Source organism: Pelodiscus sinensis, chromosome 27 (assembly GCF_049634645.1).
Source record: "Pelodiscus sinensis isolate JC-2024 chromosome 27, ASM4963464v1, whole genome shotgun sequence".
In the NCBI taxonomy this organism is placed as follows: domain Eukaryota; kingdom Metazoa; phylum Chordata; order Testudines; family Trionychidae; genus Pelodiscus; species Pelodiscus sinensis.
In genome coordinates this window covers 17,155,320-17,295,688 of record NC_134737.1, presented here as the reverse complement: position 1 = coordinate 17,295,688, position 140,369 = coordinate 17,155,320, and the positions used below count along the sequence as shown (strand labels likewise).

The window sequence follows — 140,369 nt, the reverse complement described above, 5'->3', positions numbered from 1 at the left end:
CCGCTGCCGCGGGAGCTGGGTGGCGCCAGGTTTCGGTTACAGCAGCGGGACTCGCGAGCACGGCCGCTTACTCCCGCACCATTACGCTGCGTCTGCATCCGTGTCACTGAGGCGCAAAGCAGCCCTGCGAGCGCAGCGTGGACAGCAGCGGAGCCAGGCCCCACTGGCCAGCACACCCTGGCTAGGCTCCTTGGCCTGGCCGATGCGTCACCTGAATAACAGCTTCTGCCCCGGCTCCTTCCTGATGATGTTGAGTTTGTAGTAATGTCTTAGCGCTCTCGACATCTTCTCATAGGTCATGTTGGCCCGGTTCTGCAGGAGGAGACGAGGCGTCAGCGCCCAGCCCCTCCGGCCGAGGCTGGGAGAGGAGCGGAAGCACTTCCCCCGAGCGGGCACGGGACGACCGGGTGCTCTGGCCCACGCTCACCCAGACTCACCTTATGGTTCCCCCACAGCCTGGCGAGTCCGTTAGGGTCAACCACCCGGAAAACCTTGGCTTCTTTGTCTTCCCATTTGATGTACGGCTCGTAGCGACTGTCCGAGAGGAGCTGGTAGACGTAATCCCACAGCAACCTGCAGTCTGCAGTGACGGGAAGGGGAAAACCAGAGATTTAAGCGAGGGTGTGTCTGCAAAAGCTACAGCCGCCCAGCAGACAAGGTGTGTTACTCTCATGGTGCTTTTCATTAGCTCTCAAAGCTCCTTACAGAAGACGCTGGTATTAACCCCATTTTACCAATGGGAAAACTGAGGCACACTCTGGAGCTCTGCATGGGACAGAAGCCTGTCTAACCCCCACATGCTGTGTGGCTCTGTCCTCTCCTAGCAGTGGCGGGGTCCCAGACAGGCTGAACCTGCCGGCTCGGCTACCGGCTCGGCCTTCCGCTCCGGCAGTGGAGTCGGAGCCAGAGGCTCAGGGTTCAGCCTGCACCACGCCGCGGCGCTGCACTGCCGGGCTCATTCTGCTCTCTGGAAGGGCAGGCGAACTCCAGCTTGTGCTGTGCTACGGCAGGGAGCCTTATGCTGGGGCCAGGACGCCTGCCGGGACCCATCTCCAGCAGAGGCAGCGCGGGGAGCTGCGAGGGCCACACGGCTGATCCCCCGGACCCCGGGACCCATCTGCAGCAGAGGCAGCGCGGGGAGCTGCGAGGGCCATACGGCCGCTCCCCCGGACCCCGGGACCCATCTGCAGCAGAGGCAGCGCGGGGAGCTGCGAGGGCCACATGGCTGATCCCCCGGACCCCGGGACCCATCTGCAGCAGAGGCAGCGCGGGGAGCTGCGAGGGCCATACGGCCGCTCCCCCGGACCCCGGGACCCATCTGCAGCAGAGGCAGCGCGGGGAGCTGCGAGGGCCATACGGCCGCTCCCCCGGACCCCGGGACCCATCTGCAGCAGAGGCAGCGCGGGGAGCTGCGAGGGCCACACGGCCGCTCCCCCGGACCCCGGGACCCATCTGCAGCAGAGGCAGCGCGGGGAGCTGCGAGGGCCACACGGCCGCTCCCCCGGGCCCCGGGCCCCATTTGGCAGATGTTCAACAGGGGAACTTCTGGGCCAGATTCACCAGTGAGTGCTGGGGGCCCAGCTGCAGATTCCCAGTTACGCCTCTTGCCCCCAGCGGCCTCGTCTTGGCTGCTTGCCCTGCCGCAGGGCCAATCCGACCCAGGCCCCGGGCTTTGGAAACGGGCCCTCACCTGCGATTTTACCATCCACGGGGGCTGGCGATGTGCTGGGGTAAGAACAGAAGATCTCTGCCTTGTAGCTGACATGTGGGCTGTGGTGGGACAGGTTCAGTGGCTGAGGTCTGCAGGGGGCCGGGCTCAGGGACAGGGGCTGCTCCGTGTGGCCTGGCAGCGAAGGGACGGCAGCGGGGGCCACGTCGAGCTGGCAGCTGGCGCCTGCAGGGAAACACCAAGCACCCAGGCTGGATACACCAGGGCTAGGAAGCCCCATGAGCAGTGAGCCCCCGGGGCCCAGTTCCACCAGCCTTGGGCAGGGTCCCTGCCTGCTGCCCCCGGCGCCTCCCCGACTGTCCCCGTCCTGCCGCTTCTGCTCGGGGGTTCCCTCGCTGCCACAGCAGCCCTGCGAGGGAGGAGACACATGGCATCCCCCCCCCCCCCGCCGGCAGCTCCCAGTGGAGTCCTTCCTGCCTGGGGCTTGCGGGGAGCAGAGGAAGGGGACGGGGGAGGTGAAGAGGGATGGGGGAGGAGGGGAAAAGGGAGGAAGGGGGGAGGAGAAGAGAAGGGGGGATGGGGGAGGAGAGGAGAAGGGGGGATGGGGGAGGAGAGGAGAAGGGGGGATGGGTGGAGGTGAGAAGGGGGATGGGGGAGGAGAGGAGAAGGGGGGATGGGCGGAGGTGAGAAGGGGGGATGGGCGGAGGTGAGAAGGAGGGATGGGGGAGAAGAGGAGAAGGGGGGATGGGCAGAGGTGAAAAGGAGGGATGGAGGAGGAGAAGAGAAGGGGGGGATGGGTGGAGGTGAGAAGGGGGATGGGAGAGGAGAGGAGAAGGGGGGATGGGGGAGGAGAGGAGAAGGGGGGATGGGTGGAGGTGAAAAGGAGGGATGGGGGAGGAGAAGAGAAGGGGGGATGGGTGGAGGTGAGAAGGGGGATGGGAGAGGAGAGGAGAAGGGAGGATGGGGGAGGAGAGGAGAAGGGGGGATGGGTGGAGGTGAAAAGGAGGGATGGAGGAGGAGAAGAGAAGGGGGGATGGGTGGAGGTGAGAAGGGGGATGGGAGAGGAGAAGAGAAGGGGGGATGGGCGGAGGTGAGAAGGGGGGATGGGGGAGGAGAGGAGAAGGGGAGATGGGCGGAGGTGAGAAGGGGGGATGGGCGGAGGTGAGAAGGAGGGATGGGGGAGGAGAGGAGAAGGGGAGATGGGCGGAGGTGAGAAGGGGGGATGGGGGAGGAGAGGAGAAGGGAGGATGGGCGGAGGTGAGAAGGGGGGATGGGGGAGGAGAGGAGAAGGGGGGATGGGCGGAGGTGAGAAGGGGGGATGGGGGAGGAGAGGAGAAGGGGGGATGGGCGGAGGAGATAAGGGGGGATGGGGGAGGAGAGGAGAAGGGGAGATGGGCGGAGGTGAGAAGGGGGGATGGGCGGAGGTGAGAAGGAGGGATGGGGGAGGAGAGGAGAAGGGGTGATGGGGGGAGAAAGGGGCATGGGGCCCAGCCCCTCCCAAACCGTCCTCCACTCCCTAGAACTGGCACTCCTGCACCCCAGCCCCACGTAACACGTTTACAAAAATAAACGTTTTTAACATCCCTGCTGGCTACGCCACAGCCCCGGGGACTCACTCCTGTGCTCTGCCCACTAGGCCTTGCCTCCCTCTGACAGAAAGGTCATACGCAAATGAGAGCTTACAGGGCTGTTTCTTTAACAACCCCCTTCCAGCCCCCGCCCGCCCCACCGGAGGCTGCTAAAGGGGCTGGATACCTTCGTGATGGCTCTGGAGCTGCATGTGCTTGGCCTCCCTGAAGGGCGAGTTAAATAAAGGGCTGCACACCAGGGCTCTTCTCTGGGTCTTAATGTACTGCAGCAACTCGTACAGCACGTCCCCTGGGGAGAGAGAGAGGGGCCGTCTGCACTGGCTGCTCTGGGAGGGACTGAGCCGGCAGGGAGAGCAGACCCCTCCGGCACCGTGGCGTGGTCGCTGGGCCGCCGGCTGCGGGACTCGGCTCCGGCAGCCCCAGCTCGGCACGGGGCCGGATTCTGCGCAAGGCTCAAGGGGCTTAGAGCCTCCTGCCACACGGGGGCTGCTTGCTCTGCCCAGTGTCCCATCCGCCAGAGGGGGATGCTGCTGCCTTTGCCAGTCTTGTCCCATGTGCCGGCCGAGGCAGATTTGCAGAAGCCCTGCCCAGCACCCGACCCCACTGGCCAGCGCACGCCGCTGGCCACGATCCGTTGCTCTGACCTGAGCTGGGAGCCCTGTATCTGAAATCCTCCTTGGTGAGAATGCAAAGGGCCTTTCCGTTCATTTCAAACTTGCTCTCGTCCGTGGGCCGGAGGGAATATTCTTTCTCAGCCCATCGTAACCAGTGACTCACATCGTCTTTACTCCACAGCGAGGGCTGGATTCCTGAAAGCACAGCAGCGCGGCGGCTGAGGGAGCCCTGGGAGACCGGAGGGAACTGGTCCCGCTCCAATTTTACAGGCACCGCTTCAACATTGCAAAACCCGAGAAGGAAAACGGGCAGCAGGAGTTTGGCTCTGGCACCGCCCTGCTGTTCCTCCCAGCCCCGCTGGCTGGCAGTCGTGTGCCTGACTCTTAGGCCTGTTTTGAACATTCCAGTAACCTAATTGCTTGCTCATCTCTGCGCATCCTCACGTACCTCTGTACGAGCAGTGACTGGCAACAGCCCCATAGGAAGTGGGGAAACTGAGGCACAGGAGTGCCATGACTTGCCCAAGGTTACAGAGCAAGTTAGTAGCAGATCTGGGAAAAGAACAAGTCCTGATTTCTTTTCTAGTGATGACATTAGGGGACGAGATTCCCTTTCGAGTTAGGGGAGGGAGAGGGAATATCCAGGGTTCTTGCCAGAATCACTGGACTCCACCATTTCCCAGAGCTGGAAATGAAATAAAACCCAGGAATCCTGATTCAGTCTGCTCTAACCACTAGACATCACTCGCTTCCATATTATGTGCAAAAACTGAAAAGAGCTGTCAACACTTGCTCTGAAATGGTTTTACTTTTCTCCTATAAAACATTATTTTTACAGGTGTGAAAGCCCCTCCCATGCTGTCTCCTCTCCAAGGCCTGATCTGCAAATCCGAGAAGTTAAGAAAGACTGGTCGGTTTTCTATAACTAACTCGGATCCCGTCACTGGGCTGTGCTTGGGACTCTTCTGCATACCAACGTCATGAGTGTCCGTTTGAACAGGAGCAAGTTATGTACACGGCAGTCGAGCCTCCTGGGCCCATGACGCTGTTCTGTGTAGACACCGAGTAAGAAAGGGCCCCTCCCTCACGGAGCCTGGGTAGCTCTCTGGTCAGGGCTATCCCCCTTTGTCCCCAGACACATACAGGTTACACTGTGCTAGGGAGCTCAGTGGTACCGGGGTAAGAAAAAAGAAATCAAGGCAGCAGGAACTGATTCTGAGTCTCTTTTCCTGGGAAAGCCGCTGAACTGCTCTGTGCCCTCTCCCCCCTTGAGAGATGAAGACGGTAGTTACTGTAGAGGTGGGTAAGTAACTAACACGAGCACAGGAGAACAACCTACTAGTGCTACAGTAGAACCCCACAGCTACAAACAAACCAGTCAGCCACACGCCTCATTTGGAAGCGGAAGTACAGTTGGGCAAGAGCAGAGATTAAAACTCAAAGCAAATACATCCAAATCTTTACATGTAAACTGCTTAAAAACCAAAGGGGAAGCAGCAGTTTCCTTCTGTGTGGTGAAGTTTCAGAGCTGTAGTAAGTCAATGTTCAGTTGTAAACCTGGGCGAGAACAACCCTAAAGCTTTCCCAGTTCTGTACAGCCTCCCTTCCCCAGGTGCTCCGGACTCTGCGTTCTCCAGGGGTTATTTATGGGGTTACTCCTCTAATGCAGTGGGGGATGCTGCGTTTGCACAGTGCTTTATCAAGTGCCCCCCAATAACATTAATTTATAAGTCGCTAAACAAGGCACCATCTACTCACTGAGCCTGCCTGGTAACTTGAAGATTTCCCCTTCGCCGAATGGCCGCACAGGGGCCACACACCTGGCCTGTGATTGCAGGGGCAAGGAAGTTGCTGTCCCAGAAGTACTGACCGTCACTGCGCCCTGGGGGAGAGAGGTTAGTGCATCACCGAAAAGGAACGGCTCCAGCTGTAAGTACCCAGCCTGCGCACAACTTAGCATGGGGTTTCAAACAGCAGCATCGTTCTGTTCGATGCTGGTATCCTCCTGTATCCGCCCCTCAAAAGCTCATCAAACCTGAGCCGGGTCGGAAGGTGGAGGAGGCAGAGTCATGGAAAATCCAGGGACTAGAGCTGTTCAGCTCAGGGTCCCCTTTCCTGAGTCACTACGAGATCTGTTCTGCGTTCCTGGAAGTGCCACCTCACACCCGAGCCACAAAGCAGAAGTGCTACCTCTTAGCGGTGGTCACCGATCCCCCCACACACACACTTGTGGCAAGAGCAGGGTAGGGAAGGTCTTTTAACCCTGATCTCACTTGAACAACTGCACTCTGCCCTCACTGCCCCCAACACTCCCCTTGGCTCTAGAATTCTCCGTCAACGCGCCAGAGACGGAGACACAGCTCCGTGTGGGGCGCACGCTGGGGTGAAAGGAGCCAGGGATCTAGGCCTTCATCTAGGAAGCATGGTCTAGTGACTAGGGTACTGGCTGGCCCCCGCTCAGTCCTTATGCCAGCTACAGGCTGCTGGATCGATTTTTAGGCAGGTCGTTTCATCCGCCTTGTGCTGCAAAAGGCCCCAGAGCTAATACTTCCCTGCCTGGTCACAGGGGTGCTTGAGGGTTAATCCTCTTCACAGCGGAGATGCTTGGGATGCCGTTGTGATGGCAGGCGTATGACCAGCTATAGGATCCTAGCAGATAAGGCTTGGAAGAGACCTCAGGAGTCATCGAGTCCCACCCCCTGCCCAGAGCAGGACCAACCCAACTCCATCATCCCAGCCAGGGCTGTGTCAAGCCGGGACTGAAACCCCTCTAGGGATGGAGCTTCCAGCCCCTCCCCCCCCCCCCCCCCCCGGGAACCCAGCCCAGCGCTTCCCCACCCGCCCAGGGAAATCGTTTGTCTTAATCTCCAACCTAGACCCCCCCCCACTCCAACCTAGACCCCCCCACTCCAACCTAGACCCCCCCCACTCCAACCTAGACCCCCCCACTCCAACCTAGACCCCCCCATTGCTGCTTGTTCTGTCTCCTGCCACCACTGTGGCCTTGTCTACACTGCTGTGGGCCACTAACCTACGTTACACAACTTCAGCTCCAAGAATAACACAGCTGCTCTGGACACACTTAGGTCTGCTTGCTGGTAAGTCAAGAGCTGCAGCTCTCCCGCGGACTCTTCCCATTTTGGTGCAGTACCGGAGCCAACAGGAGAGCGCTCGTTGGTCCATTTATCGTGGCTGTACTCGGTGTGATAAGCCAGCCCTGCTCTACGCCGTTATCGAAATAGCTGATGAAGATATTGACCAGAACCGGGCCCCAACTGCCCCCTGCAGAAGCCCACTCCTTACTCCCTTCCGGTATGACTGGGAACCATTGAGAACTGCTCTGGGAAGAGTTGTCCCACCAGCTAGGCACCCACCTTCCAGCAGAGGGGCATGGACGACTGTACCAAATGCCAAAGTCTGGCTATACTAGGGATGTTAAGTATCAGTTCATTGAAGAGCTGAGGTTGTAGTCCCTGAGGGCAGGACCAGCAGCCGGTACGCTCCAGCCCCACTCCCAAGGCGCCCCTGCCACTCGCACGGCTCTGTCTCTAGCAGAGGCAGCAGGGGGGTGCCAGGCGGGAGCTGGTCTGCGAGGGGAGCCAGTTTCAAACCAGCTCCCCTCATGGACTGCCTGCCTGTCGCCTGTGCAGCTGCTTCTGGTACAGAGGCAGCAGCGCGGGGTGACAGAAGCCCGTCTGGAGTGGGATCTGAGCTCCTGGACCTGGTGCAAGCTAGAACTGAGCCAGGCTGCCTGCCCACCCAGCTCCTAATACACTTTAAATGCAAAGTCACAGTAGGGTAGGTCCCGGACCCATCGCACGCCCGAACTGAGCCAGGCTGCTGGCCAGCCTGCTAAAAAAATCTACTGGAGGGGGGAGGGGGAAATGCATGTAGCCTATAGCATTAACCTATAAGCTTTTGCTAATTGGTTAATCGACTGCACTATTACACCCCTAAGGTATACCACATCTGCTGCTTCCTCCTGAGCCACAAGGCTTGTTATCCTAGCAAAGAAATCCATCAGGTTGATTTGAGATTTGTTCTTGACATGTCAATAGCTGGCTGTTACTTATCACCTTATTATCTTCCAGAGGTTTGCAGGTGGATTCCTTAATTAGTTGCTCCATTATCTTTCCTGGTACAGAAGTTAAACCGACTGGTCTGTAGTTTCCTGGGTTGTTCTTATTTCCCTTTTTATAAATGGGCACTATATTGCCCTTTTCCAGTCCTCTGGAATCTCTCCAGGACATTTCAAAGACGATAGCTAAAGGCGCAGATACCTGCTCTGTCAGCTCCTTGAGTATTCTAGGATGCATTTCATCAGGCTGTCGTGACTTGAAGACATCTCACTTTTCTAAGTCATTTTTAACCTGTTCTTTTCCTATCTTAACTTCTGAACCTGCCTCCTTTTCGTCAGAATTCACTATTGTAGGCATCCAATCACCACCAGCCTTCTTGGTGACAACCGACACAAAGGAAGTTGTTACGCACCTCTTCCATTTCCACAATTTCTGTTATTGTTTTCCCCTCTTCACTGAGCAGTGGGCCTACCCTGTCCTTGGGCTTCCTCTTGCTTCTAATATATTTATGGAAACTTTTTTTTTGTTACCCTTCTTTATGTCTCTAAACTAGACTGAGCTTGTTTTGTGCCTTTGCCTTTCTAATCTTGCCCCTGCACACTTATTTGCTTACATTCATCCTTTGTACTTTGACCTAATTTCCACTTTTTATAGGGCTCCTTTTTTCTTGTAGATCATTCAAGAGCCCCTGGTTAAGCCAAGGTGGTCTGTTGCCAGACTCCCCATCTTTCCTGCGCAGTGGAATAGTGTGCTCTTGCACCCTTAATAATATCCCCTTGAAAAATGTGTCACTTGGGTTAAGCCCAAAAACATGAACCTGGCCTCAGCCAGAATGAATGGAGCATGTGAATACAGGGTCGTCTTTCCTGGGCTCCCCAAAGTAGCTGTTCCATTTGAGCAGCAATCTATAACTGCAGTAGGAGACGCTATTTCCATGTATGACATGGGGGTGTAACATGAAAGTAGCAAGTCTCTTCCTTTACACATTAAAGACATCTGTCTACATAGTGTTAATTGTGTCCAGACCAGGAAGAAAGCCTTCCAAAAATGCTTTAATGCTTATCTGGATCCTTCAAAAATTAATCTCTGCACTTTTTTCAGCAGGTCTGTTATTAGCTTTATTGGCAGTCGCCTAGGCGGGTGCCAAGTTAAACGGGGCACCAAATGGTGGCGCAATATCATTGAGGGGTTTGGAGGTGGGGGCGCCAATTGCATGGTTCGCCTAGGGCGCCAGTTGCTAGTCTAGGGCCGCCCCTGTTGGCAGTAAATACTACTATCGGCTTTTCTTTCCACCCCCACACACCAAAAAAAAGCTCAGACTATATTCATTACACGGAGGCAATCCAGCATGAACTTTTTCATTCTTTGTGAAACATGAAGTGTGTTTCAGATTCATTCTAAGCAATAGGCAATGGGGAAAATAAAAGTGAAAGAGGTTAGCAGGGTACATTATATGTCACTCTTCTGAAAAGACACTTACTTTCTGGCTTTGTGTTTTTTCCCCTCGCTCAACACTATGGCAGCTAGATTTACCCTTGAAAACAAAAATCCAGTTTACAGGTATTCTTGGGAGGCAGGAAAAGTGCTCTTAATTATTTGCTTTATTTTCTCCTCTTCACACAGTTCGAGTCCCAGGCTGTTGGGTTATTTTATTTCTTTGGTTCTCAAGGGTTCTCTTCAGGAGTCTGTAGAGACTTGCTGGAAAACTTCATAAAACCTAAGTCAGGGGGTATTTGGCAGCTCCTTCAGGGGTGAAACGCATCCAATTATGCAGATGGCAAACAATAAGCTAGTGTGTGATTGGCCCGGGCTCTGCATAGCCGCGTTCGCCCCTTGTCCTCTTTCCCCTTCTGACCTGTCCCAAGGAAGGAAGGGGAATTCCAGGGTGTGTGAATTGCAGCCTCGTGTTGACACAGCGGGGAGGATCACGATGTTTCCAGGGGATCCAACGCCTCAGCCAGATTGAGAGTGGGGGGGGGGGCTGCGCTGGGGGGCACGGAGCGCTAGAGGCTGTGTGGGTGCAGGAGGGGAAGAGTCTGAAAAGGGGGGCTGGTTGCTGGGGGGAGCAGGGCTGTGCGGAGGGCGAGGGGCTGGTTGCGGGGGGGAGCAGGGCTGTGCGGAGGGCGAGGGGCTGGTTGCGGGGGGAGCAGGGCTGTGCGGAGGGCGAGGGGCTGGTTGCGGGGGGGAGCAGGGCTGTGCGGAGGGCGAGGGGCTGGTTGCGGGGGGGAGCAGGGCTGTGCGGAGGGCGAGGGGCCGGTTGCGGGGTGAGAGTCAGGGGGCGGGGGGAGGCTGGGGGGCAGGAAAGCGGCTCGGCTCTTACCTGCATGCCAGGTGGAGGGGGCGGTGCAGCTCCGGCCGCTCCCCGCAGCGTCCCCCGGCGCCCCTCGCCCGGCCGGAGCGATCCGAGCCCTGCCCCGAGCCCGGCGCGCACAGCAGAGAGCGGGCGCTGGGCTGATCCTTCCGGGAAACGAAAACGAAACGAGGCGGATCTGAGAGGAGCAGGCGCCGGGCCCGGGGCCCCCTCGCCGGCCGCCCCGCCGGGCTGGCGTGTGTCCAGGGCAGGCAGCGCCAATGCCCCGGCCACTGCAGGGCGCCCCGGCTCGGGGCAGGCGGGTGCCGGGCGCTCGGGTGTCCGCTTGCAGCCCGCAGCGCCCAGCCCCGCTGGCCTTGCACGGCTCCCGCATCCTGCATCCCGCGGGCTGGCCGGCTCGCTGCCCCCTGCAGGGTGACAGCAGAAGCGCTGCGCGGTGTGTCATGGTGCCTATACTGCTAGCCGCTCCCAGAACCTGCCTTTGGCCTCAGGGGTGGCAGCTTGCAGGCCGCATTTTACCGGCAGGGAGTTACAGTTCCTAGTGGTAGAACTAGTGGAGGAACGTCTCAGACACTTCGCCAAAGGATCAATGCCCACAAAACAGATACCAGACAGGATCACAAAGAAAAAACAGTTTCTTGCCATTTCAACCAGAAAGGACACTGTCTCAACGACCTAATTACCTGCATCCTGCTTCAAAGACCTTTTAAGACTGCACTTGAAAGAGAATCCTCTGAACTGTCATTCACGCTTAAATTCCACACTTTACACACAAATTTGAATAAAGACGCTAATTATCTCACCCATTACAAAGATAGCTTCCCCAATTATCACCTCTAATGTCATTAGCTCACAGACATTTACCTCCCCCCTTCCCCCCACCCTCCTTCTGTTCTGAAATTAGATTTGTCCTTTTCATATGTGTTCACTTTTTTTTTTTTTTTTTGTATCCTTTGGTATATATGGTTGTGAGAAGCAGGATCTGATTTCTAGCTGGAGCAATTGTAATGTTCTCAGTAGCCATATTTTGCAGCTCAGTAAATATTATAAACTGGGGGGGGGCAGAATGTCTCACAAGGTCTTTCTAGCATGCAGTAAACAATGAATCTGTGCCAAAGAATCTCCCTTTATTTCCCAGTTTGGGGGAGAGTCCTGTGTAATCTGGCCTGTAGACTGTTTCCCTTAGCATCTCCATGTGTTTTACAGGGTACGATCACTGCGCATTCAGCTGTTTGACCTTTGCACTCAGCTTACCCAGAACCAACCCACACAGCCCTGCGCCATTCCCTGTAAGATGCCTGTGCGACAGGTAACTAGGTTTTGTCCCCGCTTGGCAGAGGGGCAGGTGAGGGTGGGGTGGCTGGTTTTGAGGTGCGCACACTGCGATAGCCCAGGCCTCATTTTCAGAGGTGCTACGTACCTACACTCCCCACGCAGGGCTGTGGGTGGGCCCCACTTCTCCCTGTTGAGTTTGGGCACCAGAAATTAGGGATGAGCCCTAAAACCTGTTGCCTAAATGACTAGCCCAACACTCTGCAGCCAGGGAGAGGGGGAAACCTGGTGCATGAGCCACAGGCCTTGGCTTAACCATGCCCAGTATGAGATGTCCCAGCTGGCAGTAAGACAAGACACAAGGCTGCGTCTATACTGCAGGCTTTTTGTGCAAGAATGGCCTTTCTTGTGCAAAAACGTGCGGAGCGTCTACACTGCACGCGCGTTCTTGCACAAGTAAACGTACAGTAGAGCTTTGGAACAGAGGGCTTCTTGTGCAAGAGTTATTCCTCTCCCCACGAGGAATAAGCCCTCTTGCGCAAGAAGGCAGGGTGGGCCAGAGGCGTAGCGAGGGTGTTATGCGCCCGGGGCAAAGGAAACATTTGCGCCCCCTCCCCCGCTGCCATGTGGCACAGCCCCGAACCTGGTGCACAGCTGAGGGGAACTTGTAGGGCATCTTCCCCCACCCCCTACAGTTTGGGGCCGGGCTCCCACATGCACTAACCCGCCGGTGGAGATGGAGGAGGGTCAGGCTTGGAGCAGAGAGGCAGGGAGGAGGCTCCAGCTGCCGGTGGCAGGCGGAGTAGGAGCACGTGAGCTGAGGGATGACGGGGGAGCAGAATGGGATTAAATTGGTGCCTCCCTAGCATGGTGCCCAGGGGCAACTGACCCCTCCAGCCCCCTCGCTACGCCACTGCCCCTCCTCCCCCCCCCCCCCCGCAGATCTAGCCTCTTATGCACGTGCAAGATCTGTGAGAGCCGTCCCATGACTCTGCAGTTAGTGTCTGTGGCGCCTGCTTCTGGGTGGTGTCTAAATGCTGCCACATTCACCTCCAAAGAGGGGGCTTCCCAGAGCAGGCCCTTGCTGCAGACCCCCAAGGCATCCACAGGTCCAGTCTCCTTTCAATGGGCCCACTTCCCAGGGCTCATTGATCTTGGATCTGGCTCCCATCCCCTCTCCAACCCTTGCAACTGCCCAGAGGTGTCACCTTCCGCCTTCTCCATTCCCACCTCATTCGCCCACAGGTCCAGTCTCCTTTCAATGGGCCCACTGCCCAGGGCTCATTGATCTTGGAACTGGCTCCCGTCCCCTCTCCAATCTTTGCCACTGCCCAGAGGTGTCACCTTCTGCCTTCTCCATTCCCACCTCATTCACCCCACAGGGACAGTCTCTGCCTCACTTGTCCCAGGGACTATTCTACCGAGACGGAATACAAAGTCTCCATGTACAAGGACTCACTACCAAGCTAAAAACTGCAATGAGAGAATGATTAATACAGAGACGTGTCTACATCTGCTGCAGGGAGACACCTCTGCCTGCCTCCACCCCTCTCCCCCAGAGTCTACAGCCCCATTGCAAAGCGGGGGAGGGGAAGGAGAGAGGCTGAGGCAGTCGAGCAAGCCATGCCCGGGAGCCATTCTCCTGTCCATTGCTAGTGCTGTGTTCCTCCAGGCACGCTGAAATGCAGTCACCTCTGGGGTGGGCTGGACAGCTGTTTAACACGTGCACAAGGTTTCAGGCAGGGGGCAGTGCGGGCTGCCTTCCTGCAGAGCCCCCATCAGAACCACTGTGCCCTCCTGGCTTAGGAAAAGAATAAACAGGAGGATTGGAAATTAACCCGCCCAGTCTCACGTCCCCTAGGCAGAGAATGAGCCATCTACATTAGGCCCCAGCTGGAGTATCATGTCCAGTTCTGGGCACCACACTTCAGGAAACATGGAGAAACTGGAGAAAGTCCAGAGAAGATCAACACAAATGATGAAAGGTCTAGAGAACATGAGATATGAGGCAAGGCTGAAGGAATTGGCCTTGTTTACCTTGGAAAAGAGAAGACCGAAAAGGGACATGAGAGCAGCTTTCAAGTATCTAAAAGGCTGTGTCTACATTGGCAAGATTTAGTGCAAAAGTGACTGCTTTTGCACAAAATCTTGCCGCCTGCCTACACTGGCTGCGAGTATTTGCGCAAGAACTCTGGCGTTCTACTGTATGAAATCAGTGCTTCTTGCGCAAATACGCTGACACTCCCGCTCAGAGATAAGTCCTCTTGCATAAGTGTTCTTGTGCAAGAGGCCAGTGTAGACAGGTAACATTGATTTCTTGCGCAAGAAAGCCCGGTGGCTAAAATGGCCATTGGAGCTTTCCTGTGCAAGAGAGACTCTACACTGGCACGGATGCTTTTGTGCAAAAGCAAATCTTTTGCGCAAAGGCACATGCCAGTATAGACACTCTCTTACTCAAATACTCTAACGCAAAAACACTTGGGTGTCTGGCTGATGAGTCTTGCCCACATGCTCAGGGTTTAGCTGATCGCCATATTTGGGGTCAGGAAGGAATTTTCCTCCAGGGTAGATTGGCAGAGGCCCTGGAGGTTTTTCGCCTTCCTCTGTAGCATGGGGCACAGATCACAGCTGGAGGATTCTCTGCGTCTTGGAGTCTTCAAAGTATTTGAAGGCTTCAATATCTGAGATATAGGTGAGAGGATTATTCTGGGAGGGGTGGGTGAGATTCTGTGGCCTGCACTGTGCAGGGGGTCAGACTAGATGATCATAATGGTCCCTTCTAGCCTTAAAGTCTAGGAGTCTATGAGTCTTGCGTTTAGAGTATTTGTGCTAAATCTTGCCAGTCTAGACATTGCCAAAGGGTATCATAAGGAGGAGGAAAAGTTGTTCTCCTTGGCCTCTGGGGTTAGGATGAGAAGCAATGGGCTTAAACTGCAGCAAGGGAGGTTTAGGTTGGACATTAGGAAAAACTTCCTGCCTGTCAGGGTGGTTAAACACTGGAATAAATTGCCCAGGGAGGTTGCGGAATCCCCATCTCTGGAGATATTTAAGAGCAGGTTAGACAGACACTGTCAGGGATGAGCGAGGGCAACTCAACTTTGGAAGCCCCGGCAGCCACACTGATACTTACAGAACATGCTGAGGCCGCAACGTCAGTGTGGTTGCATATGCAGGCAAATCTACACAAATAGCTTCTCTCACACGGCCAGGCATGAATACAAAGATAAAGGCAAACGACACAACACAGATGCCCCATTTCAGTCAGTTCTGCTGATATTAATAAATGCAGCATTTACCCGATTTCTGCCCATGTGACAGCACTTTCCATGAGCAATGACAGTCCAGGAATGTAACTACTAAAACGCATCTCAACAGAAGATCGTTACACTGATTACTTCTTTGTTTTGGCTCCCACTCGCCGGCCACGTGTTGATCCCCACACAAACCCAAACTGCACCGCGGGGCGCAAACAAACTGGCCATTGGCAGCATGCGGCCCACGGGCCGTGTGTTGAGTAGCCCTGGGTGCTTGGTCCTGCTGCGAGGGCAGGGGTCTGGATTTGATGACTCTCGAGGTCCCTTCCGGCTCTAGTGTTCTGTGATTCTATACTGCCCGCATGGGGTTAGATGGGGCTGGTGCCCCCTAGAAGGGACGGATCCCCAGAGCCCATCCCTACCTCTGTGAGCCAGCCTCTGCCCCCTGCCCTGGGACTGAACCGGAGCCAGCGCCCCCTAGCGAGGCCCTTAGCCTCCTGAGCACCAGTGAGATTTTGGTGCCAGGCCCCTCCCTCAAGTGGATCCCTTGCACTGGGGGGTCAGGTCAGGCCCTGTTTTCTCCCACACTGCGGGGTCCCAGGGGCCAGGCCCTGTGGTGCCTCTAGGCCGGTGCTGCAACATGAGGGGAGTGAATTGGCTAGGAGGCAGGGCTGAGCGGATGGGAGAAGTGGGGGCAGCGGGTGGCTGCTGGGTATCCGTCCCTGCCCTTTGCTGCTGTTAGCTGGGCTGCACCGCGGGCTGGCGGGCAGCTCCCAGGACTGTGTCCTTTGAGCGGGGTGGCTTGATGGCAGCACGAGCTAGACAGGGCATGGTTGCTGAAGCCCCCCCACCCTGCAGTTGGTCCCCACGTTAATCAGATTGCAGCGAGCCGGGTTATGCTGGTTTGTGCTGCACTGGAATTTTTCTGCAACCATAAGAGAGAGCTAGATAAATGCATGGAGGATAAAGGTCCATCAATGGCGATCAGCCAGGATTAGGGATGTCAAATCCCATTTAATTAGTTAACCAATTAAACATATTGTTTGACGATCGACCGCTTTATGTTGAGGAGCTCCTGAAGAAAGTGCTGGAGTTCCAAGTGTATCGGGTATTTCCTGGAGCTTGCCCAAGTCTCACAGCCGTAGAATGGCACATAAGAGGTTGGAACAAAGGTGCCAACAGGTGCTTTTTACTCCAGAGGTGGCGAGCCGCACAGCTTGGTGGGAAGTAGCATTATGACTTCCCACGTTAACGGAACTGTCTCAAGACAGCCTGATTCTTTTCAAGTAACTAGTTTACATGCTTCATGTGTTCTGGAGCTTCCTGTTTCTGCTAAATGCTTTATTTCACAGCTTCAAAGCAGGCTATTGCAAAAGAAAGCCTAATAAATAAATCTGAAATGTTCTTACAATGAACACAAGGTGGCAGATGTAACCAATTCCAGAACAGGCAGAGTTGGATCTTGGTATTTCTCTGCTACCAATAATTCATTTCACTTGGTGTTGCTCTTCCAAACAAAATGTCTCAGAACGTACTTGTAAAGTAGATTTCCATCGGTCTAATCTGATTGCATTTATAATGTGCCCATTGGTGTGGTCTCTGAGCTCCTCTTTGCCCAGTTGGAGCGACATGCTTCAGTTTAAATGGACTATTCTAATTTACAAATAAAAGCTCAAAATAAATGGATATTATGCCATTTTAACATTTAATGTCCAATGTTAACTTCTCTCCTCTCTCTGTGGCTTATCAAGGCTGTATTTCCTTCTAGAATGTTTTCTTGCTCTCTTGTTTTGCTTTGAAATGAATTGGAGCAAAAACTAGGGATGTAAGGGTATGTCTACACTACCAGCCTAGTTCGAACTAGGGTGCTTAATGTAGGCATCCGAAGTTGCAAATGAAGCCTGGGATTTAAATATCCCAAGCTTCATTTGCATCTTGCCGGGCGCCGCCATTTTTAAACGAGGTGTACCGGTAGTTCGGAATAGAGAGCCTAATCCGAACTACCTACTCCGTGCCGCGTGTAGCTGCGGGCACGGAGTCCGCACTAGCAGGCATTTAAAAATGGCGGCACCCAGCAAGATGCAAATGAAGCCCGGGATATTTAAATCCCGGGCTTCATTTGCAACTTCGGATGCCTACATTAACCACCCTAGTTCGAACTAGGGTGGTAGTGTAGACATACCCTAAGTGACTAGTCAACTGTTTGCTTCCTCCCCCCTCTATCACCCAAGGCTACGTCTAGACTGCAAGCTTCTTTCAAAAGAGGCTTTTTCGAAAGTATCTTTCAAAAAAGCCTCTTTCGAAAAAGTGTCTAGACTGCAACCAGTACTTTCGAAAAAGCAAGCCGCTTTTTCGAAAGAAAGTACCCAGGCAGTCTGGTTGCTCTCTTTCGAAAACGCCCTGTTTGCATTCAAGAACACCTTTTTTTGAAAGAGCACTTTCGAAAAAAGGCGTTCTTCCTCGTGGAATTAGGTTTACCGCCGTCGAAAGAAAAGCCGCGTTCTTTCGATTTAATTTCGAAAGAACGCGGCTGTAGTCTAGACGCAAGTGAAGTTTTTTCGAAAAAAGGCTACTTTTTTTGAAAAAACCCTTGAGTCTGGACACAGCCAAAGAGGCAGCAATGGGGATGGAGAAAATGGGGTGCTGGCTTAAGAGCTGGTTACCTCCAGCTCCGTGGGAAGGGGCAGGGGCGCAGCCGCGGCCAACTTTGAAATGTACAAGATTTCCCGCTGGCCCCAGGCTCCATGCGGGCGCTTCCCCTTTGAAATGTACAAGTCACCCACTGGGGAATCTTGTACATTTCAAAGCAGAAGCACCCACATGGAGCCTGGGGTCAGCAGGACTCCCCGCTGGCCCCACACTCCACGCTGCATTCCAACTCTGAAATGTACAAGAGCTCCCTCTGGCAAAGGTGGAACGTGGAAGTTCTTATCGACTATTTGATTAGTTAATTAATCAAAATGTAACATCCCTAAGCAAAAGGGAGCTCTGTAATGTGGGTCTAAGTGAGCTATGCTTGGCATTGTTTGTAAGGGAAGAGGCAAAGGGGAAGTAAAATGGAAAGGATGAGTGGAGGAAGGTCCAAGCATAGAAAAGGAGAGCACACAATGGAAAGGAATATGTGCAAGGCAGAATTTTATTTTTATAATTTTGATTTTTTAAGCCTTTTTAATGATCTAATTAAATATTCACAGTTGTAGGAAATTATAGGGGGGGGTCAGAGAATAATTATGTAATGATGGTAGTTGGTGTTCTCTACCAGCCCTGCCTGTCAAAGGTAGGGGCCTGGGCAGAGACAGATGCATCCTGGAGGTGAGTGCCTGGCTGGGAGGATGGTGTCGCCAGGAGGGATTTGGCTGTTCGAAGGAGGACTGCTAAGCAGGGATGGCGTTCACCTTTCGAAGAAGGGGAAGATCGTATTTGGGTGCAGACTGGCTAACCTAGTGAGGAGGCTTTAAACTAGGTTTGATGGCAGCAGGTGACCGAAGCCCAAAGGTAAGTGAAGAACAGGGAGACCTGGGAGATGGGTGAGAAATGGGAGGGCGCATGGACTATAATAGCAGAGAGAAAGGAGGGACAAGGCAGAACTGGGAGGCAGAATCAAATCAGTGTCTTAGATGCCAGTATACAAATGCAAGAAGTATGGGAAATTCACAGGAAGAACTGGAAGTGCTAGTAAATAAATAGAGCTATGACATAGTTGGTATCACAGAGACCTGGTGGGATAATACACATGATTGGAATATTGGTATAGAAGGGTACAGCTTGCTCAGGAAGGATAGGTGGGGGGGAAAGGGAGAAGGTGTGTTGCCTTATACATTAAAAATGTAACATTTGGACTGAGGTGGAGAGATGGACGTAGGAGACAGACTTGTTGAGAGTCTCTGGGTTAGGTTAAATGGGGTAAAAAACAAGGGTGATGTAATGCTGGGGATCTATTACAGATCACCTGTCCAGGTGGAAGAGGGGAATGAGGCTTTTTTTAAACAACTCACAAAATCATCCAAAGCGCAGGATTTGGTGGTGATGGGGGACTTCAACTATCCAGACATCTGTTGGGAAAACAACACAGCAGGGCACAGACTAACTATTAAGTTCTTAGTCTGCATTGGAGACAATTTTTTATTTCAGACGCTTGAAAAAGCTACTGGGGGGAAGCTGTTCTTGATTTGATTTTAACAAATAGGGAGGAGCTGGTTGAAAAATTGGAAGTGGAAGGCAGCTTGGGTGAAAGTGATCATGAAATCACAGAGTTCGTGATTCTAAGGAATGGTAGACAGGAGAAAGCAAAATAGAGACAATGGATTTCAGGAAGACAGATTTTAGTAAGCTCAGAGAGCTGGTAGGTAAGGTCCCATAGGAAGCAAGACTAAGAGGAAAAACAACTGAAGAAAGTTGGCAGTTTTTCAAAGGGATATTATTAAGGGCTCAAAAGCAAGCTATTCCGCTGCGTAGGAAAGATAGAAAGTCTGGCAAAAGACTCCCTTGGCTTAACCGGGAGATCTCGCATGATCTAAAAATCAAAAAGGAGTCCTATAAAAAGTGGAAACTAGGTCAAATGACGAAGGGTGAATATAGGCAAACAACACAGCTGTGCAGTTCTCGTGTTCTAGGATTCTACTCTCTGGCCTGGCAACATCCAGGATTCGACAGGACCTCAGCTGTTGCTGGATCAGAGAGCCCTGCAGGCTGGGAGTTCGGTGACAGAAGGGTCGGTGGCTGGGAGCAGAGATGGGCTGACAGCTGGACAGGGAGCTGGCGGCCGGAGCTTGGCTGCTTCTGGGAGTAGAGTCAGGCCAGCTGCTGGGGCACTGACAACCAGGAGTGGAGCCAGCCGGGAGCCAAGCCAGCAGCTAGAAGCCCAGCCAGGGCCATGAGCGGAGCTGGGCTGGCAGCGGAGTAGGGTGGCCGGGGGAGCCCAGCCGGGAGGCTGGTGGCCCCCTGGGAGCATCCAGGGGCCAGGATTGACCTCCCCTGTCTGGCAAATCCCCGCATTCGGGACAGGTCATGCCCTGAGGGTGCCAGACTGGGGAGGTCCAACCTGAACGTGAATTTGCCTTTAATAGCTTAGGGTCCGTCTCCACTGAACCAGTGTTTCAGAATCAATAGGGCTGTTCCGAAAGAGCTTCGTCCGCGTCTGCACAGCCGGCGGTTGTTCTGAAATAGTGGCAAAGTACTCTCCACTGGAGGGCTCCTTCCTCCAACTCCGGAACCCCCGTTGAACGGGAGGAAGGGAAGGCGGAGGCCGAGGCCAAGGGCTGGATTTCAAGTAAGCGCTGTGTAGACGCTCCCTATTTCGAAATCAGCTGCGCAATTGACGTCGCTCTGTTTGTGTCGTTTATTTCGAGCTCAGCCCTGCAGGGCGGACGCACCCTTAATGGAACAAATCTGCAGTTTTTGTTTATCTTTCAGAAAATGATACAACAATTCAAAGCCAGATTCTGCTCCCTGGGTGTTGACTGGCTCTTACTCTCTGACACCCGCGGGGCTCCTGGCTCAGCGTGTCACGGGAGCAGAGTCGGGCCCCGCTGCCCAAGTCCCATGGCAGATTGGTGAACGAGCATGAAATGGCCGTGGGGTCTGGTCTTGTGCCGTGGGTGCCGGCTGGCGATCTCCTGTCTGCAGTGTCGTCTGCCTGGCATCGGCCGGGTGTTTGGATTTGATGAGGGTTTGCATCTTTCATTCAGAAAACTCAGAGTCCTTTAGGAAAGTAGGCAGTCGGCATTAACCCCCATTGCGGAGGCAAGACTAGAAGACTTCCTCTCCCCTTCATGGAGTGTGTGCTGTGATTGGCAGATGGAAACTGTTGGCTTCTAATTAAAGTTTGAATTCTAGAAGCCTCTGCTGATTGATTGGCTGAGCCTTGGTAGGGGGAGGGATTTTTAGGCATTCCAGGGCTTTATAAGGCAGTGGGCAAGCGACCAAGGAGCTTGCGAACAGGTGAGTGCTAACAGGGAGTTTAGAGAGGGAGAGGGAAGGGCGCGAGGTTCTCTTGCCTTTCTTTTTAAATCCCTTCTCCAGGACAGCAGCGATGGATGGTGATGGGTCTGCTGTTGTTACCCGCACAGCGTGTGCCATGTTTGTCTTCCAGCCAGAAGAAAGAACAGATTTCATCTGCACTGAGTGCAAGCTGGTTGCCATTTTGGAAGAAAAAATTAGAGGACTGGAGGCCCAAGTGTCGACCCTACGCTCGATCAGAGAGGACGAAGACTTCCTCGATAGAAGGCAGCATTTGATCCTTCAAGCACAGCAGGCAGAAAAGCCAGAGAGGGTAGTATGGGACCAAGAAGAGAACTGGCAGCATGTAACTTCTAGAAGGGGAAAAAGGCCAGCATGGGAATCCCCTAATGCTGTATAGCTCGAGAATGCCGGGGGGTTATCAGGAAGGCGAAAGCGCAGATGGAATTGCGACTGGCTAAGGATGTGAAGGATACAAGAAAGGTTTCTACAGGCATGTTAACAAGAAGAAGGTGATCAGAGAGGGTGTGCGGCCCCTACTGGATGAAGGAGGTAACCTAGTGACAGATGATGTGGGGAAAGCTGAAGTACTCAATGCTTTCTTTGCCTCTGTATTCACAGACAAGGTCGGCTCCCGGACTAATGCGCTAAGTGACGCAAGATGGGATGAAGATGGACAGCCCGTGGTGGGTAAAGAACAGGTTAGGAATTATTTAGAAAAGCTAAACATACATAAATCCATGGGTCCGGACTTAATGCATCCGAGGGTACTGAGGGAGTTGGCAAATGTCACTGTGGAGCCCTTGGCCATTGTCTTTGAAAAGTCGTGGAGATCGGGAGAGATCCCGGATGATTGGAAAAAGGCAAATGTAGTGCCCATCTTCAAAAAAGGGAAGAAGGACGATCCAGGGAACTATAGGCCGGTCTTACCTCGGTTCCTGGAAAAATCATGGAAGGGATCCTTAAGGAATCCATTTTGAGGCACTTGGAAGAGAGGAAAGTGATTAGGAATAGTCAGCATGGATTCATGAAGAGCAAGTCGTGCCTGACCAATCTGATTAGCTTCTATGATGAGGTAACTGGCTCAGTGGACATGGGAAAGTCAGTGGATGTGATAGACCTTGACTTTAGCAAGGCTTTTGATACGGTCTCCCACAATATTCTTGCCAGCAAGTTAAGGGAATGCGGATTGGATAAATGGACAGTAAGATGGATAGAAAGCTGTCTAGAAGGCCAGGCCCAGCAGGTAGTGATCAACGTCTCGATGTCAGGATGGCGGTCGGTTTCTAGTGGAGTGCCCCAAGGTTCGGTTCTAGGACCGGTTTTGTTCAATATCTTTATTAATGACCTGGATGAGGGGATGGATTGCACCCGCAGCAAGTTTGTGGATGACACTAAGTAGGGGGGAGAGGTAGATAAGCTGGAGGGCAGGGATAGGGTCCAGAGTGACTTAGACAAATTGGAGGATTGGGACACAAGAAATCTGATGAGGTTCAACAAAGACAAGTGTAGAGTCCTGCACTTGGGACGGAATAATCCCAAGCATAGTTACAGGCTGGGAACCAACCAGCTAAGTAGCAGTTCTGCAGAAAAGGACCTGGGGGTTACAGCGGAGGAGAAGCTGGAGATGAGTCAACAGTGTGCCCTTGTAGCCAAGAAGGCTAATGGCGTATTAGGCTGCATTAAGAGGAGCATTGCCAGCAGATCCAGAGATGTCATTATTCCCCTTTATTTGGCTTTGGTGAGGCCACATCTGGAGTATTGTGTCCAGTTCTGGGCCCCCCACTACAGAAAGGATGTGGACACATTGGAGAGGGTCCAGCGGAGGGCAACAAAAATGATTAGGGGGCTGGAGCATATGACTTATGAGGAGAGGCTGAGGGACTTGGGTCTGTTTAGTCTGCAGAAGTGAAGAGTGACGGGGGATTTGAGAGCAGCCTTCAACTTCCTGAAGGGAGGTTCCAAAGAGGCTGGAGAGAGGCTGTTCTCAGTGGTGACAGATGGCAGAACAAGGAGCAATGGTCTCAAGTTGTGGTGGGAGAGGTCCAGGTTGGATTTTAGGAAAAACTATTTCCCTAGGAGGGTGGTGAAGCACTGGAATGGGTTCCCTAGGGAAGTAGTGGAGTCTCCATCCCTAGAGGTGTTTAAGTCTCGGCTCTACAAAGCTCTGGCCAGGTTGATTTAGTTGGGATTGGTCCTGCCTAGAGCAGGGTGCTGGACTTGACGACCTTCTGAGGTCTCTTCCAGCTCTATGGTTCTATGACAAGGGGAACAGTTTCCTTCCACAAGGTCAGTTTTCACTAATCCACCACATTTCTAAAGAATGGATCCATTCACATGGGCTGTTAAATAAAGCAGCGTTATGGTGGATCTGAGTAGACCGGTTCTAGGCTTTTCCCCTGATATTGCATATCTGTGGTGTAAGTGGGTTGTATAGAGTGGCTTGAAATCCGGGTGGCTCTTCAGTGTGATTCAGGGCCTTTCTCGCGCTCTGTCGGTGGACAAAATATTGACTATACACGTGTTCATGCTGCTGCCAGGCACTGCATTGGGCAGGAGTGGAACACGTTGAAACTGCCTCCAAAATTGTGTCTTGTTGCTGTAACGAGGTGTTGTGTGGCGATCAGGCACAATGCATAAAAATCCACGTGAGGCTCTTCTTACGTGTGCTTGAGCGTGGCTCCTAAAGCTGAGTTTGATTTGCCTTGGCCGTTGTACGTCTGTTAAAGCATTTTATCCCAGAACATTTTTCAAGTGTGTTTCAAACCTCTCCGGGAAGCCCTGTACTACTATTGAAAGGGAGGGAGGGTTCTACTGCAGTTAAACTCTTATTCACGCAGGATACATTTTACTATCCAGTTATAAAAGTTCTTCCCATGCCACTTGATGTTACTTTTCATTAGGGTGAGAAAAAACTTTAAAAAAGAGCTTTGTATGAATAAAGTAGGGTCACCAACTTTCTAATTGCAGAAAACCGAGCACCCTAACTCAGCTCCAGGACCACAACCCCCGCTCACTCCATTACCCCACTCACCCATTGTCTCCAGGCTGGGACAGGGAAGTGGGGAGAGTCTCCAGATGGGAGTTGGGGCTCGGGGGTGGAGCTGGGGATGAGGACGTTGGGGATGCAGGCAGGGGCTCCAGGCTAGGTCTGAGGGGTTCAGAGTGCAGGAGGGGGTTCAAGGCTAGGGTATGGGGTGCAAGCTATGGGAGGGAGTTTGGGTGTGGGAAGTCAGGGTGTGAAAGTGTAACCATGTGCACGGTTACATGCAGGCTCCTGGAATGCGCAGGAGCCGATTTAAAAGCTGGCCCCCCCGTGCACACCGGCCTCCCCCCGTGCACACCGGCCCCCCATGCACACCGGCCCTCTGTGTACACCAGCCCCCAGGGAGCCAACTGCCTCCCGTGTGTAACCAAGTAACTTCTGAAATGTTCAGTGACACGGTTACTTAATTTAATACATCCCTAGCGGGGAAGGGGCTCGGGGTGTGAGGAGAGCTCCAAGCGATGAGTAAGCTCAGGTGGCTCTCGGTCATGGCGGCACGTCCTCCGCTTCCTAGGTGCAGCCCCTGCACTTAGGGGACCTCTGGGAGTGAGATGGAGCCAGACGGGCAGAGATCCTGCCTTAGCCTCGCCGCGCCACCTTTAACCCTCTGCTGAGTCACTGGGTTCCCTTTTCGACTGGGAATTCCCGTCACACCCCAGCCACATGGCAGCCCTGCCGTCGATGCTCCTGCTCCTGCTCCTGCCCCTGCCAAGCGCTGGGTTGACAGCAGGCGGGTCGACATCCTCTGTTCATCCACAGAGCAAGCGGAGCTTTGACAAAGCCATGCCAACGCCATGCTGCTTCTCCAGCGCACACCCTAGCACAGCGTGGGAGGGAGGGGCTGTTCAGGCTTCTTGTCCACCTGTGCCTTGTCTCTCTGGCGAGCAGTGGGGACAAAAGTGGACTTTGGTGTCTTGGTAACTGGTCTGAGAACATCAAACTGATTTGCCACCAGCCACAGGACAGCCACTAGCTGTCAGCGGTGTTTGGCATTGCTGGTCTGGCCTGGGTTCCCATCTGGAAGAGGGCGGAGAGATTCTGGACACTGCCCATCTCCGGAGCTGTGCGGCACAGCGGATTTTAAGTGCAGTCGCACACAGGTGCCCTGGCGTGTGCCCACGTCGCGCTTCTCAACACGTGAACCACCAGATTGCTCCATAGACGGGTGCAGAAATTCCTAACCATCCCAGATTTTCCTCCCCCCTTCCCCTGTGAGGTGAGGGCTCACAAAACCGGCCTCAACTTGCACCCCAAAATTGGCATAAAATGCATGTTGACAAATGAAATACATTTAAAAGGAGCCTGAATGGGTTGTGCTGAATTCTGCAGCGACCTTAGAAGCTTTTTGTTTCAAGAGTAGCTGTATTGAGAAGCAAGTGTGGGCACCTACTTGACCATCATGTCACCTAGGCACCTGTCTGTGCGTCTTGGAGTCGAGATCGCCTTGGATTAGAGACGTTACATTTTGATTAATCAGCTAATAGAGTAGGCGATGGAATTTCCATCGACTACCTGTTTAGTCAACGGGGGGGGGGGGGGGGGCGCTCGCTACCCCCGCTGCACCTCTGCCTTTTAAATGTAGCAAGAACTGGGCGGTTCTTACTACATTTAAAAGGCAGCAGCACTTCTGCACCTCTGCCTCCCCTGTCTCCTCTCTCCTCCCCTGCAGAGACAGTGCTGGGGGAAATGGCTTTTAAGCCTGCTCCTCCCAGCTCCTGCTTTCCCCCTCCCCCCATTGCCTCCTCTGATAGGGTACGTCTACACTAGCTCGGTAGGTAAATGAGGGCAAGCGGAGTAGCAAATGAAGCCCGGGATTTAAATATCCCGGGCTTCATTTGCATCTTCCCAGGTACCGCCATTTTTAAATCCCCCTTAGTCTGAACTCCGTGCCCGTGGCTACACATTCCAGGAACGAGATGTACCAGTAGTTCGAATTAGAGATCCTAATTTGAACTACCTACTTCGTGTTGTGTGTAGCCGCGGGCACGGAGTTTGGACTAAGGGGGATTTAAAAATGGCGGCGCCTGGGAAGATGCAAATAAAGCCCGGGCTTCATTTGTTACTCCGCTTGCCCTCATTTACCTACCTAGCTTGAACTACCGACCTAGTGTAGACATACCCATATAGTGGCAGTGGAGGGGGGGATGTGAGTAGTCGACCCGGCTGCTTTTTTACATCCCTCCATTGGATTGCTCAGTTAGGAATTTTGCACAATTTTATGTCTTTGTGGATTTCCAGCAACAGATTTCCCAACAGATTTTGCTAAAAAAAAGTTATGCTAATGAGGAGGAGATAGTTATTAGTCCTGTATCTAAGGATGCTGTTGACATATTCCTAGAAAGCACATTTATTTATAAGTGTTCTGTGTCCCAAATTCATTGCGGCATGTCAACAAAGCCTGCCAGTGCACTGTAGTAAACCTTAGCTGTTACGACACAGGAAGCAAAACATTTGCAGCTACTAAAAACAAAGGATCAAATCCTCAGCTGTTTAACAAATTGGCTTACAACCATGGATTGGTGCTCTGCAGACTTACCCCAGCTGTTGCTGTGTGGCCCCAGAAAATAAGTCAGCAAAACATATTTCCTGGGTGAGCTGTAATTGGGCTAAATAAAACCGCTGTGGGCCTCCCGTGGCAAAGTAAACAAACTATTACTTACACGGCTTGCAACAGGGCCCAGGCCTTTGAACATGGACTTTACATTCATTTTGCGCTTTATAACTGTCGCTTTGCCTTTTGCTTCATTCAGCTGGACTTGTCTAGCGTGCCCACTCCAGGGACGGCTTTGTCCTTTTACACTCCTAGCTTTTCCTGGCTTCAGTCGGAAAACCTTGTTTTTTAAATTATGAACCCTTTGATTTCAGTTAAGCAATCTGATAGTTCCCTGGCTTGCTTTCAAGAAATCTGAGTATGCGCCAGAGTCACAAGGGGTGTCTGCAATAAATAGATGCACTATTTTTAACAGAGCTTTCTAGAATCAGCCTTTTTATTTTTGTTTTTCTTGCACGGGTTAAAAGTCAGTGGCAGTTAAAGAGCAGCAGATGAGATGGGAATGAGCTTGCTAGCAGTTACTTATTGGCTCTCCTTCCAAGGAGAGAAGGTGGAGTTTTAAACTGACACAGCCTTTTTAGAATAAGAGTTTGGGGGAGTAACTCTTGTATGCTGAAATTGCATGGGAACCATCAAAAGACACTGCATAGGAAACAATCTCAAAGTATGAGAAGAAATTAGGAATTTTAAAGTTGCCTTAGGAGATTGTTCTCATATAACAGCTATCTTAAAAGGAATTTGGATATTAAAATATTAACATGCTTCAAATTGTAATACAGTGGCCCCGAGTCTGCCTTTTTGTTTATACTTTCACATAGATGTAATTCATTGACTTCAGAAGAATTAGGTCTGATTATCCCTGGTGTGAGAGGAGCAATCCTGTTGTAGTTGTACTGGGCAAATGTGTGTGTATGGTACACTTTGCCCCAAATACATACCTGTACAAATTCTTAAAGCATCTGTACATTAATAGGACCTGACATCAAATAGTCATACATAATTATAGTCCCTGCTTCTTCAAGGTGACTGTGGTTATAAACATAATACAACCAGAATTGCCTTCAGTAAGGTTATGCCTCTTGACTTGAATCTTTCACATTTTAAAAACTTCCTCTAGTGGATTAGTCCTTTTTCGGGAGTTCCTGATTTGTTCCCCCAAACAAAAATACTAAATATGTCCACTGCACTGTAATTATTTGAAGCACATTACAAAAATATGGTTAGTAAGTTAAGGACAAGCAGTTAGAATTAACATGTCAGAAACTTTTATTTTTAGAAAAAATTGTTTTAATTACACTAGATACATGACTCAATTTATCTTTAGTACATTCCGATTTAAAATTTACCCGGGCAAGTAGCCATGTGCTTTACCATTGATATGCGTCAGAACAAAAATGTTAATATCGCCACATCTTACCACACTGTATTGAAATGCAAATATTTGACCATTAGGTTTCGCAGAAAAAGAGCACTTCTCGAGTTCTCCTAACTGATACTTTCATTTGATTCTTCCTGAGAAATCCAGTAATGTGCCTTATATGAAAGTATTTAGGGACAACAAAAGTTTTTGAGTAGAGTAGAGTAGAATGTCAGTACCACATGCAGCAATGTCTTTGCAATTCTGTGTGCAGGTCCCACTGTTGTGTGTGTGTGTGTGTGAATCAGGTATTTGTAGCTTTTCCGCTGGGTGTCTAAATTGTCATTTGCACATGCAACTGTCTGATTTATCCTCAGTAATTTGCATGCAAATCCAGCGGAGTCAATGAAAAGGCACAGGATACACCATTGCATGTGTATTTGTGTGTGCGACGGCATGATTCTGCCCTCTTCCAGACTTGATAACTTCAAAACTTCCTTAATATCTGGATTTCGTATCTGTAGTGGGACAGGGGATATGTTTTAAAGTGAAATTGAAAACTAACCATAGGGGAGCAGAGATTGCAGCTTCCTTACTAGGCTGCTGGTGGAAACTCCACACAAAACAAGAGTCCAAAGAATGTTTTAAACTCCACACTTGACAGAATGTTATTTCTTAGCCATCTGGTCATATCAAACGACATGTACATATTCTTACGCCTGGAACCACTCTCTCCCCTCCATGCTTCTCTCCTGTACACACTGGGCACGGACTTTTAATTTGAAATATTAACGTGAATCTGCCAGCTGGGCTCTGGGGGAGGAGCGTTTTTTCCTGCAACATAAACAGTTTAAACTCTGGGGCTTGACTTAGCTGTTGTCTTTCTGAAAGGTGGATTTCGGACTGTGCAGAACTCATAGGGATAGCTGGACAGACGGTAAGTAAATGGGGGCCTGCATGTGCCTGTCGCAGGGCATGTTTGTAGGGGAGCTTTACTGCAAGGTTAGAATTAGAAATGTGGCTGATTCTTTCTGTTGCTTTACCTTTCACAGGCCGTAGGCTGTTAGCCTGGGCCGGGCACGAGACTTTTCAGAAATAGGCTGCTTCTGGTTTGAACCCCATGTAAAGAAGGAGTTTCCTGAAATTGTAATGTAAAGTCTCAAGCTGTAGACCAAGATACTTCTACGACCTGAAACGAGGTTAGGTGCAGATGGTTACTAAAAAGGAGAGTTTAGAAAATACCCATTTTAAAATATTAAAGAATTTTTTAAAATCCTTCTTTATGCTGTACTGAAATGTATGTGAGCTTTCCTGTAAGCCCTGTAAATAATTGTGTTATAAAATAGTGCCAGATTTCAATATAAGGCTCTATTCCAAAACGTCCCTTACTCCTCAAAGAATGAGGTTCACAGGGATGTAGGAATAGCGAGCCCGAAATAATGGGCTTGCTGTGAAGATGAGGGATATCTATTTTGGGGTACTCCGGTATCCCGAAATAGCATTGCAGTGTAGACGTACCTCCAGTGACAGACTTATGTGAGGTTTTTAGGGTTATCTAGTTCGCATAAAGGCTTGTTAAAGTCTCTGGCTGTAACTCTGTTCTCACTTATGCCAGTGACTTTATGTGAAAGCAAAAATTGTTTTCTTGTCTCAAATTGTGGACAAAACTCTTGTATTTGGAACAGATCGATTTTCATTGGTCCTTTCCCCAGTCTAGTCATAATCCAGGTGCCCTTACTGCCTGGTCGGGGAAGAGGTATTGCTTTCTGAAGCGAAGGGGCAAGCTGTAAGTGCTAATTTATTTCAAAGATAATTCTTCACATAGTGATTGTCACAAGCAGTTCTGAAACTCCCGTGCTGGTGGTCCTAGATGCTCGTACAGCAGTGAACGTTCCTCAGTTAATCCCCAAATAACGGAAACGGTGGAAGCAACCCTCCTGGGGTGTTGCTCCCTGCACCATTCATGCGTCCTTAGCAGTACTCCAAGTTCTTGGGCAGAGGGAAATGTGTCCAGCAGGATACTGGCCAGGTGTGTTATTGGGGCATTTTGGCTTCTTTTGAGGCATCTGGCAGAGTTTGGTGTCAGGGGTCTAGATGGCTCTTAGTCTGTTCCAATCTGGCAATATCCTGGGACCTGCTTGTTTTGGAAAACTCTATAGTAATCCTCGAAATGTTGGGCCAGAAGAGACCTTGAGAGGCCCTCTGGCCCGTTCCCATCCCCCAACACGGAGGCAGGACCAAGTAAACTGGACCAGCCCTGAGCGGTGTTGTATCCAATCTGTTTTAAAAACCCTCCAATCAAGTTTTCTGCAGTGTCACTCAGAGGCCTGTCCCCAAGCTTAGCTGTTGGGAAGTTTGCCCTAATGCCTGACCGGGCTCTCCCTGGCTGCAATTAAGCCCCTGCACCTTGTCCCGCCTGCAGTGAACACGGAGGGCAGTTGTCCAGTGGCCCCAAGCCGTGTGTGGAGTCTCCCCGCCCCAGGCCTTCGGTCTGGTCTGCAAACGAAAGGCGCCAGTTTCCCTCTTCGGGCGAGGAGTCTTTGTGGCTGTTTCCTGCTGCAGCAGCACCCCAGGTGAGAACGAGCCGGGCGTTGTACGTGCCACGGCCGGGGACCGGGAGGACTGAGCCGTGGAAGGCTGGGAAAGGCGCTTTGGTGACGCGGAGAGGCCAGATGCAGCGATGGCCGGGGCCAGAAAGGTCGCTGCTGAGGACGGTGGAGTGCGGTGGAGAAAAGGGGGGGGCGTGCAGAAAAGAGGGGCCCCGGCTTCGCCATTGGAGCGGCTGAGTCGCTGGCTGGACGCCCCGGGGAATCGTCAGGCAGGCCGGGGGCTTAGCGTGGCGAGCAGGGAACAGCCGAGAGCCCCCGCGCAGGGAGGGAGCCATGTGGGCCCGCGGCTTCGGGGCGCGCAGCTCTAGGAGCCCGGAGCAGCCGTCGGTGCCTCCCGCGCAGTGGGGCCCTGGGCTGCCTCTGCCTTGGGAGGGGACGTTCAGCGCGCCGGCTCCAGGGCCCTGCTGCTCCCGCGCTCCCCAGGCCGGGGGCTCCCAGCAGCGGGGCGGCCGCGCAGCCAGGGGCTGGGGAGAAGTGCGAGTTCCCCTTCTAAGCACCGCTCCCCACGGCTGCTCCGGGCCGTGCTCGCACCGCCCGCGTCCCGCTCCCTCCCTGCCAGTGGGGTCCAGCCCAGGGGGTCGGAAGCCCTCTGCCCCCACAACCGCGGGGGCACCAGCCCTGCAGAGCCGCCCTGGGCTCTCCAGCCTTTCCCCTCCCAACGTCCCTGTGTTCCCCACTCCCAGCTAACTTGGATCTTCTCCCCAGCCTGCAGCACCAGCGCTGGGCCCCCCAGCCGCTTCTCCCCATCCCCCAGAACAACCCCCTCTCCGTTCCCAGGGCTGCTTCTTCCTCGCCTGCTGCATCGATCTTCCCGGGTCCCTCTAGTCCACACAACCCCCCGCGGCCCGCCGGCCTCCCTGGCCTCTTCTCCTCCCTCTGCTCCCTGCGCTCCAGGAAGCAGCACAACGCTTTGCCCAGCCACATGTGTAGGGAGCGCTCCCCCCGATCACGTCGAGAAGCCGAGAAGTCCCATTCATTGGAATAACGGGTTTGCATGAAAACCCTCCAGCCGCCAGTGGCTGCTTGGGTGCTACAGGCATCATGGTGTGGCTGGGCAGCCGTAGCCCAGGCCCTCGTTCCAGATTACAGGTGGGTTGGAGAACAGCTGTGGGGACTCAAAGGAGCCATGCCGGAAGCGCTGCTGCCAGTGGAGCACGGTGCAGAACAGAACCCATCAGGCATCTCATCACGCTTTGAAACGCGAAGTCTGTTGCCAGCACTCTGGGAATGTCTGACTGGCATGGCCCCGCGTGGGCATGCTCTCCCGCAGTCATTCTGCTGGGGCGCTGCCCGTGCAGTGTGCGTAAACGTGCCCTGCCGTTACCTGGGTGCCTTGTGACTGGAGCAGGAGAGAAATTGGAATGTGCCACTTAGAGAGTATCAGAAAAACCACATACAAGAGCCATGGTAGGATCCAGGTCTCTCTTCTCTGTTTGCTTTGGATTGGATTGTGTGAGGAGGAGGATGTCCAAGGTTTTGTCCATAAACATGTGCTCCAGGTAACTTTTGGCTGTCATGGTCAGGGTGGTAGCTAGTAATTTGCAGTCGGTACATATGTCGGGTCCACTGTTCATTGGTCTAAATGGATATATATGAAATGATCGAAGGACACACCCCAGGTGCTCATTAGCATACGGTATTAAACCAAAACAACCTGTCAGTCACCCTAAAAGAGTCCCCAGAGAATCAGAGCGTGCCGTCTCCATGCCTGTCCAGGGCCCTGTGGGGGAACTTCTGTTGATAGTGCCAAAGAGCAGGACCCCTCCGCCACGGTTGTTCAGGCTGTGCAGAGAGCTGCAGAAGATTGGGTCACTTCCCAGGACGTGCCCAGCCCTGTGCCTGAATCGGAATCCCCCTCGCACCGACAGACGCTCCTTCCGGCACCGTCTCGCTGTCTGGCCGGGCCGCTCTCCAGTCACTTGGTTTGCCTTCTCTCCGCAGCATTCCACAAAGGGTTTCTTTTGACTGGCCCGTTGGGTGCTCCTCCAGCAGCCCAGCGTTTTGCTCAAAATGTTTTGCTCGTCTTTCTTGGTGGGGCTTATTTGTGAATCGTCCTTCTGTTGAAGTGTCATCTTAACCAAGCGGTTTGTTTGAGCATTGCCTAAAGGTTTCAGGGGGCTTAGTGACAGACGACCTTGTGGATCTGAAAAACTGCTCATGCGGTAAAATGTAGCTGAAAATAAGGAATACGGTTTGAAAGCAGAAGTCAAAGGCCTTGTAGGTCACAAGCAAAATACAGTTCCTCCACAGAGCTCTCGTATGTCACAAGTACAGCGCCTGTATTTGTTGGCCAGAATTATGAAGCATACGAGAGAGAGTGTTGTGCAATTTGTGATTGTGTAATGTTCACAACACAAAAGGCTAACAACGGAAAAGGGCACCATTACAGGGCAGGCCTCTAGAAGACCAAAGCTGATGTACTATTTCTTTAAATAGTAACATTTGGAATAACCATTGGCAGTAAAAACATGGGACTGAAGATGCAGGAGCTCAGACGTCAGTGGCACTGTGTGTGCAAACTGTGCAGGCGTGTGAGGAACACTCACTTCAGGTTGGTAACCAGTCACGTTTGAGGCCGTTTTCTCTGTGGAGAGAGAGCTCCGCTTACTGGTTTCAGGTGACGGTGGCTTACGCTCAGCATAACATGGAGTCACTGTAAGACAAAAACCTTCCTCCTCGATATTACTGGTCCCAAACATCGCAGCTATGGCTGGGTGGCTAAAGAATGGTGGGTTTTGAGACGCTTTTATGTGTGGCAAATGGAAAAGCCAGTTTTCCCCTCTTGCTTAGTTGGATGCAATTTACTGCACAGATTGGTTTGCTGGGGTCGTGTTCATGTATTTGCTGCTGCTGCTTTTAGAAAGGCCCCCCTTGTGGCGCCCAGAGGAGCACAGCAGACCAAACAGAGGGTATGTCTACACTACCAGCCTAGTTCGAACTAGGGTGGTTAATGTAGGCAACCGAAGTTGCAAATGAAGCCCGGGATTTAAATATCCCAGGCTTCATTTGCATCTTGCTGGGTGCTGCCATTTTTAAAGCCCCGGTAGTGCAGACTCCGTGCCCGCAGCTACACGCAGCACGGAGTAGGTAGTTCGCATTAGGCTCTCTAATCCGAACTACCAGTAAACCTCGTTCCACGAGTCTATTTTCCTTTTTCCGGTGTCCCAGAAAAGCACAATGCTTGGATGCGCAGCAGGGAGGTCCAAGTGGAGGGTTCTGCCTTGCAGTTAACTGCAAAGTGCTTTGCAGGCTGTTTGGAAGATGCTGCACCAAATGAAACGCTATCAGTGTAAAGTAGTGAACCAATCGTACTTCCCTATTGCCTGCCAGACTGCGGAGCTTTACGCTAGGGCAAGAAGAGGCTGCCTCCCAAATGGAATGGTGCTAGCTCCAAGGTTGCCAACCCACAGAAATTTCTTTTACGGACTAAATGGGAAAAATTTACGAACAGACAATTTTTTTACGGACATAATTTTTATGCTATATTAAGATGACATAAATGGCCCAAAGTGAAAAGTAATCATTGTCATTCATACATCACAAGAACAATATGCTATTTAACTCACTTTCATGTAGTTAGTCATGGTCCTGGAAGTTTTCCATTTTGTGATCGTACATCCTAACACTGACGCTGTTAACTATGGCTGAAGTAATTGTCCCAGATCCATTTCTGATAGTTATTAATCCTTCAAGCATAAGAGTGGAAAGTTTATTTTTTCTATTTGTTTTGATGAGATTAACAGCTGAGAAAATGCGTTCCACTTCTGCAGTTCCATGTAGAAGTGCTAAGATTGTTTTTGCAAATCTTGCCAGACATGGAAATCGAGACACCTCGATCATTGAGCTAAATAAACAACTAAAAAGCCCAATTTCCGCTGCTCCGCAGTAAAATGGCTGAAGCAACACAGAAGAAATTTAATTGCTATAGAATAATTGCTGTTTTTTGAAATTGTATTGCACTTTTACGAAATTTAGGAAGTTACATTTTGATTAATCAGCTAATAGACTAGGCAATGGAATTTTACAAAATTTACGGATAACTAAATTTTTTTTACAGACTTAAAACAGTTAACCGGATAAGTGCTATCATTTAGCTAATTAACCATTTTAACTTCACTAGCGTAAGTGTGTACACTGGGGCTTATACAGCCCTAGCTATGCAGATGCAAAAAACCCAAACAAGCTGCACCCTTACCAGCACGGCTATGCCCGGCGTAGTTCTACATGTAGACAGGTCTTGAAAATGCCAGATAAGGGTTTGTGATCTTAACTGACTGACTTTTACATACATGCTGTGGGTTTGTATCACAATGAGCGAAAAGAATGGCTGTGAAATTGTGTTGTTTGGAATTGAAGTCACTTTGCAGTGGCTTTGCAGGGTCACAGAGCACCTCGCTGGACTTTGGGGACTCACTTGATGCACGTCGTCAGTCTTCGGCCAGGCAGCGAGTTGCAGAAGTTTGCTAGACACAGAGCCGTGCTCATGCAAATGTGTCTGTTGCTTTTCTCGTGTAGTCCTAGGAGTCTAGCCAGAGTCGAGGAATTCTAGCACTGTGATGTCTCCTCAAACCCCAGCAGCCTGCCGCGGTCTCTCTCCGTGCGGTGCGCGCCACTGGCGCCAGGCCCTACTCAGTGGCTGCCAAAGAACGGTTCTCACGAATAGGACATGAAGCACAAGCAGCATCTTTTCTAAAAATAATAAACATGTTGCCAAATTAGTGTTCACATCTAGAAAAATCATTAGTTGCCTCTTTTGTTAATTTCTAATTAGACATGAAACACTTGATCTGCACTAATGGTGGCCTTGGCTCCCGTGGTTCACCTCCACTGTACTGCCCCTCAGAGCGTCTTCCTGGGGGCACCGTGGGTGGGAAGCTTCCTCACTGCTGTGAGTCGGCAGCTCGTGGTTTGGTCTAACGCGTGGACTGTGCAGCGTGGCGCGTCACGGCCTGGGTACAGAACTCACTGGACTCGCATTGACACACAGAATGGCTGAAGCTCAGGAAGTCGTAGAAACGTCAGTCGTCAAATCAGTGTGGGAAATAGCTTTTAAAAGACAAGGGATTAGGCGCGCAGGGAGGGAAGCGTACAGGGCATGGCACGCAAGGGGAGCCAGGAGAGAACATCCGAGCAGCCAGGCTGGGTCAGAGCAAAGGTCCCTCTCGCCCAGCGTCCTCTCCTCTGACAGTGGCCAGTGTTGGGTGCCCCCAAGGGAGTGAGCAGAACAGGGAACCATCTGGTGATCCCTCCCTGTCCCCCATTCCCAGCCCAGCACACACAGGCCACGGACACCACCCTGCCCAACAGCCACTGATGGACCTACCCTCCATGAATCCATTGATCGCTTCTTTGAACTCTAAATATCTGCCACGTGCTCTGTGCGGCATGGAGGGCTACTGCCCGGCCTGGTCTCTTCCGCCAGAGCCCTGCCCTTCCAGGCCCCCTCGTGGGCTGTCAGCCCCTCTGTGTAGCAGTGTAGACAAGCCCTCGGTGGTTTGCGATAAGACATCTCCCGGCAAACGTCTACAGTGGTTACGGGCTAATGGCCGAGCTGTTAACTCCACAGACCGTACCTTCCGGGCCCCGCCTGCTTTGAGAGCCACGGCCGGAGAGGACTGCAAGCCAAGGGGAGCTGTCTGAGGGAGTGACTGTGCTCCGCTCCGAGGGCTGAAGGCTGCCTTTCTCCTGCTGCGCTCTGTTCGGACACTGCGCGTTACACAGCCTGTTAGTTTAAGGATGCTCTCTGGTTGCTATTACCACTGCTCCGACCCCCCAGGGGAAGAACTGCAGGTGCCAACCCTGTGGGGCGCTGGCATAGGGGGCTGAGACGCAGGGCACCGCGAGCCAGGAGCTAGGTGGGGCACTGGCTTAGCGGGGCTGAGACGCAGGGCACCGCGAGCCAGGAGCTGGGTGGGGCGCTGGCTTAGCGGGGCTGAGACGCAGGGCACCGCGAGCCAGGAGCTGGGTGGGGCACTGGCTTAGCGGGGCTGAGACGCAGGGCACCGCGAGCCAGGAGCTGGGTGGGGCACTGGCTTAGCGGGGCTGAGACGCAGGGCACCGCGAGCCAGGAGCTGGGTGGGGCACTGGCTTAGCGGGGCTGAGACGCAGGGCACCGTGAGCCAGGAGCGGTGTGGGGCCGCTGGCACAGGGGGGCTGAGACGCAGGGCACCGCGAGCCGGGAGCTGGGTGGGGCGCTGGCTTAGCGGGGCAGAGACGCAGGGCACCGCGAGCCAGGAGCTGGGTGGGGCACTGGCTTAGCGGGGCAGAGACACAGGGCACCGCGAGCCAGGAGCTGGGTGGGGCCGCTGGCTTAGCGGGGCAGAGACGCAGGGCACCGCGAGCCAGGAGCTGGGTGGGGCACTGGCTTAGCGGGGCTGAGACGCAGGGCACCGCGAGCCAGGAGCTGGGTGGGGCACTGGCTTAGCGGGGCTGAGACGCAGGGCACCGTGAGCCAGGAGCGGTGTGGGGCCGCTGGCACAGGGGGGCTGAGACGCAGGGCACCGCGAGCCGGGAGCTGGGTGGGGCGCTGGCTTAGCGGGGCAGAGACGCAGGGCACCGCGAGCCAGGAGCTGGGTGGGGCACTGGCTTAGCGGGGCAGAGACACAGGGCACCGCGAGCCAGGAGCTGGGTGGGGCCGCTGGCTTAGCGGGGCAGAGACGCAGGGCACCGCGAGCCAGGAGCTGGGTGGGGCACTGGCTTAGCGGGGCTGAGACGCAGGGCACCGCGAGCCAGGAGCTGGGTGGGGCGCTGGCTTAGCGGGGCAGAGACGCAGGGCACCGCGAGCCGGGAGCTGTGTGGGGCTCTGGCTTAGCGGGGCTGAGACGCAGGGCACCGCGAGCCGGGAGCTGTGTGGGGCCGCTGGCACAGGGGGGCTGAGACGCAGGGCACCGCGAGCCGGGAGCTGTGTGGGGCCGCTGGCACAGGGGGGCTGAGACGCAGGGCACCGCGAGCCGGGAGCTGTGTGGGGCCGCTGGCACAGGGGGGCTGAGACGCAGGGCACCGCGAGCCGGGAGCTGGGTGGGGCCGCTGGCACAGGGGGGCTGAGACGCAGGGCACCGCGAGCCGGGAGCTGGGTGGGGCGCTGGCTTAGCGGGGCAGAGACGCAGGGCACCGCGAGCCGGGAGCTGGGTGGGGCGCTGGCTTAGCGGGGCAGAGACGCAGGGCACCGCGAGCCGGGAGCTGGGTGGGGCGCTGGCTTAGCGGGGCAGAGACGCAGGGCACCGCGAGCCGGGAGCTGGGTGGGGCGCTGGCTTAGGGGGGCCGAGACGCAGGGCACCGCGAGCCGGGAGCTGGGTGGGGCGCTGGCTTAGCGGGGCCGAGACGCAGGGCACCGCGAGCCGGGAGCTGGGTGGGGCGCTGGCTTAGCGGGGCCGAGACGCAGGGCACCGCGAGCCGGGAGCTGGGTGGGGCGCTGGCTTAGGGGGGCTGAGACGCAGGGCACCGCGAGCCAGGAGCTGGGTGGGGCGCTGGCTTAGCGGGGCTGAGACGCAGGGCACCGCGAGCCAGGAGCTGGGTGGGGCGCTGGCTTGGCGGGGCAGAGACGCAGGGCACAGCGAGCCAGGAGCTGGGTGGGGCGCTGGCTTAGCGGAGCTGAGACGCAGGGCACCGCGAGCCAGGAGCTGTGTGGGGCCGCTGGCACAGGGGGGCTGAGACACAGGGCACCGCGAGCCGGGAGCTGTGTGGGGCCGCTGGCACAGGGGGGCTGAGACGCAGGGCACCGCGAGCCAGGAGCTGGGTGGGGCGCTGGCTTAGCAGGGCAGAGACGCAGGGCACCGCGAGCCAGGAGCTGGGTGGGGCGCTGGCTTAGCGGGGCAGAGACGCAGGGCACCGCGAGCCAGGAGCTGGGTGGGGCGCTGGCTTAGCGGGGCTGAGACGCAGGGCACCGCGAGCCAGGAGCTGGGTGGGGCGCTGGCTTGGCGGGGCAGAGACGCAGGGCACAGCGAGCCAGGAGCTGGGTGGGGCGCTGGCTTAGCGGGGCTGAGACGCAGGGCACCGCGAGCCAGGAGCTGTGTGGGGCCGCTGGCACAGGGGGGCTGAGACACAGGGCACCGCGAGCCGGGAGCTGTGTGGGGCCGCTGGCACAGGGGGGCTGAGACGCAGGGCACCGCGAGCCAGGAGCTGGGTGGGGCGCTGGCTTAGCGGGGCAGAGACGCAGGGCACCGCGAGCCAGGAGCTGGGTGGGGCGCTGGCTTAGCGGGGCAGAGACGCAGGGCACCGCGAGCCAGGAGCTGGGTGGGGCGCTGGCTTAGCGGGGCAGAGACGCAGGGCACCGCGAGCCAGGAGCTGGGTGGGGCCGCTGGCTTAGCGGGGCTGAGATGCAGGGCACCGCGAGCCAGGAGCTGGGTGGGGCGCTGGCTTAGCGGGGCAGAGACGCAGGGCACCGCGAGCCAGGAGCTGGGTGGGGCGCTGGCTTAGGGGGGCAGAGACGCAGGGCACCGCGAGCCGGGAGCTGGGTGGGGCCGCTGGCTTAGCGGGGCAGAGACGCAGGGCACCGCGAGCCGGGAGCTGGGTGGGGCGCTGGCTTAGCGGGGCTGAGACGCAGGGCACCGCGAGCCGGGAGCTGGGTGGGGCGCTGGCTTAGCGGGGCAGAGACGCAGGGCACCGCGAGCCGGGAGGGGCGCTGGCTTAGCGGGGCTGAGACGCAGGGCACCGCGAGCCAGGAGCTGGGTGGGGCGCTGGTTTAGCGGGGCTGAGACGCAGGGCACCGCGAGCCAGGAGCTGGGTGGGGCGCTGGCTTAGGGGGGCAGAGACGCAGGGCACCGCGAGCCAGGAGCTGGGTGGGGCCGCTGGCTTAGCGGGGCAGAGACGCAGGGCACCGCGAGCCAGGAGCTGGGTGGGGCGCTGGTTTAGCGGGGCTGAGACGCAGGGCACCGCGAGCCAGGAGCTGGGTGGGGCGCTGGTTTAGCGGGGCTGAGACGCAGGGCACCGCGAGCCAGGAGCTGGGTGGGGCACTGGCTTAGCGGGGCTGAGACGCAGGGCACCGCGAGCCAGGAGCTGGGTGGGGCCGAGACGCAGGGCTCTGGGGCAAATGAGGGCAATCGCAGGACTCCATGCCAGGAGAGGTGAGGCATGAGGCTGGCGTCCGACAGGAGCACTCAGCGACCTGACTGAGCACCGAGGCCCGTCTAGCCCTGCCGCCGTGGGAAGGATGGAGGAGAACGGCTGGACCCACGACAAGCTGTGGGTGTTGCATTGGAGGGTGGAAGGCTCGTGTGCCGGGGTTGAGGAGGAAGGCGGGAGCACAGTGGCTCTGCAGGTAGCAAGAGGCAGTCCTGTGAGGGAGGGGAGAGCCGGCCAGACACCGAGCAGAAACACAAGGGCGCGACGGCGTCTGGGAGGAGCTCCTTGAGGGAGCCTCTAGGGGGCGCTTGTGTTCCGGGCGGGTTCTGGCTACGAGGAGGGAGGGCGTGTTTGAGGCTCCAGCGCCCCTTTTCTCTCCTTGGGAGCCCACCGGCAAGCCCGGGCCCTTTTCGCAGAAGCGCTTTGCCGGCTGGTTGGCCCTGGGGCTGGGCGAGGAGGGAGCATTGCTGGGGGCTCTCAGGGTTCACGTGGCGTTTAGCTGCAGGACGAGCGACAAGAGCCCGGCCCCGGGGAACGTCGCTCACATCGAGATGAGCTCCAACCTTCCAGGCCGGAGTGGGTGTACCACCCTGATCTGGGCCTGGGGCCGACGGCCTTTGGCTTGAAGGGGATTTGGATCCACCCTAGGAGAGGGAGCTGAACGCAATGGCCTGTGAGGTCCCTTCCAACCCTTCTCATTGGTGGCTCTCTCCTGTAGGATCTCCCTGCGGGCAGGCAGTCGCCTGGCGCTACAGGGGCCCAGCATGAACAGGACCGACAGGTCGAGAAATCAAGAGTCCAGCTACTCTGTGGGAAATATCCCTGCTCCAGTCCACGGTCCAGCAGAAGAGACGCTGGCCCCACGCAGCCAAGCCTGTAGCATTTCTGCAGTGCCCAGGAAGGATGGTAAGGGGGCTGGTCGCAAGTAGGGAGACGTGGTTTCAAAGGCCTTTTGATTCCTGGAGAGGCGCTTCGGGATCCAGAAGGGCAGTTTTGGCTGGGCCTCTGCATGCCTGGGCTTGTGAAGGTACCAAATTGCACGTGCATCTCCGGCCGCCCCTCCTTAGTTTCTGCACCTGCAGAGAGTGCGCGTGCTGAATCGGGGCCCAGCCTTTACCGGCCTGTTCCGCGTCAGGCACAACTCACAGGAAAAGCTGTTGCTCGAGTCCTGGGTGTGTTCCAGGGAGCTGGCGGGAGCCCCCTGCCAAACGGAGGCATTCGGCCTCCCACAACGTCGGCTCCATGCTTGGTGCTTGTGCCGCAAATATTTGTTACTAATGGCCCATGCCAGGGAGGCCCTACCCCTTGCCCTTACAAAATGACAGTGGAGTCTCCGGCTGGAAATCCCGGAGGTGTAGCTAATAGCTCAGGGCAGAAGCAGCGCTCAGTTAAGACCAGGGCCCCACCCTTCTGGGGGCGCAGAGCCAGTCCCCCGCTTGTGCTGGGGCCCCGCTGTTCATTGCTCAAAGCCTCTTCGCTGATGCACCTGACAAAATGGGTTTTTACCCATGAAAGTTGATGCCCAAATAAACGTTAGGGCACGTCTACACAGCAGCATTATTTCGGAATAACTGACGTGATCCCGAAATGACAGAGCGTGTCCACACAACAAGGCGTTATCTCGAAATAATGTCAAGCTGGAGGACTTCTTCCACCAACTCCTGTGACCCTCGTTTCACAAGGAGTGAGGGAAGTCGAAGGAAGAACAAACACTCTTCCTTCGACTTCCTGCTGCGTAGGCAGCGCCCAAAGCCGAATTCGGCTATTTCGACTTCAGCTACATCAGTTGCGTAGCTTACGTTGCCTGGAGCATAGATGTACCCTTAGTGTCTCAGGTGCCACAGAACTCCTGGTTGGTTTTTTTTGCAGAACAAAGGGTATGTCTACACTACCCCGCTAGTTCGAACTAGGAGGGTAATGTATGCATACCGCACTTGCTAATGAAGCCTGGGATTTGAATTTCCCGGGCTTCATTAGCATAAGCGGGGAGCCGCCATTTTTAAATCCCCGCTGCTTCGAACCCCGTGCAGCGCGGCTACACGGGGCTCGAACTAGGTAGTTCGGACTAGGGTGCCTATTCCGAACTACCGGTACACCTCATTTCACGAGGAGTAACGGTACTTCGGAATAGGAACCTAGTCCGAACTACCTAGTTCGAGCCCCGTGTAGCCGCGCTGCACGGCGTTCGAAGCAGCGGGGATTTAAAGATGGCGGCTCCCCGCTTATGCTAATGAAGCCCGGGAAATTCAAATCCCGGGCTTCATTAGCAAGTGCGGTATGCATACATTACCCCGCTAGTTCGAACTAGCAGGGTAGTGTAGACATACCCAAAGAGTATAATTTTGCTCCGTCTGCAGTCCTTTCAGTGGTTGTTCAAATATCAGTGAATTTTCTTAATTGTCAGACTCTCATTTTATCCCCTTGTTCAGTGGAGTTCCCTAGAACTTTTGGGAAGTTTGGATGGGACTCTAGATCAGACTTCAGGCCCGTCTAGCTGTAATCTGGGGTTACCTCATAGAATGCCCTGCAAAATCTGTTCTGTCTGGAGCCAACCCTTTTCAGCTCTGAGTGCTGATGGAGCTCCCAGCTCGTCCTTCCTGCATGATCCAAAGCGTTTGTTTCACTGTTGGGTGTGGATGTTAAATGAGCTGATGCAGCAAGCAGCCCTGGATTCTCACAACAGGTTTGTGTTGGGTTTAGATACGGAGTTCAGATACGCGTCTCGCCCAGCCACGCCCCAGTTCAGTGCCACGCTACCCGCACCTGAAGAGGCGATTGGCACGACTTGCAAAGCTGGGAGCAAAAGACACCTAGAGCATCGTATGGCCCCAGAGCGCAGTGGAAGTAGCACTACCGGCTCCAACAGCAGTTCCCAGGCCCAGGCACCAGAAAAAGTCACTCTTGTTGTCGATGGCACTCGCTTTGTTGTGAATCCGCAGATTTTCACTGCTCATCCCGACACCATGCTGGGAAGGTAGGGAGTTCAGTCGCTTGTAATGAGACCCCACGCTGTCTGAAAGGAACTGGGACGTGGTCTCCCAAGCGAAGCAGGCTCAGACTGGTTCAGCCTGTGGCTGGGAGGCCTCGTAGATTAGAACCAGCTGCTAGAAGATTGCTGGTGATTCAGTAGCTAGCGATCCCCCTCTGAACTAGTGCTTACCTGGAAATCCGAGGTCGATTTAACAGGTCTACTAAGGACCCACTAAATCCAGCGCTGATGGTGCCCATCGACCCTGATACTCCCCGGGGTTGTAAGGAGTAAAGGACGTTGATGGGAGTTTTTCTCGTCAGCCTCCCGCAGGGGGGCCGCTGCAGAAATTTGATATAAGATACGTCGACCCCAGATGAGCTATCCTCGGAGCTGGAGTTGCGTCTCTTATGTCGAATTTCTCCCCCGGTGTAGGCCTGGCCTGAGTGTGGCAGTGGGAGGTACTGCACAGCCAACTCCAGAGCCACTGGGCACTGGTTCCTTCAACCCAACCTTTCTACTTTTTGTCACACCCTTCGCTCAGCCTCCTCCCCTTGATTTCAAGGCAGGCCTGCTGCGAGTAATTCAGAGTCTTCGTCCCGACAGCCTCCTGGGAGACCTTCCAAACCCAGGGGACTTATTTTGCTATGCAGATAAGCGACCTGCTTGTCACTCCCTCGCTTGACTACTCCCAGCCACAGCGTATGTACCACGGCCAGCGCCACGTCCTCCCCCGAACCGGGCCTCGAGAGCAGGGATGCTGTGGCCAATGTACCACGGCCAGCGCCACGTCCTCCCCCGAGCTGGGCCTCGAGAGCAGGGGATGCTGTGGCCAATGTACCACGGCCACTGCCACGTCTTCCCCCGAGCCGGGCCTCAAGAGCAGGGATGCTGTGGCCAATGTACCACGGCCAGCGCCACGTCCTCCCCCAAGCTGGGCCTCAAGAGCAGGGATGCTGTGGCCAATGTACCACGGCCAGCGCCACGTCCTCCCCCAAGCTGGGCCTCGCGAGCAGGGATGCTGTGGCCAATGTACCACGGCCACTGCCACGTCTTCCCCCGAGCCGGGCCTCGAGAGCAGGGATGCTGTGGCCAATGTACCACGGCCACTGCCACGTCTTCCCCCGAGCCGGGCCTCGAGAGCAGGGATGCTGTGGCCAATGTACCACGGCCACTGCCACGTCCTCCCCTGAGCCGGGCCTCAAGAGCAGGGCTGCTGTGGCCAATGTACCACGGCCAGCGCCACGTCCTCTCCTGAGCCGGGCCTCAAGAGCAGGGCTGCTGTGGCCAATGTACCACGGCCAGCGCCACGTCCTCTCCTGAGCCGGGCCTCAAGAGCAGGGCTGCTGTGGCCAATGTACCACGGCCACTGCCACGTCTTCCCCCGAGCCGGGCCTCGAGAGCAGGGATGCTGTGGCCAATGTACCACAGCCAGCGCCACGTCCTCCCCCGAGCCGGGCCTCAAGAGCAGGGCTGCTGTGGCCAATGTACCACGGCCACTGCCACGTCCTCCCCCAAGCCGGGCCTCGAGAGCAGGGATGCTGTGGCCAATGTAGCACGGCCAGCGCCACGTCCTCCCCCGAGCCGGGCCTCAAGAGCAGGGATGCTGTGGCCAATGTACCACGGCCAGCGCCACGTCCTCCCCCAAGCTGGGCCTCGAGAGCAGGGATGCTGTGGCCAATGTACCACGGCCACTGCCACGTCTTCCCCCGAGCCGGGCCTCAAGAGCAGGGATGCTGTGGCCAATGTACCACGGCCAGTGCCACGTCCTCCCCCAAGCTGGGCCTCGCGAGCAGGGCTGCTGTGGCCAAGAAGCATTCATGTGCTGGGGAGAGTGCCACCCTTATTGAGGCTGCTGCATCTTCCATGCCCTGAAATGGTTCCATTACGGATACAGAAGTTTGCTGCTGCAGGGCCTGTCTGAGGCCTCTGCTTCGTTTCCTCGTGGCTGGAAGAGCACGTCTACGCAGCAGCGCTATTTCGAAGTAACGTCAGTTATTGTGAAATAGCTCAGTGCGCGTCTACACAGCAAATTGGAGAGAACGGGCTTCCTACTCCGACTTCTGTCTCCCTCGTGGTGCGAGGCGGGAGGGACGGCGGAGGAAGCTCACGCCATTTCGGAACAAGTGCCGTGTAGACCTGCCTCAATTCAAAATAAGCGGTTTCAACTTAAGCTACGCAATTGACACAGGTCGAGCTGCGTCGCTTATTTCGAGTTTAGCCCTCTGTGGAGACGCGCCCTAAGAGATTTGAATTTGGACCGCCCACTGTAACAGAACCGTGGGGGTGGGGGGTTCCAGTGTCTGGCCACAAACCGAGAGGATTGAATAGACTCGTGTGTTTTTGTCTTTCAGAATGTTTGGAGCCGGCAGAGACTATAATTTCACTCGGCCAAACGAGAAGGGAGAATTTGAAATTGCGGAAGGAATTAGCGCCACTGTATTTCGCACCGTGCTGGTGAGGGCACATTTTAGCTGTGGAAACAGTCATTGGTCCTGGTTGCAAAGCCGGGCCCCCCGCAGAGCAGCTGCACGCCCTTTCGCATGTACATTCACGGGCTGGTTTACATTTGGATTATACATCTCGCTGAGGTGACTCAGTCTGCGCTCGCGCTGGGTTGCCACTTTCCCTCGCTTTCTGCGCTGTCTGCCATTTCGGTGTCTGGGCTCCGCCCTCGCCCCACGTCTGCATACGGGGCATTGAATTGCAGGACTAACGCCTCGGCAGAGCTGCTTTCTCTCACGTTCTCGCTCGCTCTCTTTGTTGCTCGCTAACCAAGTTGCTCATGAATGACTGCTGGCAGAACAAGAAACTAATTAGCAAGAAATGTAGCCTGAGGATTTTGGTTTTAAAGAAATCCCACCATCATCCTTAACCATTTATTTGCAGGATTATTACAAAACTGGAACCATTAACTGCCCCGATGGAATTTCTATCCCTGATCTCAGAGACACGTGCGATTACCTCTGTATCAACTTTGACTCCAGCACAATCAAGTGTCAGGACCTAAGTAAGTCCCGGGGCAGAGGGAGGGTTACCGAGACCAGTGTTTCTCACCCCGTGGTAGGAGTACTCTTAGGGGACCTGGGGAGGGAGGGGGGCGATGTCAACACCGCTGAACTTTGGAGAAAACTGAATTTTTGTTTTAACACTTTTTTTTTGGTACTTTTTACACCCAAAAATTCCATCGCCTGCCCGGCTGCAACTAAGTTGGTTAAACAAATGTGGTGCAACGGTAGAAAAAGCCCGGGTGTATCTGAACACTGTGGGCACTGGGGGTGCTTAGCATTTTTTCATACAAAGGTACTTTATAAAACAAGGTTGCGTAGCCCTGCCCTAGAAGAGGGCTTGGTCCCACCAGCGCGGAGCCCTTGGTCACATTGACTCCCGCGGCAGCACCCGGGGCTTGGCGCGTGCTCCCTGCTGTGCTGGAGGGGGCAGAGCGCCCCTCCGCAAGAGCCAAGCTCGTGCTCTGCCCTTTGTGCGCCGCTGCAAACAGGAGCAAGAATGTGGCCTGGGGGGCAGGGCGGGGTTGGTGTGGTGAGCTCTGCAGGGACCCCCCAGGGCGGAGGGCTCCTCGCACTCAGAGCCCGGTCTGAGCCTGGAGGTCAGCCCACAGGCTTGTCTACACTTGAAGTTGCAGCAGCACCGCTTCCGTGTAGACACGCCCTGCCCCCCTGGGAGGGGATTTCCGGTGGCCTAGGCAAAGGCAGAATCCTCCTGTCGGTCCAGCGCTGTCTGCACCAGGAGTTAGGGCGGCTGGGTGGGGTTGTGGATTTTCACCCCCTCAGCAATGTAACTGGATGGACCTAACTGTGCAGCGTGGACCAGGGCTGGGAGCGTCCCAGACTCGAACACTGGGCTTCGCTGCAGCTTGGCTGAGCTCCGGGCTCTGCTTTCCCCTCCAGCTCTCTGTGCTACCCCCAGGGATTCCCGTGCTTGTGCCAATTAACTAGTGAACCCGGCCGTGAGTGCACTCGCCCTGAAGAGCGCGTGCCACCGGGGACGGACTCCCTGCGCAGAGCCCCAAGGTCGAGCCGGAGAGGACAGGCGAGGGAGCCTGGCCTGCCCTGTGCCGGGGGAGAGGCCGCTGGGGGGCCTGGCACACTGAAGGGTTCCTCCTAGAGACCGTTGCAAAGCCGTGCGGGTCAGCTTGGCGTAAAGCGCAGCGGTAGACCCGTTACTCTTACTCACTCACACTGGATTTGTCTCCTTGCAGGTGCTTTGCTGCACGAGCTCTCTAATGACGGTGCCCACGAGCAGTTTGATAGCTACCTGGAAGAGCTCATTCTGCCCATAATGGTGGGTAGTGCCAAGAAAGGAGAGCGCGAATGCCACATCGTGGTACTAACAGACGAAGACACGGTGGACTGGGACGAAGACCATCCGCCTCCCATGGGAGAGGAGTACTCGCAGAGTAAGAGCTGATGTGGCAGGTGGCTCCGGGGACCGGCCCTCTGTTTGAGCCTGGACAGGGGCATTTCCTGGTGTTGAAAAGACAACACTGGCTTGATTGTCAGCGGTCCGGAGCACCTGTGTGGAGTTGTGCGGGGATCAAATCCTGGGAAGATCAGAGCATAGTTGTTTGAGAACGTGTGATTCTCTCCAAGTATTCTGTTGAGATTTCACTAGCAGGGGGAACAGGTTAGCCTGGAGTGAGAGATTTCATCAGAAACGTGCAAAGCCATGCTTATTTACAATACACAACGTTCTTGTTCGTATCCAAACGGCTACGTGGTCGGCGACGAGAGAGTCGGGTAGAACGCATCTCTAAGATCCAATCTTGGTAAATCTGGATTCCAGCCTTGTGTTGTCAAAGTCCGTAGGGGCTCTGTGATCACATAGAAAGCGGAATGCCCCAAGGAAGATCACTTGTTTGATCTGTCCTGAGATTTCTAGCTTCAGACTGTCACATTGGAAAACAAGGAATAGTCTAGCAGCACCTAAAGGCTAACAAAACGTGGATGGGATCGTGAGCGTTCTTGGGCACAGCCCACTTCTTCAACCGTAGGGAGTATTAAAGGTCCAGTTCCAAAATAAATAGGGGAGGGGGGAGAGAAGGAAGGGGAAAGTCAGTGAGAGTGTTCATGTTACATGAAGCTGATAAGAACAGTTTGCACCTTCTCTAAGTCCCGTTTGGTTTTCCGTCCGTCCGTCCGTCGGGTGTGGCCGGCAGGGCGGGGCGCTGGCCAGGCCTCGTGATGTGTCGCAGACTTGTACGTGAAGTTCAGTTCCATATACCTCAGTGCGCATAACACAATTATTCCACACATTAATGGAAAAATTAGAGGGAACCTTGTCTGTACATGTATCATTGCCCCCATCAGTAAAGACTGAGAGCCCCTCTCTGCCCAAAGATAAGTATTAAACAGAGTTCAGGCATGAGTGAATATCCCAGCGGTGCTGAGTGCAGCTGGAGATGCATGTCTGGTGGTGACTAAGGCGTCTCTTTGTTTCTCCAGTTCTTTACAGTTCCAAGCTGTACAGATTCTTCAAGTACATTGAGAACCGGGATGTTGCAAAAACCGTCTTAAAGGAGCGTGGGCTGAAAAACATTCGAATCGGCATCGAAGGTTCGTTTTCTTTCCTCAACTACAGACAAACAGGGAGGCAGTAGCCTCGGCCCCCCGGCCCCGCTGCCGGGTTAAAAGCAGGCACTCGGCGGGAGCTGGCAGAATCAGCTGCTCAGGGCTGCAGCGCTAGGTCATTTCTCCCGGGGCCTCGTGTGGAAGGAGAGCACTTCCCTGCTGCCCCGGCTCCCTGGGGTCCTTTGCTTTGAGCAGCACCGCTCCTTGCGCAGGGGGCGAGACTCACGGCCCGATTGCCTTGCAGGTTACCCCACATGTAAAGAGAAGGTCAAGCGGAGGCCGGGGGGCCGCTCAGAAGTTATATACAACTACGTGCAGCGGCCGTTCGTCCAGATGTCCTGGGAAAAGGAAGAAGGGAAGAGCCGCCACGTCGACTTCCAGTGTGTTAGAAGCAAATCTCTAACCAACCTGGTGACGGGAGGCGAGGATGCTTCAGACGACCAGGAACTTCTGCACCACCCACCCCAGGTGGACGAACTCGACAGGTTAAACGCACCATTCGCACAAATGGCGCCTAACGATCTGCCGGATTAGCGCAGGAAAGGGGTGCGCAGCCCCCGCCGCTCCCCCGCGTCTCGGCGCCCTTTCCTCCCAGGACACGAGGCAGCCCTCCCACAAGGCGCCGGTGCCGGGTAGTTGCTCTTGTCATAGTGTCAGATTTCAAACATATTAACAATGAGCTACAGTCCCTGCGTCGAGAGGCGCCATCGCCAGCGACGTCTCTGAGCAGGGAGCGCTGGGAGCTGGTCCTTGCTGGAGGCGTTCGGACATTGCGGGGGGAGGGGGCTGAAATGTACCAACACCAGGGAAAGGACAAAGCGTTAAAACCGCCTCAGCAGGAGGGGCATTCGGCAGCGCTCTTGTGGCTGGACACTGGCCTCTGCTTGTGACAGTCGCTGGGTTACGAAGGGAGTTTTATTCTGTCCCACAGGAGCAGCGGCGGCGGGGGAGACCCATTTTAGCAGTTCTGCGTGTGTACACGGCGAGAACAGCTTTGCAAGGGAGTAAGCGTCCAGTCCCTGCTCCTCCTCAGCTGATCTGAACCAAAAGCCCGGTTCAGACAATACCGGAACATGCCACCCGTGGCCGTGTTCAACGTAAGGATGTTAAATATCGATTGACTAGTCGATGGAATTTCCATCAACTACTCAGCTAGTCCATAGGCACTTCCGCATTCCTCCTTTGAAATGTACAAGAGCCCCAGCGGGGGGCTCTTGTGCATTTCAAAATTTAACTTCTATGGAGCTATACCTCGCTCCTAGACCTGGAAGGGACCTCGAGAGGTCATCGAGTCCAGCCCCCTGCCCTCACAGCAGGACCAAGCGCCATCCCTGACAGACTTGCCACAGATCCCTAAATGGCCCCCTCAAGGATCGAGCCCACAACCCCGGGTTTAGCAGGCCAATGTGCCAACCACTGAACGATCCCGGCCCCCGAAATGGAAGCGCAGCACGGAGCCTGGGGTCAGCAGCGGATTCAGAGTCCTTGGGACTCCCCAGCTGACCCCGGGCTCTGTGTGGCGCTGCCGCTTTAAAGTACCTTTCCCCCTTCCTGCCCCCGCTGCCTTTATCCGATGGGGCAGCAAGGGGAGGGAGCGACTGACTGACTCAACAGGCTGATAAACATTTGCTTATCGGATAGTCGACTGGTCCTTCACATCCTTAGTTCAAAGCCAGGCACAGCTAGCTCGGTCCTCGGTCCAGGACACAGAGCCTGAAGCCCTAACTTCTGCCCCTCCTACTAACGACCCCTGCAGCTAACAACACGTGACACTCGTCCTGCTTACACATCTGCCTGCCTCCCGCTTCTTAATCAACCCCGGAAAGACGGACAAGAGCCTCCACTGTGTTTCTCCCCGTCCCACGCCGCTGTGTGGCACAAGCAAAGCATCTTTGCACCCGCGTGTCCGTTCCTTTCCCGTTTGCAGCGTGGAGCAGACGGCCTGGCGGCTAGAGGCGTGTCCCTGCGCTTAGCTCGCCTACTTAGTCTGACACTCGGACGTACGATTCCCCCTAAAGCGCTAAACGCTGCCCTGGTTTCAGACGTGACAGGCGCTTGCTGGTGTTTCTCGTTTCCATTTGTACCTGCGCCTGCCTGTCTCGGAGAGCAGCTTCCCGCGTTTGCCACGGTTCCTTCCTGGCCTCAAAGGAGCAGCAAGCAGCTTCTCTCCTCGCGGGCGCCCAAGGGACGGAGATTTCCAGAACTGCCTCCAGGAAGTCACAGGAGGCTCCTGCCTCCCTCCAGGCTCCCCCGCCACTGGAGGAAAGGGTGGGGCTTTGCCAGCAGCTCGAGCCAGGCTACACAAGCACTGGCTGCTGCTGGTCGGCTGTCTGGGAAAGTCGAAGACGTTATGAGGCCTGTCGGTGGGCAGGCGCCGGCGCGTTCACTGGGAGGCGTCGCCAGGCCGCCCGGGCCGGGCCGGGCGTGGTTAGTGCGGCCCCACTGGGCACCGTGGGGTTCACGTGCTGGCCAGGAGGCGGCGGTGACGAACATTTCTTGAACTCGGGGCCCGCGGGCTCCCCTGTCCACGTGGGAGCATCAGGTGCTGGGCCGCTCTCCCAGGCTCAGCGGGTGCGGAGGGGGGTTCTCGGGGGGGGGCTTGAGTGATACCCTCTAGAGGCCATTCTGTTCATCCCAGGTGGGTCATTGCCCTTGGCCGGTTTCGCAGCAGGTGAAACGTGGGGCCGTTTAAACCAGGTTGCCCTGGGACTGGCTGGCTGCTGCCGTGCGGTGTTGGCCTGGCCAGGGCCCTGCTTGCTCTTGGGCAATAAAGCGTTTCAGTTTCCACGCAGCCTCTGGCTTCTCTCTCGAGCGGGACGGGGCGTTTGGCGGCTGAGCTGGGCCGGGAGTCGGCTCCTTCCCCTTCTCAAGAGCCCGCTCAGCCTTGCCCAGCCCCTCCTTTCCCTCGGCTTTGCCCTCCGCTTGCCTGGCCAAGGAAGCCCAAGGGGAACAATGGACGGCGTCTGTCTGCCGGTGAGAGGCCTCCGCGTGCCACGGGGCACTGGAGCGACTCGGGGACCTGCCTTTGCTCCAGGGACTGCCCTGTCCTTGCCCTGCCCACCTGCCCCATCCCGGGGGCCCCACGTGTGCGCTGAGAGAACGGACGACGCCACCAGTGCAGCTTCCCTTGCGACCACAGCCGGGGTGACGGGCCCGTGTCTGCCCCTCTGCCCTGCGGCCCCGTACGCCAAGTGCTGCCAGCAGGAGGCGAGCAGGCCGGGGGCCGTCTGAGCCGGCACGGCGTGTGGGCGCTGTGGGGACAGAGCTTGTTGAAATCCCACCACGCCTGGCTGGGTAGCCAGGGTTTATGACCAGCTTTCCTCTCCCCTCCAGCTTCTCTCCTGGCTTTGACTGGTGCTTTTAGCTGCCTCCTGTCCATCGGATCACAGTTGGGCATGGTCGTCAGCCATTCCCTGGGGTCCCCCTGGCTGGGGATGGGGGGCGGCGAGCGCTGGCTGGTGGCAGTTCTGGGAAGCTTGAACGATACTTGGAAGGCTCAAGTTCCTCATCTTGGTTCTTCCTCGTCCTGAGCAGTAATTTCTGTCCCTGTAAAACACGCCCTGTGAGTTTTATAAATACGGCCCGTGCAGCCAGGTCCTTGGATGTTTAATTTGGGACTGGAGGGGAGGGCCTACCAGCCTTGCCCCTAGACATTTTTTAGAAATTAATGGAGATTATCTGTCTCCTAGAACTGGAAGGGACCTTGCAAGGTCATTGAGTCCAGGCCCCTGCCCTCACAGCAGGACCCAGCATTATACCTGACAAATTTTTGCCCCAAATCTCTAAATGGCCTCCGCAAGGATTGAACTCACAACCCTGGGTTTAGCAGGCCAATGCTCAAACCACTGAGTTATCCTTCCCCTTTTGGGACCATCTATTCCCTTTCCACCAGGCCTGGCAATCTATTACCTCAGACTGTTGGGTTCTAGAAACAGTGGGAAGGGGGTATGCCATCCTCTTCTCCCCCTCCCTCCCATTCCCCTATCCCAACCCTCTTCAGGGCTCCCTCTCACGAGCTTCTCCTGTGGGAGGAGGCGCTTCAGCTCCTCACCGGGGGGGCTGCAGGGGCGGGTCCCCTTGGAGTGTTGGGTAGGGGCTTCTATTCCCGGTATTTCCTGGTCCCCAGGGCCAAGGGTGGGTTTCCTCCATTCCTGGACCTCCGAGATCGCAACACTTTCATTGTCAAGACGAAATTCAAGATGGTGACTCTGGCTTCCATCATTCCTTTCCTAGCCCCCGCACACTGGTACGCTGCCCTCAATCTAAAAGATGCGAATTTTCATATTTCTATTGTGCCGCACCCACCATTGGTTCCTCCGCAGGGACCACTATCAATTTATGGCCCCCTGGTCTTCACGAAGTGCTTGGCTGTCGCCGCCATGCTCAGAAAACGAGGCATCCAGGTGTTCTCATACCCGGATGGCTGGCTCCTACGGGGGGCGCTCCGCCAACTAGTTATGAGCCCACATCACCCTGGTTCAAGAACTTCTGTGGGAGCAGGGTCTGCTCCTGCCTGTGCCCAAATCGACCCCGGTGCCTACCCCAGTAATAGAGTTTGTGGGCGTCAATCTAGACACCAACAGCCAAGACCGCCCTCCCTAGATCTGCTAATCAGGTCGGCTGTCTGGGACATGCAGACGTTGCCGATAACCATGGCTAGGGCCTGCATGTGCTTTCTGGGCCTAATGGCCACATGCAGCCACGTAGTACAGCACGCCAAGCTCCGCATACGCCCACTGCATACGAGGATGTGGCTGGCGCGGACTCACAACCCATCCTGTCACGCGTGGGACACAGAGGCGGCAGTCCCCTGACGTCCTTCGCTCCCTGGACTGGTGGTCCCGGGAGGAGGAGATCTGGGCCCAAGCCCCAGTCTCCAGGCCGTCACCGATGTGTCAGACACCAGTTGGGGGCCCCATTTTGGAGACATGCGGACGCAAGGTATGTGGTCGAGGGACGCTCTCTCCCTGCACATCAATGGCAGGGAGCTCTGAGTGGTTCGCCTCGCCCGTGTGGCCTTCCGCCCCCGGCTCAGGCAAATCAGTCCTCATCCTGTCAGACAACATGCTGCAGTTTTGTACGTCAGCAGACCCGGGGGGGAGGGGGACGCTCTCCTCACCTGTGTCGGGCAGCCCTTCACCTGTGGGATCTCTGCATCGCGGCGGGTATCCACCCGAATGCCTCCTCTCTCCCAGAACACTCTGGCCGACCAGCCAAGCAGGGTCTCCTCCAGCAGGGGCCTCAAGAGGGCTGTAGGCCTGGACATCTTCCACGGGTGGGGGTTCTCTGTCCGGCCGGTTCGCCACGCTCCAGGAGAGGACGTGGTCGGGGTCCTGTTCCTGCATGGCTCTGGAAAGAGGCTCTCTGGAGATGCGTTGCTAAGTCCCTGGCCCGAGGGGCTGTTGTACGTGTTGCCACCGTTCTTGCTGAGCCACCTGCGGGCGCGGGAATTCAGGATGTCCCTGATCCTCATTGCTCCCGCTAGTCCCCGACCTGATCACGCAGGAATTTGGTGGACGTCACCACCTGGACCTGTAGTCCCTGCACCGTGTGGCAAGGAAGCAGCAGAGCTTCAGTGTTCAGGCCATGTGCAGGAGGTGTTGCTGGGGAGCAGGAAACCTTCCACTAAGGCTACTTATCTGGCTAAGTGTTTGCAGTTTCATATCTGCTCTACCCAAAGGGGAATGCCCCCTATGGACGCCCCGGTCCCCCTGGTCCTGGACTACCTTCAGGGTCTTAGGCTCCGGGGTTCTCCTTCTCCTTGATTAGGGTTCACCTAGCGGCTCTCTTCTTTTCACCTGGGTGCTGGGTGACCCTCTTTGCGGACCCAATGGCAAACAGGTTTTCGAAGGGCCTGGACAGGCTTTATCCACGTGTTCAGCAGCCCAAGGATCTTAACTCGGTCCTGTCCAGACTCATGGGACCTCCATTTGAGCCCTTGGCGATGTGCTCATTGCTACGCCAGCCCTACAAGGTATCCCTGCCAGTGGCCAGGCACCTGTCCGAGCTGAGGACTCTGGCTTTGGATCCTCCATATACAGTTTTCTTCAAGGACAAAGTCAGGTTGCTCTCCCCACCCTGCCTTCCTGCCTAAGTTAGTGGTGAACTTCCCTGTGCCGCGGGACATTTCCCTGCCAGTCTCGGACCCCGAGCCCCACGCGGCGGGTAGGAACAGGTATTGCACAGCTGGGTAGCAGGAGGGCTCTAGCCTTTTATTTGGAGAACAAAGCCCCTCCAAGTCGCTGCAGCTCCCTGTTGCCGTTGCGGAGCGACTGAAGTGTCAGCTGCAGTCTGCACAGAGGATCTCCTCCTGCGTCACGGTCTGCATTAGGGAGTGCTATGGGCTGGCGGGGTCCCAGCCCCTCCCCTCATGGCCCCCTCTATGAGAGTGCAGGCCTCCGCCGCAGCTTTTTATGGCCCTGATCCCGCCCCTGGACATCTGCAGGGCGACCGCCTGGCCCTCTGTCCGCACCTTTGCTGACCATTCGCGCTCTCCCATCGGGCCAGGGAGGAGCCTGCCTTGGGTAGGGCCGTCCTCCACTCAGTAGAAGGTTCGAACTCTGACCCTGCCTCCTGGGGCTTCTGCTTTGGCATAACCTACATGGAACGGACACGAGCAAGCGCTCCAAGAAGAACGAACGGTCACTTACCTCGTTAACTGTTCTTCTTCAAGATGTGCTGCTCACGTCCATTCCAGATCCCACCTGCCTCACCTTCCTAGGTGTAGTCCGGTAAGAAGGAACTGAGGGGGTGGAGAGCCAACAGGTATATATGGGCCAATTTAACATCCCCTTTGGAAACCATGCCTTTTTAATCTCACTGCTTCTTGCACCTGGTTGTAAAGCCACAGTGGCACTTTGTGTTGTTTAATATGGAGTAAACATTGAAGTTGGGCCTCTATTTTGGTGTCTTTGAAAAGTTTCCATGCAGCTTGCAGGGATTTTACCTGAGCACTTTCAATTTCTGTGCAACTAACCAGCCTTCTCACTTGTGTCGTTCCCCTTTCTGAAATTAAATGCCACAGTGTTGGGCTGCCGAGGTGTTTTTCCCTGCCGCAGCAATGTGACATGTTATGATGTGATGGTTGCTATTTCCAAGTGATCCAGATATCTAGATATACACACCTCTTGGACCAGACCCTGCTCTCCACTTAGTGCTAAATCCAGAATTGCCTTTCCCCTGGTGGTTCCAGAAGCGGCTGCTCCAAGAAGCAATCACCTCTTCAGTAAGTATCAAGACGTGTTACGTCTGCATCATGTCCCGAGCTGACGTACCCCGGCGATACGGGGTAGTTGAAATGCCCCACAACTACGCTGTGTTGTATGGCGGTAGCCTCTCTAATCTCCCTTAGCATTTCACAGTCACTGTCACGGTCTTGGTCAGGTGGCTGATGAGGTGTCCCAGCTGCTAGATTATTCTTCGTAGCAGAGCATGAAATGACCATCTGTAGAGATTGCGTGGAACATGGTTGGCCATGTAACATGTTTCCTTCATGTGATTCTATGTGTTTGTTCACGTTCGGTGCCGCTCCCCAACCAGCACCAGCTGTTCTCCCCTTCTGCTGTATTTTGTGCCCCGGTGTGACCATCTCCCATTGACTGTCCTCGCTCCACCAGGTTCTGTGATGCTCGTGACATCGATCTCCTCCTGGAATCCAGGGTCTCTTGTTCACCATCCTATGACAGAGTGCTAGTGTTTGCGCATAAGCGCTTGAAAAATGTCTCTGTTGGGCTGCCATTTCCTTGTGCCTTGGGCTCCCTTTCCCGGGGTAGATTGTTTCTCATCTGAGCTGAGCTGCACTTTATCATCTTCCTTCCCGTGCTCCCGCCTTGAACATAGAGCATCTCCATTTAGAGACCCTCCCCCAAGACATGTCCCGGGGCGGTGTGCGAGCTCCTCCGGACTGGTCATCTTTCCCCGGCCTTTAGCGTAAAAACTGCTTGACAACCTTTGTAACATTAAGTGCCACCAATCTGGTGCCATTGCGATTTAGGGGGAGCCCAACCTCCCTGGACTGGCTCCTCCTTTCCCCAAAGTTTCCCCACTTCCTACTCAATCTAACCCCTCCTCCCTTCCCCAGCGGCTGCCCCACACATGGAGACCCTGCAGTTCTGCCTGCCCCGGGGCCCTGCGTGTGGAACTGGAAGCAGTGCAGAGAACGCTCCCATAGGGACCCTGCATTTCAGTCTGTTTCCTAGCAGCCTAAGTGTGGCCTTCGGGGTCTCTCTCCCATCCTTCCCTCTCATTGGTTGCTACGTGTACCATGACCGCAGGCTCCTCCCCCCCACTACCAATCAGGCTCGGCGGGTGTCTCCCCCCCCCCACACACTACCCATCAGGCTCAGCGGGTGTCTCCCCCCACACACTACCCATCAGGCTCAGCGGGTGTCTCCCCTCCCCCCCACTACCCATCAGGCTCGGCGGGTGTCTCCCCTCCCCCCCACTACCCATCAGGCTCGGCGGGTGTCTCCCCTCCCCCCCACTACCCATCAGGCTCGGCGGGTGTCTCCCCTCCCCCCCACTACCCATCAGGCTCGGCGGGTGTCTCCCCTCCCCCCCACTACCCATCAGGCTCGGCGGGTGTCTCCCCTCCCCCCCACTACCCATCAGGCTCGGCGGGTGTCTCCCCTCCCCCCCACTACCCATCAGGCTCGGCGGGTGTCTCCCCTCCCCCCCACTACCCATCAGGCTCGGCAGGTGTCTCCCCTCCCCCCCACTACCCATCAGGCTCGGCGGGTGTCTCCCCTCCCCCCCACTACCCATCAGGCTCGGCAGGTGTCTCCCCCCCCCCACTACCCATCAGGCTCAGCGGGTGTCTCCCCTCCCCCCCACTACCCATCAGGCTCGGCGGGTGTCTCCCCTCCCCCCCACTACCCATCAGCTGGGCAGGTGTCTCCCCTCCCCCCCACTACGCATCAGCTGGGCAGGTGTCCTGCAGTCCCCACACGGTTCTCCTGCTCCCTGCAAACCCAGCTGTCTGTCTGTAATAAACTGAAAAACCTACAAGCGGGAGCACTTTACAGACCAACCAAACATGGAGATGGCATCATGAGCTTGTGTGGGCACCGCCCGCCCCTTCAGGAGTGGAGTTGAGGTGTAGCCTGGCCCCGCCCACAGGAGACTGCGTTAGCCGCCCCTGTTCACTTCGCTCCCGGGTCGCCCGCTCGCGCCCTTTCCTGGCCCAGCCCCGCCTCCAGGCCTCGACTCCACCAATCAGCACAGGCTCCACCCCTGCTCGTCACTTCCTGCTGCCGGCCTCTCTCACGCACCCGGCAGCCCCGGCAGGGGACGGAGAGGGAGGGTCGCTTCTTGGCCCAGGCTGATCTGCTGGCTCCACAGCCACGCGCTGGCACCTCGCTGCAGCGGCAAGGAAATGACTCGACCCCTCTCCCAGCCACTGCATACGAGTGCCACTAAGCCGCCACTGGTCCCCACAGGTCACTCGCTACCGAACCCCTGCTCTTCTCCGCCCCCGGCCCCGCCCCACCGCTTCAACCCACCACAGTGATCAACAGGGCTCAGCTGGTAGGAACCAGCCACATGGCTCCGTCAACAGCAGCAAAGTGGCTCTGAATGACACCGGCTGTAGAGCTGGCCCACAGCCGTCACAAACCAACCACATCGCAGGGTCCTCACAAAGCCACTTGCAACAGTCCTCACTCAGGGACTGCGCAGAGAGCGTGGCCTAGTGGTCACAGCTGCAACTCCTCACTATCAAGAGGGTTGTGGGTAGGGGAGCCCAGGCCCTGCTGCTCCACAAAGCTCCAACCCAGGCCTTGGTGGGCTGCCAAGAGGCTGGCACCCAAGGGTGCCCTCTCCAGACCTTTCTCAGTCCCCTACCACCATGACTCAGTCCAAGGGAGAGCCACTCACAACAAAGCCCTTCCCTCCAGCCACCCCCCCTTTAGGCAGCCACATCAGTGTTCAGCCCCGCTGCCCCGTGCCAAGGGAGCAGCAGCCATGAGCACAGCCCTGCCTTCATGCCTCCACACATGGACCATCTGCCACAGGGCTGTGCAGCAGGGAGGGGGAAAATTGCCTCAGGCCAAACTAATCCCTTAGCTGCGGGCTGTACAACTCAGCACCCAGCTCAGCCATCTCACGCTCACAACCCTCCTCTTCCTGTCAACCGAGCACCAGGGTCCGTGACGAGCTCTGGGGCCCTTTGCCTCTTCCTGGGAGCCAGCCGCAATCAAACTGGGGTCATCTTGGGGTCCTTAAACCATTTGAGGACTTCAATATCTGAGATCTAGGTGAGAGGATTATTCCAGGAGTGGGTGGGTGAGATTCTGTGGCCTGCACTGTGCAGGGGGTCAGACTAGATGATCAGAATGGTCCCTTCTGACTTGAAAGTCTATGAAGTTAGTAAACCGAGCTCGGTGACGTTTCACACGAGTGTGGCCTTGCTCTGTCCAAGATAATTCACACTTGCGATGCTCTCTGCAGACGCTTCATGTCCTTTGGAAACACAGTGGAGTATGAGAAGACACCATCTGTCACCTCAAACACCTTCCTTTAGGCAAGAGTCGCATCCACGCCAGCCAAGAATGCTCAGTCTACTTGTAAGTAACAGGACGCTCCCAGACAGCTCTTGCGGACTCAGGTTCAAATGATGGAAAATGCCAGCTGACAGCTGAGCCCACGTGCCCTGGTGAAAGCTCCTACTCTTTGAAACATTAAAAAGGCCGTAGAGCAATTTTTAAACTAAGAGACGGAGGAAAGCAGATTGGTGCGGAGAAGCACATAAATCGGAGGGAGACTTCTCTTAGAGGAGAATCCATTAATAGAGATTCTCTAAGCTGTAGTCAGAAAGAGAGGAGGGGAGAGGACAAACCATGGGCCAGAGCAGACAAATAACGGCATATAAAGGAATCCAATGCATCAGGGAAGGGCAGACAAATAAACAGTGGCAATTTAAGTGCTTCTACACAAATGTTAGAAGTCTGACTAACGAGATGGGTGAACTAGAGTACCTCGTATTGACATAATAGGCATCACTGAAACCTGGTGGAATGAGGAAAATCTGTGGGACACAATCATACCGGGATATAAAATATATCGGAAGGATAGAGCAGGCCGGGTGGGTGGCGGAGTGGCACTGTATGTGAAAGATAACGTGGAATCAAATGAAATAAAAATCTTAAATGAATCAACATGTTCAATAGAATCACTATGGCCAGTAATTCCATGCTCCAATAATAATAATATAGCAGTAGGGATATATTACTGACCACCTAACCACAGGACAGTGATACTGACACTGAAATGCTGAGGGAGATTAGAGAGGCTACCAAAATAAAAAACTCTCTAATAATGGGGGATTTCAATTATCCCCATACTGACTGGGTACATGTCACCTCAGGAAGAGATGCAGAGATAAAATTTCTCAATGGCTTAAATGACTGCTTCTTGGAGCAGCTGGTACAGGAACCCACAAGGGGAGAGGCAATTCACAATTTAGTCCTGAGTGGAGTGCAGGTTCAGGTCCAGGAGGTAACTATTACAGGACCACTTGGGACAACAATAGAATAACATTCAACATTCCTGTGGTGGGAAGAACACCTCAGCAGTCCAGCACCCTGGCATTTAATTTCAAAAAAGGAAATTACACAAAAATGAGGAGGTTAGTTAAACAGAAATTAAAAGGCACAGTGACTAGAGCCAAATCCCTGCAAGCTGCATGGAAACTTTTTAAAGACACCATAATAGAGGCCCAACTTAAATGTATACCCCAAATTAAAAAACATAGTAAGAGACCTAAAAGAGAGTCACCGTGACTTAGAAGAAACACTGAGGGACAAAAAGGTATCTTTCAAGAAGTGGAAGTCCAATCCTAGTGAGATAAATAGAAAGGAACATAAACCATGTCAAATCAAGTGTAAAAATGTAATAAGAAAAGCAAAAAGATTTTGAGGAACAGCTAGCCAAAAACTCAAAAAGAAATAAAATGTTTTTTAAGTACATTAGAAGCAGGAAGCCTGCTAAAAAACCTGTGGGTCCCAAAGACGATCGAGATACAAAAGGAGCAATCAAGGACTATAAAGCCATTGCGGAGAAACTAAATGATTTCTTTGCTTCTGTCTTCACGGCTGAGCATGTTAGGGAGATTCCCAAATCTGTACCATCCTTTGGGGGTGATGAATCTGAGGAACTGTCCTGGATTGAAGTATCATTAGAGGAAGTTTTGGCACAAATAGAAAAACTTAACGTTAACAAATCTCCGGGACCGGATGGCATTCATCCAAGGGTTCTAAAAGAACTCAAATGGGAAATTGCTGAGCTATTATCTGTGGTTTGTAATCTCTCCTTTAAATCGGCTTCCATACCTAATGACTGGAAGGTAGCTAACGTGACTCCAATATTTAAAAAGGGCTCTAGAAGCAATCACAGACCGGAAAGTCTAACTTTAGTACCGGGCAAATTAGTCAAAACAATAGTAAAGAATAAAATTGTCAGGCACGTAGAAGAACATAATTTGTTGGACAAAAATCAACATGGTTTCTGTAAAGGGAAATCATGTCTTACTAATCTATTGTTCTTTGGAGGGGTTAACAAACATGCAGACAAGGGGAAATCCAGTAGATATAGTAAACTTAGATTTTCACAAAGCCTTTGACAAAGTCACTGACCAAAGGCTCTTGCGTAAATTACATTGTCATGAGATAAGAGGGAAGGTCCTTTCATGGATTGAGAACTAGTTAAAAGACAGGAAACAAAGGGTAGGAATAAATGGTAAGTTTTCAAAATGGAAAGTGGTAACTAATGGTGTCCCCCAAGGGTCAGTCCTGGGACCAATCCTGTTCAACTTATTCATAAATGATCTGGAGAAAGGGGTAAGCAGTGAGGTAGTAAAGTTTGCAGATGATACCAAACTGTTTAGGACAGTCAAGACAGAAGCAGACTGTGAAGTTCAAAAAGATCTCACCAAACTGAGTTATTGGGCAACAAAATGGCAAATGAAATTTAATGTGGATAAATGTAAAGTAATGTACGTTGGAAAAGATAACCCCAACTATACGGGCAGTATGATGGGGGCTAATTTGGCTACAACAAATCAGGAAAGAGATGTTGGAGTTATCGTGGACAGTTCTCTGAAAGCTTCCACACAGTGTGCTGCGGTGGTCAAAAAGGCAAATAGGATGTTTGGAATTATTAATAGTGACTGAAATGTAGCCATGTTAGCCTGGTCTAGCTGAAACAAAAAACAGGACTGTGTAGCACTTTAAAGACTAACAAGATGGTTTAATAGGTGATGAGCTTGTGTGGGCCAGACCCACTTCCTCAGATCAAGTAGTGGAAGAAAATTAGCAAGACCATATATACCAAAGGATACAATAAAAAAAATGAACACACATGAAAAAGGACAAATCTAATTTCAGAACAGAAGAGTGGGGGGGAGGGAGGTAAATGTCTGTGAGCTAATGACATGAGGGGTGATAATTGGGGAAGCTATCTTTATAATGGGTAAGGTAATTAGTGTCTTTGTTAAGACCTAGGTGTAAAGTGTCAAATTTAAGCATGAATGACAGTTCAGAGGATTCTTTCAAGTTTGGTGTTAAAAGGTCTTTGAAGCAGGATGCAGGTAACCAAGTCGTTTCTGGTTGAAATGGCAAGAAACTGTTTTTTCTTTGTGATCCTGTCTAATATCTGTTTTGTGGTCATTGATCCTTTGGCAAAGTGTCTGAGACATTTGTCCAATGTACATAGCAGACAGACACTTTCAGCACATGATAGCATAAATTATATTTCTGGATGCACAGGAATATGTGTTCTTGATCTTATAACTCACTTAGTTATAACTCTGAACTGTCATTCATGCTTAAATTTGACACTATTCAAACTTAGGTGTAAAAAGACGCTAATTATCTTACCCATTACAATGATAGCTTCCCCAATTATCACCTCTCATGTCATTAGCTCACAGACATTTACCTTCCCCCCCATCCCTCTTCTGTTCTGAAATTTGATTTGTCCTTTTCATATGTGTTCATTTTTTTGATTGTATTCTTTGGTATATATGGTTGTGACAATTTTCTGCCACTATTTAATCTGAGGAAGTGGGTCTGGCCCACGAAACCTAATAAACCATCTTGTTAGTCTTTAAAGTGCTACATAGTCGTGTTTTTTGTTTCAGCTGAAATTAAGAAAGGGATAGAAAATAAGACAGAATATCTTACTGCCTCTGAATCAATCTATGGTATGCCCACATCCTTGAATACTGTGTACAGATGTGGTCTCCTCACCTCAAAAAAGATATTTTGGCCTTGGAAAGGGTTCAGAAAAGGGCAACTAAAATGATCAGGGATTTGGAACAGGTCCCATATGAAGAGAGGCTAAAGCGACTGGGACTTTTCAGTTTAGACTGAGGGGGGAGATGATAGAGGTCTATGAAATCATGAGTGGTGTGGAGAGGCTGAATAAAGAAAAATTATCTACTAGTTCCCATAATATAAGAACTAGAGGACACTAAGGGTACGGCTAGACTAAATGCCTCTGGCGACAGAGGCATGTCGATTAGGCTACCCGGCATAGGAAAATTAAAATTGAATTTAAATGGCTGCTGTGCTGAACCGATCAGCTGTTTGTCGGCTCAGCGCTGTAGTGCGGATGCTCCGTGGTCAACATCAAAGACATTTGTGGACCTCCCAGGTAAACCTGAGCCCAGGGGGCATACCTGGTAGGTTGACAAATGCCTTGGATGTCAACCGCGGAGCATCCAGACTACAGTGCTGAGCTGACAAACAGCTGATCGGGTCAGCGCGGCAGCCGTTTAAATTTAAATGAAGCGGCGATTATTTAAATCGCTGCTTCATTTTCCTATGCCAGGTAGCCTAACCTACATGCCTCTGTAGCCAGAGGCATTTAGTCTAGACGTAACCTAAATTAAATTAATAGGTAGCAGGTTTAAGAAAGTTCTTCTTCACACAGCGCATAGTCAACCTGTGGAACTCCTTGCCAGAGGAGGCTGTGAAGGCTAGGACTAGAACAGAGTTTAAAGAGAAGCTAGATAATTTCATGGAGGTTAGGTCCATAAAAGGCTATTAGCCAGGGGGTAGAAATGGTGTCCCTGGCCTCTGTTTGTCACAGGCGGGAGATGGATGGCACAAGACAAATTGCTTGATCACTGTCTTCGGTCCACCGCTTCTGGGGCACCTGATGGCGGCCACTGTCGGTAGACAGGATACCGGGCTAGATGGACCTTTGGTCTGACCTAGTACGGCCGTTCTTATATTCTTATGATAATTGCTGGTTTTCAAAAAACCCCATCACCATTGGCAACAGACATTCCCCTTTGTAGAAACAACAAACACGCAGCACGACTGCATTGCCTGAAGAGGATTTATTTACACAGCTCAGCAGAACGCCAACATCATCCCACAGAAACACGGACGTTGCGTTTCCCCCTGCTGAGACCCCAGCCCTGGGCAGCGCACGCCTGCCACCCGCTACAATGCGGTGCACGGCCGTGCACCTTCACAGCAGCTTTTCCACAGGGACTTTAAGGCAGAGTTGGGACACAGTGATAAGTGACACTGGGAGAGAGGCGCCAGCAGCATCACAGAACAGTCACACGCAATAGGCCATTTTACAGTGCAAGTCCTTCTCCTGCAGGTCTAGCTGGGAAAGTACCAGGCCTGCTCCTTGGCAACCCTCATGTGCTCACAGCTTTACACAAAGGCCCAGGGCATCGCCACCGCCTGCCGCCATTTCTCAGCTCGCGAGAACACGCCCAGGCTGCTCACTTGCTAACGCCAGACACGTTTTCTCTAGCCGCACAAGGACAAGGCTCTGACTCTGCTAGCAGAGGCTGCTCTTTTCCTACTGCTGCTAACAACGCCCGGCACAAAGGGCACGGCTTGATGCCATTGTTGTAAAGGGAAAATTGCCACATTTGACACTTGGGGGAGATTTCAAAGTCGCTGACCATTGACAGAAGCTAGGCGCCTACGGCTCAGTCAGTCCATTCCAGCACTGTGTGAGCCGCCTCCAGCCCGGGGAGCCCGTTTCCACAGGCACGTCAGCGCGGGAACTTGCTGCAGTTGGGGGAGGGGAAGGGTTCACATCCCCTGGGTGGGAAGTGGCCATGTAGAGGTGGCCTAAGGCACTTGTGCCTTGGAAGATCTCCGCCCTTCCACTCAAGGACTACGCTGGGCAGCGCCCAAGCGAGGGTCACTTCAGAAATCAAACGTGCACCAGTGTTCCAGTCTTGTAGATACGCTGTCCGAGCGCCCCGCTGCACCCATGCAACTCCCTCCTCGGTATTTGTACAAACACCATCCCTTCCGCCTACAACCGGCGCATCAGGCAGCTGCCAGCTAGCCATCTCAAAAACCCTTGTTCCAACACCGAGAGTTTGAGGGGTTCTCGTCTATCATCACGATTTAAGGAAGCAAATGAGCTGGATATCTGTCAGGAATTGCAAAACACTTTTCAATAGTTAAAAGTGCCAAGAGCTCCTAACTTCCCAAGAACAGTTTATAAGGCAACATTTTCAAATGGGGGAGGGACAGAGCTATCCTACCACATCAAAACATTTTATAAGCAGTATTAAAGGATGCTTTGCTGGCTGGCAAATAAAGACCCTAACTGATAGATATCTATTATTTTACTTTGCATAAGTCGTCCTATGAATAATCCCCCATGTCCAAAGATCATTGTTGTCAGAGTAAAAAACTACTCTCAAATGAAGGACTGAGTGGCAGAATTTAGTATTTACACATTGCTTACAGCAATGCACTGAACCAGTTCCTACCACGCAGAAATACAACAGCACAGACTATGGTTTCTGGACAGTCATTAATAGCTCCAGCACTTACTGAGAGACAGTGTGTTACCAAGTTGTCACTAACAAGCTTACTTAACCCGTTAGGTATAATACATGTGCTCGCATCAAACTTTCATTCGATCTTTACTCTGTGACCCCTCCGTCTAAGACAATCAGTGGATCATTCCCTAGTGCAGCCATTCAACATGCGATTCCATGACACTCCCAGGTCACCTGGAGACACTGATCTCACTTTTCCAAACAGTTGTTTTCCATGTTCAGCAACATCAGTGTCGAGTAGCAGGCCCTTACACTGGTCAGACTGATATGCGCTGGTTACAAAAACACTGAAGACTGGCACCAGGTGGGGCTGGGGCTGTTCCTTTCGCGTGCTGCTAGGAACACATCGATTGCACCTCTTTTTTAGCTAACTAAATGGCGTCCCTGCACATGAAAAAGAATCCTCCAAATTAGTCTGACCCAGTTCAATAGCTCAGAGACATTTGGACAAGGGAAGGCACTTTGGGGCTCTCATGCATCCTAATTACATGGGAACATGCTTTCATTAACTACATCAGGCAACAGTCAGAGACATGGCAGGACCTACGTCCCAGACGCTGAGTGCACGCCGTGTCTTAGCCATGCCGTGGAGAGGGACTTGGAACTACTTAGGCCACTGTCAGGATCAGCAGAGGAGCCCTAGACAGAATTTGACACCATTGCCATAACTTGCTGCTTGACGCTACTGCACACCATCAGCAAGTCAGCAGCAGCGTCTCTGAAGCTGATCGAAGCCCGTAGCTGTTAGAAGTGACCATGAGATGACAGCAGCAAGTACAGAAAACCCCATGTCCTGCCCCGTTATACTCAGGATGCTCATCCCCAGAGCAAATGGATTTCCCTCCCCCAACTCCTCCAAGACCACCGCCACCCCCCTCCTTTTCCAGGCTGGCTCCTGTTATCGGCTAGGTTTCTACTCCTCGACAACAGCCACTGGTCTGCGCGGAGGTTCTTCGCCACAACACTTGAATGTTGTTCACGTCCATGGAGCAAGTTCCACCAGGAGTGGCCTGTTTCTCTTGTCACTTCTCAGGAAAAGCACAAAGTGCTACACCACTTTTTTTTTTAATGTAGAAAAATATTTAATGGCTTGAGGGTCATCATCTTAGTACCAAAAGTAAAGTGCACGACAGCTGGAGGCTACCGATTGAGCTGAAAAATGCTCTTCACAAGGTTTTTGAGTAGCATTGTAAAAAATAGCACTACAAACCTACACTTAAGGCAATACACGTTTTGTTTTTCTACTAGATAAGTTACTGGACAGTTTTGTGCCTCTCAAGCTTTAATTATTGCTTTATTTCCTGTGCTATAGTTCTTAGCATTAGGAAAACAGTGCTGGCAGCCCTGGCAGATTGAGTAGATCGCTCAACCCTGGACTGGTGAACTAGTCTGTAAATACCAGGTGCTTTGGGATGTTAGAAAGTAAAGGCTTTCTTCTCTCTCGCCTCCTGCTCTAATGGACTGGACCATCCAGCAAGGAACTGAATGTGAAAGAGATGGACTTGCTCCCGAAGCAGGAAAAAATATCCGCCTGCATCAGAGGTGACAGGAGAGTTCGTGGATGTTTTCAGTGGAGCAGAAGAAACAAATCCAAGTAAATAACAATGGTGTGTAATATACGGGGTCCTGGAGAACTCTTCAGAGTTCATAGCCCTCAGGAAAGGGCATAATCCCAGTACAGAGAAGCATGCTCCAAGGCTCAGAAAGAGTTCCAGGGCTCTACTTCCCTGCTTTCATGTACGATGGTATCGCCCCTCGGGCCGTCAGCCCCTCGAATCGTTTGTAGGTATAATTGATAAAGACCCAGTCTTTGTTCTTGTAGTCACTCTCTGGATGGTTACTTGTGGCCACTGGAAGACAAAGCGATACAAGGATTAGCTTCTGTAGGTAGACCCGCTCAAATCCGGCAACATCCGGCATGATATTAGTTAACCGGCTGTCCGTTCATGGGTGCGGCCAAGTTTCCCGCAGTTACAGCCCCCAGCCCCGGCCTTTTGTCGCGCACTGTTCTTTAGCTCTAATTGACCCCACACGCCGTCTCAGAGCCCACCAGCAGCAGCAATGCTGGTGATGTTGCTAGGCAACAGTGCTTTGGCAAACTCTTGTTTGGCACTGGCCTGGCCCCGGGGGTTCTGCACTGGAGAAGTTCATCCTACAGACTCAGTATATGGGCCCCAGACAAAACTGCTGGTGGGAAAATCCTGTTTCCTGGTTTTCAGTTCTGGACAAAAGGGAACTGGTGCAGTCCGCTCCAGAAGGGGCAACACAGACTAAGCTGTGGGCTGCTGCCGCTGAATTTGCCTTTGCGTCCCATCTGCTGCCAATGGGAGCAGTGGAGAGTGGCGCAGACCGAGACGCCGCTTCCCACCACTCCCACGGTCCGAACAATCCGCAGCCAACAGAAGCCACGCTCACCCCATTCCTGCAGCGGCGCAGGTAACCATACAGGGGGCCCACCAGAGACCAACCCTGCAGACTGGATCCAGCCCTGGGCTGTCACTTGCCCACCCTTGGTCTCCAGTGTATTAAAACCTCCCATGTTCACAAAGGCCCAAGTCTTGCTCCAACGACGCAACGCCTGGTGGAACGGATTGAACAATGTGCCCCGAGAAGCACTGCCACACCCCAGCTATGCTTTGCCAGGGCAGTGCCGCGGGTCTTACTGGGGCAGACGAGGAGGGCTTTTTAACCCTTTATACAAAACACATGGGTACAGCTCTCAATGGCACTTCCAGGAGGGCTTGTGGGTTTAGAGCTGAACTTCCCGCAAATTATCCTACCTCTAGCTATTGCACCAAACACAGAGGCTGCTCCCACAAGCCCTCACCTCCCGGCAAAGCCAATGCAAGTTCGGTGTGTGAAGGACCTGCAGGACTGGGCTCACACTTCGTCAAAGTTCCCATTCACCATTCCCCCAAGGGGACTGAGGGCTCCTCACCAAGCTGCTATCAGAACAGGAAGCCTAGTTATCTGAAAGAGTGACGAGATGAAGGGGAGCTATTTACCTGTTGGTTTCAGGATATCCGATTCGGGGAATTCGTCAAAGTTGGAGGTGTCATCAATGCTTTTAATTTCTATTGATATTGCAGCAGGTCTCTCTCTGCCAAGAGCAACAATCTCAACATTAGCTTAAGGCAGGCAAGGAATCTGTTCCATTTCTACAGGGACTGGGAACATCTGGGTATGCCTGAACCTCAGGGAAGTTCGGGGCAGGCTCTGAACTTCATTACTGCCAGGCACGCCTGGTTCCCTGCATGCTCAAGTCAGAGCTGCTCATTCTACTGCCACAGCCTGTAGCAGCACTTCTGACAAACTTCACAGTCCAATGTAATTAGACCACTGGGCTGGAAAACTGAATGACGCCTAGCTTCCCGGAGGAGGCTGAAGTGTCTGGCAACATCTTACCTGATGTGCTCCCAGTCGACCTCTTCAAAGAAAGGGTTACCCTTGATTTCTTCAACACCAGGTGCACCGATTCTGTGCTCCCATTCACAGCAAAATCTGTGAAAGGATGTATGACAATAGCAACATGTTCTATTTAGAAACGGAGTCATTTTGAACCCAAGTTAGAATTTACGTTTCAGAAACTGTACCACAATGATACGGATGAGAGCTCTTATTTCAAGAGCAGTGCAGGCTCTGTGTTAAGGAATGTTAAATGTAAATTCCTATATTTTATCCCAGGCTTGCCCTTTTGCCCAAGACCAGCAGAGGACAACAGTACACACAAAGCATGTCCGTTTCACTTTTGGATTGGGACCAGATTAAAAGCTCTGGAGAAACATTAGGTACACAGGTAAGACTAAAGAGCAAAACAACTACACGTTCTCTTTGAAAAGCCCAGCTAAGTTTATAAACCAAACTCTGAACGCCAGTGTTTTCAGACGCCCCTGCCCATTGTTGACGATGTTGGGCCCAGGACAAAGTTTGAGGAGGGTGGGAGGGAATGTATTCCTGGAGCGGAGTCTGGGTGGTGACAGCATCTCGTGAAAGCACAAAGGCTGACAGGAAGCGTGACAGGAGTTTGTCTGGAAAGACTGTTCAATTCCCAAGGGAACTTAGATCACTCATGAGAAGCGTCTCAACTGCACAGCACGGAAAAGCAGCAATTCTGACCCGCTGCCCTAAGCAGCGTGAGCCTCTGGCAAAGACTTCCTCTGCCGGCCTGCCCAGAAAAGGTGCCTACAGCCGAAGAACAACTCAACATGCTCAGTCTGTGCTTCCTTCAAGTGGAGATTCGGTTTCTGCAGCAGTCAGAGGCACAGGAAATAAGGGGCCAGGGCACAGGGGAGGCAAGAGAGCTAGGAGATGATGTGCTCCCAAACAAACTTTCTACAAAAGCCTCCGCTGCTGTAGCTGTTTAAGGGCTCCAATTTAAATGACAATGAAGCAGCCTGAATCTGAGAAGACATTCCGTTAGCCATCTTCCCAGTCAGTGGATCGGGGACAACTGTCTCACCTCACACTACAAAGCACCAGTGCTCTTGCCGGACACGGTGTACGAGGGAGCTTTCATGAAGCGCGGACCATAAGAAACTTCGTGACATCAGACCCCACGCTCAGCACTTGGGCAGCTGCAGCCACTGACTTACTGGTACCTTAGAATAAGATCCTTTGCTTTCTCAGAGACTGGGACTTCGGGGGGGAAGGTCAGAGTCTCTTTCCAGTTCATCACTTTCTTATACGTTTCTTGAGGGGTCTCAGAACAGAAAGGGGGATAACCTGAAAGAGAAAAGGCATTTCAGGGTAATGTGACTACGACGCTTCAATGGCACTTAGAGCTACCAAGGAAAGCAACCGGGGAGAACTGCATTTGGATTACAAGACAGAAGTTTTAAAAAATGCAGGTGAACAGCAAACTGAAGACGATTAGACAAAGGGAAAAAGGACACAAACATTCTGGTGCGTCAACACAGATAAACAAAGCTATGAAAAAGCGAGCACTGACACTGCTACTGCGCGGGGGGAATTTCACACCACCCCTAGGTTTGTGCGTTGCTTGTGCTCACCGATCAGCATCTCGTACATGATGACCCCAAGCGACCACCAGTCACAGAGCTTGTTGTAACCCGTCTGCATGAAGACTTCAGGCGCGATGTAGTCTGGAGTTCCCACAGTGGAAAAGGCCTGAAACGGAACAGCTGCAGTTACACGTTTTGAGAGCTCCCGCCTATGGAAATGAGGGTTTGCACTAGCGGAATACTTTGTGGTCGATGCTAGGACATAAGGGAACTTGCAAAGCAAAGTTGTGCCCTTCCTTCAAGATGGGAATGACAGAATCAATGTGCTAGTCCTTCCTCGTTAGCAGTCTTGGACATCCCTCTTTTTCCTGAAGGACTGGAATCTTCACCCGACCAGAGGTCTTGAAGAGAATACGCACACAAGACTTATTCAAGCCAAAAGAGGACTCCTGATCTGTAGGCAAGATCTCTCCTGCTACCAGGGTACCAGTCCAGTGCCAGCAGTAACACACTACCGCAGGGGAAGAGCGCAAAACCTAAAAAATGCTGCGGCTCTGTTTTTAGAGACGATTTACCTTTAGAAACCTTTTCATTGAGATTAAGACAGACACAGCACACTGTTTAAAAGTCTTTGTAGGGAAAGCTCTTTCCTCCCTTCCCTTTGGATGCAACAAAGCCAGATAGTGACGAGGATGAGAACAGGTAACTTACCTGGCAAGCATCACTGGGGAACAGTTAACAGTTACCCACGAGCAGCCCCCTGCCTGGGGGTTGACGGGTCCGGCCTGCCCCCATTTAATCAGTTAACATTTCACCAGTTACTGATTATACGGGATTTTGCATCCCTAACAGTGACCAATAACTGCAATGCATATTGCAGGATAGTCCTAGTTCACACTGGAGACTTTGGCTTGTTCCTCTAGCTTTAATGCTGCAAACTAGCATGTGATGAATGCAAATCTAATCCTGAAGATTCTCTGCCAGATCTAGTTAGGCTTGGGCACATCAAGAAAGATGTGGAGAAATTGGAGAGGGTCCAGAGAAGAGCAACGAGAATGATGAAAGGTCTAGAGAACATGAGCTAGGAGGGAAGGCTGAAGGAATTGGGTTTGTTTCGTTTAGAAAAGAGAAGATTGAGGGGGGACATGAGAGCAGTTTTCAGATATCTAAAAGGGTGTCACAAGGAGGAGGGAGAAAACTTGTTCATCTTGGCCTCTGGGGATAGAACAAGAAGCAATGGGCTTAAACTGCAGCAAGGGAGGTTTAAGTTAGGAACTTTCTCTAGTGTCCAACTGTCAGGGTGGTCAAACACTGGAATAAATTGCCCAGGGAGGTTGTGGAATCCCCATCTCTGGAGATATTTAAGAGTAGGTTAGATAAATGTCTATCAGGGATGGTCTAGACAGTGCTGGGTCCTGCCATGAGGGCAGGGGTCTGGACTCGATGGCCTCTCAAGGTCCCTTCCAGTCCTAGTCTTCTATGATTCTATGTTATTGTTTGTGAAATCTTCACAGTGAAAGTCACAGCTATATGCCTCAACCTGCTTTTTCCATTTCTCTTAAGGCCTCACAGTCTGGCTATGGGCTAACAGTCTGCCCAGGAGTAATGTTACCTTGGAAGTGGCAAAGAACTTGGCTAGTTTAGCCATAACGGCACCAGAAAAAGCATCGAGCCTTGATAGCTCTCTAGCTTAATTGGAAAAGTCAGCAGCATACTACAGATCAACAAGCTAGAATGAATTCTCCCGTTTGAAGCCCAGCTGTACAGATTTCAAACAAACCAACCAAGCAACCACACTAATTAGCTCTCGGAGTCAAAGGAGAACACAGGCAGAGCCCAGCAGCAGGGTAGGGGCTCTCTAGTTTATTGTACCGGATGGGGAAGTCAATTATTAGGTACATAGAAAGCTGTGTTTGCGGGGAGCGGAAGAACCGTGTGGTGACTTGCCTAGTGCGAAGGCTGCGGGTCTCTCGAGACACCTACCGAGCCTGATGGGTAGTGGGGGGGGAGGAGCCTGCGGTCATGGTACATATAGCAACCAATGAGAGGGAAGGATGGGAGAGAGACCCTGGAGGCCACACTTAGGCTGCTAGGAAACAGACTGAAATGCAGGGTCCCTATGGGAGCGTTCTCTGCACTGCTTCCAGTTCCACACGCAGGGCCCCGGGGCAGGCAGAACTGCAGGAGGGGTTTAGATTGAGTAGGAAGTTGGGAAACTTTGGGGAAAGGAGGAGCCTGTCCAGGAAGGTTGGGCTTCCCCTAAATCACAATGGCACCAGATTGTTGGCACTTAACGTTACATTCGTTTAAAAACTAAGAGCTGAAGGAAAGCCGACAGGTGCAAAGGAACACGTGGGACAGACAGACAATCCTTACGGGAGGATCTATTAATATTCTTTATGTCCTAGTAAATAGGAGAGGATGGAAGATAAGAGATGGGTAAGATCCCATGACAAATAAATAGTCAAATGAAGAAGAGTCCCATTCAATCACATCAAGAAATGGCAGGCCAGTAAACAGTAACAAGTTTTTAAAGTGCTTAATACAAAGGTTAGAGGTCTAAACAATAAGACGGGGGAACTAGAGTGCCTCGTATTGAATGAGGATATCGATCCAATTGGCATCACAGAAACGTGGTGGAATGAAGAGTCAATGGGACACAGTCACACCAGGGTACAAAACACATCGGAAGGACAGACCAGGTTGTGCTGGTGGGGAATGGCACTATAGGACAAAGAAAGCGTAGAATCAAATGAAGTAAAAATCTTCAGTGAATCAAACTGTTCCGCGGAATCTCTGTGGACAGTAATTCCATTCTCCAATACTATGAATATAGCAGTGGGATGTATTACCAACCACCTGACCCGGATAGGGATAGAGACTGTGTAATGCTAAGGGAGATTAGAGACGCAATCAAATAAAAAAAGCTCTGTAGTAGCGGAGAATTTCAACTATCCCGTATCGACTGGGTACACATCACCTCGGGACAGGATGCAGAGATAACGTTTCTTGACACCCTAAATGACTGTGTCTTGGAGCAGCTGGTTATGGAACCCACAAGGGAAGAGGCAATTTTTGATTTGTCCAAAGTCAAGCACAGGATATGGTCCATGAGAACCGCTTGGAAAGTGACAATAATGTAATAACATTTAACATTCCTGTGGTGGGGAAAACACCTCAGCAGCCCAGCACTGTGGCATTTAATTTCAGAAAGGGGAACTACACAAAACTGAGAAGGGTAGTTAAACAGAAATTAAAAGGTACAGTGACAAAAGTAAAATCTTTGCAAGCTGCATGCACGCTTTTCAAAGACACCATAGAGGCTCATCTTAAAGGTATACCCCAAATTTTAAAAACACTAAGAGAATGAAACAAGTGCCACCGTGGCTTAACAACACAAGAAGCCATGAGAGAGATAAAGAAATCATTTAAAAAGCGGAAGCTACATTCTAGTGAGGAAAATAGAAACTATCAAATGAAGTGTAAAAATATAAATTAGGAAGGTCAAAAAGGAGTCTGAAGAGCAGCTAGCCAAAAAAACAAAAGGTAATAGCAATTTTTTTTGAAGTACATCAGAAGCAGGAAGCCAGTTTAACAACCAGAGGAGCCCTTGGATGATCGAGATACAAAAGGAGCACTCAAAGACGATAAGGTCATTGTGGAGAAACTAAATGAATTCTTTGCACAGCTGAGGATGTTAGGGAGATGCCCAAACCTGAGCCATTATTATTAGGTGACACATATGAGGAACTGTCCCAGATTAACACATCATTGAGGTGGTTTTGGAACAAATTGACAAATTAACAGTCACCAGGACCAGACAGCATTCACTCAAATGTGAAATTTCAGAACTACTAACTGTGATTTGTAACCTATCCTTTAAAACAGCTTCTGTACCAATTGGCTGGAAGATAGCTAATGTGACACCAATTTCCAAAAAGGGCTCAAGAGGTGATCCTGGCAATTACAGACCGGTAAGTCTAATGTAAGTACCAGGAAAACTGGTTGAAACTATAGTAAAGAAAACAATTGTCAGACACATAGATGAACACAATTTATCAGGGAAAAGTCAATATGGTTTCAGTAAAGGGAAACCATGCCCCACCGATCTACTAGAATTCTTTGAGAGGGGTCAACAAGCATGTGGACAAGAGGAATCCAGATATAATGTACTTAGATTTCCAGAAAGCCTTTGACAAGGTCCCTCACCAAAGACTCTTAAGCAAAGTAAGTTGTCATGGAATAAGAGAGAAAGTCCTCTCATGGATTGATAACTGGTTAAAAGTTATCCCAAAAGGTTGTTTAGGAACAAATGGTTGGTTCTCCGAATGGAAAGAGGTAACTAGTGAGGTCCCACCAGGGTCCGTCCTGGGACCAAACCTATTCAACTTATTCATAAATGATCTGGAGATTGGGATAAACAGGGAGGTGGCAACATTTGCAGATGATACCAAACTGCTCAAGAGATTTAAGACCAAAGCAGACTCTGAAGAGTTTCAAAAAGATCTCCCCAAACTAGGTGACTGGGCAACAAAATGGCAGATGAATTTTAATGTTGATAAATGCAAAGTAACGCACATTGGAAAACACAATCCCAACGGTATGCATAAAATGATGGGGAATAAATGAGCCATTACCACTCAAGGAAGAGATCTTGGAGTCATGGTTAACAGTTCTTTGAAAACATCCACTCAGTGTGCGGCAGCAGTCAAGAAAGCGAACAGAACGGTAGGAATAATGTAAAAAAGGATAGAGAATATCTTATTGTCTTTATATGAATCCACAATACGCCCACATCTTGAATACTGCCTGAAGATGTGCTTGTCTCATCTCAAAAACAGTATCTTGACATTGGAAAAAGTTCAAACAACAGCAACAAAAATGATGAGGGGTTTGGAACAGCTGCCAAACGAAAAGAGATTAAGACAATTGGGACTTTTCATCTTAGAAAAGAGGAGACTAAGAGGGGATATGATTGAGGTCTATAAAATCATGATCAGCGTGGAGAAAGTAAATAAGTAAAAGCTCCTGTAACATAAGAACTAAGGGTCACCAAATGACATTAATAGGTAGCAGATTTAAAACAAACACAAGAAAATCAACCTGTGGAACTCCTTGCCAAAGGATGGTATGAAGATCAGGGGTTAAAAAAAAACAAAAAACTAGATAAATTCATGGAGGATAGGTCCATCAATGGCTATTAGCCAGGATGGGTAAGAATGGTATCCTAACCTCTGTTTGTCAGAAGGTAGAAATGGAGTGACAAGGGAGGGATCATTTGATAATTACCTATTCTGCATTCCCTGTGGGGCACCTGAAGACAGCACACTGGACCAGATGTACCTTTGGTCTAACCCAGTAAGGCTGTTCTTATGTAGATCTGTCAGGGTATTTCAGAGGAGTTTTCTGAGAGCTTTGAAAAGAGCCATCATGTAAATCTGGGGTGGGCAATAACTTCTATGGGGGGCACTCCATTAATTTGGTAAGTGGTCAGGAGCTGCACTCCTCCATGATATCAGAGGAGAAGGCGCGGGGTCTGGCCTGGAGGTTGAGTGCAGAAGGAGGTGTGGGGTCTGGGAGAGAATTGTGACCTGGGCTAGGGGATTGGGGTGCAGGGGTTTTGGGTTGTGACCTAGAGCAGCGGTGCAAGGGGGGGCAGAAAGTTAAGAGGAGGGACTGGGGTGCCAGGTGCAGGCTCTGGCCAAGAGGTGCTTACCCAGGGGGACCCTCAAGCAGGCTCTCTGCCTTCTGTGTCCCCGCACACTGCTCAAAGTGGCTGGCTGTGGGGGCCACGCGCTCTGTGCACTGCAAGCCTGTGGGATGCGGGATGGTGGCAGCAGACCCGCTTTCGCCTGCCCCCGCAATAAATGCTGGTCATTTGTTCTCACAGCTGAGCCCTGAGATGCAAGTGATCTGTAGGCAGGTTTGCACTTACCAGCTGACGTCTGTTTCTCTTCCACGTTTCTGCTTTCCTTTTGGAATTCATGTTCTGGAAAGCTAGAGAGGACCAGAGCACACAGGCATCAGTGCTGTTCACTTCTCTTTTCTCTTCCACTTGCGACACAAGATAACGAGCCTTGCTTGGAGTTGTGCCAAGAGGGACAGAGGGCCTCCTAGCTCACCAGCAGCTACCAGAGCCTGCCACTTGGCAGTCTAGGCTGCATTCTGAGCAGTGCAGTTAGAACTAGGGATGTAAGCAATTAGCTCCTCAACTAGTCGCTTCTCCCCCCAACCCTGCTGCCTCTATTAGAGGCAGCGCTGGGCACGGGGGGAGAGCAGGGGCCAGCTTAAAAGCCAGTTCCCTCCAAAACCGTCTCCACAGGGGGCAGGGCATGAGCGGATTCCCAGCTTGTGCCCAGTCTCAGATGCTGCACCTCTGCCTTTTAAATGCGTTAAGAGCCTACTGGCTTTTAACACATTTAAAAGGCAGAGCCACGGCAGGGTTAGCTCCCAGGGCCGGGAGATAGCCCCACTGCGGCTCCCCTGCTTATCGACCAGTCGATGGAAATTCCATTGACTAGTCGATTAAACTACATTTATCATCCCTAGTCAGAACTCTGGGAGCACTTCCATTACACAGCCATGTTTTAAAAGGTCCTAACTCCCCGAACAAAAAGATTGCTTCACGATCACATCACTCAAAGGACCAGGCTCTGATCTCAGCTGCATCTCTGGACATCTGGAATAAATCCCATGACGCCAACAGAGTCAGCTCAGCATTAAAACCATGTAGAAGAGACAACATTCCAGCCTCCTCTCGCTTCTGTGACATTCCAAACAAACCCAGTCACACATGGGAAACGCTTTTGCTTCTGGAAGGTAAAATAACTATTTCAGCATTTGAGGGCCGTCTAGTCAGGCACAGCTACCTGAAAAGGCTAGACCGGGTCCCTAGGCCAACTGCTTTGTAAAACCTTGTGTCTGCTGGCAGCCATGTCAGCTCTGGTCAGACGTCTGGTATTCACAGCGCAAGCTCTCCGGCTGCAGGGCAACACCAGAACAGGAGGGAAAACAGGCCACCATTTTCCTGGCACCCATCTCTTCTCTGTGCAGTTAGCTCAGCAGAGAAGTTCTCAGACAGAGCCCTGAAGCTTCCCAACACTGCTCTCCTATCCTGCCTCACCCATAGTTTGAGGGGACCCTGTAAAGGGTGGAGGGGTGTGCAGTCTCCAGCTCAGACACGCCAAACTCTGCCTGCTACCACAGGGTCAGCAAGTGCTCCTGGGCCCCAGGACCCGGACTGGGTCCCACCCACAGTGGTGTCCATCATTTGCATCACGCCTTGGGATGCAAACCAATGGGCAAGATGGAGCTCGTGGGATGTGCACTCCCAGGAGTTACTGTCTCCACGGTGCGCCACCTAGTCTGGAGCGCAGCTCCTATGCCATCTGCCAGCAGTCCTTGCTGACATGCATGCAGCGAGCCTGCCGGGTAGCAGAGCAAGGGTGGGCTCAGGAGACCGGAAGGAATTCCCATGGAAGAGAACTTACTGAAGTCGCTAGGAAGACTGTGGTTCAAGTTTCTGTAGAACTCCGTTCGGTGAGCCTTCTTTAGCCCAGTGCAGAGACCAAAGTCGGACAGTTTCACGTGGCCCTAGAGATGCACAGACCCAAAACACAACGTAAGGCCCACACCCAAGAAAAGCGTCATTTACCCACTTATGTCCTCTGACAAAACACTGAGCAGATCTACTGCCTGCCCGAAACGAGGTCTTGAACAAGCCAGTAATGTTCCCAACAAGCATTTACTTCAATGGGAACTGAAGGCCTTTAGCACTTTGCAGGATTAGCCCCATTGTCCATTGGCTTCGTGCCATTCAATAATGAACACCCCAGGTAAGAACAGCCCCTCTCCCCCTCCCCCACCACACACAATTACTTTGGGCAGTTGTTGAACTGGTCTTATCCCCAGTGCAAGGCAGCAATGACTTACAACGCAAAGTTCTTTTCAAGCCTAAAAATATCATATTAAATCCTAAAGGCACATGACACTTGTGATCTGCTCCAATCAGAGCATTTCACTAGTTTTGGAATTAACCGGATTTCAAATGCTTCTTGCCAGCAGATTTCTCACGGATGAGATAAGCAGACAAACAACATTGTATTGAGCACTAGAAAGGAATGGAAATACTCCAGCTTACTGGGACCGAGCGACTACAAACACATAAGTGAACTGGTATCCTGACCAGTTCCGAGAGAGATTTCGAGAAGAGCTAATGAGACCAGAAGCCCAATGGACCAGCTACACCCCCACACTCGGGGTAAGCATGCAACTGAACAGGCATGTAACCGCATGAAATGTTAGTGGTGACACGACTCTTGGATAGTCCCCAGGGGTGAGGCCGGCAGCCAGTGTGCTCCCAGCCCCATTCCTGGGGAGGCCCCTGCCACCCTATGCTGCTGCTTCTGTATCACAGGCAGCAGCGAGCCAGTTCACCGGGGAGCCAGTTTAAAAACCAGCTCCCCTCATGGACCAGCTGCCTGTCACCTTGCACTGCTGCCTCTGATATACTACTGCCTTGGACCCCTCAAGTCCAGGGGCTGCTGCTGCAGACCAGCCTCCCCTGCCCCACTACCCCGTTCTGCTGCCTGTGACAGGGGGCAGGTTGGAGCTGATACGCACAGGGAGCTGGATTTCAAGCAGGCTCCCCATGCGTGCTGGCTCCGTAGACCCTCCTACAGAGGCAGCGGGGGCGATGGGAAGGCAGGCAGCACCACAGAGCTGGTGCTGGGGGAACTAGCTTTTAAGGCGGCTTCCTCAGCACCAGCTCCTGCCTGTCCCCCTCTCACCCCTCTATCAGAGGCAGCAGGATGGGGACGAGGCAGATCTGGTGCTCATGGGAGCCTGCTTAAAGCCAGCTCCTCACAGGCTTATCGGTTATCGTGTAGTCGACTGCACGTAGACATCCCTAGTGTAAACACACTGCTCGACATTTGGTGAGCACATGCAAAGCGGATGTCAGACCCAAAGGAAATCTCAGACTAAGGAGGCAGAAATGAAACCAAAAGGATGGTTTGAAAACAGCTCGGAACAAGAGAGCACTCCGAGACTAAGGTTCTGGCCTTGGAAGGCTGGAGATTTTCTGATACCCACGTGTCACCCAGCGATTAAGGCGGGTGGGCAATAATTTGACACAGGGCCACTCCAAGATTTGGTAAGGGGGCAAAGGCTGCACTTTTCTGGGGAGGGGGTGCAGAGTCTGGGTACAGAAGGAAGCTCAGGGGAGGGGACTGGGATGCAGGAGAGGAGACGGGGTCCGAGAGGGAGTTTGGGTGAAGGAGGTTGTGATCTGCACCCCAACCCCCTCCTTCACCCAAACTCCCTCTCAGACCCTACACCCTCCCCTGCATGAGGAGAGGACTCCGGCCTGTGGGAGGAATGCAGGCTCTGGGAGGGAGCTGTGACCTAGTGAAGGGGGGAGTGCACAGGGGGTGCCAGGTTCAGGCTCTGGTTGGGAGGCATTTACCTAGGCAGCTCCCGGTCAGTAGCCCAGCGGGACCCTTAGGCGGGCTCTCTGCCTACCTCAGCCACAGGCTCAAAGGGCTGGCTGCTCCACGTGGCTCTCTGTGCCACGTGTGGTGGGGCTTTACGTGCTGCCCCCTCCCCAGCACTATCTCTCAGCTCCTACTGGCTGCGGGGAGGGCAGCGTGTGAAGCCTCTCCCCTGCCACCCGGGTGCATGGAGCAGCCAGCCAGCTTGAGCGGCAGTGGTGGCTCCGTGCCTGAGGATCCTGACGGGGAGGGGTGCAGGCTGGATTGAAAGGCTTGGCGAGCCGCCTCCTGCCCGCCCCCGCATGAAGGGAATCACTTTTATTGGACCCATCTCATCAACAGAAACCAGCCCAATACAAGATTTTACCTCCCCCACCACGTCTCCCTCAAATCCCAGGACCAACATGGCTACAGCAACACTGCAGACAGCGGTTAACACACTTGTACCTTACTGTCCAAGAGAAGGTTATCTGGCTTGATATCCCGGTGGATAAACCCCAGCTGGTGAATGGAATCAATGGCTAGCACAGTCTCCGCTATATAAAACTGGGTCTCTTCTTCTGTTAGCGTGTCTTTTTTCATCAGCAGGGTCATCATATCGCCTAGACAGAGTCAGCCGCACAAACAGCAGAAGTCAATACCAATGACAATTACACTCTAGCCTCTTAGTAACACACATCAACACTGACACAAGACATTTTACCTCTCGGTGAATTTAGACAGCTCTTATGAAGCAATTCTCATTTCTACACTGTGGATCACAAACACCCAAGGAATGCATCCAGACATGCACATAGTTCTTCATTCTGCTACAGTCAAGCCTAGTGGTGCTCAGTAGTTTGTCAGCTGATAGCAATGAGCCAATGAAAATAAAGCTTCCATAAAATGCAAGCTCTCTGGGGCTAGTGCTATGCCTGAGAACTCAGGTTACCAGCCCAAGGTAGCACGTCTCCCAATGTAGCCTAGATTCCAGGCAGCATCTTCTCTCGGTGGTCTTACAAACAGCGCGATCGCAGGCCAAGAACTGGAGCTAACACAGAACAATAGCTTGAAGTGTTCTGTGATGTCAAGTCCCATATGAAGAGACATCAAAAAGACGGGGTCTTTTCAGCTTAGAAAAGAGATGACAAAGGGGAGATATGATAGAGGTCTATAAAACCATGAGTGGTGTGGAAAACTGAATATGAAAAAGTTATTTCCTTGTTCCCAAAACATAAGAACTAGGGCTCACCAAATGAAATTAATAGGTAGCAGGTTTAAAACAAACACAAGGAAGTTTTTCTTCACGCAGCACACAGTCAACCTGTGGAACTCCTCGCCAGAGGATGTGGTGAAGACCAGGACTTTAACAGGGTTCAAAAAAACTAGATACATTCATGGAAGACAGCCATTGATGGACCTATTAGCCAGGATGGGCAAGGATGGTGTCCCTGGCCTCTGTTTGTCAGGGGCTGGGAATGGATGACAGGAGAAGGATCACTGGATGATTCCCTGTTCTGTTCACTCCCTCTGGAGCACCTGGCATTGGCCACTGTCGGAAAAGAGGACGCTGGTTTGGCCCAGTGTGGCTGTTCTTATGTTCTTAGATAGGGATCTGTTGGCGGCAGGTATGGAGACAACCATTTCTGAAGAAATGCAGTAGACCCAACTAGTTTGTACTAATCACCAAGAGACCCGCTGAAATTCTGTGTGCACAAGTAGATACAATTTCAAAGGATTTGCCAAATGTCCTTTGCTTATTCTGATCATTTTAGTCTAGTTTTCATTAATGGTCATAACATTATTTGGTACATAATCAGAGTAATGGACAGAGGACGAATCACTTAACAGCCAGTCAATTAAGCCATCACAGAGAAGTGAAGAGGGACAGTTGCGAGAGTGTAATCTGTTGTGTGCTATTTAGCAAGCCTGGTACAAAATCAAATGCATTAGAGTCTATTTGAGAGTTTCTGTCTGAGTTATATAAAACATCCAATTGGTGAAAAGCTGAATTATCCACATAGAAATGTCCCTCCAAGCAAAGTTAGTTATGGACACCCACACCAGATCTGGACCTCAAGTAAGAAAGCTACAGCCCGAAGCACATTTAGCAAGAACAGGCTGCATTATTACACAACAGCAGGTCTGAAGTCATTCTTTTGCTTTCAATTATTGCATGGTAAGTTTTCAGTTGTTAGTAAACTGTAGTAACGTCAGCACTCTAGACTTACCCTCTTTATTTTCCACAAAATAAAGCTTTCCAGGTTATTTGTGATGCCAGCCAATGACAAGAAAAGAGCTAGAAAACTGAAAGCTTGCTATGATTTTAAGAGGGCAGGTGTCAGACTGAAGTAAGGCTGGGCAAAACATCTAGGTCAAGTTTTTAAACAGCCGTACCCAAGCCCAAGGCACCGACAGTTCAGTACAAGCCTGATCTTGCAAGGTGCCAATCACTCTCACTCCCCAATGACGTCACCTGGCATTAAGAATGGCACGGCTCCCTGCAGCGTCAGCCCCAACACAACACTGGGTGGCAATTCCACATGTACAAATATATGCAGGGTTTGTTATAAAGCGAGAGGACAGCCACAGAACAAAAGGAAATTACCTCCAGGCAGGAACTCCATAATAAGGTAGAGGTTTAATTTATCTTGAAAACTATAGAACATTTTCACAACCCACAAGCTGTCCGCCTCCACTAGAATGTCCCGCTCTGCACGAATATGGCCAACCTAGGGTATATGGATGCAGATGGTTAATGATTATGTTTATTACTTGTTGTTACTTGCATTTATCTCACACACACAATTCAAACTCTGTTTTCAGGGGGATTCAAAGGCTGACTATGCAACTGTCAGGTCTCTACATTAAGACTGGAAATATCATGGATCAGTACCTTCATCACTGGTTATTTTCATGCATTAAAAGAGTGTGACAGGTTTAGACAATTATACCTTTGGAATACTGCAATAGGTTTATAAAATATGTTTAGGAGAATGACTAGGCAGAAACGATACTAAAGCTCACTGCCACATGCTTGTTTGGAATATACCTACTGAACAAATTCCTTGGGATTTTGACTCCCTCTGGCCCCTCAGGGCATAGAGTGAAGAGTTGCCATGTTCAAAGATTCCAGCTGTAAAGCTTATGGCAGGATTTTGTTTTGAGACGTCTTCGGTAGACCTAAGAACTGACTGTGTAACTGTTCACCAATGCAAGCAAAGGGTTCATAATATGACCCTAGTTTTAACAGCAAGTGAAGGAGGCTTGATCCTAGAAACACCACCACAAGTAGTGTTTGCTATAATATTTAGTCCAATTAACTGCACTCAGCAGGACTCTTTACAATAGCGAGCACCACGTCGGCAAGGTCAGGTCCAAAAGTTGTCTTTTTCCTCATCCATTTGAGCAATGGATCACTAACACCGCAGGGTGCGACTCAACCCACAGCACACAATTATTCACTAAGTTTTCATGGAGAAAACTCATCTCATTTTACCCTAGATTTCCATTTACATATACACCTACTGTGCCTATAAAAAACGGATCCCCTGCGAGCCCAGCTGTGGCTAAGGTAGTATGGAGAAGCTTTTTTTTTCTTCCCCCAAGCTACCTGCTTTATACCTGGACTGCAGACAAACAGAGCACTTCAAAGTCTACTATTGTTACTTCCTCAACCTTCACAAGGAAGAGAGAACCTTGACTGAATTATAGATATGATGAACATATACATTTGATGTTGAGGTACTTATTATACAAGACAAACTACTTACTGTTTGGGCTAAAATATCTGCTATATTAAGAGCACTAACAGTTAACATCTAATAGATGAGACATGGATATTTCACGACCAGATCTACTAGTTCCACAAGAGAGACTGGGAGTCAAACCCAAGTCTCAAAACGCATCAATGCATGCCCGCACACCCAGCACTGACTTTCAAAGTTGCTATGTAAAGACAAAGAAGTCAAGAGTAATATCCTATTTTTAATTAATACCTTTAAAAGACAAGAGTGAATTCAGGAAGTGATGCCTACAAATCATTACTTCCTATGGACTCCAGTGACAAACAAGTATTGGTTAGTTCAGACAGTAATATTCCCAGAAGTGCTATCAAACATGTTACACGATGTTCAGAGATTGGCATTCATATGGAAAGTGCCACCCTTTTGGGAGTCCTGAGAGTGGGTCTGAAGGATTCGTGCTGTTCCAGCAACTGAGATTTACAATTAAATCCATTAGACCAGGTAAATCAGGAGGAAATCAGACTTGCAGTCAGCGGGCACTCTGAAGATTGTACTGAGAGTTCACGTACAACTGATGTCAAGTGATAACAGTATCACATCAAGTACAAAAGTGTTCCTCTACTCTGTTTAAAAGGAGGAAAACTGCTGTTTGGAAAAAAAAATAATTTTTCCAGTTAGGGTGTGTTCTAACAGCAGAGCTTAACTCAAAATAAGCTATGCAAATTGAGCTACGTCAATTGCATAGCTTATTTTGAAACTGGGAGCATCTACACAGCACTTATTTCAAAATAGAGCCCTCTTCCTCCAACTGCCCTTACTCCTCGTACAATGAAGGTTACAGGAGTTGAAGTAAGAAGTCCTCCAGCTTGACAGTATTTCAACATTATTTCAAAATAGTCCGTGTCTACACAGCAGGCAGTTCTTTTGAAATAATGCTAATTATTTTCAAAGACTGTTGCTGTGTAGACGTACCCTTACGGACTAACACAGCTACCCTCTAATGCTGTTTTGAAGACACCTTGCTTCTCCAAGTATTCAAATGAAAACAAAATTTTCAGTCCTGCTTGGTATCAGACCAGAATGCTTCTTGCCAGTACAAACTGCAACTTTCATCAAAAGATTGACAGAGGTTGCAGATATATATCTTTTTTTAATGCTGGTTTAAACACATGAATACATATTACTACATATTTACAATTAGTTACCGATACTGTGTTTATCTGTTTTTAAGTGAAAACTATATTTTTCCTCATAGAATCCCAGGGCTGGAAGAGACCTCAGGAGTCATCAAGTCCAGCCCCCTGCCCAAAGCAGGACCAATCCCAACTAAATCAACTCGGCCAGGGCTGTGTCAAGCTGGGACTTAAAAACCTTTAGGGGTGGAGATTCCACTACCTGTTAGGTAACCCATCCCAGGGCTTTCCCCCCTCCTAGGGAAACAGTTTTTTCTAATATCCAACCTAGACCTTCCCCACTGTAACTTGAGCCCATTGCTCCTTGTTCTGCCATCCACCACCACTGAGAACAGCCTCTCTCCAGCCTCTTTGGGACCTCCCTTCAGGAAGTTGGAAGGCTGCTCTCAAATCCCCCTTCACTCTTCTCTTCTGCAGACTAAACAAACCCAAATCTCTCAGCCTCTCCTCCTAGGTCATGTGCTCCAGCCCCCTCAGCATTTTGGTTGCCCTCCGCTGGCCCCTCTCCAATGCATCCACATCCTTTCTGTAGTGACTACAAAAGTTATATGGTTTTTCAGTCTTCAGAAAGAATAACAAGCTTGAAATTTTCAAATCCAAAGCAGGTTGGATAGTCGGGGGAGAGAAATACATACACCTCAAAGTTTTTAACCCACTTTTATCCTGAGTTTGTAATGAAGCAGAAAAACAGATTTTTAAAAGAAAGAGGCAGAGCTACCAGAATTGCTATTTGAAATTAATAGTAATCACCTGCTCTTTTTCAAGCATGTCAGCTTTGCGTAGTATTTTCATCGCATATACGTGCCCTGTGTCCTTCTTCTGGACAAGCCGCACCTGCAAGTTTTGCAAAAATATGGAGTCAGAAATACATCCTTATCACCCCAACTTTTCCAGATTTCTTTTACTGTACTCTGAATATTATACCCCAAAAGCAAACATGTCACTTCTAGTCTGCAAAGCAGAATCAGACCGTAAAGATAAGCAGCATCCAGTGGCTTAAGGAATGGTAAGCCCTAAGATCCCGGATCATTATACAAACGATGACTTGAACTTCATGGTCCAAATTCAGTTTAGTGACCAAGTTCTAGGTCATGAAAAACCTTGTAAAAAATGCCCTCTGGTGTGCAGTTTCAGTTATCACCACAGCCTCAAAAACCAGTATCCCAAGATCAGCATGGAGGCAGACTGGCACGGCACCTGTACTGCTGCTTGTTACATCAGTTCTACAGCTAGAGGGGCCTGAACACCAAGACTGCCAACCAACCCCCTTTCACCAGCACTTTGGTCCTTTACATATGTGGATTTATGCTTTTTCATACAAATTAGCCATGACAACACAAAGACAGGTGTAACTGAATGTTAAACTTTAAACAAGTACTGTGCAGTGATGATTATGTCATTTGGCTTCAAACTGTACTGTTGTGACCTTTTAAACAATCTTTTCAAAGCATTCCAGTCTCTATAATACTATTACGGTTTTATCGAGCAATCAGTTGTTCTTACCTCTCCAAATGCCCCCCTGCCTATTACTTTTAAGGACTCAAAATCTTCCAAACCAAGTCTTGTTCTCTTTAAGCGAAGAAATTCTGTTTCCTTTCGGGCATGTGCTGACCTCCTGATTCTCTTCTAGTGTTTGTTTTAAAAAGAAAACAGACAGTTTATGAGAATCCATAGTAAAGGTCCCATCTGGATCATAATGAACCAATTAGAAAGGTCACCAACAGCACGACTATAGGTTAGTTATATTATCTACCCAAAAGCCTTGTTCGGTGTTCATACCTCTTCATCTTTTAAACCTTCCTCTTCCATCACTTTTTCTAGCTTCTTCTGTCTGGGGAGGGGGAGAGAGGAGAGAGGGGAAAAAAATCATATTTAATTCTTCAGAAAACCCAACAAAAAGCAAACCTACTTTTAACACCAAAAGAGAGTGTGGTCTAGAACTAAGAGCCAGAAAACTAGGAATCTGGATGTTCCTGCCTTACCCAGAGTTGCACCAGTCAGCATGAAAGTCTAACCTCTCTGCCTTGATTTATTCGTCTGGTCAAAGGATATGATACTTGCTTACATCATATGGGCATCAATGTTTATTCAAATACTTTCAAATGCTTGGCGAAAAGCCAATGTGGAAGCCTGAAGATTCAGAGTATATAAAGATGCTAGTCTCTCCAGATTTATACTCAAGCCTAACTTTCCAATAGAAGTCTAACTTCACCACCTGCCCTCTACAACTCTGCTCATCTAAACCAGTGTGCCTGAAATCTCACATGCTTTATTTGCCACAAAAAGGATCTGGTGACTACACATGCCGACGGGGCTCGGGAAATCTGAGTTTGGTTCCTGTCTCTGCCACTAGTGCCCAGCGTGACACTAACAAATCACTTAGTTTCCCTGAACCTCAGTTCCCTTTCGTAAAACAAGTAAAATAATTCTCTGCCTCCCCAGAGGTGTTGAAAGGATAAACTCATTAATGGCTGAGAGACATTCAGCTATCATGGAGACGGGAGCCATATTTGTACCTAAACCGATACTAATGGATTTCTCCTTCAAAATATTGATATACATTTAAACCCTTAATTCCACTCTGTTCTTCCTTTAGGAATATAATCTATTTTTGTTAACATTTAGCACTGGCCAGTGCCATGAAAAATTCCTACGTTAATCATGTTCTCAGCTTCCCTCATGGTCCTGGACTTGATAACCTCTTGAAGTTCCTTCCAGTTCTAGGATTCCCGATGGCCTTTGCAACATTGTATTGTACTAATGCACCAAAGAGTTCCTGTTCAATATGCAAGTCATTCTGTGCAAGATCCTTTTCCAGCCTCGAGTCGCCACTAAGCAAATGTGGGGGGTCTGATAACATTTTAGCCCAGCATCTCTATAACGTGGCATACTGAAACTGCCCTCCCCTTATTTAGGCCCCCAGGAAGTACAATTTGCTCACCATCTCTTACGTACACACACCCCTCACTCAAATACCAAATGTGAGTTACTTGGCAGGACCAAGCAATGCTGAAGCTTTTTCCAGTGTTGAGCATTTACAGATAAGAGAAGAAAGGCTTTCTGAAAATTCTGGCTAAAGGGCCTATTCTTGGGCGGTGCTCACCACACTGAAACGTAACTGAATTCCATGGGCGTTTAGGATGCTCAGCACCTCAGAGAAGCCGACCCACAGAGAGAAAAGAAAGGTTTCCAAGGATACTTAAGGAATTCATTACACCCAGTAGCAAAGCCTGTTAGTCCTGTTGCACCTCAGAGACTAATACAAATATATGAGTTTCTGGGGATGAGACCCACTTCAGAGGATGATAAAGATGCTCATCTGAGCAAGAGGGTTTTGCTCACGAAAGTTCATACTCAACATACCTATATATTTTTTATATATTTTGTTAGCTTCCAAGGTGCTACAGGATGACTCGTTTTTAACGTTACAGACTAACATGGCTATCCCTCGGAAACTTATCATCAGATGAGTTGAAGTGCAAATAGCACAACTGAAGATATATTAAAGCAGCACAAGAAGTACTTGTCATTTGTAGGACCCGTGTTAATGAAGCTATGGTTAATGCATTACAAAGCCAATTTCTCCTGCCTTTAACATTCATTTTCACATCAATAGTATGAACGCTCATGAACCGATATATTTTTGTTAGTCTGTATGGTGCCACAAGATTACTTGTTGTTTTCAAAGCCAATTAGTTAGTTAAATGACTGTTTAAACAGCAGTTGCTTGGTGTCTTTGAAGAGGTGAATTTCCCCTTATTAGATGGCTGTATCAAACTGATATACAAAATTAAGCTGAATCCACATGAGTTCATAAAACTACAAGAGATGTCAGAAAGGAATAAAAATACCAAGGAGCAATAGTAGGAAGAGTAAATATTTGTACAGACAGGCCTCCTACTTTACTGCTTACATGAATCTAAGGTAACTATAAAATTGGTTTCCCCTCGGCTATATTAAAATCTCAATGTGTCTATTTGACTCTATATTTAAGCTTGAAAATGTTTCACTGATTTCATCAAAGCAGGCTCAACAAAACAGATGTTTTTAATTGCTCAGCAATGGAATAATGGACTTAGGAACACACAATCAGAACAGTATTTTCTTTTAATTGACAATAACATCCTCTGTGTCAAGCATAACATTTGTATTCATAAAGCATCATATGTAAGCATCATATCTGACAAGCTTAGATGAGCGAGCTGGTTACCAGCAAGGCCTATGGTAACAATTCTCCTCTCAACTGGGATTATTACCTCATTTCCCGTTCTTCATGTTGTGCTATCAGATTGCTATAGAAGTTTTCTAATGTCACTTTTGTCATTGTAACTCGCTCTTTGGTGTGGTTACTCATTGATGAACAGGGTGTTGGACCCGTCATTGCCATGGCTCCTGGAAAACAAGGGAGAAAAAGGGGGGGGAATACTACTAATGACAACACAACATGGAAGCAAGAATTCACCAAATAAGTGACACTCAGCTACATTAGACATTGGAATTAAGAATCCAGAGTGAAGTTAATCTTTACATTAGTTTTAATATCCAAGTTCTAATAAAGAGAACAATTATGATAGATGAGTTGTCTAAACTGTGCGCCATCGGTGAATTAGAATGAGTGTAGGGAAGAGGGTTACAAAATAAAAGGTACAAAAACAGGAAGCCTGACTTGAACACCACTCAGGAAGAGGGAAGGAAACTTGACAAATACGATGCCTCAAAAAAAACCACAGTTTAGGCAGCATTGAAAATGTTTTATACTTCTCCCAATCCATTCTCTTCATCTCCTAAAAATGTTAGAGATGAAAACGCCCACCCTTAAGACACCCAATCAGAGGTTCCTCTTCTTTTACACTTGGAGAAATAGAGCATCTCTAAGTCAGTAACATGCAGACGAAACTTACCAGAAATCAAAATATTAACAAATGGATGTATGGAGCCATTGAAGACAGACAAAAATTTGCTGTTTTCGCTGTTTTTACAATTAGGCTTTCCTACTCGACAAGAAGTTTCCACAAAACAAACTGCCAAAATCCAGATAGAAAACTACCTCTAAACAAATATGAACTTAAAAAATAGGCTTTTTTCAGTTTACAACATCTACATCTTAAATTAGTTTCTAAAAATAAAGTTTAAAGACATAACACCAAGTCAATTTTCTCTTAGGTCTCAAATTCAGGGCAAAACTTGGGTACCCTTGCTTATTTATTGCAAGAAAAAAATAAGTAAAATGCAATGTATTTAAAATCACAAGCTCTTTGACCAATTTAAGACTGTTTTCTCATTGAGGTTTTAAGACAAACATTTTTCTCATTCATAGAGATGTAGGTTTGTTACAGTGCAGAAAAAGAGTTGTGCATACTGTGACTTCTCTGTTTGTCCATGAGGCTTGAGATGGGTTACAGAGCTGGGGCAGAAGAAAAGCCTAGGAGAAGGAGCTGGCAAAGGAGCTCACCTCGTATTCACCCACAGCAGCATCTCCTGTGAGGCCGAGTCCAGCTTCCCATTCTGGGACTTAAAATCTAGCACTGAGGGTAGCAGCACAACTCAAACATGCCCTGCTGCCTCTCCCGCAACTACAATGAAAGGAGGCAGGGCCACACCAGAGCAAGTGGTAGCATAAGTCCATTTACCAAGTCACAATATCTGCAGCAAGGAGCCTGGCTCAGCTCCACAGCACACAGGAGGCACTGATGCCTATCCCTGGTGAATGCAGGCTAAGCTTTCTTCCCAGCCCCCTACCAGGACAAGAAGCAACGGGTTTAAATTGCAGTGAAAGAGGTTTAGGTTGGACATTAGGAAAAACTTCCTAAGTGTCAGGATGGTAAAAGGCTGGTTAGTCTTTAAACTGCTACACAGTCCTGTGTTTTGTTTTTGCCTAGGGAGGCTGTGGATTCTCCAGACATTTAAGAGCAGGCTGGACACACACCTGCCAGGGATGATCCAGCGGACCCTGCCAGGCCGAGTGTTTGGTGGGTCTCCCCGGGCGCACAGCAGCTGCGGACCCTTCACTGCCAGTTGGCAGCGACGGCCCCGGGAGTTTGTTTTTAAACACGAAGCAGCCCCCGGAACTCACCGGCCGGGAGTCGGGAAGGGGCCTCGCGCCTCTTCAGCCCTCGGATCCGGCCCGCTCCCCAGCTGCGCTCGCCCCCGACACAGCGGGCAGGGGGCGGGGCAGGGGGCGGGGCGATGCGGGCGGGAAGGGGGGCGGGGCGATGCGGGGCAGGGGGCGATGCGGGCGCGCGGCCCCGCTGTCCCCACGGGCCGGGCCGGGCCCCGCAGCGCACGTGCCCTGGGCCGGGGGCGCAGCTGCCTGAGGGGAGGGGGAGGCACTTACGGGGCGCGAGGGAGGGGGCGGCGGGGTCCCAGCCCCTCCTCACGGCTCCTCGCTGCGGGGGGGTCGGGTGCGTCGCTATCGCGGCCCCCCCAGCGCTCCTCGCACCGCCGCTCACGGAACGGACGGCGACTCGCACGGGACAAACCAGCACTCTGCTGACTCCTCGCTGCTGCGCATGCGTCTCCGCACCGCTCCCTCACCCCCGTTTCCCCGGGACAGGAAGGGCGCATGCGTAAATTCCTGCTTGCCGCCCCGGGGGGGAGGAAGAGAAATTGCGCGGTGCGCATGCGCATGCCGCTCCTTGACCAGGCTTGTGACTCCGCCCCGCCCAGCTGCCGCTGGCCGCGCGATCGTTCCACCTGAGGAGCCGGCTGGGCACGAGCCCGGGGACCCCGCCAGCCTGTGCAACGGGTCGGCGCCCTGCTCCGGGATGCTCGCGGGGCGCATGCGCGTTACCCCGCCGTAACTCCGGGCACGCGGGGTGGCCGGTCTGGGGCCACGCGCCCCCTCGCTCCCAGCTGCAGCCGGACCCGCACGCGGCGCAGGGTTCGGAGTGAAAAGCTGCTAGCGGGGCAGCGAGCCCGCAGGAGCCTCCCAGCGCGTCCCGGCCGCTCGGCCCTGCCCTGCCCGCGCTACCCTCGGGACTCGGTTCGGCATCTCTGCAGACACTGAATGGGCGAGTTGCTGAGGATCTCTAGACCCAGGGCTGCCCTCCCCCCGGCTGCTGCTGGGCACAGGGCACCCTGTCGCCGTGCCCCATAAACCCCAAGCACAGCCCTGTCTAAGGACAAACTAACATCCTGGAGCAGGTCTGACACATCCAACTCATTTTGCGTTGGGTGTTCAACGTGACTTCTGCTTTTTGTCAGCTGGGACTGTTCTTGAGAGAGGGGCTTTAGAAGCTCATATTCCCTCCAGTTCTCTCCACCTCAGTACATAGAAGAAAAAGAGCACTTGTGATTTCATGTTAATTACAAATATGTAGAGATATTAGCCAAAGATAATCTTGCTTTATTTTATTGATATTTCTACAGTAAATCAAGTACAATAACATGATTCAAGCCTTTTAATTTCAATGGCACTGAGAACTTTTGTCTTAGTTCTCGCACTGTGTAAGACAGTAATGCACTCCTGCCCTCTGCAGATGCACGGCCAATGGATTTTCAATGAATTCAGGTGCAATCCCCAATCGTTGATACATTATTACAAGCATGATAAAAATATAGTATCTGAAATGTTGGTTTTGCAACTGAACTGGATGTTGCTTTGCTTAGACACAGCTGGCAAATTTGGCATTAAAGGTGACTAGCAAAATAAAAATGTGTTTGTGCCCCTTAATGCTCCTTTGGCATATGCAGAGAGGCCATCATAAAGTTTGGTTTTCCCCAAGAAAATATATATGTTGTTCATGTGTTCCTCTATGTTTTTTCCTGGAGTACTCTGGAAAACTTGAGAAGCCCCTGAAGCATGATATCAAATAGGGACCTTGGAAGCTGCTCTCTTCCATTTCTCCAAAGGTGCAAGGTGGTGATGCTGTGTCGAGCTGGGGAAAATGCCCAGCAGAGTCAGAGCAGAATAATATCACTGTCACCATGCTGGGATAATTTCCCATATGGCAACTCTGTTCCGGAATAAAATGGCTTTATTCTGGTATCAATAATCTGCTTTAGCTATGCTGACCATTTTCCCCGTGTACGCAAACCCTTTGGCTGCGACCAGCCATGATCAACTTCCAACCTCCAGCTATTACACCCGCCAAATATTTTCCAATGCTCTAGGAAAAAGTGAGAGGTGTGGAGCTGCTATCACTAAGATAAAAAACACCCAGAAAAATAAACCCCACAGCTTGGCCAAGGGTTATGAAAGGGCATGAACACAGGGAACAGGTGCAGGATTCTGTAGAAAGATGGATTAGGAAGTGGCAAATTCAAGCAAGAGGGCCTCATCCTACCTGCACCCAACCCTGCAAATGGGGCACTGAGAGCCAGGACCATGTGGATCTATCACCAGGCAGACCTAGCAGATAAGTGGCTTAACAAATGGGGCGGTGGGAGTGTGTGCCAGAGCTGCAGGGACCGCTGTCATCTGGAGGCAGCAGTTGCATTTTCGGCAAGGGAAAATTCTGGCCTCTGCAGACCTCCCTGGCACACAATCCTCTTACTCAGCCTGTGAGCTGAGGGGAGCCGCTGGCCCTGTGAGAGGCTGTCCATGCAATGTCAAAGAGCAGTAAATGGTGCAAACGTTTTTCTTTTGGGCTGTGTCTAGACTGGCCAGTTTTTCTGGAAAATCAGCAGCTTGAATTTCCGCAAAAGCACTGACTTCCTACTGTAAGAAATCAGTGCTTCTTGCGGAAATACTATACTGCTCCCGTTCGGGCAAAAGTCCCTTTTGCGCAAAGCTTTTGCGCAAAAGGGCCAGTGTAGACAGCTGAGATTTGTTTTCTGCAAAAAAGCCACAATCACAAAAATGGCGCATCTAGATTGGCCACGGACACTTTTCTGCAAAAAGTGCTTTTGCGGAAAAGCGTCCTGCCAATCTAGACACTCTTTTCCAAAAATGCTTTTAACGGAAAATTTTTCTGTTAAAAGCATTTCCGGAAAATCATGCCAGTGTAGACGTAGCCTTGCAGTTCACCTTTACTTTAGGGCTTATCCTCAAGACGAGGTCTCACGTTTCAAGCGATGGTCAGACTGAGCTGGGGTCAGTCTAGAGGGAAGAGCTCTTTGTCTGCGCGGTGCAGACCATGGTCTTTGACTTGAAATAGCTCAGAAAGGTCTTGCAGGCTCCAGCCACCCTTTGGATTTTGTAGATATTGCCTCAAATCCATTTTCTTTAGCACAGGGAAAGCTTGCTCCTTTTCTGCCAGTCCCAGCAGCAGCTGCTTCACCAGCCTCGGCATCTCGTCCCTGCTGATACTGTCATAGAAGTCAGGGAGGTCTTGGCTCTTCTGCGTGTCCCACAAGGAATCGGTTGGCGAGATGTCTCTGGCACTGGCAGTGTGCACACCACCTATGGCGTTGTGAAGCCACATCAGCCTCTTCAGGCCTTGAAGTGCTCTTCCTTTATCGTGCATGAACTGGTGCTCCGTCACTGCTCTCCTGCTGCAGTGGGAAAGGAATGGCGTTAGGAAGCAGAGGAATGGTCAGGGCTGTGCTCACATCTCCCATGGGGCTGGGTTGCATACACAGATTCCAGAGTGTTTCCCAAAGCTAGGTATCTATCATGATCTGCCTTTGAGAAATGGCAAAACTGAGGCACAGGGTCGGGGGATGCAACTCTCCCAAGGTCACAGAACTGCACACACAACCCAGCTCTGCAAACCCCCAAACCTGGGCTCGCTCAGTGGTCCAGATATAGGCCCCCAATTCCCAGATCCAGACCTCAACTTTATGAGCATGCATTTTCTTTTGCTTGCACAGGTGTAAATCACAAATAATTCAGTTGAAGTCAGTGGTGAAAGTGAGAGAAGAATTGATCCCTATAAACCCATAATGAGCCTGAGCAAAACTGTTGATCCAAAACACACCTGAATGCAGGGCTTGAAAATCTGGATACAAGCCAAATGCACCCAGATTTCAGCAAGTTTAGATTTGGTTGCGTGTCACAACAGGCTCAAGCTGTGTATCTGGCTTTGAAACAGGCTGCAGATCTGGAATGTTATTAGGATCATTGTCTAATAGAGATATAGCCGGTACTTGCAGCTTTAGTCTCTATGACATAATTTCTTTGAGTTACTCCACCTTTGCCTGGATTACTATGCTGTATTACAAGGTGTCTCCTATACTGCTTTTACTGTGGTATAAAAGTAACAGCAACATACAAATCACACATTAATGATCTAACAATACTGAGGGCCTGATTCTCTACTGTGCAAAGTGGATTAAAATGCTACCAAATTGTATTAGTATCATGTTAGTACAGGGCTACCTAGGGTGTGAGGTGGGTGGACAATGCAGCCCAACAGACTAAGAGCAAGCAGCTGACTCACAGCAGGTTAGTAACAGCTTTAGCCACAAAAGCTTTTTTTTTTTCTTACTTTTCAGTGTCTTCAGCTGTTGCAAAGCAAGCAAGAAAGAAGATGAGCAGGAATGTAACTATTTGCAGAGATCTTCGGGACAGGGGCATCTTCTGACTCCTGTGTATCTGCTCAACACAACAGTAAAAGATTAACATTATTACCAGACTGCTCTGTCTTTCAGTGGCACCCTTCATTCTGTCCGGTGCCTTTTCCATGTGTAGTAGGCGTCTTAGTAACTGCTCTTGTGCCTCTGCCAGCACAGTAGATCACACTAATTTAATCCAACAAGATGTGTGCCTAGTAAGGATGGACTGGAATAAACGGCTCAGGACTCATCCTTAATTTGCCATTGACTTCTGTGCAGGGGCATGCGTGGGGGCAAGCAGTGGCACAAGTGGGTGTATCACAGGGTCCCCACATGCTTTCTGAAAATTAGCATTTGTATATGAATATGCATAACTCAAAGATGCTTTATGCAAAACTGGTCATGTAACATTTCAACTTTACAGTTACAATCTGTTGAATGTGTATATCCTATTTGTGTGCATGTATCATTCTTGTATAGGAAGTTAGAAATACGAAGTGTGACTCTATTTATAATCCCAAATCCTATAATCTGTGATTCAACCCCTCAAAGGAGAACAGATCTTCTCCCGCCCAGAGGCAGCAAATAATGGGCTCCTGCTGGAAAAACTCCTCCCAGGGCCAGGTGGGGAGGGGCAGAGCTGTCTCCTACCTGGCATACACCCCCACTGGACCCTAAAAGCAATGACTGAGTAGCAGACCAAGTAAGAACTCTGGGACTTAGTTCTATTGTAATGGGTCCTCTCAGAAGAGCAGCTAGATGGTCAGCCAGAGTCTTCTCTCTCACATTGCTGTAAATCCAGCCTTGACAGGAGTCACTGGCATCCAGGTCTGGTGCACAGCCTGTGCCACTGGTACAAGACTACACAGCTCTGCTAGTAAATCTCTGCAGAGAAGCAGATGAAACTGTTGCAAATTTTTCTGAGATTTATTGGGTTTGTGGATTAGGGAAGAACGAATTAGCTCAATTTAACTGTATGTCCAATTATTCATTTTAATGTAAATTATTGCTATAATCAAATCTACACTGATCATCTATCGATCAATCTATCTATCTTATCACCACAGTATCTGAGTTGTCCACTTTATAGTGCATGGCTTTAAACACTGAATTAATCTTATCATTTTACTAATAGTGCTCCCGATAGACTGTTATAAGGAAAATCTGGCGTATATTAAGGCAACATACAATTGCATATACAACAAAGATAACTATTTTCTATATAAATTAGGGTTATAGAAGTTTTTTAGATGCAAAATATTTTGTTCAGAAACAAGTCATGTTGGAATAAATGCATTTCAAGTCCAGCTTCAGCATCGTCCAACATGGATTGGTTTTGGACGAATTTGGATAATAAACTGGATAGAAGGGTGTTCCATTTTTCTTATACATAAAGGGCTCATCTACACTGGCCCCTTTTCCGGAAGGGGCATGTTAATTTCAACTATCGTAGTAGGGAAATCCGCGGGGGATTTAAATATCCCCCGCGGCATTTAAATAAAAATGTCCGCCGCTTTTTTCCGGCTTTTAGAAAAGCCGGAAAAGAGCGTCTACACTGGCCCCGATCCTCCGGAAAAAGCACCCTTTTCCGGAGGCTCTTATTCCTACTTCGAAGTAGGAATAAGAGCCTCCGGAAAAGGGTGCTTTTTCCGGAGGATCGGGGCCAGTGTAGACGCTCTTTTCCGGCTTTTCTAAAAGCCGGAAAAAAGCGGCGGACATTTTTATTTAAATGCCGCGGGGGATATTTAAATCCCCCGCGGATTTCCCTACTACGATAGTTGAAATTAACATGCCCCTTCCGGAAAAGGGGCCAGTGTAGACGTAGCCAAAGAAACTATATCAAATGGGCGAACAGGAAAACTTTACCTCACTCTTCACAAATACATGCCAGGTTTTTTTTAGACTGATCTCCATGGTAGATGGAAAAAAAGGCATCAGAGATCAAATGGTTATAAATTCTGTTTTTTTCAAATACATCATATCTAACATATGATACTGTGGACTCTTCAGTATATAAGTAGTCTGATTGTACGTAATGGACATGCTGCATCTTTATATTGTGATAAATATTGTGATAGCCTGTGAATCAAAGATACAAAAGTACAATGGTAACATATGATTTACTTACTGTGGATCCAAAGAGTACCTGGTCAAATCCTGCTCAGCACAGATCTGTCTCCCAGCTAGTCTTCTAGTGAAGTTCCACTCACAATGACAGTATGTGTCTTGACTTCCAGCTTCTTTTATACCTGCTTAGAAACCACACAGACAATAGCTATGAGCTGTACAGTACCTTCTATGACTAAGATCTTTCCTCTCATATCAGTTAAATCAATGGGCTTCATATTTCCAAAGACAAAACATCTTGGATGATGAAGTCTGCTGTGCTTTTGGTGATTAAGGAAAAGACTTACACTATGTCAGTGACATTTCATCGCTTTGCTATCCTCCCAGACCAATCAGTAGAACTCTAAATTGGTGAAGTAGGTGTCTGGATTAACAATAATGTTGAAAGATACTGAGGAGGATGACAAAGGTGGTAAAAAAGGACAGGTATTTATGGAAAATGTATCTGAGACACTTGGAAATATGGATGCCACTGGACTTTAATGTTCAATAAGAAAAATTTTGGTTAAGCCTATTGGTTGTTCAGTGAAACACATTGGTTTATTTTGGATCCTATCAATTAAGTAGATATGAAAAACTAGCAGATCATTGAATTCATAGTGCCACAAAAAATGTTACAGTGTCCCAAGAAAGCCTGTATTAGATATGTGATAGAAATGTAGCCGTGTTAGTCTGCGGTAGCTGAAACAAAAAACAGGACTAACAAGATGGTTTAATAGGTGATGAGCTTTCATGGGCCAGACCCACTTCCTCAGATCAAATAGTGGAAGAAAATTGTCACAACCATATGTACCAAATGTGTTCATTTTTTTTAATTGTATCCTTTGGTATATATGGTTGTGACGATTTTCTTCCACTATTTGATCTGAGGAAGTGGGTCTGGCCCACGAAAGCTCATCACCTAATAAACCATCTTGTTAGTCTTTAAAGTGCTGCATAGTCCTGTCTTTTGTATTAGATATGAAAGTGATGGAGCACCAGATATTGCACAAGGGCAAATTCTGATGTTTCTTCCAGCCAATGGTCAAAACTAAACACGGGAATGTGGTATGAATTTTGGCACACAGGAACCACAAGGCCAGGAAAATGTGTGCCTGTGAGTGATTTCACCAAACACTGGCAGCCAGAACTGGCCCATTGATCCTGCCTGTTAGCAGCACTCAGGTATGGCAAAGGTGCAGCACAGATGGCTTGAACAGCCAGCTGGGCATTCCCATAGCACGATTCTGTGCACATGACATACAGATACTCCTCTGCCCCAGTTTACAGGGTGTAAACAAGGTGTGTTGGGGGAAAGGCGCTATGGGTATGTCTACACTACAACGTTAATTCGAACTAACAGACGTTAGTTCGAATTAACTTTGATAGGGGCTACACTAGCGCTCCGCTAGTTCAAACTTAATTGGAACTAGCGGAGCGCTTAATTCGAACTAGGTAAACCTCATTGCACGAGGACTAATGCCTAGTTCGAATTAGCTAGTTTGAATTAAGGGCTGTGTAGCCACTTAATTCGAACTAGTGGGAGGCTAGCCCTCCCCAGCTTGCCCTGGTGGCCACTCTGGGCACCACCAGGGAAACTCGTCTGCCCCCCTCCCGGCCCCGGAGCCCTTAAAGGGGCACGGGCTGGCTACGGTGCCCGTGCCAGGTGCAAGCCTGCCAGCACCCAGCCAGCAGACCCTGCACCTGGCACGGCTCGAAGCAGCCACCTGCTGCCACCCAGCCCTCCGCCTCTTCCCGGGACCAGGCTGGCGGCTCCCGGGAGCCTGCCCGGGTCCGCAAGAGGCGGGCGCCCGCCTGGTCTAGTGCAGACATCGTGGACCTCATCCATGACCTCCACACTAGGCACAGGAAAGTGGCCGTCTAGGGCAGGAGAGCTGCCAGCCTGGCCACCCAGGAGCAGGTTGGCATGAAAATCAATGGGGTCCACTGAGACCCCCGACCCTGAGCTTAGAATGTCCGTACTGGGTCAGACCAAAGGTCCATCTAGCCCAGTAGCCTGTCTGTCGACAGCGCCAACCCTAGGGACCCTGGAGGGGATGGACCGAAACAATGACCAAGCCATTTGTCTCGTGCCATCCATCTCCAGCCTTCCACAAACAGAGGCCAGGGACACTGTTCCTACCCCCTGGCTAATAGCACTCCATGGACCCAACCTCCATGACTTTATCTAACTTCTCTTTAAACTCTGTTCTAGTTCTAGCCTTCACAGCCTCCTGCAGCAAGGAGTTCCACAAGTTGGGTATGTCTACACTACAAAGTTAGTTCGAACTAACGGACGTTAGTTCGAACTAACTTTCATAGGTGCTACACTAGCGCTCCGTTAGTTCGAATTTAATTCGAACTAACGGAGCGCTTAGTTCGAACTAGGTAATCCTCATTCCACGAGGATTAAGCCTAGTTCGAATTTACTAGTTCGAATTAAGGGCTGTGTAGACCCTTAATTCGAACTAGTGGGAGGCTAGCCCTTCCCAGGTTCCCCCTGGTGGCCTCTCTGGGCACAACCAGGAAAACTCTTCTCCTCTCCCCCAGCCCCGGGCCCTTAAAGGGGTAGACTCTGGCCAGACGGCACTGGAGACAGACAGCCCTGCCAGCAGTGTCTGCCCCTGAGCCAGTGGCGCCACCATGAGCCAGGCAGCCAGTGGCAGCGAGCCGTCCCCTGCCCAGTCCCCGAGCACCCAGGGGCCAGCCAGGGGCCGTAGACGGCGCGCGGCCCCCTGGACTAGTGCGGAGGTCATGGACCTCATTGAGATTTGGGGGCAGGCCCCCAATCTCCAAGATCTCCGCACTAGGAGGAGGAACGCAGCCGTCTACGGCCGCATAGCGACTGCCATGGCCCGCAAGGGACACAGGCGCTCCCGGGAGCAGGTGCGCATTAAAGTGAAGCAGCTGTGGCAGGGGTACGCCAGGGCCACCAGGGGCAGTGCCGCTGCAGGGGATGTGCCGAGTGTGGGCACTCAGGGCACTCCAAGCCAGGACTGCTTTGCAAGCGGGGAACCCTGAGAACTGTCTGTCCGGGGTGGAGGTCGGGACCCTTTAAGCCAGGCATGTCCAAAGTCCGGCCCGCGGGCGAATTGCGGCCCGTGTTCCGGTTTAATACGGCCCCCCAGGTAATTTGGCAATATCTATCTTTTATGGCCCCCAACGAATCCATATGTATTGAGATGAATACATTGTAAAATCTCAGTTAATGTCAGTTGGTCTAAATCAGTTATAAATATATTTGGACACAACATGTATACTTGGTGTTATGTTCCTGTTCATATTTTTTTAACTTAAAAGTTGACAGACAACCTTTATTACCAATAATATGTAATGTACTTTACAATGTTCCTGACACATATTTCAGCTTCCTGGATTTTTTTTTCATCTGGCCTTCAGATATGAAAGGCAGAGTGATTTAACACCTGTTTAGATTTGTCATCCATGTGACGAAATGAAAAGTATGCCGTTTGCAATAAACTTTGCAAAAAATAGTTAATTTGCGTTTAATTTTAATGGTTCAAAGAATGTCAGGCAAAATGGTCGGCCCTCACGCATGTTCACTTCATCAAATCTGGCCCTCGTTGAAAAAAGTTTGGACACCCCTGCTTTAAGCACAGCCCTCGGCTAGCCTGAGGCAGCAGCTCCACACTCTAAGTCCTCATCTGTTGCCCTGCCGGCACTGCTTCCGGCCATCCTTAACCTCTGTTCAGGGTCCACTCAGTGTGGACATGCTAGTTCGAATTAGCAAAATGCTAATTTGAATTAGTTTTTAAATCTAGATGCACTAATTCAAATTAGCTTAGTTCGAATTAATTAATTTGAACTAAGTTAGTTCGAATTAGTGCTGTAGTGCAGACATACCCTATGTGAGGCTGGATAACTCCCAGATACATTAAAGCCCCATGTGGACATTGCAGCCAGATATAACTTAGAGCAGCCCTGGCTGCGTAGGCAAATCAGGGGAGTTAGAATCTGGCTTAAAGCAGAGTTCTGGGGCAGCTGAAGATGGCGGTGGTCTTAGGCCACACTCCTCGACGCACATTTCCCCTTCCCCACCTCTAATATCATTAACTCACTGGCATTCACCTTCCTTCCCCCCCCCCCCCCCACATCCCCCTTCTGTTCTGCAATGTGATTTGTCCTTTTCATGTGTGTTCATTTTTTTAAATTGTATCCTTTGGTATATATGGTTGTGACTGTTTTCTTCCATTATTTGATCTGAGGAAGTGGGTCTGGCCCACGAAAGCTCATCATCTAATAAACCATCTTGTTAGTCTTTAAAGTGCTACATTGTCCTGCATTTTGCTTCAGCTACCCCAGACTAACACGGCTACATCTCTACCACTCCTCGACGCACACTGAGTTTTGTTGATGTTAATGGGCTCGGGATAGGTGTGTGCCCGAGTCAGTGCCGGACCGAGCCATAGTTGCACCCCGGGCGTGTGGCACCCCTTACCACGTCAGTCAGGCACCCCCCCCAAGTTGGCGCCACGGAGAGCTGCCCGGCTGGCCCCCTCCCCCCTTCATCCGGCCCTGGCCCAAGTGCACCTCACTGTAAGATCAGGACCAGAGCCGTTAAAAGAGTGAATCCAAAAGCTCCTCCTGAAGTAGTTTAGGATCGAAAAGGGCTGGAGCTCTTCCTAATACAAGAATCACGGTGGAAGTTCTGCTCTTTTTTCTTGATTTACTAGTGCTGATATCTCTCCAGCTGATGAATGTTGCTGAATTGGTTGGGCTGGACCCTACAGTGCCTATTGCCTGCGTGTCCCCCATTGATCTCACTGAGGCTGCGCTACACTGCAGGCTTCTATCGGAAGAAGCTTTTCCAGAAGAGATTCCGGAAGAATGTTTTCCGATAGAGCGTCCACACTGATTGGGCGCTAGCTCACATGTAGGGCCACCTGGAACCAGTGCAGGCAGGGCTTTAGGTCACCAGTTGCTTCCGAGTGCTGATGCCAAAGGGACCCCCTGGCCAGCCGTTTCTCTGCTGCCTGCTCGCTACCTTTTCGAGGGACGGCAGAGCTCTCGCAGTGCCTGCTGGGGCTGCCCTGTTCTTCTTTGGACGCCGCGGCTTTGTTCTTTGTGCCGCGGAGCTGGAGCTTCTCCGAGGCGCGCCCCACACGGCCAAGCTGCACTTTCTGCAGCAGTTTGTGCTGGCTGCCTTCCTGGCCCAATTCTTGGGTCTCAAGAATGAGCTCGCGCAGGGCCAGGAAGGCAGGCAGCACAAACTGCTGCAGAAAAACCCTTGCAACTGCACCCCACAGCGGAGAGGCGGTTTTGGAGGCTGGACACCAATTCCGACTGGTGGGACCGGCCGGTCATGGAGCGGTGGGACAACCACCGGAGGCTCCAAAACTTCCGCATGTGGAAGGCCACCTTTTTGGAGCTGTGTGCCTGGCTCGCCCCCGCCTTCCAACAACACCCACCTGTGACCTGCCATTCCCCTGGAGAAGCAGGTCGCAATTGCTGTCTGGACGCTCGCCACCCCAGACAGCTATCGGTCGGTGGGCAACCACGTCCGTGTGGGGAAGTCCAGTCGGGCCCTCTTCATGGAGGTAAGGCACTCTCAGGCTGCAGTCCCTGCGGGGGGGGACCCTTGGGAAAGAGTGGGTTGGGGATGGGGGGCAAGCCCCATCCCGGGGAGGTGGTGTCATCCCGCCCTCACACAGCCCTGCTGCTGGAGGGGCAGCCCCACAGGGGGTGACTCCTGGGGTTTGGGGAGGAAGTGGAGGAGGTGGGCACCTCCCAATGGCTCAGGCACTCCCTCTCATTCTCTGTGGCTGTGTCTAGACTGGCAGGATTTTCCGCAAATGATTTTCATGGAAAAGTTTTCCGTTAAAAGCATTTTCGGAAAAGAGCGTCTAGATTGGCAGGACGCTTTTCCGCAAAAGCACTTTTTGAGGAAAAGCGTCCGTGGCCAATCTAGACCATTTTCGCGATCGGGGCTTTTTTGCGCAAAACAAATCTGAGCTGTCTACACTGGCACTTTTGCGCAAAAGCTTTGCACAAAAGGACCTTTGCCCAAACGGGAGCAGCGTAGTATTTCCACAAGAAGCGCTGATTTCGTACATGAGATCGTCAGTGTTCTTGCAGAAATTCAAGCGGCCAGTGTAGACAGTTGGCAAGTTTTTCCGCAAAAGCAAGTGCTTTTGCGGAAAAACTTGCCAGTCTAGACACAACCTGTTTGTGTGGTTTTTGGTCTCCTTCTGCAAGGTGTGAGGGCCATCAACTCCAGCCTGCTGCGCCGGGTCATCTGCCTGGGAGACATGGACCCGATCGTGGCCGGATTTGCTGCCCTCAGGTTCCCAAACTGGGGGAGTCATAGATGGGACCCACATCCTGATCCATGCACCTCACCATTGAGCAGCCCAGTATATCAATCACAAGGGCTATTTTTCAATGGTGCTGCTGGCCCTGGTTGATCACTGTGGACATTTTACTGACATTTTTGTCAGGTGGTTGGGCAAGGCACATGATTCCTGTGTCTTTCGAAACTCGAGCCTCTACAGCAAGCTGGAGGCAGGCACATTCTTCTCCCACGGTGACTTTGTGGTTGGGGATGTCCAGGTGCCACTGTGCATCGTGGGGAACGTGGCCTAGCCCCTGATACCATGGCGGATGAAGCCGTATACTGGCCACTCGGACCCCACCAGGGACTAATTTAACTCCCACCTCAACCAGGTGAGGATGCCTTCGGCTGCCTCAAGGCGCAGTTCGGGTGCCTCCTGATCCACCTTGGTGTGGGGGAGCACAACATCCCCAAGGTGGTCTTGGCACGTTGTGTCCTCCACTGCATTGTGGAGAGGAATGGGGAGGCCTTCTTCCGCGAGTGGGGAGAAGAGGCCGGCCATGAAAGGAGACCCTTCAAGCAGCCGCAGACAGCAGCCATCTGCCAGGCCCATCAGGCCGGGGTGCGCATCTGAGAGGCCCTAAGGGAGAGTTTCTCTCAAGGACCCCAGTAACTCTCGCCAGGGCCTCCCCACTAGCAGCCTCTGGCTTGCTCCAGTAGTCCTTTTCCACCCCCAACGCCTCCCTTCCCCCGATCTCTGAGTAAAGACACCTGGTTGGATTTTTGCAGAATGAACTTTGTATTTATCTTTCATTAAAAAAGCTGGGAGGAGGAGGGGGGCTCATAACCTGGAGGGGGGCTCGGGACCAGAAGTGGCATGGGGGGTGGCTGGATGTGCCACCTCGGGTGCAGGGACCTTGTCGAACTTGGGGTAGGGTGGGTCCTGGGACCACAGGGGGGTAATAGGAGTGGCTGGACCAGGCTCGAGGAGGGGCATCGGCCTGCCACACGAGCTGGTCCCACATGCGGATCCGCCACTCTGAGTGCTCCTGGCCCTTCTGCGCCAGGGTCTGCTGCATGTCGCGCAGGACTCCCCCATGCTGCCTCAGGAGGTCTTCCTGGCCCCTGCAGCGCTTGCGGGTCCCCTGGGCTCAGGCAGCTGGCTCGGGTGTCATGGCTCGCCCCTCAATCCCAGATGGTCCGGCTGTGGAGAACACAGAGGGTCAGTCATTCCTGCAGACACTGTCCCTGAGGCCGAGCCCTCCTCTGGGAGCAGCGAGCAACAGTCCTGGGGCCAGAGAATGGGGAATGTCCCGGGAGCAAGGCCATGCCTCAGAGGTGCCAGGGAACCGTGCTGCACTCCCTCCCCCCCTGGACAAGCAGGCGAGGGAGGTGTCCGGCCACAGGAGGATCCCATGGGCGGCAGAGGGGCCTGGAGCAGCCTGGCCCTCCTTGGGGCCCGCACTCACCTGTACCTCGCAGCACTGTCTGCTGGAGCAGGTGGGGCCTCGCGCGGGCAGGCATGCCCGTGTGCTGTGTGCGTCACTCCTCAGTGTGTCTGGGGTCCTGCCTGCACCCTTGTGCCCAGCTTGCTTCCAGCCATGGCAGGTGGTAGGAGGGCGTCCCCCTCCCTGGGCTAGACGTGTGTGGCCTCCCCTGAGCCTGGGAGCAGGAGCCTGGGGGTGCTCGGGACTGCCTGCTGAGTCCACGTGGCGCACAATAACACTGCACATGGTTCCATGTGCGCGGACTGCAGCACGATGTCCAGCCAGAGCAGGCCAAGCAACGCAGGCCAAGCAACGCTCGCATCCCTCCCCCTCTACGCCCGCCTCCCCTGCCCTGAGTGTGTGACAAACTGAGAGCATTCACCTAAAGATGCCTCCCCAGTGCTAGACGATGCCTGAGACACGTCCAGGCTCATGGCAACCGGCTCCAGGGACAGCGTCACAGTCATGGCCATATCGTCCTCCTCCTCTTCCGCAACCTCTGGCCGGGCAACATCGGGCGTCTCCAGCCCGGAGTCGACGACAACTTTAAACATTTGGCTACAGACACTTTGTTAAATCTATTCAAGGGAAAATAAGGAATTCTACTGAAACTTAACTGGTTAACTGCATAAAAGAATCGAATCTATACATTGTAAAACTTGTAAAACCTGCACCCTAAGGGTTAACGTGTCTTCCAAGGAAACTAATTATTGTTTTAAAAATCCAAGCCCAGAAACTTCACGGTGTTTCTGTTCAAGGCTGAGTTGATAGCACTCTTGGCTTGATTTCAGATCCACAGTTGTGTGTGTGCAAACTGCCTGTCTGTTCTGGAAGGGGGGGCATTGTCCCCCATAAGTAAGCCTGTAACATTGCATGTGATTCTTTTCAGGAAAAGAAAACCTTTTTTTCTTGCTGGAATAGTAACTAGCAAACGCTTTGTTCTAAGAAAAAGTTTCTGTGGCAGTGAATCATGTAAAGCTTCACACATTAAAAAAGCCTAGTCAACAGTACAAGAGGGAAACTGAGGCATGCCACCTTTCACTTAATAATTAAACAATGAAGTAGTTTACTTAAACCCTCTAAAGCTGGGGTGCAAAAGCATACCATTGGGTAACAGCAGGCGGATCAAAAATTAGCCACGTTTCTGAAAAAAGTCTGCAGTGTAGACATACCCTGAGTTTGGATATGGTCCCTGTGTCAAGTCCATGAGAGGAGACAGGGGAGTTGGGGGACTCCATCTCGCTGAACAAATGGCCAAGAAGGTGGAGTAATAAGTCCAAGCTGTGGTGGTGTCTTCTGCAATGTGGACTATCCATCAGGTGTCTAGAACTGGTCTGTTCTAGAGGGGCCATTCTTATTTTCTGCATTTAAAAGTATTTGTCTTGTTGGAGGACTAATTCCCTAGACATCTTTCAGTGCCACACATTACTAAGAAAATCAACTGTGGCTGGATTCAAACAGCAACTTAATGACAAAAGCAGATGTAGTCCATAACCAACTCCCACAGCCATCCAGTTTCTACCCATAGTTCCTATTGAAATCAAATTGCATTTAGTATTGTCCTCAGGTTGATGTATTTCTAGCCATGATGTTTCATGGCAGTCAAGTAAGGATTTGTTACATGAATTTTAACCGATGGTTCGAGGGTCATTAATTTAAGAGGACAAAGCCTGTCACCAATTAAAAACTAGTTTTAAAAGTGCTGCTGAAATAGAAGCCTGCTTCTCTCTCTGGTTTCCAGGGTAGCTTAAAATTACATTAAATTATCTCTCCGTGAAGGCAGAGCTCCCTAGTTACATCTTCAAAGACTAATCAGCATTAGCAAAAGTCAGGTTCAAAACATCTGGTCTAATTCATCCTTGAACTTTTCTCATCTTCTTTATTTGATAGGCATTCACTGGGTGCAATTACTGGCATCTTCATCAGAAGAACTCAAATTGCATTTGTCTGAGCAACTGCAAGCAGGCCAGAGAAATTTCAAGAAAACCATTGAATGAGCACTGGAAGCATTCTGTCATGGCCAACCTGCATTGCCTTGACTACTCAGTCTAATCAGATACTTATTGCTACTTAACCAGGAAGAAGGAGGCACAGCATGTCCTTGGAGGTTGTTCACATCCTGAATACTGCATGCAGTTCTGGTCACCTCATCTCAACAAAGATCTATTGTTGGAGAAGGTGCAGAGAAGGGCAGCAAAAATGCCGGGTGGGAGGGTAGAGATAAGCTTCCGCTCTGTATCAGGAGAGATTGAAAAGGCTGGGACTGTAGCTTGGCAAGGAGATGGCTAAAGCTATGATACAGATGTGGGGCAAGTGAATAAGGAAGTTTGATTTACTCCTTCATGTAACACATGGAATGGGCCACCCCATTACTAGGCAAGAGATTTCAAACAAAGAAGTACTTACACGACACGGTCTCAGGAACTTGTTGCCAGGGCTGCTGTCAAGGCTAAAACTACCACAGGTTCAAAAAGAACTAGGCAGGTTTCTAGAGGACAGGACCATCCATGGCTCTCAGCCAAGATGGTCAGGATGCAACACCCTTGTTCTGAGTGTCCCTAGTCTCTGCTTGTCTCAAGCTGGGAGTGGACAACAGGAGATGGAACACTAAATCTTTCCCTGTTCTGTTCTTTCCCAATGGGCACCTGGCATTGGCCACTGTGGGCAGACAGGATGTGGGGCTAGATGGGCCAATCACCAGCCACCACCAGCAGGCGATATTCTTATCTCAGTGTTAACAATGGGAAAACTGAGATGCGCAGAAGTTAAGTGACTTGCTTGTGGACAGACAGCTAGTAAGTGACACAACGTGGGAGTCTGAATACAAATTAATTCATCTGGAGTTGGAAGTCCAGCCTTGTCTACACTTAAAAGTTGCACCAGCATAGCGATGTCAGAAGTGTGAAAAAATCACCCCCTACACAGCATTAGGCATGCCAGCAAAAACTCTAGTGTAGACACAGACACCCAGCGAGAAAGAACCCTTTTGCCAGTAGAGCTGATTGTGTTTTGGAAACTGATCTCAGAAAAAGAGCTTTTTTGCCAACATCAGCAGCATCTTTACAAGGAGGGTTTTCCAGTCTAGCTCCACCAGTATAACTGTGCTGGGAAACCCTTTCTAGTGAAGATCAGAATTTCTCATTCTTAGAAAGCAACTGGTGGGATTCCGCTGTGTTAGGGCCTTCTTTCAACTGCACTGGAATAACAGGAGACAGTCACCTGAAGAAGAGGCGGTCCCACACAAGCTCATGATCCCATCTACATGTCTGGTTAGTCTATAAAGTGCTACCAGGCCATTTGTTGTTTCTTAAGTTTATCCTGTGCAGACTAACTGGGCTTTGACTTCAAATGACTTTGGACCACGCCCCAAGTCTGCCCCTGGTTTAGGGTCTCTTCTTGCTCCCTCTGAAGTTAATTACAGAACTTCAAAAGACATCAAATAGGATGAGGCCCTTAAAGCACAGTAACCTGTTTTCATTGTGATGCATTTGAATGAGGAGGTCTGTGTAGGCAGAAAACAGAAGCAGGGTTTCCCATGCCAGGACTCTTTTGTTTTGCTTTGTAATCACTCCCCAGGGAGCCAGGTGCTATGAGGAAATGAATAGGGACCCACAGAGCATACTAGAAAGGGCAAAGAAAAGGGCTGGAGGCCCAGCACAAGGGCAGGCAGGTGGGGGAAGGAACTAAAATACAAAGGAGAAAAGAGACAAAAAGTCTTCTTGGGGCATTGGTGGAAGTCCCATTGTCTGGTACTCAAGGGCCAAACACTTCAATATGCTTTCTAAGGGACAATCCTTCCACTGCAGAGACAGGCTGGCTGATCTAATGAGCTTTTCCCCTTTATGCTCATTAATTTTTAATTCTTATGGTGATTGGCAGTAGTGGTAGCCATTACTTTGAGTGCAATAGCCCTGGGGACACCCACCCAGCCTGGAACCCACTGTACTAGGCTCTCTACTATAACACACTGATCTTCATCCTCATTAAAAATCATAGTCCCGGGGCTACTCAGGGGAGTAAAGATAAGCACGTGAAAAGAGCTTGCTGAATAAGAAACAGCCCTTCCCCCGGCCCGAAGAGGAGTTGCGAGGGCGGAGAGAGCACACCAACAGAGCCAGCAGTTTGATGGGTTGCAAGTGACTTCTTCCTTCCATGATTTGTGTGGAATTCTGCTCTTAAAATTTCCCCTTCTCACAGGCTTTTATTTGATCAGTCTCCAGCACGGGGGTTCTCAACCTTTTTCTTTCTGCCCGCTCCCTCTACCTTGCTATAGAAACTCCACGGCCTGCGGCCTGCGTGTGCCACAACAACTGTTCTCCTGCATATCAAAGCCAGGCCAGCATCAGGGTGATTGCCTGGGGCACCGTGCACCTGCACTGCTCAGGCTTCAGCTTCAGTGCTGGGGGTGGGGTTCAGGGCCTCGGACTTCAACTCCACGGAGCAGGACTTCAGCTTTCTGCCCTGAAACCTGCTCATGGCCACCGGCTGAGAACCACAGCTCTACTACAGCAAGGTGTGAAGCAGGCAACTGATCCACCTGCAGGGGATGGTGGGGGTGCTGAAACAATTTGTAGGGGGGGTTGCTGAGAGCTGCTGAACCAAACTGCAACCCCCAGCTCTAGTTCCAGGATCTATGGGGCCCCAGCCTGATGGGGATGCTATTCTCTCCAGGGGAAATGCAATGCGGATTTGCCAGGAGAGCAGCATTGTGCTGGGTGTTTAGTCAGATTCAAAGAGCCACAGGGGCAACGTCAGGGGGGACCAACTGGAAAGGAAGCCAGGAATGCTACCACTTTAGCTATTCATCTGACCCGTGGCACCACCCTACCAGAGCTCACCCTCAGGAGGTGGGGCAGGGCTGCCTTCCCCATTTTACAGATGGGGAACAGAGGCTCAGAAAAGCAGCTAGCCCAAGCTCAGGCAGTTTGACGTGGAATTGAGGAAGGGTCTCCCAGGCTAATACCCTAACTGCTGAGGAGTCTCCTGTCTCGGTAAGTCTCCCCCAAGCTATATCTACACGAGCACTTTTGTCTGCAAGCCATTTGTCAGTCAGGGCTGCGAGAGACCTGCACCGTAAGGTGCCTAGTGCACACCCAGCCCGAGATGTCAGAGCCGGACGTAACAAGTTTGAGGGCAAGCCACAAGGGTCACTCCTTTTTCTAAGCTTTTACTGGAGGGCAGAGGACAATCCATGGGGAAGGGGAGGTTTGATATTTCCTTTCAGAAAGGGTTTGTTTTTTCTTAGCATTTGGGCAGGTTCAGAAGTGGGCTGGGGGAGAGACAGAGGCACCGCCCTGTCGAGAGGAAACATTTCACCACATGGATGGTAAATATAGCCCACTTCCCTTTGTTGATGGAGAAGCTGAGGCTAGATGCTAATGAATTGCTGCTTTCTTTTCCCCATCCTGACTCAGAGAGCAGAGGACTCTACACCTCACAGTAAACACTAAGGCCACAAACAGTCCCCCCCTCGCTCCCATCACGCTGCTGAAGCTCGGCGTTTGGAGGCCTTTTTCATTTCACCCTCTTTCATCTCCTACATGACCTCCCTGGGGAAGGAGGCAAAAGCAGCATTGTGCTGGCAACCATTTAACTGAGAGCTAACTACGCTTCACAACTGATCCTTGTCCAACCTGTTCTGGTTACAAGTGTGGAAGAGGTCAGCTCTGATATAGGCTATGTCTGCACTGGTGGATTCTTGCACAAGAACATCTTGCACAAGAATACGTTCACACTGCCACGTGTTTTTGCGCAAGAACATCCATGGCAGAGTGGATGCTCTCTTGCGAAAGCTCTGATGGCCATTTTGGCCATAGGGCTTTCTTGCGCAAGAAACCCCTGCTGCCCATCCACACTGCCCTCTTGCACAAGAGCTCTTGCACAAGAGAGCTTACACTTGTTAGAGAAAAGCATAGTTCTTGCACGAGAAGCCCTCTCTTCCCACGCTTTACTGTAACTCTTCTTGCACAAGAGCGGGTGGGCAGTGTGGATGTTCTGCGGAAGAACGGCCTTTCTTGTGCAAGAACCTGCTAGTGTAGACATAGCCAGAGTGCAGAGCACTGGTGTTATAACCATGAGAGCTGGTAAGCAACCTGGTGACTAAAGGATTAACTGTGTCTCCTGTCTCTAGCCAGGTATCTGGTCAGCCAATAGTAATGCAGGTAGGGATTTCAAACTGAGACAAAGGAATTTTTAACTTTTCCCTCCTTTGTCTGAGTCAGAGCGGTTTCTTCGATGTAACAGGGAGATGGGAAGGCCTGTCTCTCTCCCAAGAATGGACTTCTTGTATGTGTAAGTAGGGAAAGTCTAGATAACCCGTCAGATTTTATTGTTTTCTGGTTAGGGAATGTGGAATTGATGTCTGAGCTGTTCACAGTGTATTTTTTTCTTTTCCCTTTAAAAGTGTTTTCCTTTTATACTTAAAAGTCCTGAGCCCAGGGTATCCCCATGAGTATCTAGATTCACTGGTGGCTCTCTTCCATCTAGTCACTATGGGTATGTCTACACTACCACCCTAATTTGAACTAGGGTGGTTAATGTAGGCAACCGAAGTTGCAAATGAAGCCCGGGATTTGAATTTCCCGGGCTTCATTTGCATCTTGCCGGGCGCCGCCATTTTTAAATCCCAGCTAGTTCGGACTCCGTGCCCGCGGCTACACGCGGCATGGAGTAGGTAGTTCGGATTAGGCTTCCTATTCCGAACTACCGGTACTCCTCGTGGGTATTAGGATTTTGGGGGGAAGTTTTTGTACCAAAGCCTATAAAGATCAGGGTTTCAGGCGCTTTTGTGGGCCCCCACTTCTGCATTTGTCATACCAGAGTGGGGAACAGCCTTGACAACTGGGAATCAGGTCATCTTAATTTGTCTCATTTTGACTGCCACCGGCGTGCCATGTGACCCTAGGCAAGTCACTTCACCTCTCTGCACCTCAGTATCCATATCCAGGAAATGGGGATGATCATAATTATCAACCATAGTAAAGTGCTTTGAGATCAAAGTATGAAAAGTTCTTAGAAATTGCATTAATATGACATCTTTCTCTCCCCTAGTAAGTGGCTTGGAGATATGGGGGGGCCCTCTGGGCAGGATGTGGGAGTGCACCAGATAGGGCAGGGGTGGGGGACTCAGGGCAGAGGGCTGGCAGGTGGGGGGGCTTGGTGTGGAGGGTTCAGGCCATGGGACTGGGAGGTCTGGGGGGGTGCTCACCAGGGACGGCGCTGCTCCAGTGACAGCAGCTCCCTGGAACACCTATGGCCACACTAAGGGTATGTCTACACTACAAAGTAAATTTGAACTAACGGACATTAGTTCGACTTAACTTTGATAGGCGCTACACAGGCAAACCGCTAGTTTGAACTTAATTCAAACTAGCGGAGCGCTTAATTCGAACTAGGTAAACCTCATTCTACGAGGACTAAGCCTAGTTCGAATTAAGTAGTTTGAATTAAGGACTGTGTAGCCACTTAATTCGAACTAGTGGGAGGCTAGCCCTCCCAGCTTTCCCTGGTGGCCACTCTGGGCACCACCAGGGAAATTCTTCAGCCCCCCCTCCCGGCCCCGGAGCCCTTAAAGGGGCACGGGCTGGCTACGGTGCCCGTGCCAGGTGCAAGCCTGCCAGCACCCAGCCAGCAGACCCTGCACCTGGCATGGCACGAACCAGCCACCCGCTGCCACCCAGCCCTCCCCCTCTTCCCGGGACCAGGCTGGCGGCTCCCGGGAGCCTGCCCAGGTCCTCAGGAGGCGGGTGCCCACCTGGTCTAGTGCGGAGATCGTGGACCTCATCCACGACCTCCGCACTAGGCACAGGAAAGTGGCCGTCTAGGGCAGGAGAACTGCCAGCCTGGCCACCCAGGAGCAGGTGTGCATGAAAATCAGGGTGGTCCAGTGAGACCCCCGACCCTGAGCTTACAATGGCCGTACTGGGACAGACCAAAGGTCCATCTAGCCCAGTAGCCTGTCTGTCGACAGCGACCAACACTAGGGACTCTGGAGGGGATGGACCGAAGACAATGACCAAGCCATTTGTCTCGTGCCATCCATCTCCAGCCTTCCAAAACAGAGGCCAGGGACACCATTTCTACCCCCTGGCTAATAGCACTCCATGGACCCAACCTCCATTACTTTATCTAACTTCTCTTTAAACTCTGTTCTAGTTCTAGCCTTCACAACCTCCTGCAGCAAGGAGTTCCACAGGTTGACTATTTGCTTTGTGAAGAAGAACTTTCTGTTATTAGTTTGAAGCCTGCTACCCATTCATTTCATTTGGTGTTCTCTAGTCCTTCTATTATGGGAACTAATGAAGAACTTTTCTTTATGCACCCTCTCCACACCACTCGTGCTTTTATAGACCTCTATCATATGCCCCCTCAGTCTCCCCTTTTCTAAACTGAAAAGTCCCAGTCTCTTTAGCCTCTCTTCATATGGGACCTGTTCCAAACCCCTAATCATTTAGGTTGCCCTCCCCTCTCCCAGCCTCTCTCTTCCCCTCTCCCACCTCCTTTTCCCAGTCTCCCCGAGTTTTGTTCAATAAAGAGAGTTTCTATTTTTGAATACATGTGTCCTTTATTTTGTACATCAGGAAGGGGGGCTAGGGAGGGGTAAGTGGAAGGAGGTGAGGGAGGTACGAGCCCCCAATGGGGAGGACTGGGGTGGCTCTGCAGGCTCCTCGGGGTGGAAGCTCTCCTGCAGCCCCCCCGGCTGACCCCTCCCCGGATGGCAACCTGCAGCAAGTGCAGCCGGGCTGATGGCCGAGTGCTGTGATGTGCCCAGTGTGGGCACTCAGGGCACTCCAAGCCAGGACTGCTTTGCAAGCGGGGAACCCCTGAGAACTGTCTGTCCGGGATGGAGGTCGGGTCCCTTTAAGCACAGCCCTTGGCTAGCCTGAGACAGCAGCTCCACGCTCTAAGTCAGTGGTCTCCAACATTTTTATACCCAAGATCACTTTTTAAATGACAGACCAAGCCAAGATCTACCGCCCCGTCCCTTCCTTGAAGCCCCGTTCTCTCTAGTCTCCTCCTCTCCATCACTTGCTATCCCCAATCCTTATACTGCTGCTTATTTTTTTTTATTATTATTACTATTCTAAAGGAAGAAGTTTTTCCAACATTTGGCCTGTCTACACTGGACCAAATGTCAGAAAAAAAACCCTTCTTTTGGAAGCCACCTTATTCCTTGGGGAAAGAGGAATATAGGGGTGACCAAAAGAGCCTGTTTGCTCTTCCACTAAAAAAGCGGAAGAACAAACGCAACCCTGGATGCAGAAGAGTTTTTCTGAGATATCTCCAGAATCCTGAAAAACTCCTGCAGTCTAGCCGGACCCCCGCTGGGTTGAGACAGGACGTGCAGTCTCTGCGGTGGGAATGAGGGATTTGGGTGTGGGAAGGGGTGAGAGGTACAAGCTCTGGGAGGAAATCTGGATGCAGGAGGAGGTGGAGAAGGGGACACTGGCTCGGGGAGGGGGCTCCAGGCTGGGCAGTGTTGGGATACTAAGCAAGCCACAGGCTTGTGGATGTGAATTTGGGTTGGGGTATGTGAGGGGCTGAGGGCATGAGGTTCCAGTGTTTGATAGGCTCAGATCTAGGGTCTGGGGAAGGGGGAGTGCAGGAGTGGTTGTGGCCAGATGGGGGTTTGGCCCCAATTGAGGGTTTGTTGGCCAGGCTTCATTTTTAAATAGAATACTATGTTAAACACAAAGGCTGTGTCTACACTGGGACACTTATTCCGGAAAATCAGCTGCTTTTCCGGAATAAGCTGCGAGTTGTCTACACTGGCCCTTGAATTTCCGGAAAAGCAACGACGCTCTACTGTACAAAATCAGCCGCTATTCTGGAAAAACTATTCTGCTCCTGCTCGGGCATAAGTCCTTATTCCGGAACACTGTTCTGGAAAAGGGCCAGTGTAGACAGCCCAGTAGTCTTTTCCAGAAAAAAGCCCCGATCGCAAAATGGCGATCGGGGCTCTTTTCCGGAAAAGCGCATCTACATTGGCCACAGACGCTTTTCCGGAAAAGGGGCTTTTCCGGAAAAGCAGCCTGCCAATGTAGACGCTCCTTTTCCGGAAAAACTGAAAACGGAATAGTATTCCGTCTTAAGCAGTTCCGGAAATTCATGCCAGTGTAGACACAGCCAAAAAGTTTCTGCATTGTCTTTATTTATGAGAATGGCAGGGAACCTGCCTTGAGTCAGGGGTCACTGACCCATAGAAAAGTCATTTGGGAGCAGGGGACACAGTACTGGGGAGGGGTGCTAGTGGGTTGTGGGACAGGGAACAGGGTGCCAGTGGGGGTAGGGGAGAGGGGGCAGGGTGCCAGGACAGGTTTCTGCAGCAGGGGACAGGGTGCTGGGGGGTCACTTCGCAGTACAGCTGTCTCCCATATTTGCTGCCCACCTACAGTCATTGCAGAATATAGTTATCCCTCCTATCAGACCCCTCCCTTTCCATGAAGCAAAATACAGGACTAGGTGGCACTTCAAAGACTAACAAGATGGTTTATTAGGCGATGAGCTTTCGTGGGCCAGACCCACTTCCTCAGATCGATATATGGAAGAAAACAGACACAACCATATATACCAAAGGATACAATTAAAAAAATGAACACACATGAAAAGGACAAATCACATTGCAGAACAGGAGGGGGATGGGGGGGGTGTGAGCTAATGGTGTTAGAGGTGATAACTGGGGAGGCTCGTTGTAATGGGTGAGATAATTAGCGTCTTTGTTGAGACCCCGGCGTAGTGTCACATTTTAGCATGAATGAGTCACGGGCTCTGAAAGCTGCACTTGGAGGGGATCCCCCGATCGTTTTAACTGTGCCCGTTGGTGTGTCCGTGACTGTTTGATCCGGGGAAGCGGGTCCGGCCACGGGAGCTCCTCCCCCAATGAACCATCCCGTGAGTCCGGCCCCGCCCCGCCCGGCTGCCCCAGGCCGCTCCCTGCCCGCGCTCCGGACACCGCCCCTCGCAGGGCTGTTCCCGGCCCGACCCGCGAGTCCGGCCCCCGCCCCCCGCGGCTCCCGCCAGGCCCGTCCCGCGGCAGCGACGAGCCTTTAGCGCCGCCCTCGCGGCCCGGCACCGGCCCCAGGCAGCGGCGAGCGCGGCGCTTCCCGCGGGCCCTGGGGCGCCCCGGGACGGGCCTGGCGCGGGAAGGCCAATCAGGCAGCGAGGGGGCGGGTCCGTGACCTGTCACTCCCGTGCGAGGCGCGCTCTGATTTGACGGTGGCTGGCGACGGGAGGGGGCGGAGGGGCTATATAAGGCCGGGCGGGGGAGGCGGCTGCCGCCATTTTGTCCAGTCAGGAGAAGCGGAGCGGGAGCCTGCTCGGGACCGAGTCGGCTGCGGCGTAGCGCGTGCTCCCTTCTCGCAGCCCCGTCCGCCCCGGGAATCGGTGAGGGCCGAGCCGGGGCTCAGGGCGGGGCCCGGCTGCGCGCGGGGAGGGGCGCCGGGCGGCCTCAGGCGCCGGACAAAGAGCCGCCGCCATTTTGTGCGGTGGGGCCCGGGCGCGGCCGCCCAGCCCGCAGGCGGCGGGGGCCCTGGGGGGCAGCGAGGCCCTGGCGATGGGGCGCGGCGAGGCCGGGCCCGGGGGGGGCGCGAGGTTCCCGCGCGGGGCGCGTCCCCCGGAGCCCCCGGCTCATGGCGGGCCCGCGCGCGCGGCGAGTGCCCGGGGGAGGGGCAGGCTGGTGGCTCGCGCCGGCCTAGGCCTGGGGGCGCCTCGTGCGGGGCGGGCCGCAGGGCAGCGCGCGCCGCGCTCCGAACAATGGCGCCCTCGGCGCGCGCGCGGCGCCCCCTGCAGGTCTTGGCTGCCACCGTCCCAGGCCCGCCGGGGAGACGCGGGGGGCGGGGCCGCGGGGCGGGGCGCGCGGGTTAACGCGCGAGCGAAGGGTCCGACTGTCGCTGCGACGCCCCTTACCTCTCGGGTCCGCGCGCCAGCGGGCTGCGGGCATCTGCGCCCCGGCCCTGGGTTTGCAGGTCTCTGGGGTCTCAGGACGCAGCAATGCCGCCTGACGGGGTGAGATGAGGAGAGACTTGCACATCCAGGCCTAGCATCTGCGCGTTTCAGTGCAGGCAGCAGCCTAACCGCCGAGGGAAATACTGCAGTTGTAGGCCGAGGGAATCTGCTTTTTAAACTTACTGGGCTTTCTTTCCTAGTGATGCATCGGGACTCTTGTCCACTGGACTGCAAGGTTTATGTAGGTAACCTTGGAAACAATGGCAACAAAACTGAATTGGAACGAGCTTTTGGCTACTATGGACCACTGCGCAGTGTGTGGGTTGCTAGAAATCCTCCTGGCTTTGCTTTTGTTGAATTTGAAGATCCCCGAGATGCTGCTGATGCAGTAAGAGAACTAGATGGAAGGTAAAATTTGTTAATTAGACTATGCACTTAATTTAATTACAATGATTAAGCAATTTGTATTCACACTTAAATTAACCAAGATCCAGTAATATCATGGCATTGAGATTAACTAGCCATTCAGTTGTTGAATTACTTGCCCACTAATTCAAATTTATAAACCAGAATAACTCTTAATTAAGGTTGCTAACTATGTAAATAGACTTTTTTGTGGTTAATCTCAATATTTGATATTCTTGGTAATTGAAGTCAAATTGAGACCCCTTTGCTGGGTGTAATGTAGGCTGGGATGATTTTTCTATCTATAGTGGCAGTGCCTTAGCAGTAGGTGCATTTACACCAGCAAAGTGTAGTTCTTTTGCTTCTGTACTTTTTCATTTGGGGGATCTGGTATAGGAAATGTTTTGTTGGGATAAGATGTCTCTACGTAAGTGGATTTGCTGGTATGCTGGCAAACACTTTCTAGGATAGACTTGGCCTGAGATTGAAAATTCCAAATACCTGGTAATACATCTAGAAGTACTTTGAGAGCCTCTAGAATTCAGAAGAGTTGGATTCCACCTGTACCTGGTATGTGGAGTATCAGAGATGGACAATAAGTCAACATTTCACAAGGAACTTTTAATTCTTGTGAAACAAAACATGAAATAGTAGTATTCATAAAACGTTTCAGAAGTGTATTTATTACTTCAGTGGAGCTAAGTTTAGTGTCTCTGAACACAGCTTTTTAATTTCGAAGTGGAAGAGATAAGGATAGCTGAATGTTAAATAGCTCTTTTAAAGTGATATTAAAATTTTGTTTTGACTACCAGCTAGATTTAAAGTATTAACCAGCTGAGCAATCTATCCTGATTTTGCTACAACCGAGTATGGGCTTTTCACTAAACTTATTCAACTGTGACTTCCATTAAATTATAGTTGTGATAAATGCTATAATTTCATTTTAGTCACATTTTCTAGTTACTCTCCTTGTAAAATAAATATTCTACATAGAGAGGAGATGCAGGATTTTTCACTCAAATGGTATTGGAGAAGCCAGAGTTCTAGGGTATACTGTAAAATTTATTTTAACCATTAGTCTTGACATAGGACAGCAATGCTGTTAAGGTATAAAGCTGCAGGTGTTCACTAAAATTGAGCTTTGAGTTTCCAGCTTTACATGAGAGAGAAAGCTACATAGTTAATGAAGTTAAATCTACAAAATTCATCCCCAGGAAACGCTTGGGTAGATTCTGTGCTTTCTTGGTGTTAAGTAACTAGACAGGAGAGGCTTGGGTCACTTTGAATCTGACTTCTTTATATTGTGTGCATTTGTTTAGATACATAGGTTCCTTCCATCTCCAACAAGTGTTTGTCTAACCTGCACTTAGTGGAATCTCCATCTGAGATTATCTCCCTAGCAATTTTTCAGTGCTATATGTACACAATGTTTTCTTTTCCAGTGCGTGCCAGTATGTCTTCAGAGCAGACCGATTTATTGCTTAGAGTATTAACTGTAACTTTTTTCCCAGAACTCTCTGCGGGTGCCGAGTCAGGGTGGAGCTGTCCAATGGTGAAAAACGGAGTCGTAACCGTGGTCCGCCGCCATCCTGGGGTAGGCGTCCTCGAGATGATTATCGCAGAAGAAGTCCTCCTCCTCGCCGCAGGTACCCTAGGTCAAAGACAGTGCATAGAGCTGTTGAATTGTTGTCATTTAGCACCATAGAAGCAGGCTTTCTTTAAAGCATGTTCATGGGTAACATCTTAAACATCCTGATCACAATTTGGAGATGCCAGACATTTTATATAAAATCAAGAGAACATAAATTGTATTGAACATTGGCTTTTGTCTGTAAGTCACTGTAAGTTGATAGCCAGCACCCTCTGCCTTGGACTTATCCTTTCTCTTCCTAAAATCTGCACATCTTGTAGTCGCTTTCTTCCCATACATCTACTTAGGTTGTTCCCTTTCTTTTACTCCATAATGACAAACATTACATTCAGCAACTTAACTTTTCCATGCAAATGCATTTCTCCCCTTTAACAATTCAAATATTTGCCTTGAAGGCAGCTGTTTAATTATGTTAAAACAAGTAACAGTTGCATTTAAATGTACAAATCTAATTTAACCCTAGTAAAGAGTTTAAAACCTCTTGTGACAGTATCTGTCATTTGAGTTTTGCAAACCCAAGCCTAAAATATAGCAGGGTTTTTTTGGTAACTACCTACTTTCTTGGATCTGGACTAACGTGTCTGAATGTGTTAGAACTCTGCACGTCTCAGCCTACAACATGGTTCATACAGGACTGAATTTAACTATTGCCAGGTGAGTGAAGTTCTCACAGGATAAGTTTGAAACCATGTCCCTTTTGCTAATAAAAAACCCACAATAGGAGTATGTTAGCTGCTAGATGGTTGTACTGATGGCTTGTTTTTCATTTTTTTATGCTTTTTGGTCCATCTATTAATAAAAATGAACCCGTTACAGAGTCACCATCATGTCTCTTCTCACCACCCTCTGAGTCTGCATTAGCCAGTCAACTAGCCCTTTCAGCGTCATGTGACCAGCGCGCCCCATTCTGCTTGGCTGGTGTCGTTTCACATGACCCAGGCATGGCCAGTCGTCAGGTTGCACCGCCCTTTGGTTCCCGAGCATGCTGTTTTCTCTCAGCCTTCTCTCCAACCTTAACCAAATCGGCAGCAGCCACCTCGACCGCCCACACATTCCCGGCCAATCAGCTCAGCTGTTTATTTACCAAATGTCTTCACAACAACTACAGCAGCAGCCTTCGGCTAACAAAAAAGCAGGAAAAATCCACAACACCCCCTTCGCCAACCAACTAAATACAACGCAACATCTGGCAAAACCTTTTCAGCAAATTCTTCTTGGCAGTCAGTCCGGCAGCCTCACCTCACCATTTCTAGCTTGTTGAAACCAAAAACTAGTAAGTTTTTCCTGCTTATACAGTTTACTGCTGGTTAAAATAAGGAGTAAGCGGCTTATAAGTAATTATTTTTCTCAATCAAAGGCTGGCTGTGCATAATTGAATGGTAACGTACATATGTTGCTTGAATAAAACTTTTAAGGGTGATAAGGAAACTTTTAATGTAAATAAAACCAAAAGGAAATGAGGTATATTTGCATGTGAGATGCCAAACTAAATTTTTAATAAAGCTCTAACAAATGTAGCTTTCCTTGCAAATCTGCCAAGTCTTATCACCTTTAAATGGTTTTACTAACAGTTTTCAAAACTTAAAAACAACTATTTTTTTTGGGATGAACTGGGCCAAGCTAAGGTTTTTAAGTCTAAACACACTCTATGGCATTTCAGAAAATGCCTGTCACAAATACGCCGTTCTAATGTAGCACTTAATGGCATATCAGTATTTACACAGAGGGCATTTTCACTTTCTCCACTTGGCAGCTCTTGTCTTGTCATGGACCTCTTGGCTTGCATGGGTTCCAAAACATTGGTCTATGCTGTTTTTTGGAACCACTCGTGGGACTTTGGTGTGGTGTTCTGGGCAGTGGATTTAGTTGAAATGGAAGTGTTGCATTGGACAGGTCTGCTGTGAAGGATTTAGTTAAGATGAGTTCTTGGTTGGAAAAGTGCTGTTCACACTGAGCTTTTTTACTGCATTAATCTCTCCATGCATTTTTACTGGACGATGGGTGCCAATTGTTTCTTGGCACATTCACTGGGCCCAACAGTGAGTTTGACAAGTTGGGAAATACCTCACCCCACTCATTCTAAAGAAATGGATAAAAAGTCTTGTTTTTCTGTTTCTGGTTCTAGATCACCGCGAAGGAGAAGCTTTTCTCGTAGCCGCAGCAGGTAAGCAACAATTGTTCTCGTTCTACCCAGCATACTTTCTACAGAATCTTTTTTGGTAAAATCCCTGATTGTATGCACTCAGGTGTCATATTGAAAGTAATTTACAAAACTGTTAGAATGTGGTAAATGTTCCAGAGAGTAATACTTATAAAAGACAGTTTCAATCCCCTTGAGGGGAGAGAAATAATTCCTTGGCTTTGGATTTACAACATGAACATTTCTAGCATATTGTATTCATGGCATAATACCACAGTGCTAAAATGTGGGTGGGAACCCCAAAGTGGGTTGGATCCTTATTTTAATGTGGTTTCCAGGACTGACTGCCTGGGTCTGAAGCCTCCATCCCACTGTTCAGGCTTTGGCTTCAGCCCTTGGCAGTAGGGCTCAGTATGCCAGGCCTTAGCTGGAGATGAAGTTCTGGGGCTTCTCCCCACCCCGAGTTGTGGGGTAACACTTGTTAGAAGGGGGTTGTGGAGCAAGGTAGTTTAAGAACCCCTGCATTAATATATTGTTTCCTTGCTGCTACACAAACTGCTAGGGAAATTGATAATGCCTTAAGACTCTTGTACTCCTAAAACTGATTGCCTCTAGAGTTAGCTTTTACTTCCAGCAAATTTAAGTCTTACAGGTTGCATTCTCCCTTATTTCAAACTACTTGAGTACTTGTAAGAAAATTTGCACCCATCAGTAAGATGCATTTAGGTTCTTAGAAAAAAGCTGCTTTAATAGCATGTAGCTGTTGATTGAGCACAAACTGTCAGGTGGAAACTAGCGGGTTGGTACTGTACATGTAACATTTTAAAACTGGCTTGATTAAATGTAAGCATGCAATAGGTGTTTGGAGGAATAGCAAAATTCAAGTTGATTATTCCTCTAAGTATGTGAGGAAGGAGAGGCTACTATCAAAACTGCCTTTATTAATGGAAACTTTTCCTGACTAAGTAGTTCCAAACATGACAGATTGTGAGTTAACTGTTTTTAATGAGGTGTAATAGAATACAGTGCTGGACCTAGCCATACTAAACATAGGGGCAGCGATGTTTGAAAAAGGCAACAGGATATAAAAAAGCTAGTGGTCAGTACACTGCAAAGATTGAAAGTTTTGTAACTTGTTGTTCACTTGTAAGTTGTAAGACACTTGAATACATTTGACCTGTCTTTAGATGTTTCTTTGCACAGTAATGGTCCATTCATATTCAAACAATATCCATGCAATAAATTTAAACTGGATTATTCATTTTTCATTGTAATCCTGTAGATCCCTCTCAAGAGACAGAAGAAGAGAGAGATCACTTTCACGGGAGAGAAATCACAAGCCTTCCCGTTCCTTTTCCAGGTCTCGTAGGTAAGGATATGTTGCATCTTCAGAAATGTTTGACTATGAAACTGTACTTTAAAAAAGTTATGTAAATAGGCTCTTTTGTTTTCCAGTTAATTTTGAAATACTTATGTCCTATCATAGATGCTGTAAATAAAACCTCTGCTACAGTTCACATTTTTCTCTAGTGGTTTAGATGAGTTCTCAAGGAAACTTGTGTAAATGTTTAATTTCATCCATTCGATTCATTATTAAAAGAACTTTTCAAGTATAATTTGCAGTTGGCTTGAAAAGTCAACTTCCCCAAGTAAAATAATAAAATGTGATCCATTTCAAATGCACTAACTTTCATTCTCTCATTTAGTCGCTCTAGGTCGAATGAAAGGAAATAGGACTTCAGGAGGAGCTGTGTACAGGAAGTCATTAGATCTGAGCACAGGAGGGAGGAGTGTGTACAGAACATTGTGTTTTGTTTGAGACTTCATAAAGCTTGGTGCATTTTTAAAATGTTTTAGCTGTTGAACTTGCTGTTTCTTGTAACAGGTGACAAATGTAAAGATGTGAATCTGTATATGGTTCTGAACAGATCATATGATTTGTAATAAACTTGTTTTACAATGTACCCGTATGCTTAATTTTCACTTGCTTTGAGTGGTGTTCAGTTTGTTTTGCATAGACAGAAGAATGTTTCTAGTCTCCATGTAGTGTCCTGGAATGTCTTCTGGATATTCAGTGTCAATAACTTTTGAAAGGAAGTTTGTAGTAAATATTCACTGTAATAAACATCTGTTACAATATCAAGCTATTCAGTCTGTCCAGAACAAGATGGTGATTCCTAGTAGTTCTTGGAAGGAAGTCAAATTGCAAACCAATAGCAAGTAATGGGAATGATTGATTTGCAGGAAGTTTTATAGAGTTACTTGGGAAGGTCTTTTGACTTCACACTTGGAACTCTGAAGAGCTACATTATGTAAAATGTAGATTTTTTTTTTAATCCCTTGGCCTAGTTAATCTTGTACTTAAAAGTGATTAGAGATTTAAAAAAAGTACAGTAACTTGCATCTTAGGCTAACTCTATTCCAGAGTCTCTGAGCAGACCAAATTACACAACTTGAGTGCATATGGGTACATTGTAGAAATGAGAAATGAACATTTCTTTACTGTGCAAGAATTTTCATGTCACTTGTTAAATGTTTTGTGAAATCCTTGGGATTAAAATTTTGGTTACAAATTTGTTGTAAGCATTTAACTTTCCATGCAGAACATAATTAGGCACATCTTAATGCCATTTCAAGGTAGAGGGAGTTGCGTTACATTCATCTCTAAATTTAATATTTGGAATAATTAGTCAGTCGGTACTACTACACTACAGTTGTAAAATGCAAGTACAGGCAGTCCCCAGGTTACATACAAGATGGGGACTGTAGGTTTGTTCTTAAGTTGAATTTGTATGTAAGTCTGAACTGGTACATATTGTAGGGGAAACTCTAGCCAAACATTTCTCCAGAGCTCAGTTTTATTCTCCCACACCTCACTTCCCTCAGTCCTTTATTCTCAATCTGAGGTGTCTGCTGAGAAAAGCCGCTCCGCGTCTCCCTGGTCTGCTGGGGGGGAGGAGGGGGCTGCGCTAGCTTCGCGTCTCCGTGGTCTGCTGGGGGGAAGCAGCTAGTGCGGGGTAGCCTCACCCCGTTTGTAAGTAGGGATCCGATGTAAGTCGGATCCATGTAACCCGGGGACTGCCTGTAATTGAGAAGCCACTTGCTGCTTGGAAATAGTTAATTGCTCCATGATTTACAGAAGGGTCTATGATTCCATGATGGCTGGGCAGACTATCAGGATTACTCTTAAATTCAAATGTGCTCCTTAGTAATGAAACACTTGTTCAAAAACACAAACACAGGGTGTTATACAGGGTAGACCACCCTTTAATTGCATTGGCAACCTTTTTAATAACCAGGGATTCAGACTTCATCAACCTGGCTTTCATGTATGTCCATGAGACTAACACTGTAAACTCTGAAGCCTTGCATGGGGATCCCACCCAGGGTGCAAAAATTCATATAATGGGAGTGTAATTAGAGCATCAAACTGCATAATGCTTTTCTTCCTATGTGGGAGAGAATGGTACATCAGTCTTTGATATTTTTTGTGCATTTAGATTAAATCCATCATGCTTCGAAAAAACCTTGTGATTTAATTTCCTTAAATGTCTCTAAAGAGTGTTATATCACGTTTGCTTTAATCTTGAAGTTTTAATGCAAGGAATTGCTATACTAGTGCTATTCTGGTCTAGGATCTCTTTATTTGCAAGGAAAATACAGATGGGCTACGTCTAGACTGGCATGATTTTCCGCAAATGCTTTTAACGGAAAAGTTTTCTGTTAAAAGCATTTTTGGAACAGAGCGTCTAGATTGGCAGGATGCTTTTCCGCAAAAGCACTTTTTGCAGAAAAGCATCCGTGGCCAATCTAGATGCACTTTTGCGCAAAAAAGCCCTGATCGCCATTTTTGCAATCAGGGCCTTTTAGGGAAAACAAATCTCAGCTGTCTGCACTGGCCAAAGGGACTTTTGCCGGAATGGGAGCAGCATGGTATTTCTGCAGAAAGCACTGATTTCTTACAGTAGGAAGTCAGTGATTTTGCAGAAATTCAAGTGGCCAGTGTAGACAGTTGGCAAGCTTTTCTGGAAAAGCAGCTGATTTTCTGGAAAAACTGGCCAGTCTAGACACAGCCATGTTGAGTTAAATGGAGTGAATTGTATACAGTATACAATTAATCATCAGTGGTCTTTGCCCACGAAAGCTTATGCTCCAATACATATGTTAGTCTATAAGGTGCTACAAGATTCCTTGTCACTTTTGCAGAGCCAGATTAACACCGCTACTCATCTGATATTCAATTACCAGCTTTTCTGGCTGATTATTAAAGGCATTCTTAATAAGAAATGGCTGCTGCATTAAAATAAAGCAATATCGGAATGAATTATCTGACCATGACAATTGAGATTCTAATCTAAAAATAATTTTAAAAAATGGTCAAGGAGCTTGAGTATTAGTTTTTGCATGTTGAACGTGAAACCTTGGCCTTGTCCATAAAAAATAAATATAGGACTTGTGGTATCAAATTAAGCAGTCTTCACTGATAATATTGAAACAGTTGATAGCTAAATCCACACACACTATTGGTTCTTTACCCTATATATTCATAGTCATACCCTTTTACTTTTAGGCTACGTCTACACTGGCATGATTTTCTGGAAATGCTTTTAACGGAAAAGTTTTCTGTTAAGAGCATTTTTGGAAAAGCGCGTCTAGATTGGTAGGACGCTTTTCCACAGAAGCACTTTTTGCGGAAAAGCGTCTGTGGCCAATCTAGATGGGGTTTTCCACAAAAAAGCCCCGATTGCTAAAATGGCAATTGGGGCTTTTTTGTGGAAAACAGTACTGTGCTGTCTACACTGGCCCCTTTCTGGAAAAGCACTGACAATCTTACGTAAGATCGTCAGTGCTTTTCTGGAAATTCAAGCAGCCAGTGTAGACAGCTGGCAAGTTTTTCCGCAAAAGCAGATGATTTTGTGGAAAAACTTGCCAGTCTAGACACAGCCTTATTGACTTGTGATGTTGGTACATGCTCTGTTAAACATTCCTTTCTTCTCATTTGATCTCTGCTGGAGGAGACTGACTTTGCACCACTAGAAAAGCACCCAGACACCAGTGTGGAGGTGACCTGAATCTGTGGTTCTCAACTTTTCCACACTACTGTATCCCTTTCAGGAATCTGATTTTAAGTACTCCACATTTTACCTCAAAGTACTTGCTTACAAAAAATCACAGCACTATTACTGAAGTTGTTCACCTCTGTAAAACTGATTTTGGTAGTACACTCATAACTTGCAGAACGAGCAAGCTATCTAGCAAGTTAAGGCACAGTCTGGAAGACTACTGTGTATGCCTGGTTGAGACTCACTACCTTGGATAATTTAACTTAAATTAGTGGTAAAAATGTAGCCATGTTAGTCTGGTCTAGCTGAAACAAAAAACAGGACTGTGTAGCACTTTAAAGACTAACAAGATGGTTTAATAGGTGATGAGCTTTTGTGGGCCAGACCCACTTTCTCAGATCAAATAGTGGAAGAAAATTCACAACCATATATACCAAAGCATACAAATAAAAAAAAGAACACATGAAAAGGACAAATCAAATTTCAGAACGGGGGGGGGGGGGGAGAAAGCTCACAGACATTTACCTCCCTCCATCCCCCTTCTGTTCTGAAATTTGATTTGTCCTTTTCATAGGTGTTCATTTTTTTTTTTTTATCCTTTGGTACATATGGTTGTGACAATTTTCTTCCACTATTTGATCTGAGGAAGTGGGTCTGGCCCACGAAAGCTCATCACCTATTAAACCATCTTGTTAGTCTTTAAAGTGCTACACAGTCCTGTTTTTTTGTTTTAACTTAAATTAGAGCTCCTTTCCTCCATCTGTGCTCAGCCATTTGTACAGGGGCTGCTACTGGAATACTTTCTAGCTTCCCAGGTGGGATTTTTTTTTCTTATAGGCTGTGTCTGCATTGGTACGATCTTACACCAAAACTTGCTGCCTGTCTACACTGGCAGTGAGTTCTTGCACAAGAACACTGATGTTCTAATGTACAAAATCAGGGCTTCTTGCACAAGAACCATGATGCTCCCGCTCAGGAATAAGCCCTCTTGAGCAACTGTTCTTGTGCAAGAGGCCAGTGTAGACTGGCAACATGAATTACTTGCGTAAGAAAGCCCTATGGTTAAAATGGCCATCAGAGCTTTCTTGTGCAAGAGAGTGTCTACACTGGCAAGCATGCTCTTAAGCACATCTCTTGCGCAAAGGCACGTGCTAGTGTCTGCTCTCTTCTGAAAGAGTTTTTGCACAAGAACTCTTCTGCAAAAGAGTTCTTGTGCAAAATCATGCCAGTGTAGATGTAGCCCAAGGGACTAAGCTTTAGGGGGTCGTAAAATGCTAGAGATGCTGTGCACTACAGGAAGGGTGGCTGCTGAAATATCCATTCCCTACCTAAATAAGGGTTAATATTGGTTGTAATGTCCTGCTACAGCAAACCAATGGCCCTATTCACTCTGGCATCTCTGTGATAAGACAAAATCACTGTTAAAGAAAAACTAATCTGGCCAGAAGGCAATCCTTGACAGAATCTTATTTGTAATGCTTTATTCACATTTTCTGTTTCAAACTCAGCATGTCACTCCTAGTTGTGGAACAGCTGACTAAGACAATTGTGCTCTGCCAGTACCCTATTTGAAGACCCAATGTGCTCTTGGGACCCAATGTAGTAAGATTCTAACATCCTTAAGCAGTGTGAAGTAATGGAAGCAGCTGCAAGCAAATCAACCTCTCCAGCATCTACTAGTTATATGCATAGTCCCTAAACTTAATCCACTCATATCTACACCAGTCTCCTAGCACAAGATAAAGCCACACATAAATCAACACCCACACAATAACCCTAGCGTGTCCCTCTGAAGCACAGCACATAGTATGAAGCAAAGGGAACTACTAAAACCTGTCTGAAGGCTCTTTACAAAATCATCACTTAGCTGAAGTCTGTTCCCATCTGGTTTAAGTGCTCAGCCATTTCCAGATTTTTTTAAAATACAACTTTACACATTACTGTAGTAAGATAAGGGCCAGAAACAAAAGCTCATGTAGCACAGACTGGCTGTGTCTAGACTGGCCAGTTATTCCGGAAAATCAGCTGCTTTTCCGGAAAAACTTGCCAGCTGTCTACACTGGCTGCTTGAATTTCCGCAAAAGCACTGACTTCCTCCTGTAAGAAATCAGTGCTTTTTGCGGAAATATTATGCTGCTCCCGTTCGGGCAAAAGTCCCTTTTGCGCAAAGCTTTTGCGCAAAAGGGCCAGTGCAGACAGCTGAGATTTGTTTTCCGCAAAAAAGCCCCGATCGCAAAAATGGCGATTGGGGCTTTTTTGCAGAAAAGCGCGTCTAGTTTGGCCACAGACGCTTTTCCTCAAAAAGTGCCCCAAGGATCTGTTTTTGGACCGGTTTTGTTCAATATCTTTATTAATGACCTGGATGAGTGGATGGATGTCACCCTCAGCACATTTGCAGATGACACTAAGCTAGGGGGAGAGGTAGATACACTGGAGGGCAGGGACAGGGTCCAGAGTGACCTGGATAGATTAGACGATTAGGCCAAAAGAAATCTGATGAGGTTCAACAAGGACAAGTGCAGGGTCCTGCACTTGGGACGGAAGAATCCCAAGCATAGTTACAGGCTGGGGACCAACCAGTTAAGTAGTAGTTCTGCAGAAAAGGACCTGGGGGTAACAGTGGATGAGAAGCTGGATATGAGTCAACAGTGTGCCCTTGTAGCCAAGAAGGCTAATGGCATATTGGGGTGTATTAAAAGGAGCATTGCCAGCAGATCCAGAGAAGTGATTATTCCCCTTTGTTCAGCTCTGGTGAGGCCACATCTGGAGTATTCTGTCCAGTTCTGGGCCCCCCACTACAAAAAGGATGTGGACGCGTTGGAGAGGGTCCAGCGGTGGGCAACCAAAATGATTAGGGGGCTGGAGCATATGACCTATGAGGAGAGACTGAGGGACTTGGGTCTGTTTAGTCTGCAAAGAGAAGAGCGAGGGGGGATTTGATAGCAGCCTTCAACTTCCTGAAGGGAGGTTCCAAAGAGGATGGAGAGAGGCTGTTCTCAGTGGGGGTGGATGGCAGAACAAGGAGCAATGTCTCAGGTTACAGAGGGGGAGGTCCAGGTTGGATATTAGGAAAAACTATTTCCCTAGGAGGGTGGTGAAGCCCTGGGATGGGTTCCCTAGGGAGGGGGTAGAATCTCCATCTCTAGAGGTGTTTAAGTCTCGGCTTGACAAGGCCCTGGCCAGGTTGATTTACTTGGGATTGGTCCTGCCTAGAGCAGGGGGCTGGACTTGATGACTCCTGAGGTCTCTTCCAGCTCTATGGTTCTATGACCTAATGCAGGCCCAAGAACCTCACAATTCCTGTGTTGAGTAACTTGTGGCTGACCAGCAGCAAAGACATCCTACCCTGAGCAGGAGACTCCATGTAAAGTGGAATTTACCCCTGCCCTTGGAGAGCTGTAGTTAACGGAGGAACTGGTGGAAGGCTGGGGCCACTCCCCCTTTTCCACGCTGGGACCCCTCCAAGGTGAGAGAGGCAGGAAGTGACCCCAACAGACACTACATTACAGAAGCGCACGGCACAGGCACGTTGATCCCACGGGTGGATATGTTGCAGCTCACCTCCAAGGACGCCGGTAACCGGTAAGTAACTTACATTTCCTAATTCTGCTGCTTGAACATAGGAATTTTGTTCATTCCCGCTGCCTCGCACCCTGAAAGCGTACTGTAAAATGCAGGCGACACAGCTAATGAAAGGTACAAATGCCCACGTTTGCTCATCTATTCTTCGGAAGCCATTTGTCATTGGCACGTGCCCCTTCAATCCAGAAAAAACGAAATTCCTAATCCTTGAGCTCTACTCTCTTCTGGAAAAGATTCCAACTCATCGTTTTATTCTCCCCTCCTCTTAAAATGGCAGTCCACTGCCCTCTGCAGCCCTGCCAGCACAGCCTTTTCTCTTCACATCCCCTGGCTCTCCCCATGTCTGCTTTTACCTCTTCATCCTGCAGGCAGTGGAAAGCACCAGCACACCCCCTGCTTTTTATTGTGCTAGGAGCCTTCTCAGGAACAGGAAATCCTTTGAAATACATTTATCACCCTCTTCTCTTGCCTGAGCAGAGTCCCATCAGGATAAATGATGCAAACTATGAGAGCCACTGGCACTGAGGACCACACCCCCACCTTATTTTGATTTCCTTTTACTCGAACCACACACCTCCCCCTCATAATGTCTCAGGAAAATGGACCATAACCTGCCGAGCCACCATTCTCTCCACATAGGGACTTCCTATAACACTGTTTAGCTTAGTTACTGCAACTATGTAAGACAAGACGATTTAGGAACTTGGAAAACAGGTAACACATCAGGTCAAACTGGATTTCACTGCCCTGTTTGATGACAACATCCACCAAGTTACCCATTAAAAGAGCACAGGATAGATTACAAATATTGCTGCAATCTTCCTAAAAGAGTCCAACAGCAAAACCCCAGATTAACGCTTGTCCATTTAGTCCTCCCCTCCGCCCAGTGCACTTCTGAGTTTTGATGGCTCAGCACAATTAAACATATTTCCTGACACGCCCATGGATTTGGATTTTAAGTGCTCAACATTCATAGATGGCAACAGATTTTGCAAAGAGTCTGGTACCTGACAGCTCCCACTTAAATCTCAGAACATTTCAAATAAAATATGGCTTTAACTTTTTTACTTTGGTGTCTGAGCTAAGCTGCACTCTTTGGAAAATCTAACTCCATTTACAAGGACTGAACCCTTCTGAAAATATTGGCCCTCTAGATCTATGTTGGTTCCAAACTCCCTGCGGCAGACATCACGTGGTACCCAATGCAGCTCAGTGGCAGACATGTTTTAAAGGCCAAATAAAGGTGCTGCTCATCAAGCACGCTCGCCCTCTTTAATTGTCCTGGAGCCTTCTAGAGAGTGTGGGCTGCATGAAACACCCTCCCAAAACAAGCTCCCAATGTTAGTGACTCAGGGAACGATCCCAGCAACCTAAGCGCAATGACCATCAGCCAAAGCCAACTCAAATCTCTTTCGACCTCCTCCATGAGGTGATGCGGAGCTTCGAAACTTCACAAAAACAAAGGAAGGGCAACAAAGTTCTACTGACGCCAGCCTGGCCCAACTACCACACACAGAAACCAGAGCAGGGCGCAGACTGGGCCAGTCAGTGTATCCATATTAAATGACATACAGGGATTGACTTCCCCTGGGAACAAAATTCAGCTAGCTCTGAGGTGAAACATGCTGTGTGTTCTACATGACACTGCAACACTGAACAAGGGCCTAGGCCAAGAAGCTCTAGTCTCAGCTACAGAAGACATTTAGCAAAGCACTCATTTACCCTGGAGTTTAGCCAGGAGACCAGGATTAAGCCCCCAACCCTTGCCAGAGGGCACTGATACCTTTCGCAGACACAAGCAGCCAACACTTCAGTTTTGTTTCATCTGAAAGACTTCCCTTTGGAGGCAGCACAGAGCCGCGAGGAGGTATGGCTGCAGCGCTACTCCATGTACTTTATCATTGCCATCCAAAGAACCAGGCTTTGTAGAATCAGTCTGATTCCATGCCTGATCCAAGCAAATAGACTAACGGCACCTGGGAACCAAGCACAGTCGACTACTTATATGCCGCTTTAGCATTCCTGCTATTCAGGCGTTGACAAGGTTAATGCTATTGGGTCTGACCTGAAGCCCACTGACATTAATGGAAGTCGTTCTGTCTGCTTACGTGGCCTCAGATCAGGCCAGCAGGTGAGTTTTAGCTGCCATCCTTTTTTGCGTGATGATTTTATACCTGATTCCAGATGGATACTGTATATAAAGCCCAATGGTATGTAGCACATTTGTTCTGGTGTAACCAGAGAATTCAGTAGAGTGACTCATTTACACCAATGTAAATTGAATCAGAATCAATCTCAGCACTTCTGTTCTTATTTCGACCCTCGCTACTGCAGTGCGAACTGTGAAGTTGCCTATCTGTAAATAGAACAGCTGGGTCCTGATCATTTGCAATGTGTTTATAAATCATCAGGGTCACGGTGCAGATTGCCAGTGCCGTCCAAGAAGTCTGTGAGCAGCACCCTGCAAGCTTCTTCAGCCAGAGAGACATGCCTGGGGAGGTGTCACTTTTCCGCTTGATGCAAGATCACTATTGCCCGCTGTAATTAAATATTGCTTCCATGGGTAGTTCACAGGCCCAGGAACAGTCAGAAAACTCCCTTGAGCATACACTGTCCCCACAGTGAATCAGCCTGAGAACCTTTGGGACCCTAACGATTGCCAATGCCACCCAGGGCTGCAATACTTGGATCTAGCATTTGCTCAGATTGTCTCAGGCCATAACAGGGGTTAAAAATGCCATCTGATGTTCCACCTAATCCGGACGCTCTTTGGCGTTCCATTAACAACGTTGCACTTATGCCAGAAGGCGGGGCTCTCGGAAGAAATGTTTATCTGGTGCATACAAGCTAGCATTTTCCACTGAAACCAGATTTGAAAGCAGATTAAATGGATCTGCTTTTTTCATGTCATTATGATGAGTGCATTTCAGGCCTGATCCAAACAGTTCTCACTGCACTTTGGGTCAGGCTGCGGGTGCTTTACACTTACAAAAAGTCAAGGGCCAGGTTCTGAGCTCAGGTACTTTACAAAGGTATGAGTGTAGACTGGGGGGGGTTACTGCTGATTGACACTGGCGTGAGTGTAGACTTTGGGGGGTTACTGCTGATTGACACTGGCGTGAGTGTAGACTGGGGGGGGTTACTGCTGATTGACACTGGTGTGAGTGTAGACTTTGGGGGGGTTACTGCTGATTGACACTGGTGTGAGTGTAGACTTTGGGGGGGTTACTTCTGATTGACACTGGTGTCAGTGTAGACTTTGGGGGGGTTACTGCTGATTGACACTGGCGTTAGTGTAGACTTTGGGGGGGTTACTGCTGATTGACACTGGCGTGAGTGTAGACTTTGGGGGGGGTTACTGCTGATTGACACTGGCGTGAGTGTAGACTGGGGGGGGTTACTGCTGATTGACACTGGCGTGAGTGTAGACTTTGGGGGGGTTACTGCTGATTGACACTGGCGTGAGTGTAGACTTTGGGGGGGTTACTGCTGATTGACACTGGCATGAGTGTAGACTTGGGGGGGGTTACTGCTGATTGACACTGGCGTGAGTGTAGACTTTGGGGGGGTTACTGCTGATTGACACTGGCGTGAGTGTAGACTTTGGGGGGGTTACTGCTGATTGACACTGGCGTGAGTGTAGACTTGGGGGGGTTACTGCTGATTGACACTGGCGTGAGTGTAGACTTTGGGGGGGTTACTGCTGATTGACACTGGCGTGAGTGTAGACTTTGGGGGGGTTACTGCTGATTGACACTGGCGTGAGTGTAGACTTTGGGGGGGGTTACTGCTGATTGACACTGGCGTGAGTGTAGACTTTGGGGGGGGTTACTGCTGATTGACACTGGCGTGAGTGTAGACTTTGGGGGGGTTACTGCTGATTGACACTGGCGTGAGTGTAGACTGGGGGGGTTACTGCTGATTGACACTGGCGTGAGTGTAGACTTGGGGGGGGTTACTGCTGATTGACACTGGCGTGAGTGTAGACTTTGGGGGGGTTACTGCTGATTGACACTGGCGTGAGTGTAGACTTTGGGGGGGTTACTGCTGATTGACACTGGCGTGAGTGTAGACTGGGGGGGTTACTGCTGATTGACAATGTGGTAAGAAAACAGAATCAGGCCCCTTGAGACAACTCTTCCCATAACAAACCCTGTGATAGCCCCTCATCTATAAGGTCACGGCAGATCCTGCTTCCTTGACATTAGTGACAACACCCCGCTTGATTTGCTGATGCAGGATTGGACTCAGTGACAAACTCTGGGCCAACATGGGCAGCAGAGCTGTCACCAGCATCCCCTCAGCTCATTCTGTACAGCCAGGCTCCCTCGAGCCGCAGGTTCAGTTTTCTGGTGGGTAAAAGCCGATAGTTGCCCCATATTACAGACAGAGGCCTAGCCAGAGCTTATGCGTAGCCAGGCACTCCCAAAGGTTCATAGCTCTGCTCTCGGCAGGCACAGCCATGCCCCATGCTGAGCAATGCTCAGAAGTGACCTCTGACATTGACTGTCTCACCCCCAATCTCAGCCATCTGGGGCCCCTTGTGCACGCGGTTGGCCTCACCCTCTCTGCCTCACGCTGTAGCTCTGTGAAATGGGAGGAGGACCTCCCTGCCTTGAAGGGGTCTGGCGAGAGTCGATGATTAGCCGACTAGTAGTCGCAGAGTGCCTTGAACAGAGAGAGCTCTAGCTCAGTCAATGGGTCCGGCCCAGTGTTATTGGGGGGCTGTGCTCATGCAGGCTCACGTAAAGGGGCTACTCAGTTCACTGGCAGGGGAAAGCTTTGCCTTTCTCAAAGACCCAACATTCAGGCTTTATGAGGGTGGAGTGTGGAAGGGAAGGTAGACTGGATCTCCCAGCCCAGGGCCAGAGCCCAGGGCCAGTCTAACCCTCCATTTCAGACCCTGCCCCCAGGCCCATTATAGTAAGGCCCATGGATCAGGTAAACACAGATCTGCATCCCCTGGCCTCCCACTAACCTACCCATGGGTGCCTGTGCCCCACCTGGAGCCAGCAATGCCCATGGCACAGACCCTGCAGTGAGCCCTCACCCAGGCTAACTGTACCCCTGTAAGGTTTGGCATATGAACGTTGGTTGCCTTCTAGTGCCTGAAGGCCTTGAAAGGGCTGATCTCCTCTGCCCCTTGCTGGCCCACAAGAGTTCCTGGGAGGCTCAGGCCCTTTTCCTGGCCAGGGCAGCAGAAGACAATCAAATTCCCCCCCAATGATGGGCATTTCTTTATCCAGCCGTTGGCTGTGTCTTGGCTTGGCAGGGAGAGACACCGAAAGGAGTCTGGCTTTGCCAACAGCACTGGCTTGCATTGGAGAGGCCCAGGACTTTGTTAACATGGGCGGAGGGCAGTGCATCAGCAATTATTTTTAAAGCACAAGTCATGAGCAAGCTTGAGTCAACAGCTTACCCTAGAAACATCCTCCCGGTGTGTAAACAGGAGGGCGGCTCCTCCCACTCTTGCACCACACACCTCACGGAGCTCTCCAGCTGCACTGCCAGGTGAGGTACGTACCCTCAGCGAAGGCCACGGCCAGGGCCCAACCACCAGTGGCCCCAGGGCACACAACCCCCCTCCCTGCTCTAGGCAGATGCTAATCCACTGTCCTGTCCTGGCAGCGAATTGCAACGTTCCCTTCACCCGCTCAGCCCTGCGGCCACTGGGCGGGACACAGAGCCAGGCAGCACCTGTTCCCTGCCCGCCTGTGCCCGAGGGAACAAAGCAGCACACTTGTCCTGCAGGCCCCCTGCCAGGCACCATAAGGGTTTAGAACCCCCACGCTGTCTCTTCCCCTCCGTGTGCAAGGCTCATCCGTGGAACAAGGACTCTGGGCTCAGCCGGGTGCTCTTGGGGCATGAAGGAGAGGCAGTTGGCCCAGGGGCTTGGAGACATGCATTTCTGCACTGCCCGAGGGACGGGGCAGGTGGGCTTTATTTTCCAATGTGTCCTGTTTGATGGAAGAGAAGATCACGTTATCTTAATGGTGCCCCAGGGCCTGGGTGGCCAGTGCAAAGATTTACAAAGGTCTGAAGGTGCAAAAAACCATCTAGTGGAATTTGCAACGGGGCCTACACAGATCTGGCCTCCAATTGGAAGCCCCTATTTCCTCTTGTAAATCTGGCCTAGAGTGACCAGAAAGTCCTGGGCCTGGGATGGCTGTTTGGTGGTGCTGTGGGAAATCAGCTTAACAAGTCTAACCAATGATGCACAGGCCTGAGCGGCTCAAAGGCCAAATTAGCAATCAGAGCCACAGTAGTGCCAATTCAGTATTTCATTTACACCTACCTACCCACCCATGTGCCAGTCTCACAGCAGAATGACTGGCCAAACATCAGCATTTTATCAGCTACAATAGGGTAAGAACACAGTAAAAGCTCCTCCCTGGTTAATAATTAACTCAGCTGGTGTTTTGACACCATGTGCACAGAGTCTCAGGAGCCACCTTAAAGAGCCACTTTCTAGGTGTCGCACTGGTCCAAACTCCTTCTCAATGGCCAGGCCAGCAAAGCCACAAACAACCCCTTTAATGACAGTCCTGGCTCCAACTGAAAGGGCCACGGAGACAGCGGTACGCTGGCATACCTTGGCGCAGCTAGGAGAGAGGACGGTGGAGGAATACAGTGGACTAGCTTTTTTTTCCCTGAAAATTTTTTCCTTCCCAAAAACAGGGTTCTGGCAAATAGGATTTTCATTTTAGATCAAGTTTTCTGATCGGAAATTTTCATTTCAGTTCAGTCTTTGAAAAACAGAATCTTTTCACCGGCTGACCTCCAAAGGCTGCCTCCTGTCAGTTACACTGGAATGAATCCAAGGTAAACCCATCTGAAAAGATGGATCAACACTGGTGTAAAAGAGGCGCTGAGCACTTGCAACTTCTCTTGCTTCAGGAGGGAGCTGAGGGTGCTTAGCACCATGCCAGACTGAGCCATGTAAATGGGCGCATGAATGCCCCACATAGCCCTAGTTAGCTCTTCATCACCTGGTCTTTGGGGCTCCTTAAACATGCCCCACAGTCCTCAGGCTTATCTTCAAACTGGCCCAGTCAAGTCAAGTCCAAATTTCATCCTCCAGAGCCTACCAGTTGCCTGCTACTGTCCTGCAGCCCTCCTCTAGCTCTGTCTCTCCCGGCTTCTCTGGCTTCTTTCTCTTCCTCTCTAAGCTAAAAGAGCTGAGTGCAGCCATGGGCAACCGAGGCAGGTGAGTGGGCTGCATGAGCAGCTTCCTTCACCTCACTAGGCCACAAGATTGTTGGAACCAAGACGCTCTCTTACGGTCCTGGAATTTGCAGGGGTGCGGGTTGAACTGTAGCAGCGCTTTGATTGGCTGCAGAGGGAGCACATGGCTCTCACAGTCAGTGCTGGGTGCGATCAGTTCACACCTCCCTTCACAGGCCCTGGTTTCACAGGCACATTACTTTAGTAATACTGGTAGGAAAAAAACCAATGCAGATGGAAACCAGCGTAACCATATGTGTGGATAACAGTAATCCAAGTGTCTCACGGGCCATATATAGAATCCTGCTGAGCCACAAGTTGCCCACCACTGGGTTAGTGGTTCATCCTTTTCCTGTGGGTGTCTCCTTCTTTATAATGATAGAGATGTAGCCATGTTAGTCTGGTGTAGCTGAAACAAAATACAGGACAATGCAGCACTTTAAAGACTAACAAGATGGTTTATTAGGTGATGAGCTTTCGTGGGCCAGACCCACTTCCTCAGATCAATATGTGGAAGAAAATAGTCACAACCATATATACCAAAGGGATACAATAAAAAAAAAATGAACACATATAAAATTGATGAATCAGATTTAAGAACATAGGCGGTGTGAGGCGGGAAGGTTAGTGTACCTCACGCCTCCTCTGTTCTTAAATCTGATTCATCAATTTTACGTGTTCACTTTTTTTTTTATTGTATCCTTTGGTATATATGGTTGTGCCAATTTTCTTCCACTATTTGATCTGAGGAAGTGGGTCTGGCCCACGAAAGCTCATCACCTAATAAACCATCTTGTTAGTCTGTAAAGTGCTGCATAGTCCTGTCTTTTGTTCCTTCTTTATAAGGTCCAGAAGGCTTCTCTCAGTTGGGCAGCAAGTAACCAGTCACAGGTGCACTGGGTCCCACTCCCTCTTATGGGGCCAATCACCCTGGAGCAGGCCCACACATTGGCAGGGATCTGGAGACAAGACTGCAGACATTTTGATGGTATCATGAGCTTTCGTGGGCACAGCCCACTTCTTCAGATGACCGGGCTGTGGTTCAGATGAAGTGGGCTGTGCCCTCGAAAGCTCATGATGCCAGCTACATGTTTTGTTAGTCTTTAAAGTGCTACCAGACTATTGGTTGGTTTTTAAGTTTTTCCTGTTACAAACTAACTCAGCTCCCCCTCTGAAGCTTTTGCAGTCATTTTGCAACTCGGCCACCCAATCCCTGCTGCCGCTCCCTCAGCAGTTGCATCAGGCACAGGTATATTTTTATCTCTGACTGCGGCAAATGGTCTGAATGAGTAAAACCAAAATAAAATAGGAAACCCTGCATGTTCTTCCTGCGGCCCGATCCCAGGCTGTTGTAACAATGAGTTTCTTTTTTACCAGCCACAGAGTCCCCCTTAGCTCATCCTGGAAAGTCCCTGAAGCAATTAAGTTAATGACTATGAATGCCTCAAACCCGATCTCGGGTGGAAATGAGCTAGGCAGCAAATGAAATGAACAATTCATACTCCAGACTCCCCGGATCCAGCAATATTTCCAGTAACCTAAAGGCCTTGCTTTAAGAGAATACAACCAGCTGGACTTGGCAAGGCTCTCTTTACACTCTACTGAGTTTGGTGTCTCATCAACATGCCTTCATAAATGGAGCAAACAATGGCTGAATATGGCAAGGAAAGAGTCAATTACCACGATCCAAGTTCTTTTAGGGGCAGAGTTAATCAAGCATCCAGTGTTTTGTCATTCTTGTCTTTCTTTCCTGAGAAAATCCTATTAGTATAAAATCACTTAATAGGGCACTTCAAAGAACGGGTGGGAAAACATTCTTCCCTCGGTTATAAATGCCACTCAGCTGAACACTGGATTCATTTAGACTTTTGCTGGAGCAAGAGAGTTTCATTAAGAGTGTTCACATTTCCAACATGACAAAAAGAAAACCTCATTAGCCACGATAATGGAGAATGCTGGAGAGTTTAATCTTGCTGAGCAGATTTTATGCACCTGAATTCATGGATTTGCCCTTGGTGCAGCCGTTTTATAGCTGTGCAAAGTAGCCGTTAGACACTGCCCATCTGATCAGGCAGCATTCGTACAAGATGCAGGGCGACAAGCAAACCAGAGTGTAACTATGTTCTGCCAATTATGGTTTGTTTCAAGACAAAACAGCCAGCTCCTTGCTGTTATTAGAGAGAGGTGTGAATTCAGGTGCCTTCCGACCAATCCTGTGAGCTGCTTAGCATGGGAGCGGAGCTTTTCACAGGCGCTAATTGAAATCTTATCTAATTGAATGCAAACCAAGAAAAAAAGGTGATAGAAATGTAGCCATGTTAGTCTGGTGTAGCTGAAACAAAAGACAGGACTATGTAGCACTTTAAAGACTAACAAAATGGTATATTAGATGATGAGCTTTCATGGGCCAGACCCACTTCCACTATTTGATCTGAGGAAGTGGGTCTGGCCCACGAAAGCTCATCATCTAATAAACCATCTTGTTAGTCTTTAAAGTGCTACATAGTCCTGTCTTTTGTTTCAAGAAAAAAGGGGAAGTGCCATTTCCCCTCCATTCTTTGCCTTCTCTGCACTCTGCTTTGGAGAAGAGGCCCCAGTCCTGCAGGCCTCACTCAAGAGAAACTCCCACTGACCAAAGCGGAAGAGAACTTGAAGCGTAGCAGGGCCCATGGTGGGCTTCCTTTGCCACTCTCTCCTAGTGGGACAGCTATTTCTGCAGAGCACTTCTAGCACAGACAAGAGCCCAGCTGGAACCAACTCAATCCCAGGGGTCTATGGAAATGGTACAGTCCTGAGCCACTCATCACCTAATAAGCCATCTTGTTAGTCTTTAAAGTGCTCCATGGTCCTGTCTTTTGTTTCAGCTTGTACCCCCTCTGCCTTAGGTCTCAAGTCGGGATCCAAGGCAGACCCGAGTGGAGCCCATCGGTCCTGAGGCTCCCGGCCATGCTGCCCCGTCAGACGTTTGGGAGCCTGTCACACATGGCAAATAGTTTCTGGAGAGACTGAAACTGGGCTTGAGAGGAAACAAGTCCAGGCATGTTTTGCAGCTAGACTCTGCTGCCTCTTCTCCTAGCGTGAGCCCAGCATCGTCCCACTGATGAGCAGCAGCTGACTCACAGGCACGCGCCCAATGATCAGATCCCAGGCTCCTGCCTTGTCTGTGACTCTGGGGCTACATCCAGTACCTCATTAGCAGAAGGCCAAATCCACGGCTGAGCTGTCCGCGAATGAGCACAGAGAGGAAGAAACAAAGCGGTCAAAGGATTGGTAGGACTGGGCTGTATACAATGCTACGGGGGTGTGGTGGTGCAACACCAAGCATCCAAAAATCATGGCTCAGTCTACCCGGGCATGCGAGTTTAGTTTAAATATCATGAGATCTTAAAATAAGAGGCTACCTGATTTGGATGGGTTTTGCCTTCTGAGCTTTCAGGGGTTGTGTTGTCACATTTTTCTCCAAAGATGGGGAGGCTGGAAGCTTTTCTAAAATGAAAGCTGAGATTCTCATATAATCATTGGGCTCTGGAGAGGCACCCGTGTAGAAGAGGCTCATGAAGGCAACGATCATAGGAGGTGGCAACACTGAAATGGTGGTGGCTATACACAGCAGCTGCCTGCTACATCCCTGCCCCTTTGAACAGACAGTCTGTATGTAACTTAGCAAAGTAACCACCAGGGACAGTGGAGGAAGGGGGCTGTAAAAAGCTGGAGATCCTCAGTGAGAGCTCATGGGATAAACACATTTGTCACTTAGCGCTGTGTGTGTTGTGTCATTCAAATCCCATGGAAGTGGGAGTAGGGCTAAGGCCCCTTTAATTATAAGGGAAGTGGTGGGTTCTCCCTCTCTTGGGGTCTTCAAATTAAACCAGAAGCCATGCTTAGCTCAAAGAAGCTAGTGGGATCAGTATAGGGGCAC

General features: G+C 50.6%; 4 protein-coding genes and 1 long non-coding RNA gene across 12 annotated transcripts in view; 2 read left to right on the top strand and 3 right to left on the bottom strand.

Annotated features, from left to right (window-relative positions):
* The window catches only part of ETV7 (ETS variant transcription factor 7), a 12,814-nt gene extending 2,188 nt beyond the window's left edge, over positions 1-10,626 (bottom strand). The window contains exons 1-8 of one of the 4 annotated variants that reach the window (XM_075909969.1): positions 10,272-10,605; positions 9,432-9,485; positions 5,631-5,754; positions 3,903-4,067; positions 3,425-3,547; positions 1,691-1,894; positions 438-580; positions 212-312 (exon numbers count right to left, since the gene is read on the bottom strand). In XM_075909969.1, coding sequence (XP_075766084.1) covers positions 212-312; positions 438-580; positions 1,691-1,894; positions 3,425-3,547; positions 3,903-4,067; positions 5,631-5,754; positions 9,432-9,485; positions 10,272-10,277 — 920 coding nt within the window. In that variant the 5' untranslated portion in view covers positions 10,278-10,605. Of the gene's footprint in view, positions 1-211; positions 313-437; positions 581-1,690; positions 1,895-3,424; positions 3,548-3,902; positions 4,068-5,630; positions 5,755-9,431; positions 9,486-10,271 lie in introns of all 4 variants that reach the window. The other 3 variants (XM_075909968.1, XM_075909967.1, XM_075909966.1) reach the window with 3 other exon arrangements.
* Positions 10,627-28,497: 17,871 nt separating this feature from the next.
* On the top strand, positions 28,498-50,716 carry KCTD20 (potassium channel tetramerization domain containing 20). Of its 2 annotated transcripts, XM_006125295.4 has the most exons (9): positions 28,498-28,637; positions 30,123-30,273; positions 40,088-40,275; positions 42,070-42,343; positions 44,692-44,794; positions 45,227-45,347; positions 46,557-46,754; positions 47,800-47,910; positions 48,170-50,716. In XM_006125295.4, the coding sequence occupies exons 3-9, from the start codon at positions 40,134-40,136 to the stop codon at positions 48,457-48,459; spliced, it is 1,239 nt and encodes a 412-aa protein (XP_006125357.2). In that variant the 5' UTR covers positions 28,498-28,637; positions 30,123-30,273; positions 40,088-40,133; the 3' UTR covers positions 48,460-50,716. The 2 variants fall into 2 exon arrangements, with proteins under 2 accessions (XP_006125357.2, XP_014430180.1); XM_014574694.3 differs by lacking the exons at positions 28,498-28,637; positions 30,123-30,273; positions 42,070-42,343 and having other exon boundaries at positions 40,138-40,275.
* A 12,534-nt stretch (positions 50,717-63,250) lies between these two features.
* On the bottom strand, positions 63,251-90,703 carry STK38 (serine/threonine kinase 38). 4 transcript variants are annotated; one of them, XM_075910576.1, is made up of 14 exons: positions 90,455-90,703; positions 88,377-88,512; positions 85,900-85,951; positions 85,624-85,746; positions 84,871-84,954; positions 81,790-81,913; positions 79,650-79,804; positions 77,202-77,304; positions 75,647-75,708; positions 69,760-69,877; positions 69,349-69,472; positions 68,156-68,251; positions 67,756-67,850; positions 63,251-66,600 (listed from the first exon to the last, which is right to left on the bottom strand). In XM_075910576.1, exons 2-14 carry the CDS (start codon positions 88,505-88,507, stop codon positions 66,470-66,472), a joined length of 1,398 nt encoding a protein of 465 aa, XP_075766691.1. In that variant the 5' UTR covers positions 88,508-88,512; positions 90,455-90,703; the 3' UTR covers positions 63,251-66,469. The 4 variants fall into 4 exon arrangements, with proteins under 4 accessions (XP_075766691.1, XP_075766692.1, XP_075766694.1 ...); XM_075910577.1 differs by lacking the exon at positions 90,455-90,703 and adding an exon at positions 90,194-90,352; XM_075910579.1 differs by lacking the exon at positions 90,455-90,703 and adding an exon at positions 90,047-90,179.
* A 12,160-nt stretch (positions 90,704-102,863) lies between these two features.
* Positions 102,864-116,586, bottom strand: LOC142820914 (uncharacterized). Its single transcript, XR_012897929.1, has 3 exons — positions 116,347-116,586; positions 104,825-105,020; positions 102,864-104,159 (listed from the first exon to the last, which is right to left on the bottom strand). It is a non-coding gene; the product is annotated as an uncharacterized LOC142820914 (long non-coding RNA).
* A 1-nt stretch (position 116,587) lies between these two features.
* Positions 116,588-123,154, top strand: SRSF3 (serine and arginine rich splicing factor 3). The gene is made up of 5 exons (XM_006125293.4): positions 116,588-116,793; positions 118,302-118,436; positions 120,567-120,605; positions 121,864-121,950; positions 122,288-123,154. The coding sequence occupies exons 1-5, from the start codon at positions 116,588-116,590 to the stop codon at positions 122,313-122,315; spliced, it is 495 nt and encodes a 164-aa protein (XP_006125355.1). The 3' UTR covers positions 122,316-123,154.
* Positions 123,155-140,369: the final 17,215 nt, after the last annotated feature.

Excerpts from the sequence above, each read along its gene's own strand:
- KCTD20 (XM_006125295.4), top strand. The coding sequence starts at position 40,134 with ATGAACAGGACCGACAGGTCGAGAAATCAAGAGTCCAGCTACTCTGTG. Across the intron at positions 42,344-44,691 it reads CCCGACACCATGCTGGGAAG|AATGTTTGGAGCCGGCAGAG; the intron begins GTAGGGAGTTCA and ends TTTGTCTTTCAG. Across the intron at positions 45,348-46,556 it reads AATCAAGTGTCAGGACCTAA|GTGCTTTGCTGCACGAGCTC; the intron begins GTAAGTCCCGGG and ends GTCTCCTTGCAG.
- SRSF3 (XM_006125293.4), top strand. The coding sequence starts at position 116,588 with ATGCATCGGGACTCTTGTCCACTGGACTGCAAGGTTTATGTAGGTAAC. Across the intron at positions 118,437-120,566 it reads AGTCCTCCTCCTCGCCGCAG|ATCACCGCGAAGGAGAAGCT; the intron begins GTACCCTAGGTC and ends TTCTGGTTCTAG. Across the intron at positions 120,606-121,863 it reads TTTTCTCGTAGCCGCAGCAG|ATCCCTCTCAAGAGACAGAA; the intron begins GTAAGCAACAAT and ends GTAATCCTGTAG.
- STK38 (XM_075910576.1), bottom strand. The coding sequence starts at position 88,507 with ATGGCAATGACGGGTCCAACACCCTGTTCATCAATGAGTAACCACACC. Across the intron at positions 77,305-79,649 it reads ACCTTCTCTTGGACAGTAAG|GGCCACGTGAAACTGTCCGA; the intron begins GTACAAGTGTGT and ends GTGCATCTCTAG. Across the intron at positions 69,878-75,646 it reads AGAGAAACAGACGTCAGCTG|GCCTTTTCCACTGTGGGAAC; the intron begins GTAAGTGCAAAC and ends GTTCCGTTTCAG.